The sequence below is a fragment of the Thunnus albacares genome, chromosome 14, assembly GCF_914725855.1.
Source record: "Thunnus albacares chromosome 14, fThuAlb1.1, whole genome shotgun sequence".
Classification (NCBI taxonomy): Eukaryota; Metazoa; Chordata; class Actinopteri; order Scombriformes; family Scombridae; genus Thunnus; species Thunnus albacares.
Window position 1 is genome coordinate 20,511,620 of NC_058119.1, and position 144,179 is coordinate 20,655,798.

General features: G+C 39.4%; 6 protein-coding genes and 1 long non-coding RNA gene across 9 annotated transcripts; 4 read left to right on the forward strand and 3 right to left on the reverse strand.

Annotated features, from left to right (window-relative positions):
* The first annotated feature begins 988 nt into the window (after nucleotides 1-988).
* Nucleotides 989-27,202, forward strand: rgs17 (regulator of G protein signaling 17). Of its 2 annotated transcripts, XM_044372933.1 has the most exons (6): nucleotides 989-1,206; nucleotides 4,279-4,687; nucleotides 12,374-12,504; nucleotides 18,814-18,888; nucleotides 19,020-19,251; nucleotides 19,420-27,202. In XM_044372933.1, exons 2-6 carry the CDS (start codon nucleotides 4,685-4,687, stop codon nucleotides 19,606-19,608), a joined length of 630 nt encoding a protein of 209 aa, XP_044228868.1. In that variant the 5' UTR covers nucleotides 989-1,206; nucleotides 4,279-4,684; the 3' UTR covers nucleotides 19,609-27,202. The 2 variants fall into 2 exon arrangements, with proteins under 2 accessions (XP_044228868.1, XP_044228869.1); XM_044372934.1 differs by lacking the exons at nucleotides 989-1,206; nucleotides 4,279-4,687; nucleotides 12,374-12,504 and adding an exon at nucleotides 13,817-14,279.
* Nucleotides 27,203-28,865: 1,663 nt separating this feature from the next.
* pcnx2 (pecanex 2) lies at nucleotides 28,866-62,119 on the reverse strand. Its single transcript, XM_044372366.1, has 40 exons — nucleotides 61,644-62,119; nucleotides 59,681-59,883; nucleotides 58,683-58,800; nucleotides 58,555-58,591; nucleotides 56,067-56,593; nucleotides 55,669-55,863; nucleotides 54,183-54,659; nucleotides 53,886-54,081; nucleotides 52,849-52,999; nucleotides 52,552-52,694; nucleotides 51,996-52,074; nucleotides 51,633-51,768; nucleotides 50,842-50,984; nucleotides 50,186-50,339; nucleotides 49,784-49,816; nucleotides 49,071-49,242; nucleotides 48,773-48,883; nucleotides 48,335-48,426; nucleotides 47,843-47,952; nucleotides 47,250-47,358; nucleotides 46,544-46,636; nucleotides 46,210-46,360; nucleotides 44,688-44,829; nucleotides 44,424-44,601; nucleotides 43,321-43,429; nucleotides 43,100-43,229; nucleotides 41,512-41,570; nucleotides 41,019-41,234; nucleotides 40,674-40,927; nucleotides 38,661-38,894; nucleotides 37,973-38,076; nucleotides 37,259-37,403; nucleotides 36,817-37,047; nucleotides 34,622-34,779; nucleotides 34,343-34,459; nucleotides 31,916-32,094; nucleotides 30,782-30,948; nucleotides 30,588-30,662; nucleotides 29,727-29,903; nucleotides 28,866-29,423 (listed from the first exon to the last, which is right to left on the reverse strand). The coding sequence occupies exons 1-40, from the start codon at nucleotides 61,794-61,796 to the stop codon at nucleotides 29,250-29,252; spliced, it is 6,432 nt and encodes a 2,143-aa protein (XP_044228301.1). The 5' UTR covers nucleotides 61,797-62,119; the 3' UTR covers nucleotides 28,866-29,249.
* LOC122996735 lies at nucleotides 33,196-44,069 on the forward strand. The gene is made up of 3 exons (XR_006407076.1): nucleotides 33,196-33,205; nucleotides 42,143-42,146; nucleotides 43,997-44,069. It is a non-coding gene; the product is annotated as an uncharacterized LOC122996735 (long non-coding RNA).
* Nucleotides 62,120-63,254: 1,135 nt separating the features above from the next.
* On the forward strand, nucleotides 63,255-91,217 carry map3k21 (mitogen-activated protein kinase kinase kinase 21). 2 transcript variants are annotated; one of them, XM_044372367.1, is made up of 11 exons: nucleotides 63,255-65,069; nucleotides 78,340-78,520; nucleotides 78,672-78,820; nucleotides 80,276-80,451; nucleotides 82,463-82,703; nucleotides 83,718-83,840; nucleotides 84,761-84,856; nucleotides 85,735-85,885; nucleotides 86,214-86,308; nucleotides 86,650-87,474; nucleotides 87,569-91,217. In XM_044372367.1, the coding sequence occupies exons 1-11, from the start codon at nucleotides 64,277-64,279 to the stop codon at nucleotides 87,937-87,939; spliced, it is 3,201 nt and encodes a 1,066-aa protein (XP_044228302.1). In that variant the 5' UTR covers nucleotides 63,255-64,276; the 3' UTR covers nucleotides 87,940-91,217. The 2 variants fall into 2 exon arrangements, with proteins under 2 accessions (XP_044228302.1, XP_044228303.1); XM_044372368.1 differs by lacking the exon at nucleotides 84,761-84,856 and having other exon boundaries at nucleotides 63,259-65,069.
* Nucleotides 91,218-92,079: 862 nt separating this feature from the next.
* il22ra2 (interleukin 22 receptor, alpha 2) lies at nucleotides 92,080-100,829 on the reverse strand. The gene is made up of 6 exons (XM_044372012.1): nucleotides 98,543-100,829; nucleotides 96,641-96,761; nucleotides 95,946-96,127; nucleotides 95,368-95,510; nucleotides 93,535-93,692; nucleotides 92,080-93,024 (listed from the first exon to the last, which is right to left on the reverse strand). Exons 1-5 carry the CDS (start codon nucleotides 98,796-98,798, stop codon nucleotides 93,543-93,545), a joined length of 852 nt encoding a protein of 283 aa, XP_044227947.1. The 5' UTR covers nucleotides 98,799-100,829; the 3' UTR covers nucleotides 92,080-93,024; nucleotides 93,535-93,542.
* A 976-nt stretch (nucleotides 100,830-101,805) lies between these two features.
* ifngr1l (interferon gamma receptor 1-like) lies at nucleotides 101,806-119,050 on the reverse strand. The gene is made up of 7 exons (XM_044372606.1): nucleotides 118,802-119,050; nucleotides 108,723-108,858; nucleotides 107,726-107,901; nucleotides 107,259-107,467; nucleotides 106,972-107,140; nucleotides 105,813-105,925; nucleotides 101,806-105,660 (listed from the first exon to the last, which is right to left on the reverse strand). Exons 1-7 carry the CDS (start codon nucleotides 118,854-118,856, stop codon nucleotides 105,295-105,297), a joined length of 1,224 nt encoding a protein of 407 aa, XP_044228541.1. The 5' UTR covers nucleotides 118,857-119,050; the 3' UTR covers nucleotides 101,806-105,294.
* A 6,326-nt stretch (nucleotides 119,051-125,376) lies between these two features.
* si:ch73-52p7.1 (uncharacterized protein LOC100321084 homolog) lies at nucleotides 125,377-134,281 on the forward strand. Its single transcript, XM_044372937.1, has 2 exons — nucleotides 125,377-125,441; nucleotides 131,274-134,281. Exon 2 carries the CDS (start codon nucleotides 131,339-131,341, stop codon nucleotides 132,164-132,166), a length of 828 nt encoding a protein of 275 aa, XP_044228872.1. The 5' UTR covers nucleotides 125,377-125,441; nucleotides 131,274-131,338; the 3' UTR covers nucleotides 132,167-134,281.
* Nucleotides 134,282-144,179: the final 9,898 nt, after the last annotated feature.

Below are 144,179 nucleotides of genomic sequence, written 5' to 3' on the forward strand. Positions count from 1 at the left end.
ACAACCATTTACAAGTCTCGCTGCTTGACTTCTGATAAAATGAATGCCAATTTAAAACAGATGATCTGTCTCTGATGGCTCGTCATTTCACCTTTTAACATTTTGGACTGCATGAAACAGTCTCAAACTGAGTTCAGCTGACCACAGCCCAATGCGAGGTTTTTTTCTCGTGAAACAGTTGTGTCAGAAGATGATAGAAAACATCCACCACACGAGGAGCAGATTTAATTTGGAATGAGATCTGTCAAAAATGGACAGACGGATACTGTAAACCAAACCCACATTTAAAATATCTGCTTATCCTCTTAGAAATGTCTACTTGTTCAGAAAAAGCACACATATACTGTATATATATACTATAGAAATACCAAATATATATGCACATCATAAATTATAATAAGGGCATTATAAACTCACTGAATGGGAACACTAAAACAACATAGCCTATAGCAATAGTAGGCTATGTATTAGAAAACAAGAAGAATAATACAACATATTGCAGGATTTGGTATGAGGAGTGCCATTCTAAAATCTGACAAAAGTTACACCTACTCTTATAAAACGCTGTAACAAAAATAAATTTGTGTAACACCACGGATGTGACTATTAGAGAAATTTCTCTGATGTAACTCTACAGGAGGCTGTGGTGAGAGAGAAAGAGAGTTTATAGCGACGTTTTTATTTTTCACGGGTTTATACCCTCAGGATACATTTCCTCTAATATGAATAGTTGCCTTCTGAACTTTATGACCAACTGACTGTGATTCTTTGTTTCCCTGAAGACACGATATTTTAAGATCTTTGCTTTGTACAACATGGATCTGTTCCTTGTAAATGTTTAATATTGAATAAACTTATTGCTGCAGTATTTTTTTTTTTTTTTTTTTTTTAAATGAATTTGTTGTATTCTGGAGCGTGGTGGTTGGGAGATGTAATGTGATCCTGTGTGTGCATTATACTGCATGTGGAGCCTCAGCAGTGCATCTTATCTCCGACTGCAGCCACAGAGCAGCGGTGGCAGCGCGCCTGCGCAGTGCATCCAGGGGCTCGGCGGCGTTCGGTGCTGAAGTGGGGCGGATGGCAGAAAATCAGCGGCGATGGACATTACACCACAGGATTCCCGTTTACGATGTCGTTAAATAAGCATCGGGACATCGCGTTTTCACACCTGTCACCCTAGGACACTGACAACCCGACACAAAGGGGGTAAGATGAGGATTATTCTGCGCTAATGCTCCACACGGGCTGGCTAGCTGACGTTAGCACGGCGCTAGCTGCTGCTGCTGAGCTGCCACCGCCTCCTCTCGCTGCGAGAGATAGCGGATCTCGGGCTAAAAGCTAGCAAGAAGAAAGTGGGTGGTGTTTGATTTTCAGAAAAAATGTCGGTGCGACAGTCAGCAGCAGTGTGCAGCTCTCTCACTCTCCCTCTCTCTCTCTCTCCCTCTCTCTCTAATTGCGTTGTCACTCCGCGGTGTCAGCTGGGAGGGGAGCTCCTCTCCCCGGCTGGTCGGACCTGCAGCGGCTGGGCTCAGATGGATCAGACAGCTGCAGGAAACCATGCAAAACACCCTAAACCAGCAGCTAGCCAGCACAGCTAGTGCACACAGGGAGAGAGAACAGGGTCCGATGAGCCTGCCCTGCTGATTATCTGGAGATATGCACAGGCCTTCAGGCAGATGCAACAGATCCACTCACAAACTGTCCTGTCAACTTTCTCACTTTAAACTTCACATTTTCTGCTTTCCTTTTCCTCCCCCACTCTCCCCTCCCCACCCTCCCTCTGCTGTCACGCACTGGGTAGCGATCATGCAGTGCACAGCTGAGTGAGCACCCATGGGTGTGTTGAGTCAGAGGAGCCCAGGTTATGTGTCTACTACATCCTGGAAGACTTCCTGATTCATCTCATTCAGCTTTCACCATCCATTCAGAGAGACAGCAGCTGTCAGAGCAACATATCTGAGATTTATATTATCTGCTTATGGATATTTTATTTGAAGAATTGTGCTTAAATAAGCAGCAGAGGCAGTTTCAGCTAGAGCTGCAACGATTAGTCGATTAATCGATCCACAGAAAATGAATCGCCATGTATTTTGATACTCGATTAATCATTTTCAGTCTTTTTCTTTAAAGAAAAATGCCAAAATACTCTGGTTCCAGCTTCTTAAATGTGAATATTTTCTGGTTTCTTTCGTCTTCTATGACGGTAAGCTGAATATCTTTGGGTTGTGGACTGTTGGTCGGGACAAAAATGGGCTTTGGGATAAAATGATTGACATTTTTGACCATTTTCTGATATTTTATAGACAAAATAACTAATCGATTAGTCGAGAAAATGATCGACAGATTAAATTGATAATGAAAATAATTGTTAGTTGCAGCCCGAGTTAAAATGATCCCTGAAGACATTGAGTGAGGAGTTAACACTGCTCTTTGGTGGTAGTTTTTTTTAATAATCGTCACTTACATGATTTAATAGTCTATAAACTCTTTTCTGGTCTGGCCATAATATACACAGACAGCATTAAGTTGCTGCCTCCCTTCTTTACTTGCTCATTACACAACATTCCCAACACTTTCATAATTCTCTGTCTTTTTTTTTTTTAGGAAGCATGTTACTTAAGTTGCTCTCTGTGGTTGTCTTCCTCCTGGGAACAGGCGGCTGAAAATCTTGCAAGTGCAACACAAAAGCCTTATCTTTGCACACAGCTATGCAAAATCATTCTTTGTAGACTTTTTATATACAAGGGAAACTTTTGTTTCCAAACCAGTTTGAACTGGCATGAGCAGATATTGATGCTCAGGCTTGTCTCTCGCTAAGGGAACGGTTGTACAGTAGGAGAGTATTGAGACAGCTTGTTATGTTGTATGGGAGAGATAGTAGCAAGATTAGGTTTGCTTTGTTTCTCCATTTCTCTAAACTGACATTACCAAAGTGGAAATAGCTTAAAATTTCACTCAATTCTTGAATAATCTTTAAATGATCTGTATGCTTCTGTTGTTGTTGGATGTCTTTTAGTTTCTAGTTTTAGTCACTAAGTTGTAACAGTGATTTCTCAGAACATATAGTCTCCAGTGGTGAGATCAACATGATTATGAGAACAGTAAGTAAGTTGTCAGTCCTTCCTGTGTGAAAAACATGCAGCAGGAGAGCAACCTATGAGGCTCTTTAGCCTTCAGGCTCTGAGTCAGTTTCCTTCAGGGATAAACCACAGCAAATGGCCTCTTGATTGTGATTGAATGTTGGGCTGTGGCACGGATGATGGGCCAAATCCTTTTCATGATGAGTGTTTAAATGATGATGATGACAGCATCATCAATCATTTACTGCATTTGGCTTATTTCCTGATTTGGTATATTTTATTGTATCTTGACCGCAGCTCTGTAGCAAACAGTAAACCTGCACAACAAGTGTTCTGATTATACAAGAGCCAATATATAGATATATTATATTAGCTTATCAAAGATTCATCGATATCAGCATTTATAATGGCTGTTAAGTAACAAGAAGCTGCAGGACAGAAATGCCAAAGATATGTTAAAGGTAATTTAGACTCAGTTTAGGGCTGCAATTAACGATTATTTAAATTACTGATTAATCTGTCAATTATTTCTCTAATTAATCGGTTAACCATTTAGTCCAAAAACTCTCAGGAAAAATGTCAGTAGTGAAAAATTTCAAATTCCTGGAATCCATGGAAAAGTCTTCAAAGAACTTATTTTGTCCAACCAACAGTCTAAAACTTAGTAGTGTCCAATGAATCAATTAGTAATTATTTATTCATGTCAAATTTAGCGACTAAACTTCCTAAAACAGTGCGGCCATTACATCATTTGTCCACCAGAGAGCACTGACAAGTTCATTTTTCATTACAAAATGTCCATATTAGTAAATATCTTGGTCACAATTATATATTTATAAATATATATTAATATAAATGAGTATTAGGTTATATGTTGTCATCTGATTTTTTTTTTTAGACTGTAAAATATTTACATTTTCCTCAAAAATCCAGTGTTCAGGCTAAAGATTGTGCAGTATTTGTAGTGATACAGTATGTAATGTACTACAAATCCTGTAACATTTGTCAGTGTGTATTTTTCTCATTATGTAAGCAGCATGTATATATACGTACATGCACACACTGGTTTTTGTATACATATATATACAAACCAGTGTCACCAAAGATAAATTACTGCACCTTTATTTCATCTGGTAGATAAAGTGATTCTGTGGTGATTTTGACTCTAAAGCCTGTTTTTGTTTGCTTTGTTTTTCAGATGCTGTACTTTCACTGCTCCCCGTACTCTCAAGTCCATAAATGACTCATTCGCTGAGATCCAAGGAAGCCTAGGAGGCGACGGCGAGAGAAGCAAAAGGAGCAAGTGAAACTAGACTAGGAAATAAGGAGAGGAAGTCGTTAGGTTTCACCTCAGCTTTCGTGTCCCTTTCTGTGCCAGTCAGTCAGGGATGGTGAAACCAGTAACCTCTCTTCCCTGTGGTGAAAAGAACCTCCTCGCCTTGCCCTGCGTCTCCAGCAAGCCAAACAGCCAGTCCGTTAGCCAAACAGACGCTCAGACAGTCCACCAGTCAGTCACTCCGTCAACCAGCCTGCTATCGTCCAGCAACCTATTACCTCACGCCATGACTGCTCTGTCTGACCTGTTTTTAGGAACTCACTAATTCATGGTAAGTTGGACTTCTGTCCAGTATTATTGTGCTGTTTTCTAATTGGACGCTGTTATTGTCAGTATCCTAATACATCTCCAGAATTACCGCTTATGAATCAGAGAAATTGTAATTAGGGCTCAAACCAACAATTATTTTCATTATCAATTCATCTGCCTATTATTTTCTCAATTTCAATCATAAAATGTAAGCCCGTTACAATTTCAAACATCACAAAGTTAGGTATTCACATTGCTCATTTTATTTATCAAACAGTCCCAAACCCAAAGATATTCAGTTTACTATCATAAAAGACAAAAAAACATAAAATCCTTGCATTTAAGAAGCTTTAACCAATGCATATTTGCCATTTTTCACAGAAAAATAAGTAAAACAATTATCAAAATAGTTTGATTATAGTTCATCTAATTGATAAATCGACCAATTGTTGCTGCTCTAGAGCCAATAGTCACCCTCTTGTGTTTTAAGTGTTTTCAAATCAAGATAAGTTTGTGTTTTCCTCACTGAGGTGTAAAAAGTCTTATAGCCTAAAACACTTGTAGGTTCAAGGTTTCTGCAGGGCCAACAACATGTCTTTAGCCCAGAGCTGTTACACTCCCTGCACAGTCTACATTATCAGATCTGGTATGATGACAGTTGGAGCCCTAAATTGTCTTTGCAAAAAAGGGTGACTATTTTTACACTCGAGACACTTATTTAAAGTTGAAAGCTTCAAATCTTTTTTGATGTTAAAACTCGACAAAGATAAGTAAAGATATAAATGAATGGAGAATATTTAGGTCAAATACTATCATCCTAAGGATAATAACAAACAACTCAGTGGCTTTTAGGACAGACGAGTAAAGGCAGACGGGTTTCAGTCCATTTATTTAATAGGGAATAGTTTTAATTACTTTAACAAGAATAAACATAAACTATTCTTCTAGTCAGTATAATTCTTGATCACAATAAACTGATAAATTTAACTTAAACTTTAAAGTATTTTTCAATCATACTAAAATAACAAATTAACCACAAGTAACCATTAACCACAAACCATAAATCAGTTAAACATATTTCACACTTAAACACAAAATAAGCAAACTTACAGATCATTCACACAGTCCAAACTATTGAAGGAAAAGGAGTTTTGGGGGATTTTCCACAATAAATATGCTTATAAGTTGTTTTTTGGAAGACACAGGTGACTCACAGTATTGTATATAATACCATAAGAGGCTATAGGAGCAAGAATCACATAATCATCTTTATTCTTAACTTCTTATCGATTTCGTCCTATTCTTATGTTGACAAGAAAGAATTAAAGAGAGGAAGAGAGAAGCACAGTGGAGGTTTCCAACCAATTTAGCATACGTACAATATATGTAAAATCCTTACCTTTTGTTTCCATTAGCTGTCAAATTTTAACATTAACTTACCCCTTGAACACAGGTGTTAACTTTAATTTAGGCTACTTGTTTCTATATTACTTTACTGCTAGTTGGAAATGGAAAGAATTGTCTCATCAATACAAAACGCAGTATGAGATTTTTCAATTTGATATATATATATAGCATTTTACTATTGCTTATTGACAATCCATATTGGGCCTTAACCTTTAGTCGAGTGGTATATGAGAAGTATGGAGCCCAGGAAGTCTGTAGAAAACTTTTTACCTTATGCACATAAAACAATAAAATATTGTCTTTTGGACTTTGGGGGCTCCATAGAGAAGTATTCGCATGTATTTTTTGTGTGTGTGATAAATTAAACCTGAAATGTATTTATTTGCATCAGTCAACAGACAATATCCCATCACTACAACATGAAAACATTTATAAAATCTTTGCAAATATATTATAATTGAAATATATAAATTCCTCACTTATTGTATATTTAGCTCGGATGAAAACGATTGAAGAATAGCACCGCAAATGAAGCTCTGCTAACTCAGCAATAAGTATATTTCATTTCCTGTAAGTTCTTCACAATAAAAGCCTTCCTTTAGTTTGTCAATGGAAAGCTTTTAATATGAAGCAGCAGCAGGAAATGTTTTCATCACCAGTAACTTAATATGGCGCCAATATGGCTGAAAGTGATCAGGAAACAGTAAAATGAAGTTGGTAAACTGGGAAGGATTTTTCTAAAGGCTCATAAGGAATCTTATCAATACTTATTTGAATTCACAACACAACCTGCTCTCAAGGTACAGAAATTTGGCACCGATTGATCTAAGATGAACAGGTACACAGTAGTCCCGATGTAATTTGGTCAGTACCCTTAAAGTACCGAGTTTGGCACCCAACCCTACTTGGTTTCCATGAGTAAAAAAAACACAATTTGCCAAACAGTGGCTCAATAACTGTTCAATGCCATGATATATGATAAACAATATAATATGACTTTTAGCCCGGATGTAGTTACTCTTTAACAGACTCTTTTTAGTATTTACGGCTCGTTCTTTAACTAGCTAATATAACTATGGTAATGGAAAGTAGAGGCAGCAGTAGAGAAGTGATTGGATGGATAAATTAGAGTTAGTTTAGAATTAGCTTCTGGCTGATATGACGTCCTGTATATTGGTAGTTTAGCCTACATTTTGTGCCTCCTCAAGCTATTTTTAGTTATGTCTGTATTAATGGAATATGGAAAAACTGACAGGATCATCTGAATACCTTCCAGAACTACTATTGTTATGACAGATCTTTAGCAGTGGCTTGCTCCCCATCCCTATATTTTCCTCTCATCTCAGTGTATTTGTATTTCCACTCCATATTTGCATGTCCTGTCTATGCGCCTCCTTCTCCAGGTTTAGAACAAAGCCGTACCTTGCTGTCGTTTGCATTATAGCAGCCTGTTTTTACAAAGATGCCGCCCTGTCACTGAATAACTGATGGCCACTCCAGTGGTCAGACAACCATATTTGCATATCAAACAGGTCATTTCAGCCTTACCTGCCATGTATCATCATTGCAGTTAATTGCATGTGTACATGCAGAGCAGAGAGAAAGAGAAAGAAGACAGAGAAGGCTCCTCTGCTGGTACTCGATTTGTTATTTTTATTTGGATTTTCAAGGTTTTAATGAGGAGTTTAATTTGAACAATGACTTTAGAGGTAAGAGTTCTGTTTCATTAGTTTTACTTTTGATTCCGTGAGTACAAGACTACAGTTAATTGTTACATTTTCACACTACATCCTTTGATGAAATTAAACTTAAATGTCCGAATTTATAGGGGAATGTGAAATGGAGTCTGTATACATTATTGTCTGGTAACAAAAGGAGAGTTTATTGTTGTCAGTTCTGACATGGTGTCCTCTTCTTAGATGTTTGTAGTGTTTCCTGGCCTGAAATTGTGGATTATCTGTGAGAGATAGGGATGTCACAATTTCAATTCTAAATCGAAAATTGAAATGAGCGTTCAATTTCAACCTTCGAAATCAAAAGCAGGATTGGCGATTCTCCCTGTATTTTTTCCTCTCTACACCCCACCCACTTGCACATATCTGGTGCACATCCAAAGAGGAAAAAAAAACATTTCAAAACTATAGCCTACAGCTGCATTACTTTTCAAGACACCATGGCCACTGCCGGAGTCGGAGATAATGGAGAAACAACAGAACTGGAAAATCCTTCTGCTTCCTTGAAGTCACTGGTGTGGCAACATTTTGTCCTCCCTGTGAGTTGTGTAAACAACGAATGCGTCATTTACAGAAAAACTACAGTTACAAACTACACTAACACTGGCATAGCCAGCAGTGCTGAAAAAAAATGTTGAATGGAATTGTGACCTTAAAATGGAAAGTCAAATTGAATCATGACTTTCGAGATTGGTGACACCCCTAGTGAGAGAGGTGCAGTTTACACTAACTGCACAATGGGATTAATTTAGTTCACAACAAGTGTTATTTTCTTCACTTAGAGGAAGATTTAAAAAACAGCATTAATAGACTATAATGTATGTTATTATCTCAGGCATTAGAATGAGTTCTTAGTAGGGGTGTAATGGTACACAAAATGTATGGTTCGGTATGACTTCAGTACAGCGGGGGAAAAAAACAAAGGAAGAAAATAATATTTTGGTCCTTTATTTTGAAAAATGTAAACATCCAACAATGGCTCATTGGCCAAAACTATTACTGAAATGGTTTAGTTGTGCTGCAGTGGAAAAGAAAAACAACACTTGTGATTCCTGCAAGGAGTCAGGATACCTGCTAGCAGCTGTTTTATGCTGATTTATGTTCGCTCAGAACTGGTTCTTATGACGTGTTGTCTGACCACGTTGGAAATCAAATGTGTTTGTTCCGAACAGCTTCACTCAAAGGTGGAGTGAAAAGTTGACCGTCACAGAGAGGGGTGGGGGGTAGAAGGAGAGGCGGTATCGTTAAAATACGGGGATAACTGTGCATATTTCAGTAATAATGACGGTAATGACGAGACATGAGTTTGGGTCCAGAGCGTCCATGAGCATGATACCCGCATGCTACAGCTAAGTGGTGCGCTGTCAAAATGTTCCGGGTGGAACTCAAGCGCTAGAATTATTGTTCCGTACGTTGGAGTAAGTGGATTATTAAACTATTTTGGGTCGGGGAGGATACCGAACCAAGGGGGTCTTTTTCACCCTCTTGTTATTTTCAGAAAATGCTCTAAAAGATAATGCTCAATGCATTAACTGGGATATGTAGAAAGATTGTGGGCCACTTCTCTCACAGCTGGAAGAAAAGATTGGCCTTGAGGGAGGTGCAGAGAGAGCTCAACCTTCCAGAGCATGCCATGGTGACAGACTGCCAAACATGATGGGGATCCACACAGGAAACGATAACGAGTCCTGGGACCACAAAACGCTTTGTCCAAGGTTCTCTCTACAGACTGCAAAGTGTGACACCTACTGCCCTCATGGCATGACCTGAAGGTCCTGGAGTATATGAACAATGCACTCAGCCTGCTCCAGGACTTTGCAGATGTCCTGTCAGGTAAACGTTATCTGAGCATAACTTACCTGACGCCTGTTCTGCATCTTCTGAACACCTCAGTACTGGCTGAAGAGGAAGAGGACACTGACCTGACCAAATCATTGAAAGCAAAAATTCTGAACAACCTCAACAAGAAATATGAACACATGCAGGACCTGCTGAACATGACAACATTCCTCAACCCAAAGTTCAGAATACAATACATCTGTGCAGAAGAGACACAAACTATAGGAACGAGTGATATCCATACACACTCACACAATGTTTACTTAACTGTTAATAATTCCATGTAACAGATTTTAAACTATTTCCTTCAAGAATAACAGACGCACACTGTCAGCAGCATCAACGTCAACCACATTTGATTACATGGTACAGTTTAGAGAAGCAGTTGCCGCTGAACTCAACACTTAAATTTACATGCCCTGCGTAGACCATGGAGAAGATCCACTGAAATGTTAGAAGTGCCACAAAATAAACTACTCCTGGCTGTGCAAACTAGCACAGAAATATCTGTGCATACAGGTAACAACTCTGCATCAGAGAGAGCTTTTAACACTGGCGGTAATGTTGTCAGCCCGTCACTCCTGTCTGAAAACAGACAAGTTGGACGTGCTAGGGTTTTTTTTGGCAAAGAACCTCTGAGGTGATAGCTGGAACCTTTTAGAAAGAGGATATGGAAGTACAACTTGGTAATCAACAAGATTAGGTCAGTGTTATGGTCAGTGTGTGAAATTATGGCCAGTTTGTTACAGGGATAGTCAGTGATAGTGTCTATAATGTGAATTCCTGACTATTAAATGTTCATCTGCAAGTGGTCCCAGTGCTATTTGCTACTAAAGTGTACTGAAGTAGCATATCACATGACATGGTTAAGCTATGTTTGAGTCAAAAAAAAAAGGAAATGCAGTTGCATGAACAATACTTTCCACTCATATCTTGGGATGTTTGATTTGAAAGAGAACTTATTTTAATTCCAGTTATAGCTATTCTAATGATCTGTTAACTCCCCCCGCTCTTTCATCTGTTTCACTCTGTGGATGTCGCATGTTTCTCACTCTGCATTGACATGCGGTGGAAAATAAAACTTTTGACAGCATTTAGGTTGCAAATTCAGGAGGCTTATCTCCGTCCGGTTATCGCAGTTACCTCCAGAGCAGCCGCCCCGCACTAAACTTGATAGAACAGCCTACATGAGTCGCATGTTTTATCTGCAAGATAAATGGTTTACATGGTTTACTGCTGTTGTTCGTTGTGGTGTGAAAACGTCACAGAAATAAAAAGCTTGCATCCGTGTATTAGTTCAGTTATAAAATCCAAACGCAGCACGGAGCGTCTCTCCTGCCGGCTACTGACAGCGCTGTCAGCCGGAGAGTTGATCACAGTAGAGGAGGAGATGTAGAGACGCTGGTCTGTTTAAACAGGAGTTCAACCGCCTTCACTGCATTTAACATCAGAGCTGAACGTGTCAGAACTCGGACCAAACTCAGTACGTACCCATTAGCCTCAGCTGTACTTGGTGTTTAGTGCTGCTATTTGACAAACATTAGCACGCTGACACGCTAAGCTAACATGGTAAACATCATAACCTGCAAAACATCAACCGACAAAGCACCATCGTGTCTAAGTACAGCCTCACAGAGCTGTTCGCGTGGCTTTAAACTCTCAGTCTTGTGGACTGGAGTGTTACAAAATACTTTACATTTTCATTACATGTTTCATACATTAAATAGCAGATTTCACAAACTTAAACATCAAGTAGGAACCACAGCACTGCGGATCTTTTAATGATATATTGGTCTCATTTAAAACCAATGAAAGTCCATAAGACATCAGCAGCACTTTCAATGTCTTCAGTGTGACCACAGCACCACTACATGAAAGAACACCACATTTTTTAAGTTTTTGTGGGGTGTATCCTCACCATCATCTGCAGCCTGTGCAAAGGATGATGCATGTTCTGAAGCATTAGAAGATGAATATAGACAGTTAGATGGATGAGTAAAGGTCTGTGCATGTGTGAATTTGTTGCACATGTGTAGAGCTGCAATGTCAATTAGTTGATCGACAGAAAATGAATCGCCAACTGACAATCAATTAATCATTTTGAGTCATTTTTTTAAGAAGAAAATGACAAAATTCTCTGGTTCCAGCTTCATGAATGTGAATATTTTCTGGTTTCTTTACTCCTCTATGACAATAAACTGAATATCTTTGAGTTATGGACTGTTGTTTGGGTCAAAACAAGACATTTGAGGTTCCACCTTGGGCTTTGGGAAACATTGATTAAGATTTTTCAGCATTTCCTGACATTTTATGGACCAAACAACTAATCAATTAATTGAGTAAAATATACCATTAGTTGCAGCCTTATATGTGTGTCTATACGTGTAGGTGATGTGTAGATGTCTTTTCTCTGTGAGTGTGCCCATTGAAATGTATGTGTTGTGTCTGTCAAAGCCAAGTGCAATTGGCTTAATGCCAGAAATCCTCGTACCGTACAAGGAAGGGAATCCTCTCTGTCCTGCTTGAGTGCTCTCTCTCTCTCTCTCTCTCTCTCTCGCTTCATCTCTTTTTCTCTCTCACACACACACACACACACACACACACACACACACACTCCCTCTCTAATAACATATATTGCTGGTGAGAAACTGCACTTTCTGTTACATTATAAGTCATTTAAAGAGTATTTAATGTCAGTTATGTTATTTTCTGTGTGTATTATTTCAAAGCCCCGCAGTGTGAGTGGAGTGGAGATGAGAAAAAGGCAGGCGGCACACATCGAGGCCCCACCCCAGGCCCCTGGACAGCCCCGACCCAACACCTGCTGCCTCTGCTGGTGCGGCTGCTGCAAGTGTCTCTGGTAAGAAAATACTTTTCCACTTTGTTTCTGCAGAGTCAGATGTAATCCAGTTTTTTCTGTTAATAAGTAAGGGTATGCTTGTAAAAAAATAAAAGTCAATATTCACCATAAGAAAGTAATCATATAAAGCTTTAAGTTGAAGTTGTAGTCAGCAACAGTTTTATATAAATTATTGTTTAATTAAAGAAGAGTTGGGGACACAGGTTGTTATGTATTGACTGGAGTTGGTCTGAAGCTGCCTGTAAAAATGGTGGAATGCTGCAGCTAACGATTATTTTATTTGTCGATTAATCTGTTGATTATTTTCTTGATTAATCGTTTGGTGTATAAAACATACAAAACCCCCGAATATTTCATTTATAATAATGTAAGACCAAGAAAAGCAGCAAATTCTCAATTTAAAAACCTGGATCCATCAAATGTTGGGAAAAGACTTAAACAATTGATCGATTATCAAAATAGTTGGCGGTTAATTTTCTGTTGATTGACTAATCAATTAATCAACTAAGCTCATCTGTAGTAAAGGTGTGTTAAAGGTGATTATGGGAGGACACTAGTTTCTGTGTACTTTTTGGGGTTCTCATTTACTCTATATCAACAATACTTATTTAAAAATAAATTCAGAACAGGATCAGAATTGATTTTATATTTTAAATAATATTCCTGACATCAAAATACTGAGTGAAGTTTAGACATAATAAAGAATAAAGACATCAGTCACTATCAGTTATTCCTCCTGACCTCTGTCCTCCAGGTACAGCTGGTAGGGGGGCTGGTTTGGGAGGAAGGCTGCCATCTCAGCCAGTAGCTACATTTACTAGTTATATAGATTATATATAGTATGTATAGTAGTAACTATATAGTATATAGTTAATATACAGTTAAACAGTTAGACTACATACAGACAGTTTTATTAGCCTAACCAGTGCGCTGTGGTTTTGTAAAACATACCACTGGTGGATGGGACACTGCCGGCAAAGCAGTTGAAAATATTTTCTATTTTTTCTACATGTTTATGCTTGTTGAACAGGTTTTTTGATAAATTACTCTGATTGGCTTTTTACTTGTGAATCTTTTATTGCACTTACAGTAACAAACTTTGAATTGTCGTCAACTCGAGTATAACGTTATCTTTCACTTCACCTGGTTCACAGTCTCACTGTGTGTGTGTGTGTGTGTGTGTGTGTGTGTGGAGGAGCTGAGCCCCGCCCTCGGTCAACACCAACACGGAGAGCAGAGGAGAGGACAGAGAAGCTATCATGACCATAAATGACAGCAAAAGCAGTAGAGAACTCTCAGCATAGTTTTTTTTTTTGTTCATTTGGCTGAGGCGATGAGAAAAACCACTTGGGAGCTGTGCCTAAATGTTCTAATAGTAGGGAAAACCTTGTCCCAGCCCTGTGGGATTTATTTTAACTGACATGTTTTTTGGCTTTTTGGGGAGTGAATGGAAATTATGCAATCATACAGTATGACCTACTGAGGGATGTTTACATATCGTAAGATTAATGTATTTGATTAAATATCCAGTGGTTCTTTTCATTCCCACACTACTCATTCCTGAAAGAGAAACTCTCTTGCCCAGTTTCTTGCAAGAGGAAACCTTGGCGGGGCAAATAGACGAGCTTGAACCCGGTGTCTTTACTTCAAGGATGGCCTGTCAGCTCACTACGCCATCTTGCAGCTGTTTCAGAGGAGACACACACAGAGATGAGATGGATGTGATGTTATACAGAAGAAGGTCCCGGGTTTGAAACCACGTCAAACATTAAATGGTTGGTGGCCACAAGACTTTAACAGGCAAGGCCAGAGCCAGTGGTTCTTTGCAATGCAAATGCTGTGGGGTAAAAAATGATGCTGATAGTAGGCATTTCCATTTTTAATGTGATATTGCTATATTTATAGGTATACTATGCAGGATTTGTCGGTTGGTTTTCGTAAACACAGCATTCAAAGTTCCTCCTACCTGGCTTGACACCAGAGCAGGAGAGAGAAAGAAAGCAGTGGTGGTCTAACGAACTAGAAACAGAACGAAGAGAGCGAGGAGCGCTGACAAAGCTGTCAATCAGATATACATAGATATACTTTATACATCCATGACACAGAGACAGCAGAGACAGAGAGCAGAGCGGAGCAGAGGAGAGACAGAAACAGCGATGTAACCCATGGATGTAATATGGTCACTACACTGCGAGTCCTGACCTCATACCTGCGCACTGTTATTGGCTGGGGGCTACACACCCACTGCCCAAAGGTTGACGTCCAGAAGCATCTCAAACACAGCAAAATAATAAGAAAATAAGAAAATACAGGCAGAGTCTCTGCAGATAAATACACCGCCATACACTTCTAGTGGGTCATAAGTGATGATTGAGAGGGATTACTTTTGTATGAGTCTATACATTGCTTTTTAGGAAAGTCCTGCATATATGTACTTTTAAACAACTGCAGTTCAGAGCGTGAATAGTAGGACAGTGACAGTTTTCACTGTTTTAGCTTGAACATACTGGAAGTGAAAGTGCTGACTTTCATCTTTAAAGGAATACATGAAATATGCTTATTTGCTTTCTTTGTGAGAGTTAGATTAGAAGATCACTATCATATATCAATCACACTAAATATGAAGCTTGAGCCAGTAGGTGAGTAGCTTAGTTTAGCATAGCAAGGGTTGAAACAGCTGGCCCACTTCTGTCTTAAGTTTAAAAGATGAGTCAATCAGCACCTATAAATGTTGGCATTATGAGCTGGGCTGTTTCTTGTCTGGACCGGTGACTTCCTGGATTCTCCGCTGGTTGCCTGGCAGATATATCAGATATGAGGAACTCACTGCCACTAGCTATCCTTGTAAAACAAACTAGATGCAACATGTTTATTAGTAAAATATAGAGGTTCTCATAGGTTGAGTTTTTTATCCTTTGGACTGAGCCAGGTTAGCTATTCTCCCCTGCTTCTAGTCTTTAAGCTAAGCTAAGCAAATCCCTTGCAGGCTCCAGCTTCATATTTAGTGAACAGATATGAGTGTGGTATCAATCTTCTTCTCTTCTCAGCAATAAAGTGAGTAAGTGTATTTCCTGAAATGTGTAACTATTCACAACCATACTGAGTGAACGTTGTAGAGCTCATAGCCCTTTTTATACATAGTCTCACCATTTTTAGGACAGTGCTACACGACAGTGATCCGAAACTAATTGCCAAGCTGGAATTTTCTTGACTGGTCAAGTGAGTCACATGACTAAAACTCAACTGAGTGTGTGTGTGTTTCACTTCCAAAGCCTCCAAAACAAGCAATAAGTAAAGTTACCTGAAGCACAGGTTTCCCAGAGCATCAGCAGGAAGATGACAAACATCTGGTGAAAGTTAAGTATCTTACACTCTCATTTCGAAGTATTTGCAACCAAATAATAAGTATTAGTCCTCTAAGATTGGGGACTGAACACTGTTCCTCCTCTGATGTGCATGTAAACACAACAAAATGCATCCTACAGTACAGTACAATACTTATAGACTGCACTGTAGGTCAGAAACTTGCACAAAGACCTACTGCATCACATTGCCCCTGAGCAAGGCACCAAAACCAGTGACTGCTGTCTGTGCAGCTCCTACAGCTGCCCTGCTTTGGCTGCACTCTTGCTGGGAGAGAGGAGTGAATGAAACATTGTTTTCAGGCAGTGAATGGTGAATGTGCTGCTTCTTTCACACCACTTCATCTGAAGTGGTGGCAGCTTGCGGACTGGGCCGGTAGTGAGTGCTCTGTGACTCTGCACTGTGTGTTTTTCAACCAAATACCGGTGTCGGGTCTCCAGAAATGAGCCTCAAAAATTGTCCTGAGCGCCCTTTATGTTTATTTATTTTAGTGTTAAGGCTCGGAGGGATAGTTTGCCTTTTCAGTGCAAGTCTGCGTTGCACAACTGAAACCTTTGTATGAGTTACATGTAAATCACTGAATGCTCTTTGTGTCACTTTTTTTTTTACTATCATGCCGAGTCAAGTGGTTTGAGATCTGTGTGAGTGTGTGAATCACAGGAGATCTGGTCTGCCACTGTGGTGAAGTTATAGAGACTGAGGGTGGTTGTGTATGAGAGTCTTAATGGGTCAAGGCAAACTGTTACATTTAGTTTTTTTTAATTCATCCTCTCTTTTCTCTGTTTTTTTCCCCTTCTATCTAACTTCCCCCCTCATACCCTCTAACCCCTCCTCACCCGCTATCATACAACACCCTTATCTGGTTGGGGTTCCTTCTATTTCCATCGACACATCACATGCAAAACAGCTGTGAAGAACAGTCTGTATATTTAGCGGTATTGTGAGGGCGCCCGGGGGCTGTGGCTAGCTTACCCCATTACTGCCGCACAATGGGGACTTTGACAAGAGACAGCAAGAGGAAGGAAAGATCCTCTATGGTGGGACAAAAATAGACAGCTCAGTGTGTGTTGCATTGTAGACTAAGCGAATGTGACTGACCTACGATAGACAGAGAGGCTACCGTGTGTGTTGAGAGTGTTTACATGAAGGCTTTAACTGAAGCTTTATTGTTAATCGACTTTGAATATGAGGCAATGTTTACTGTAGATTATTTTTGTCGGTTGAAGCTCACATTGATGCGTCCTGGTGCGATAAATAGTTGAGAGAAATGAACTGAGTATGGCTGCAACTATCATTAGTTGTTTTTTTTTTTGTTTTTTTGTTTTTTCTGGATTAATTGTTTGGTCTGGAAAATGTCAGAAATGGGAGAAAAATTATCATCACAATTTCACAGTTTTGTAAAGTCCAAGGTCTTTAAATTGCTTGATTTGTCAAGCAACAGCCCATAAACCAAAGATTATTCAGTTTACTGTCACATTAGACAAGGAAAAACAACAAATCCTCATAAATGAGAAGCTAGATAATGCCTGGAATTTTTGCTTGATAGATGACTTAAACAATTAATTGATTATCAAAATAGAATAATTTTCTGTCATCCAATATTAAATATACTAGTTTCAGCTCTAGAGTTCAGAGATTAGTGCATAAATGGCTGTGGACCCCACCTATGATAGGCTGCATATGCAGGATGCTGAACAGTTTGATGCTGTGTTTTTAGGTTGTTTCATTGTCAGTAGCCTGTAGACTTAAAAGGGGAGATATCATGCTTTTTGTGATTTTCAGTTATTTTTATACTATTATTATGTCGGATGTCTACATTAAACATGGTCGAAGTTCCAAATCTTGAGGTGAATGTATATAAAAACGCTCCTAGTTATCTAAACTTCTCCATCGAACTGACATCAGATTAGTTGTGCATGCCCACAAACAGCCGTCCGTTCTGCAGTCTTTGTTACTAAGGTTGTACCACGGGTTGCATTTGAGAAGTTTCCATTTTGAGTAAAGAAAGAGAAAAAGGGGAGGCCTTAGAGAGAGAGACGGGAGCTAAAACGTCCTGTTTCAGACCGAGACTGAACTCAGGGGGCTACATAAATGGTCAACATAAGATAAATAAGGAGTTTTTTTAACTGTAAGTCATGCAAAGATATTCCAGTAGAGCCCCAGATGAAAAACATAGACCTGGAAATGTGCACGATACGTCCCCTTTAAATAGATTTTGGGGCAATTTTTTACTGAGTATCTGCTGATACTGAGTCCTGATCCCATACTGATATCATATATTTCCCTTGTTTATATTGAATATATTTATCTTGATGTAAAAACTACTCTAATTTATATAAGATATATTTGACTGCTGAATAAGAATAAATAATGTATGTTGTCCTAGTATTTGGAATAATATCTGTGGAAAAGCAGTTTTCAAGCAACAGAGGCACTTCAGAGGTGTGATGCGCTGCCAAATATCACTGGAATATAACGGGAAGTGTTTATTAACTCAGAGCCGCTATGCTTGCTGACACTCGCTGGTGCATGCTGTCAGTGTAGATATAATTAACTGAAACTGCTGGCTGCCATTTATTAGCCCGTGCGGCTCCATGGTTCACCTGCTCAAGATGCTGTGCATTAGGAAGTGATTCCAGGGTGTTAACGGATGCAGCGGGGTGTTTTTGACAGCTGCAAAGCACAAAGGACTGGAAATGAATCCGGTGTTAGAATAGCCGATCAATCAATTAAAAATGACCCTGACTGGATCTTGTTGACTGGCTGGGGACATCCCTAGATGGTAACAAAGGATAGAAAATACTGATTTGCTAAGGGATAATAAAAAAAAAGAAGTGATGCACATGCATTTATTAGAATCATTTTGCTTTCAGTCCCTTTAACCTGTCCAGAGCATGTCCAGTTTCTTCTTTTGGTGAGCATTGTCATGTCTTGTCTCCAATCCAGGAATGAAGACAGGATGGAGAGGAGTGAACGACAGACCTGCACCAAGATGGACAGTATTGAAGCTGCAGAAGAACAGTAAGTCCAGCCATCATCCCTCCAGACTTGCATGTTTGCGTGGTTACATGTGTCTCTGTCAATCTCACACACACACACACACACACACACACACACAAGCACATCTTCATGTTTTGTGTGTCTGACTGTAGACACCCCAGCCTAGATGAGGTGCTGTCGTGGTCTCGGAGCTTTGAGATGATGCTGCGCTCGTTGGAGGGCCGGGAGATCTTCCGTGAGTTCCTGCGCTCAGAGTACAGCGAGGACAACCTGCTTTTCTGGTTGGCCTGTGAAGAGCTGAAAAAAGAGACCAATCCCTCAGTGGTGGATGAGAAGGCCAGGATCATATACGAAGACTACGTGTCCATATTATCACCCAAAGAGGTACCAGCTACATTTGTGTTAATTCAGCAGAAGTGAGACACCAGCCAGTTTTTCAGAATCTTGTTGGTTATTTTCCAGATTGTTGCCAGCTTACATCAAATCCCACTAGTACTTCACAAACCACCAACCACCACGGCTAATAAATTCAACTCTTTTTCTTTACCCCAGGTGAGTCTGGACTCGCGGGTCAGAGAAGGAATCAACCAGAGCCTGGCGGAGCCCAGCAGCCTGATGTACGAAGAGGCCCAGCTCCAGATCTACACCCTGATGCACCGTGACTCCTTCCCCCGTTTCCTCAACTCCACCGTTTACAGAGACCTCCTGGCCAACAGGAGACGCACCTGCCTCGACACCTAGACCCCTCCGCCCTCCCTCGTCGCCATCCTACGCCAACAAGACTACTACTTAAACTTCAAATACTACTATGGTGCCAGAAGTCGGGTTTGGAAAAATCTCTCCCTCTTTCTTGATTGAAAAGACTGAATGACATCCGAGATCGCTGGTTGTGTTTTTTTATTTATATTTTTTAAGCAATTTATATCCAGTTCTCCACTGGAGCCAGGTCGGCCTTTGCTGGTTGGTTATTGGTCAATTTAAGGCCATTAATGCTGGCCAGTGATTGTTTTCGCTAGCAATTTGTGCTATTCATTTCGGTTGACTGGCCGACCCACGTGTCAGCTATCGGTTGAAACGGCCAAACTGATGGCCAGCTGTTGGTTAACTGTGGACAAGGACTCCTCAGGCGGTGGGGACAGAAGAGAGAGAGAGACAAAAAGGACAAGCCAACTGTTCCTGTACTGTAATATTTAGACCTCATGCTTTCTACCCTCACTTTAATATTCTCTCTTTCATATGTTTTTGTTTTTCTAATTTCGCCCCATTCCTCAGACGTGATGTTTGATTTTATTTCTTGTTTTACTTTTTCATATCTTTACTGTTCAAACATGACACCTAGTTGATGGTGGGAGTTTTGGGGCGTCTCCGCCCATTTAACCAGTAGAAGCACTGGCTCTGCATGTAACTCTCTCTCTCTACAGTAGCTTGACAATGTAAGCCGCGGACTGCAACCGTTTTTGAAAATTGAGATGTATTAAGGCAGGGGACCTGTCTTTCTGTCTGGCTGTCTATGTTCAGTGAAGGGAAAAAGTACACTTCTGCCAATTTTAAGCATAACGCAGTTGTTTTATTGAGGAGATTTGATGCTTCTGCAACAAAAGGCGGCAGCAGCAAGCACCTGCCCTTCCATCCATCTACCTGTCCATCCATCCGTCCGTCCAAGCACTTTCCTTCTTTAGGATTCTTTAACCGGGAGAAGTAAGGGCTAGAATTGTGGTTGGGCAGCTACATGTATAATTATTACTCATGAACTTTAAACACAAAAAAAATCTCTCCACTGAGAAAATCACAATGCCTTTTACATGTAAGGAAAGGCAGCACAAGCGCTGCTGGAGTTTTTCTGGAAAGCAACCACAGTTTGTCCAACGATCCCTACCTCCCATCTTTTCCCTCCCCTTCCTCTTCCTCCTCCTCCTTCTCCTCTTCCCTCCCACTCAGACCATCACAGCCTGACAAGCACAGGTGCCCAATGTGGGGGAAAAAAAACACTGCTGGAAAAAAATAAAAAAGAAACCCACACTGACTCCAAATAGTCATCTACATTTTGAAATTCCTGAGCAGAAAAAGAAGGTTTACCTTTTAGTGTTTTAAACTGAATGAGCGTTAGCTTAAATCATCAATTGAAATCTGCTGGGAGAATATAACAAGATGCAGCAGACACTGATGTAATTGCAAAGGTTATTGAGCCCTGGGCTTTGTCTTTAAGGCTTTAGCTTTAGACGCCGTAGGTAACGTGACAGTCGCTTGAGTTGGACGTTCAATATCACGCCGCAGATAAGTGAACCGGGTGCCAAACATGATGTCAAAGATGCTGTGAAGAGATATTAGATGTGACTTGTCACCAGGCCGTAGAGTCTCTGTGCATGTCTGTTTTGCCAGCAGATGAAGCGGGGAGAGGTTATGGTAGTCCTTCAGTTAGCTACTGCCTGTTCAAAGACACTCATTTTTTACCAGAGCTAGTGAGGAGGGTTGGTATAATAATGCTAACATGCTACCGCACCGGGCTAGCGGAGATGTTTACGTAGTCATGCTACATGCTGTCCTTTTTAACGATGCTAACTAGGTTTCAGCATGCTGTAGGCAAGCAAGTTAGCATGCTTGTGCTAGCCATGCTAATCCTCCATCTCACTGCCAGCCCTCACACACTCTGGTTTGTTTTTCTAATCTGACTTTGACAGCATGCAATGATAATGTGTGTGTATGGTACAGTTACACACTTAACAGAAAAATTTAGAAAAAAAACAACTTTAATGGGGTCTTGCCAAATGTCCCACTAACATTTTTAGTATATTAAAAGGACATTTTGTTTTATGATGTGAACATTTGAACATGAACTCTGTTCCTGGCCTGTGGATGTGCAGTAGAAAGTGCATGAGTGCAGTATATGCTTTTTTTTTTTTTTTTTTTTCTTAAATTAACTGGGCCTCCAGGTATATTCATCATGTCACATGATGGATAGATGACCTCTTGGTTTGGTGGTTAGTCCAGTCTTAAAGTGTCAATGAAACAGTGCCACTCCTCACAGATAAATGTAGGCATCCACGTTGCCACCTCCTCTAACTACCTGAAGTTCACGTGCCAAGTTTGGTCGAGTTTAAATTTACAAGTAGGCGGCACAGCATGCCCAGCAGACTCAGAAGTGCAATTGGATGTAGTTAGTGATAATAGATTGGAGTCTATTTGAAGCTGTGCCCAACTATGTTAGATTGGTTTTGGATTGTCAGGTGATTTTATAAATTACTAAACTCGCCACCTTACAGGATACTCAAAATGTTTTAATGCCACTCTTGCATTATTCAATTGTTAGCATTTGCAAGTTTTACTGGAGGAACTAAATAAGGAAACAGACAATTTGATTTATCTTAAACAAAAAAAAACAACAAAAAAAAACAGGAAATGCAAATCCAAGGAATTATGGGATTTTGAGTTTTCCTCTAGAGTCAGTTTCACTTGCATTGAAAAAAATGCTAACTGGATGAAGCTGCCTGTTCAAAACAAAGCTATAACTTAACTGCAAAAACTTTCTATGTTGAAGTAATGGTTATAAATCAGTAAAATCGAATAGAAGACCTCTTTAAACCAATAATCATCCAACAGTTGTGCAATGTTATTAAATATATACAATATTTAACCTTTGGCAATACAGTACTCACATGCAGACTACATTAATCTCCATAAGGGCTTGATTGATATTGCTTAGCTGCTTTAATGAAGAGCTGTGCATGCATGCGCCCAGTCGATCAGAAGCAGAGGAAAACAGCGTAATTAACAAACTCTGATACTGAAGGATCAATTAACACACTTACTCCTTGAAACAGGTTTTGTTTTCAGGAAACATTTTAGAGCATTTTAGATGTAGGACAAGTTTTTTGACTCAGTAGAAAAATGCCTGTCACTCATAAAGCTCTCTTGCAGACAAATCCCTCCTCTGCACAATACAGCTATGTTTCCTTGTTGCTGAGTCTATACAGTAATTAACACAAGAATGTTTCACCAAGAACCAGATAATGAAATCATGGTGCAATTAAACCAAGTTTACATTTATAAATTGTGAAATGTGTGTACCTTATTAAATACTCATAACAGTGGGGAGCTAACTGTCCCCAGTGTGAGCAGAGAAAGCCAGCAGGTTTAAGGCTGGCGAGAGTCTCTGCGCAGTGCTGACGGACAGTCATGAGTCAAAAAAAAAAAACTGGGAGTGTTTTACAACGAGGACAGACGCAGCAGAGACTCAGGTTTTCTGCTTACGTCCTTTTCCTCTTAATTTATTGTGACTTTTACACAGCGGGGGGGTGGGGGGGGGGGGTACACGGTTGTTTATTTTTAATAACTGCATTTCAAATGTGGATTTTACAAGCAATGATGATGATGTGAAGTGATGTAGTGTCATCGCTGAGTTCAGATTTTTTGTCTTTAAATTTCCATGGGTTCCAAGCGAGTGGGCTTTTCTTTTTTTTTTTTCGAAACGTGGCTGTGGTTTTATTGACGAAAAAAAAACAAAAAAAAGGTCGAGAGCTGAAGTGTCCTGATGGGATGGAGGAGGTTTGCGAAGCTTTGGCCTTACTGACACGTTTTATTATTTTTTTTTCCTTTATATATAAAAAAGAAAACAACAAACGTCTCTGTAGGCTTTTCACTACCTCTCATGTTGGTTAATTTATTTCACATCTAGTTGTCAATGTACAAGTTGTTTTTAGATCTACTTGAAGCCTAACACTGTAAACAAAAATGTGCACAGAAAAATGACTATGTATATGACCAGAGGGTTTAAAGAGAGCTTGGCCTAGTCGACTTTTTTTCTTTTTTGTATGTATATTTGTTTTTAATTGTGTTGAGCTGAACTAGATTTTGCATCTCTATAAAGAATTCAGGAATCCACTGTCTAAGGGCTAATCCCATTTTTGCCTATGCAAATCTGTTACTGTGGGTGAGTTGGGAAAGGGCGAGCTACCGCACCTTTCACCTGTTTTAGATGGACCATGGTTTACATTGCCCTTTGCTGATATTCTTCAATCTTATTCAGCAAAAATGTACGCTTATTTTTGTTTCTATATAAATATTATATAAAAAAATATATATATATAACAAGTATACAGAGAAAATAGTATATGCCTTCGTGATGATAAAAAAGAAACCTTGCTGAAAACAAATAAATGTGTTGTTGTCTGACATTATGTGGCTGTGTGCTGGAGTCTTGGTAAAATGATATAGACGACTGGAATTCAAATGACAATTAAGCGACTGACAAACCGACTGAGAAGTTGACCGACTGACTGTCAGGCAAAAACTCTCATTACTCAGGCTACAACACTGGTAGCTGACCCTGTGCAGTATTTCCTAACTGAGGGACAACAAAAAAACAACTTTATTTCTTTAAAGAGCAACCACATCATAACTTTCTGTGATAAAATATTGTTATCCAGCCCCAGCCTGTGAGCTAAATAAGGTGTTCAGATTTGTCCTTGTCATTTTTTCACTGTAACATTTGGTCTTTTTTTTGTGGTTTGAAGGGCTGAGTTGAAGCAAAACCTGGAAACAAAGCTGAGCTCTGAATGGTTTTTTTCTGCACTGTCCATCCATAGGTCACATTTTTATAGAATAAAAAACTCCACTTCCCATGAAACAATTTACATTTTATGATTATCTTTTTTGGAGTTTGTCAGTGGATGATGCACAGCTGTTTTTGGATTTGTAATTAAATGAGTACAGCATCGTGTCATCAGCAAACAGCAGCAACTTATTTTTCTATCCTTCAACATTTTCTTGTTGTAGCCACATCCACTCAGACTATCACTGTGTTAATGCAGTAGCGTTGATGTGGAACACATCAGCAGAAGTGTTTTTGTTTTTCTTGGTAATACTCCACAGATGCAAGATGTACAGTAAAAAAAAAAAAAAAAAGTCAATAATGTGTTACTTACAAGACCATTCACTCAGCTCTTATGAGCCACTTATAGCTTTGTGATGAGGTTTTATCTAATAGTTTCTCTTTATATGTACAGACAATTTAATTCCTGAACTGAAATGGAAATGAGGAGGATAGGAGGGTTAATGTTGTATAGATTTTTCTCACAATTCCTCACAGTGCGTCATGGCTAAAGAAAGACAGGTTTATCGACTGATGTTGGTTTGAAATTCGACCTGCTTGGCGTGTTCCCTCAGTTGGATTTGGTGCCTCTTTATGCTTCACAACAGACCTCAAGATCTCTTTCTCTCTCTCTCACTGTCTGTCTCACTTTCCTTCTCTCGGGCTCTCACTTCCTCTCTCGGTAACATCACACATGCGACGCTATTAGAGCAGAGACGGCACCCCGTTTTTACAGCAAAAATCACACACTGATGTTCGTGTCTCCTACACGATTACAGACACACTTCTCGTATTGTCTCCTTCGTACCTCTTCCCGAGGTGTTTGTGCTACTTTAGGAAAGAGATTATGTTTGTGCAGGTACTGGTTGAAGTTGGTTTTCAACAGTTTTAGGCGATCACTTTTCTCTTTATTGATTTAGATGCCTAAGCCTCTTGGTTTTTGTCATGCCTTTGTAGATAGATCAAACTCGTTGAAAGATGATCCGCAGGTGAAAATAAAAAAAAAAAAAGATTTTACTGTCACTTAGGCGATTAAAAAAGTGACATCTTTTCTATTCAGCATGCTTTTTGCTAAATAAATGAAATAATTCAGTTATTTGCTATAAACGATACTGTATGAGTATGTATTCAAGTACTGCAGTATGCAGACAATTAAAAATATCAGAACTCTTTTGAGAGGTTCATCTTTTTCTTCTAGTATGTTTCACTAATATTGACGGTTATGGGTACTTAATTCTTTTTTTGAGTGTCTCATGAATTGCCAGAATGACTAAATGACCCTCTTTGTATTAACAAATAAAGACTGTGGTTGGTTATTTCCACATGCATGACTTGCAGAGCAAATTTACCAGGACAGTACTCGTGCTGCTGAGTTTGGTCAGTTGAGCTCAGCTTTTCACTGTTTTTCACTTGTCGCTCGACAACTTTGGATGATGACTGAGATCCTGACTGTTTTTATTTACAACAAGACAGGATACATTTTATCCTTGTGGTCACTGTTGGTCAACAAGGCAGTATGATGTGACATTGACTTTTCTTGCAGAGCCTCATCTTGCCACACAAAGCAGATGTGAACTCTAGTTTTCAGATTAAAATGCGGAGATGAGAAAGCGGCCGTTGACCAATGACAGTTGAAACAGAGCAAGCTTTGGTAAGATTGTGCAGCTTCCTCGAACGTCTCAGAGCACTGTGTCCCTAACCTTCAGGGTCGTGCTGCCCAAGGATCTGATTGCTTTTCATGATGACTTTGAATTTTATCAAAGGAAACTAACTGATCGTCAGTCCTTGATCAGCACTTGCTGTCTAAAGCGCCCTGAGATGCAGGAAACCCTCAACTGTAGCATTCAAAAGACTTTTCTATCTTATTAGTGCAACCTCGACAGGGACTCGTCTCATCTGGCCTTGTCTTACAGGGATGTAAATCTGTACTACAGAACATTTAATTACATTGGTATTGGCAATTCTCTGCATGAAAGTACGATACAGATGTGACTGTAGTTTTCACCAAGGACTGTAGAATCAACATTCAAGACAGAAATATTTAATTTTTTTGGTCAAGACTCAACTTGATTAAATCCAGATGTGTAAGGATGTGGATACAATGTGATGATTGTGGAGAATTTGAATTGTGGAGGTTTAGTTTGACATTTTGGGAAATGCGCTTGTTTGCTTTCTTGCCGACACTTAGATGAGAAGATCGATACTGTATCAATCTTCTTGTCTAACTCTCCATGAGAAATAACCGTTTTTCCCCCCAAATGTCAAACGATTCCTTTAAAAAGAAAGAAAAAAAGAGGGGAAAGAAATACGTCACCTATAGAGTTGAGATAAAAACAAGACAAAAAGAAGGAAAAACAAGGTTGAATCTGCCTGACACAGTGGTCAATGCAACTGTTCCAGAAAGTACAACAATACTCTTTGGTGGATAAAATGTGCCAAAATTATAATCTAGTTTTTGTTTCGATGTAAAGGGGTCAGAGGAATTGTTGGAAAATGAACTCACATGTTCTGTTGGGCTCAAAATGTTCCTTTTGTTATTTGTATTTTCACGTTACTGTTGTGGGTTTGTGTCATCTCTCTTGAGTCATCTGCATATAATCTATTTCATCAACATTTAACCAACAAACCTGAAGACTTTGTAAACAGGCACTGAACATTGTGAAGCGTGACTGATGTGGATTACAAGCTGCCATATCAGATCCAACTGAAATTGTAATTGTGTCACACACACACACACACACACACACACACACACAAAAAAAAGCTGTTCACTATTTTTAATTTGTTTTGTACTGTTTTAATTTATTTTAACAGGGGGTTTATTTCAGTCATTGTTTGTTATTTTATCTCAAAAGACACAAAATTGTTGTTCATCAGCCTTTAAACTTCATATGAGTTACAGTCACGTTAACAGCGTGTACAGTTGTGGTACATTTTGATCTACGGTTCAGTCTCTGTCTTTGTTTACACGATGACATCTTGCATTAAGAGAAAACTCCAATCTATGGTAACTGCCCTTGAATATCTGTAATTTAAATAGTGCTGCTAGAGAAAGAAATCTAAATGTAACAACTTACAATAAATACTTAATAGATTTTTGCCAAATGTGACTGTGTCTTTCTTTGACTGGAGGTTTGGAGATAACCAGCAGATTCTGTTTGCACTTCTGTCTAAGATTGTACTGCAATTTGATTTATTTTTTTGACGTCTAACTCAAGTTTCCACATTTTTTTTAGCATTTTTGTAAGCAAAAAAAATGTTTTTTTTAGTTATGCTATGCAGCTCTAGGGAGCAATGTAGGTCTGTCAGTTCGTCACTTTGGTTCAGACTGAATATCTCAATTTTGAATGGATTTCCATAAAACTCTGTACAATCATCCCGGAGGATGAATCCTGATGACTTTGGTGATCCCTTCACTTTCCTCTAGTGCCACCAGCAGGTTGCCATATTATGGATGTTTTTAAAATTTGCTACACACACTCATGTTCTCTGTAGGAAAAATTGTAATGACTGTTGATTCAGTAATCTGCCGAAAACTTTGTTTTATTACCAGATACCTACACATTTAATGACATCCCTCTCTGCTATACATTGTGTTTAGTGCTGATTAGCAAATGTTAGCATGCTAATACACTAAACTAAGATGGCCAACATGGTAAATGTTGTACCTTCTGAACATGAGCATGTTAACATTGTCATAGATCAAAAAACACCACTAAGTGCAGCTTCACGGAGCTGTTAGCATGGCTGTAGACTTTAAGTCTTGTTAGCAAACATTTGAGAAATGGTAACAAGAAATTTTGTCGACTGTGGAAGGCAAGTGATGAACTTTCCAAACGGATATTATTTGTTCATAGCCCTCGCCAAGATTGGTCATGAGTCCCCAAACACAGTCCTCACCGCCCTCATAAAACTTTGACTAGAAACCATGAAGAAGATTTTTTTTAATTTTTCTTTTTCTTTTACCTGTTTTACTTTCTGTTAACTTTATTTCCCAACATGAAGGTTTGAATGAAGCCTTCGGCCTTATTTCTGTCTGCCTTTACTATACATGTAAGTACTAAAAATTAAACATACTGATTCTGAAAATACTTGAATCAGCTCAGTAAATATCATGTCTACATTTTTAATTAGAAACTTCCTGCAGTTTGCTAAACCCAGGGTGTATTCATTGGGTCTGTAGGAGCTGATTTGAGTCAGTTTCAGTGTAAAACTATTCATCACAAGTAGTCCACAAGACCTCAGAGGCTTTCCCTTTGCCTTGGGGAGAAGTATTTAGAGGAGGAGAGGAGGTCAGAAGGGTGGCTGATGACCAAAGGTCAGGGATCACACACTCTGCCCTCAGTTCCTGGAAAGAGGAAACACACAGTGTACAGCACTGTTTGTTATCCTGTGACAGCATTGGAAATTTGCCTTGTATCCTTTGAAATGATGCAGGAAGGTATTTTTGTAAAACAGTAAAACAATCCAGGTTCTGTGGTGCCCAAAACTCACAGATGACATGTTATGACAAGAGGTAGAAAGAGGCGGCCTCATTTAAAAACGTCTTTATTTCATCAACCGGATCCAAGATCGTGTTTTCAGACTTGTTTACATTCAGACAACAGGGTGAGACCACATGCTGAGGACAGGAGAGGAGGTTCATGTGCATGGGTGCTCTCTCATACAATCCTCTGTATGTATGTGTATGTGTGTGTGTGTGCGTGTGTAACTTTTCATACAGTCCTCTCTGTATATGGGCAAGAGTATGTGTGTGTGCGTGTGTGTGTGTGTGTGTGTGTATGTGTTCTCTCTCTCAAACAGTCTTTTGATCCGACGCCTCCGGAGCTGTTGAGGCAGATGTGGAGTCTTCCTGGGACTTGTCTAATCCCTGGCTGCAGCCTCGGTCACCTGACTGCGTGTTGTCTTTCGCTGTGACGGCGGCGTTGGAATAGCTTGCATCTATACTTTCATATGGCTCTGACGTCCACTGAGAGAGAGAGAGACAGGAGGCAGGGAAAAGGCGTGGGAGATGTACATTAGAAAAATATTCTTTTATAGCAGTTAATTCATTATGAGATACAATAAATCCCAAGTTTTATTGCCTTGTGAATGTTTTCCAACAACAACAAAACAACAAGTCATTTCACAGGGACCTATAATGCATCTTAAATTTAATTCTTACAAGACATCTTTTTGTTTTACATATGCCTTACATAGGCCATATTGTAATGAGATGATGTGTATAAATAAGCAGGGACTTTGTATGTCCACCTGTTGATCTGTTTCCTACCTGTGTGGCTCTGCTGCTCGACCTGTGTGAGGGCCCGATGGCGATGTTGACGCTGGACGAGGACTGCGTGTCGGTGGTGTTGCCCCCCTCAGCGGCGGACAGCCCAGAGATAACTAAGCCGCTGGAGAAACTACGCTTCCCAAACAGCAGGCTGAGCGTGGATGAGGACGAGGACACCTGGCGAAAGGCGACACAGAGCGAGAAAATGCCGTTCTTACATACAGCACAAGTACTCGCAAGACACAGAAAGACAAACATGCTCATGCACAAACAATTATCAGAGACAGCAGGCTGTATCTAATAATAACTTGCAGTCGATACACTGTAATCACATGCTTTGGCCATCAGCTGTGAAATTGTTTCTTGGATGAGTTTTTATAATAATGAGAAAGCTGAAACCCTGAACCTGGGCTTAAACTACTGATAATAACATTAACTCAATTAACATCTGCACAAACAACATGCAGTGTAATTCAGGTGCTTTGTTACTTTATGTTCCTCTCACGAGTTTAGAATAATTTACATATTACAATTTTCTGACTCCTAAGATTCAGGAAACATCTATTAGACTAATCCCTTGAACCTGAGGCTCCCTTTATTTCTCCCTTTCATTTCTTATGAATGTTTATGGCATAAATATGTCTCAGGTGTAAATATGTTGTTATCTTTGCTACAGGTTAAGCTACTTGGAAATATCATCATTTGGCAAGTGAGTGGCACCATAAATGCTCTTGATACTTTTTCATAATCACAAAGAATCAAATGTAATCAAAGTAAAAGCAAGCATTTGTCACCACTGTCGTGTTGAAGTGTTTTGACCAACGGGGAGTGTGTATAAATAGAAGTGTAATAAGCTCCTACCTGGCTGGAGCGCTGCTGATGCTGCGCCGCCTGGAGCTGCGAGCTAATCCCACCGGCCCCTGAGAGACGAGGGACCTGAAGAGAGAGAGAGATCCTCTTATTGCTTTATTTTCTTAGTATAAGAACACTTAAGCAGTTACAACTGAGCATGTTAAGCTACTTAACAGTTTATTTGTATATGTGTGTGTGTTTACCTGGGAGAAAATAGAGGCTATGGAGGTGTTAAAGGACAATTGACTGTTAGACAGACGCTGGACAAGCCCATGGTTGGAGCCTGAGTCCAGGATGGGCCCTGATTGGCTGCTGACGGGAGGACGCTGACTCTGAGGCTGCACCGACCTGCTGCGATACTCTCTCCTGGCTGGAGAAACACATGATCACACACATCGGCATATATAAAATGCAAAATAGCCTTCGCAACAAAATTTTGTTTGTTGGATTTTGTAAAAGTAAATCATTTTAAAATTTTAAAAAAGTGTGTGAAATGTTTAAGTTTATGATTTTGAGGATGAAATTAGGACTGGAAATTGAAAGATAAGTCTGGTGTAAATCTGTTTTTCTTACTGCCAGCAAATCCCACAAAAAGATCCAAAACCAACAACGCTTTAGTCCATCTAACTGTCGTCCATCATCATCAGTTACACACTTACATCTATCTTAAAGATGCTAACATTAGACAATATAAGCCAGTGGTTCTCAAAGTGGGGTCCAGGGACCTCAAGGGGTCCCCAGCAAAAAGGGGAATAATTCATTTTCACTATAATTCCATAATCCATAGGTAACACAGCGACTGAATGTATGACTATTTTGGTCATGGGTTTCATACACTTTCTGGAATAAAATATTGAAAAGCAAAAATCTTAACAAATGGGGGTCTGTGGTCTAATTTGTGTCAGTTTAGGGGACCTTGACGTAAAAAGTTTGAGAACCACTTACTGCTGGTCATACCAGACCAAGTGAGGACGTAGCAACAAAACTCCTGAGAGTACACAACTGCAATTTATTGCTTCATCTTTAACTTGTAAGAAAAAGAATGTGTCATTTTGACTTTTAAAAGTTTCATAGTCTCGCTTTGAAAATATATAAATATCAAAAACTATGCAAAAATGTATAAAAACATCCTGCTTATATGTGTAGTATTGTCTGTTCATGTATCTGCATTGTGTGTGTTTGCTCTTGTTCATATCGAAACCCGAGGATTCTGGGATTGAAGCTTGATTTTAGGACAACGGTTTGAACGTTTAGGTTAAAGGAAAGGACTTGGGAATCAGTGTAGTTAATGAAGAGTTTCCACAAGGATAGTGGGACACGTTTATATGTGTGTATACCTGCGTTGTGGTGTCTGTGGCTGTGTGTCGTCCTGGTTCTGTGCTGGTAGAGGCTCAGGCTGTTGGAGGTGACGGAGGACGGCCGGTTGTGGCTCAGCGATGATGAACCGCCCGCACCGCACTCCACATCCTCCATGTTCACACCGCTGTTACAGCTGGTCAGGTTGTCCTTACGCACCCTGCCGCACACACACACACACACACACACACACACACACACACACAGCTTTGATTTATTTATTCATGTCCACATCAGTGCAAAGGACACAAACTGGCAAAGGGCCATCAAAAATTTAGCAAGCCTCAACTATTCCAGCTGGTTAACCACACACACACACACATAAATTTACAGTCAGAGACAGACAGATGTTACATAAGTGTGCTAGCATACGTGACACATACTAGCGCAGTCTTCCTCTTAAATTAGTTAAATGTGTTCTGGCTGACAAGGCGCAGTCCGTCTCCTTGGCTACTTAGTAAAATTAAGACAACGCCTTTAACTCAAGGCCGATGAAACAGGATTAACAATCTAATCTAATCTGAAAGGAAAACCCAGCTCTTAAGAAGCTTAAGAGAGAGCCACACAGTCACAAAGACACACACACACACACACACACCATTAGCTGACCTGCAGAGGTTAATGCACAGCCTATACGATAAGCTATGCAGTAATGTGTAATGGAGGGATTGAGACTTAAAAGGGAGGATAAAAGGAGAGATGGTAGGTGAGGGGAGGATGTAGATCTGGAGGAAGAGAGAGAAGAAGGGGAAGGAAGGAGCAACACTGCTGCAACAGCAGAAAGTCGAAGCCTGGCTGCCCTCCCAGTCTGCAATCCAGTTCTCTCTTTCCGTCAGGCGTACACTCCCACTGTCCCCACACATGTATTTAAAACTACATTAAGTTGACGGGAAAATCTCTCCCCAGCACCCACTTCTACCACAGAGAAGCACTCAGCCGGAGCATTACCCCTCATCCAGAGTGATTTACACCAAATACAGCCAGATTAATACTGTAGGTGGACATTCTGATCTTACCATCATGTCACGTGCCATCAAAACTTTTTGCCTCTAATGACAGTTCCAACTTGGAGCTCTGCAAAATTAGATTCTCTTATTTCTAGATTTTTGTCTGTTTGTTAATCTTATTGAGGTTAAGGCAAGGACATTTCTGATAACATTCACTTACTTTCTCTGTGGTTTGTCAAACTTGTAACACCTCACGATAAAGGGCTTCAATTCTTTATTGCAACTACAGATGCTACAAATGTAAGAAGTCCAAGATGACATCTTGTTTTGTTGGACTAAAACACCGAAACCCAAAGATATTCAATTTAAAGTTGTAATCTCAAAGATTTTCATTTAAGTAAATGTCAGTTAAGTCACTATCTATCACCAAATGAGGCAGCACAAAGGTGAGTGAGCCTCTAAGCCCCCTGATGAAAGCTCTTGCATTTGCAGTATTATGATTTTTACAAACTGGGTGTCCAGTTAATGATACATTTTCCAACACCCAGAGAGGTAGGCGGACCTAATGCAACAGATTCAATAATTTAATTCGATTGTGCTGGCGTGATGGCACTCAGTGACACTGTTTGGATCTCTGGGAGTGGGGTCCAAAAACACACCTACAATTACCGCTTCACTGATTAACGTCATATTGTTCCGCCAAAGAGAACAAGATTGCTACTTTAAAATCACATAACACAAAGAAATTAAGCAAATGCTCACATTTGAGAAGCTTGAACCAGAGAATTTGTGCTTGAAAAATTGAGTTAAATGTTGAATCCAATGATCAAATATGTTTTTCAGGTTTTGCATTAAAAAAAAAAAAAAAGCAAGAAAGAAAAACTCATCTGTGCCTAAACTGCAGGTGCATCTATCAAAACTACCACATTAATGATGACATTAAAAATTGAAAAAACCACTGTGGGTCTGGTGGTTTGGTCGAGAAAATACTGCCAGCATTCAACCTAATATGTCCCATTTTGCAGAAGTGTTTGCAATAGTTATTTAGTTACTTCACCATTAAAATATTTTATCATGAAATGTTAATTTTGTCTTCCCTGATACATCTCTCTGCACAGGAAGAGGGAGGTTCAGAGCAATAACACTCTGAAAGTGATTATGTATTGAGGATCCTCAGAGATTCATGGTTGTTCTAGGAACTGAACCCATGACCTTTTAATTACAGCACCGTCTCTTGACCCACCAGACTGAACTAATTAAAAAATGATGAGGGAGTCTTTTTTTTTTTTCTATCTTAAGCTTGTGAAGAATTTTAATTTAAGAGCACAGTCACAGGGTGAGTTTTGGTTGAGGTGGAGCCTCAAAAGATGAGCTTTGCCTTTTCGAAGAATCACAATCTTGACTGAGGTGGGAAATATAATGTTTTAAAATGCAGAAATGTATTTATTTTAAAGTACTGACCGTAGCCATTTAGAGCAGAGCCAAGAACGAATAGAATCCAAGCTTAAAGCCCCTCCTCCAATGCTGCGGAGCGTACGGTGTGTTCCTGCGTACGACGTCGTCAGTGGTGACACGTACCTGAAAATAGCAGAAAAATAACTTTAATACTGTGAGTAGAAAATAAACTGCATACACTATATAACAATTTTTCAAAAACATGTGTGCTATTACGGTGAATTGATTTCCATGAATGCAAACTTTCATACAAATTCAGTCCTAAAACCCGTGACTGACACATACATGGGGTAACCCAGTGGCTGGTCGCAGGACGAGTTGACCATGTTCCTCAGTGCTTGCTTTGAGTTCTGGATGCTGCCGCGCTCTGGGTTACGGTTTCGTAAGAACACCAACTCTTGCTGCTGGCCCGCCCACAGACCTCGCACACACTCTTTATTGATCTGCAGAGAGAGACGAAGAGGTGGACAGATGGGATGAGACAGATTACAGGTCGAGAAGAGGGAAGACTAGGGTGAATCTGAAATGTTTTGTTTTTTTTAAGCGGCATTAAGGAATTGAAGTTTCATTGTCTTCTGTCTGCAACAAATTAATTGCAATGAAATCAACCAGTCTGTAGCTGAGGTTATTCTAAAAGCCAAATAAGTAAACTACAATAATGAGAACAGAGATTCAGTAGAAATATCTGGTGAAGAGACAGTATATCCTAGTGTCATATAAGACCATTTTGTTGTTTGCTTCTGTGGTTTTATCACAATGAAGTCTTAGTTTTAAAGTAACAGTTTGACATTTTGGGAAATAAACTCAATCAAGAGTCAGATGAGAAGATCGATACCTACAATCATAGGTACAATCATATTTGTCTGTGAAATATGAAGCTGGAGCCAGGACACAGTTAGCTTAGCTTGGCAAAAAGACTGAAGCAGAGGGGAACAACTAGCTGGCTCTTGCTGCATTGAGGCAATATCAGAAGAACAGGAAGAACAGAAAAGCATCCTGTTATTCTGACTTGGGAGCATTAATGGGTACTCCCACTGTTAATTTTGAGATAAACATCCTAAATTAGCTACTTTTGTTGTGTTATGTATTTGTATCAGTTCGTTAACAAGTGAAACAGTTGCACAGTGTATAGCTCCTTTTGAATTAGCTGATTAGCTAATAATCGCGGATAATACAAGGGGGGACCCAAAAATTCCAGGAAGCCATTGATAATACAGGAGTCTGGTGTTGTTATCGGATTTGCTGCTAGGTAGCGTAGGCCTGCTGCTTGGTGTAACTAAAACTGGGAGTGAAAAGGAGAAGAAACTCAGGAGGTTCTGGACATGGTGACAAAAGATGACTATAGGAAATGTTTCCAGGTATTGGAGTGTGATCACAACATTAACAAGTGTATCACATCTCAAGGAGAGTACTTTGAAGGGGATTAGAAACATACTACTGACAGATTTATGACAGTTTTTTTTTAACAATTCCCTGAATTTTTGGGCCCCCCTTGTATAGTAATCGTATTAGATTTTATTTAGATGTAACTGTCAGTGATAGTCGCTTTTCAGTCATGTTGCAAGCAGTTTGTTGACATTTCTGTAGTTCTTTTAGGCAAGTGGGAGACATCCTAGCTTTCACTGACTTGAAATTACAACTAGGAGGCTCATGTGAACAGTTTTTCCTACTACAGTCTGAACAATCTGACGTGAACAAAGCATCTACTTCTATTTTTGGGCCAAACAGTGCAGTGACTTCCTGAAGTCTTGTCTTCATCGTGACATTACAACCAGACAACCAGACTCAAGGAAGTCACTGCCACCGGCGATGAAATAGTCCAGCCCATAAACCCCCGTGAAACCACAAATAGGTGTTTTCACATTTCAGTTTTTGTACAGATTAAACAAACAAGATGCAACGTGTTAAACAGAAGTACTGGTTGGCAGAATGTAGAAACTATTCCTCCTCTTATCTGTTGGTGAACTTTTGAAACTTAAGTGCTGAGAGTTAGCTGGAAATATGAGCACTTAATAGTCATAATCGCAGAGTCAAATATATTGATCACCAACCCTATTGTGGTCATTTTTGCAAGCCTGCACTTCTCAGGAGACACTCTGCCTCCATTCATTCAGTTCCTGCAGAGGAGCATCACAGATACTGTTCAGACCAACTGTAGTATGTTTTTTACGAATCAGCCCAGATTCTACAATGCAAGGATGAACTACAAAACCTTGTCCAAGTTGGTATAGGCAGGAGGTTTTCATACTATATATACACACTACAAAGTCGACTAGGCAGACCTTACAGGCAGTCAAGGAAACATCTGCATTCAAACTACGCCACACGTTTTCTCACCGGCTTCCCCTCACCATCTCACATTACTCATTCCCTTTCCAAACCTACATTTTCTTACTCTGTGCTATCGCAGCAGCCTGAAAATTGAAATACATTTCACACATACAAAGTCACATTTCCACCGACAGCCTCCGCCTTTTTACCTTGATGACCTTGAAGCTGAGGTGGCGTTTGTACAGCATGATGATCTTATACTCGTCCGTGCCGTCATCAATCATATGTCTCAGAGTGAGCAGCGTGTCACGGCTGGATAGCACCGCCTTACGCCAAGCGGGGTCACTCTCGTGGCAAATGACGAGGCTGCTGCGGTAGTTTGTGATGGCTTCATACAAGATAGATGCCTCCTCGGTCTCCTCCAGACACGTGAAGTGATCCTGAAGGAGCAGGGGACAGAGGCATGATGGAGCACTAGAGAATTTAATCAGATTTATACAAAAAGGTCTACTGCAGGGATGAGAAATAGCCATCATGAGGACCTAATTTGACTTAATTAAATGAGGCACAAATGTTTACGATACAAAAGAAATAGTGAAAATCCGCAGATGTACACAGCAGAGCAGAGAGTACAGAAGCACTTTACTGTACCTGGTGCAGTTTGAGGCTCATTCTGACCGCAGGAGCCACAACTTTCTGCAAGAGGTCCAGATCAGCAAAAACCCACTCATCTTTTGTGGCGATGCGGAAGTCGCCTTTAAACAGGGTGTTGAAACCGTACAGAAATGACTCCAGACTTTGAGGTGAATGGTGGGGGGTTTGTGGGGAAATGGAGCAGGGATAAAAAAAAAAAGATAGAGAGAAAGAGAAAAATTATGAAACTGTTAAGTATCTTAACAATATAAACCACACAAAGACAAATAGTCATTTGAGTGCAGTCAGAGAATTCTGTCTGAATGATGTGGATGGTTGAAGATTTAGCAGCTGATGCCCCCTTGTGGTGTATCTGTCTAACTGCAGGTAAATATCTGCTGCTGCTGCCTATTAACTGACCTCAATCCTGTTTTTACATAACACACTTTTCAACAATTTTTCAGGAAAATTGTACAATTAAATGTCATTTATTAATTTGAAATCCTTCCTGATGCAATCCTGAATGCATAAAAACACACTTTAGTCTAGTTTATATCGTATTTTTATATTAATTAATTGTGAGTAACTATAACTTTTATTTGAGTGGTTTTAATCAATTATATTAAAATCTGTATAACATACAAAACACTTCAGTAAGTGACTACAGGTAATTCATCTATATACATCTACATACAGTATATTTGGTGTGACGTTTGTGTCACTGAGGTTTACCTGTTGGACATGTTGTGTGACGCTGTGCCGAGGGATCTCCTCCCCAGGACTGAGAGAGCGTAACACAGAGTCACCAGAGGAGATTCTTCATCACTTTCCACAGGCTGCACACAAATACAAACACAAACTTACTGTAGGACTGACATGAAGGAACTGGCATATAGGCTAAAGATGAAAAATAAGGACAGATTCTACCATAGTGCATTCATGGTGATCATATTTAGTGTTCTTATCATGAGAAAAGGATTACAGGAGCAATTTGCAACTTTAATTGGAGTTTAATTTTTTCTATAATGCAACATTTGCTTTCCTTTTACTCATTTCACATCATTGCGTAAATTAGACATAATTCATCGCTGATTTTTTTAAAATTAATTCATTATTTAAGTGATTTTTTCACAGGCCCCTGCTTCTTAAATGTGAATATTTGCTAGTTTTCTTAGCCTTATATGATAATAAACTAGATATTTTAGGTTTTGGACTTTTGGTCAGACAAAACAAGCTATTTGAATATGTCAACTTGGGCTGTAGGAAATTTTAATGGGCCTTTTTCACTATTTTCTGACAGTTTAAAGACAAAAGCAATTATAAATGAAGTGATAATACACACATACACAATACACACACACATAATACACAGCAGTAGACAATGATTCTACTGTGACCCGTAACAAGGTTTATGACATACTGTCTCCATCTTGCCAGCGCAGTATTGGATCCATTCCAAGTAGACATTGCAAAAGCTGGCGCGCGTCACCCCCTGCAGGCAGTGCACGTAGTCCTCATCAATCTTCACACTGAAAACCTGAGGATCACGCTCGATGTGGTGCCACTTGGTGTAGGACTGCAGTGCCTCCTGGACAGTCGCATCCTTCAACCAGGTGGACAGTTTGGGAGACTGGACCAGATAGTAGATAATACTCTGAGAGAAGAGAGGGAAGATGGAGAGATGGAGGGCAGAAAGAGAAGAATGAAGGACAGTAGTGGAGTGTGAAGGGTTAAAATTAGACAAAAGCAAGATACTCAACACGAGGAAAGTGAAAGAGAAAGATATATGCCCTTGTACAGAGTGTAGTAGCTGCCGACCACATCTGGTATCACTATTGGCAGGCTGCCATTTGTGATAATGATTAATGCATAAGGTATTGGTTTATCTGCCAATTAAACTGTTTAACCTTTTGGCAGGGGAACCTTTTAAGAGCCTGTTGAGAATAGTGGAATATTCAATTTTCAGTCTGCCACTGGAGAGAGGGCAACTGAATATGTCAAAAGTTGATGCATTATTAAAGCTGTACTCGGTTTTTTTCAATAGCAGTGACTCTGAATTACAGCAAGAGAGGAAAACATATGCTTAAATACGCAGAAATCACAGACTATGGAGCCAGCATTCTGAGATGCCTCATACAAAAAGAAACAGAGGAAAAAAACAGATCTAATAATTGTAAGTCCAGCCTTCTTTGGACAAATTGATTACTTTCTGCTGTACTGGTGTAAAAAATGCAGTGGCATCTACAAAAAACAGACAATCTATGGTTGGAAGTTGTTTCTTACAGGATAACTAGACATTTCTTCACCTACAAATAACCAAAACTGTGTTCTCTGGGAACTCTAGCTTTATATTTTTTGACCTACGTTGAAAAGATAAGTGTATTTCTATATATTATTCATTTAGCATTTTGCCAAAGAAAGAAAGAAAACATGGGGAGAGTGACGAGGGGAAGGTGACATGTTACAAAGGTCCCCAGTCAGGATTATTATGGGAATATTGCGATCATATGCATCTTAGACCACTTGGCTATTAAAACGTCCTAAAAGTCTTGTATTTTAACTCTACAATCTTGCCTTGAGTAGCTATAAACAAATTGGTGTTACTCTATTAACTGTATATTGTTCTGCCACCAACAATCGTACCCATTCAAATACATGCAAACCACAAATGTTAATACAGAGTTCAGTGATATGGAAAAATGAAGATACTTTACATCTGTTTGAGTAGAAAAAAATACAACCAATGATTATTCTCATTATCAATTAATTTGTCGATTATTGTCTTGAGTAATCAATTAGTTGTTTGGTCTATGAATTGTCAGATAGTTGTGAAAAATGTTGATCAATGTTTCCCAAAGTGAAGTCCAATGTCTTCATTTGTCTGGACCAACAGTCCACAACCCAAAGACATTTAGTTTACTGTCATAGAAGACTAAAGAAACCAAAAAATATTCACATTTGAGAAACTGGGATTAGAGAATTTGTTTTTTTTCTTATAGAATGACTCCAATTGATTAATTGATTAACAAAATAGTTGGCAACTAATTGATTAATCAACTAATCATTGCATAATCAGGTCATCCTCAGGTATTATATCTTATTTTATAAAATAAAAAAGAAAAGACACATAGACAAAATATTTAAATACAAAACTTCATCATTCTCTAGTATTCCACTAAACTATGTTGTCAAAGTGGCATAATCTGGGTTAGTAACTGATTAGCAATGCTAATTTCAACAACAGAGATTACAAAAACAGAATCTTTTCATTGATAGACAATGAAAATCAATATGTTGCTCCGCTCTGGTAAAGTGGTAATATCCTGATGATCAACATCATCAAAAAATGTGTGCAAAGAGTTGTGTAAAGCAGTGCCTCAGTACACAAACTCATACATACTCTCGTCTCCTTTGCTTTGGAGTGAAAGCGTACCTTCAGGTAGTAGGTGATGAGCAGCTTTCGGAGGTCGTAGACTTGCAGCATGGTGGCAGCGTTGTTCTCGCTGATGCTGTAACCCTCCAGCAGGTACTTGGTGGCCATCACCTCCCAGGCCAGCCAGCGCAGGTTGAAGGCCGCATTGCATGACAGCATGTGGGGCAAGTGGCCCGGCTCACAGCAGCAGCATGCATCGTCCTCCTCCACACCCTCTGTGATGGCCTCCACCTCTCGCTGCTGGCAGTACGTTCCTGTGGATGGAAAGAGATGGACAGTTATTCAGAGAGACGGATAGAAACAAAGAAGGGATAAAAAAGGAAGGGAGGGATGGTCGAACTTTACCTCTGAACTCCAGACCTCTCAGCTGGAAGGTGACCAACCCATTGCCGATCTCGATGAGGTGGACCAGGGCATTGAGGTAGTCTGAAGCCAGGATGAAACAGTCTCCGGCGCTGTAGTTGCCCCATCGGCCCAACATAAGGTCCCCACAGAGTGAATGCTGCAGCGAGCGTGTCAGGTACTCGTAGAAGATGGAGTTTAAGTTGTTATCATCACACCCTGAGAAAGAAGGGCAGTCAGAAAGAGTTAAAAAGTTAGATCAAAAGCTAAGCTTCTTTTTCTCACTGATTCTAAACTACAAGAAGGTAATTTGTGCCTTTTGTGATTGGTGGCTATGAAAAAAAAAGGCTCTGATAACTTAACAAAATCTTGCTTCAATCATGTATAATTATCCTAAATTATTCTACAGGATCACAAGCATTTTTTGTATATGGCATCTTGATTTAGAGAGGACAGGAAATCAAAAAAATCCTTAAATTAATGTAATTGTAGTCACCCGTCTCCTTATCCACTTGAGACACCAGTCTGCTGTTGGAGTTGTCGATACGCTTTGTACTGCAGAGGATGAGAGGCAAAAATATTAAAGCATCAAAAAGGCTGATGAGATGCAGTAATCAAAAGGCATCATTCATACTGTGTAAAGTTGAGTGAATAAAACAAACAAACTTTTTTGAGGATGGCATCGCTGATACAGAAAATATATCGACTTGAAATCTCCCCAAGAATTTCTCAGAAACAGTCCTCCTGAATATCTAATCTTATCTGATGCAGTGTGAGAAACAAAAAACAGCTCACACTAGTTGTAAATTTACCCTACAGCAATCAGAGACGCTTAAAACTAAATATTTTAGGATGTTGTTGTCCGTATCTTGTCACGTTGTCTTGGTGTTTGGAAGTTCACATTGACAGGACTGCACATCTATTACCTAAAGCATCATCATATGACCCCAGGAGAGATGATGCTGTCAATACATTTTATTTCATGAGTTTCAGTTCTCATACTGACAGCACAGTCTAAATATAATCACAGGCTACTTCACAACAAAGCGTCAGGAGTATTTTTGGAGCGAGCTTTCAGCGAGCTGCAGTACAAACAGTCACTCACATCAATAAGTAAGAGGACACAGAGGGGTTGGATTGTGTAAGTGTGAGCGAAACACAGAGTGAAGAGGATGGCGTCTGTCTGCAAATCTGCCAAACTCAGCTCAAAAGGATGAGATTGATTCTGCCTTAAGTAAATAAATAAACTGATGGATGTGAGAAATGCACACTCAATCCATTAGTTATAAGAAAGAAGTCTACTAGAAGATTTGTCTTCCTCATGCACATTCAGACAGCAAGAACACGTTAGACGGAGAACTAGCATGTGTCACATGGATACAGTGAACAGCACTTGTTAAATATTAACCCTAAAGTTCTTTTTTTTCAAATATATCTGTTTGGTAAACACTAAGGAGGAAGCAAAAGCAAAATAAAATGGGATATTCTATATTTTTATCATCAACAAATCAAATTGTCAACAATCTGTTATTCTTATTTTCCAACTTCCGTACCATCTTTGTGGTCTCAGTCCCAAACCCATCGGTTTCTACTGAAGACCTAAATCTTCTAAAATGGGTCACAAATATAATTTTTCAAAGATTGACTGATTTGTATAAACATCTGGGCACTAAAGTGTTCAGCAAACATTACTCAAATAGGTGTAAATTGTGCATTTGTTGGGAACTATTTTCAGCCACGGATTATACACATTTGGTGCACTAGTTAGTATTTAAATCAGCAGGACAGCCGTATGTGGGATTGAGTCAAAGTAAACTACAATGATGAAACATATCACCCAGTGCAACTGTGGCTCATTGATTAGTTTTTAATAGTTTTTGGACAATAATGGAGCTCTATGGCAAAGAGGAATAAGCGACTGTATATCAGGCTTTGGATACACAAGTAGTGATTGTGATTTGTTGACAATATGAAATCTTTAACTGCTTCTCAAGATTTCCTCACATCTGGACTCATAATGCAAGCAAACGATCTTCAGTGACACCTCCAGGTTGTCTGGAAAACTCACTGCATCGGGATCTTACTTGTAGTTTCGCTCCCAAAACTTGATGGGCCGTGGATAGGAGGAAATGAAGATGGCGCTGCCCAGGAAGGGAGCCAGTGGGGCGTAGAAGATGGTGGTGAGCAGGGTCTGGAGCAGGAGCATGGCTGAGTCTAGACACACACACGCCAGTTAAGAAAAAGAAAAGTGGGTACTGATGCACTCTCACACACATATACATGCAGGTCTTAAGAGAAAGGATACGAGGCACTGCAAATGGCTGAGCAAAGGCATGGAAAGCGCTGCCCCAGGCGATCTGCCAGGGAGCGATGTAGACCAGGATGAAATGGAGCTTCAGCAACAGCTCACGCATCTGGACAGAAACAGAAATAACACACTGTCAGTCCCAAATAATCAGAGCGCAACAGAAGAGTAGTTATATTAAAAGGATGCTGTTTTTTTAACTCGAACAACCTCACAGAATAAAATTAAGTGATATCTATTACACTCCACTGTAAATGAAAAGGAATGCAATACAATATGTTTATAAGTCTCACTTAAAAACAAAACAAAAGCCAATTCAGTTCAAAACTTCACACCTTTATAAAAAGACTTTGGTGTTTGTCCATGTCAGTGATACAAGTAGTGTCACCAGCAGGTTGTGCTGCACAAAGAGAAAATATGTTGCTTCTGTTGTTTTTATTACTGATCCGTCTTTCAAGTGGTCCTCCTCAGTGATTCGGTATTGCTGATAGATGTCCTGACTTTAAGCCCCAAAAAGATGGATCCTGCAATTCCCACAATGAAACTCAAAAGCATCTTTTTGTGTTAGAGCCTCGCTGTGTGGTAAATGCCTACATCTTTCAAACTCCACAACTCCCGGCTTTCTCTTATAAATTTATAGTCTCCACACCCAAACTGAACTGATGACATCTCTCAGGTAATTTTCTCAGACATGACAAAGCTTCTCTAGAACCACAGAAGACATTACACAACTGTTTTCAGAGGCTGAGTTGTACTCCCCATGATGTGTAAAATCTGTGGAGGGGCCCCTTTAAGTGAAATCACTTAAATAATTTTAAAGGTCAGGGATGAATCGAGATGTCAAGAGTCGAGGCAGACATGACATGTGTCTGCCTGTTTACTAGAGTGTGTGTATCTGACTGTTGACATTTTAATTCTTACTTGTATGTCTTGTTCAATGTCTGTATGAGTTTGTTTCCATTTCTCTGTACCTGTTGCTCTCTGTGTTTCTGAATCCATCTATCATAGAGATAATCCTTCTATCAGGATGCATACCGGTATATTCCCCCACACAGCATATTAGTTTACGGACACATTCTCCTAAATATCATCTATTTTCTCGCCTTGTGAAAGACGATGGACATGATGAAGAAGTCCAGCAAGAAGCTCTCGGAGGCATGCGGACAGTCGAAGTGGAAAAAGATGAGCGTGAAGAGCAGGGTGAGGAACTGGAAGCTGGGGTCGCAGAAGGACGAACGCAGAAGTTTCAGCCCAGCGACTGTCGTCAGGAGAACATCTAAGCTGAAGGAGGGACACACAAACAAGGGTGAGTTAAGACAACAGATGACACACACCGATGGACAGGCTAGCTCTATGTGTCCACTCACTGAATTCCCAGCTTCTTGCGGTGACTGAGGTCGAAGCCGTCGTTAGTGAGCGCGCTCAGTATGATGGCGGGGTACACCACGTACTTCTCAAAGCACAGGAGCCCCACGTACAGTCGCTCAAACCACATCAGCACAGCGTCCTCTTTAAGACAAGCAAGAATAATAAACAGAACACAAGAAGATCAGAATAACAGCTTTCTAAAGCAAGGGGAGATGTAGTTCAGGTGTTTTAGAAGCTTGTTTTGGAGGTCAGAGGGAGGGGAAAAGGAGAAGCCTTTTTGTATTTACCTTGACTGAGGAGTTGCAATGTTTTGGCCTTGTATGTTTGTCTGTTTGTCTCAAAAACTCCCTAAAATATTTCAGTGAGATTTGGTGATAAATTAGGTCATGGGCTGACCCTAAACCGGTGTCCAAAACTTAGAATTGTGGCAAAGCTGTTTTTTCAACACTTCTACAAAATTTCATACAATATTAACCACATTTTGCGCTTAAAATAGCCCAACAGAAGTCATTTATTTGCTTCTAGCCATGTAAGCAGTGTGGCTCTATGGATGACTGTCTGTCAGTCCACCACTTTGGTCCACACTGAAATATCTCAAAAAAACACTGGAAGGATTACCATGAAATCTTGTACAGATATTCATGTTTCCCACAGGACGTATTCCTACCTTTTCCACTAGTGTCTCCATGAGGTTGATCTTTTTGGTACTGACTGAAATATTTTGGCAACTAATGGCCGAATTGCTGTAAAATTGTTACAGACATTCAAGGTAGAGAATAAATTCCAGAAAAACTAATGACATTCACTTAAACCTCCGCTGGACCTTGTGTTTAGGGCTAATTAGCAAATATTAGCATGCTAACAGGCTAAACTAAGATAATGAACCTGGTAATTATTACCTGCTAAACATCAGCATGTTAGCATTGTCATTGTGAGCATGTTGGCATACTGACATTAGCATTTACTGTAGCTCAAAGCAAGTACAGCCTCACAGAGCCGCTACCATGGCTGCAGAGTGACTCTCTTGTTGATATCATTACTGCTCTGTAACTGCTTGCTGAATTCTTCTGGATGCAGCCTGTTTGACATAAACTGCCATAACTCTTAAATGCATCACACAATTGCAACCAAATTTAGATGACATGTGCACACATCTACACTGAGCAAGCCTGCAAATTTTGGCGACATTTCATCAATGGGCAGTACAACAGTAACATGAATTTAGACAGCCATAAAAACTAGCCATAAGCAATATAAACTCAGTGGTTGTGGATCAAGACCTAATATTCACAAGTTTGATTTTAAGTAGTTACTCCAAAACTCATGGTTTCCACCTGCCAATCAGCATTGTTGTGGAATCCAGATGCAGATTATACCACATTTTCTATTATCCAAAAATAATAATTTAAGCAATTTGGCGGCGCACACACAATGCATGTAAACACTTGGATCTAGCTGATCCAGGGGTTTACATGCACCATTAACAGACAGTTCTGGGTTTTCTACAGAAGGCATCCTGACCTCTGGGTTCAAATTGGTGGTACTCCTTGGTCTTGAGGACCGGATGGGAGATCCACAGCCATGGGTGATGTTTCCTCAGCTGGGGAATCAGGTAGTGGGTGACAAACCCCACCGTCACCGCCAGCGCGTACAGTACGATGGTCACAAAGGGCTGGAGACAAGTCAATAGATAATGAAAGAAACATGATGAAGACGAGCATTTAAATGAGAGATATTAAATGAACAGAAGATATTGAATGAGATATTAAGCTGATCAGTGGGGTGTTGACATTAACGATTACTGTTTAATGAGTCAAAATGAGGTAAAGTGATTGGAAAGCAATCAAAATCTCACCTTGAGAGACAGGAACACAGTACTGGCAGTGATGGCAAAGGTTAGGATGTAAGCAACGGAGCACACGACAACATCCGACAGCAGAATCTCCTTCTGCAGAGCACGAGAAGGAGGGAGAGCTCCAACGATTAATAATCCACACTGAATGAAAATGAATTCATTTGTCAGATTCATTTAGGTGTGTGATTATCTCTGTCTAATTGTTCTGAGCCTTCAGTTTTTGGAGATCAAAGCTGCTGCAGCATGAGAACAGTTAAGAGTTTCAGAATCCCCATTAATACTGTAAAAGGCGGCTGGAGGCTTGTTTCCTCTGATGCATAATTCCCCCGTAATTACAGACAATGATCGACAGCGAAGGTTGTTTTATAATCTGGCTTGCAACACTGAGTTTAAGACACATACAGCACATATGAAATCCAGGACTTACTGTAAGTGCAGAGTTAATGAGTATTGATTTTTAAAGTGATAATTAGGGTGAGCTGACATGAGCTAATATGGCTCTGGGCTGCTGCAATTCACAACCATAACAACTGTTCAATGAATGCTCAGAGGACTAAAATAAACCCTAAAAGTGTTTGTTTATGCTGAAATAAATTATCTAAAATCGCTGAAAATAACCTGAACCATTACTCATCATCATTATTGATCAAACAGCAGCATTAGCTTGAGTTTTTCAGTTTATTTCTACATATTAATTCTTGGTTACCATAGAGTTCTGCAGTTTCTCTGGTAGCGGGTCTTTAATGTCGGTGTCTTCTTCCTCCTCTTCCTCACTCTCAACCAAAGCAGGCATTACCTTTGACTTGATCAGAGATCTGTAAATAAAAATGTCACATGTATAGGTTAGGACATTGAGTTAGTTGTTGAATAACCAACAGATTTTTTGTTTGAAACCCTAAAACAGTTATAGTTTGATTTCTTGTTTTATATTTCTAACATGATCTTTGCTAAGCTTTAAACAACTTGAAGTAAAACTACTTAAGCAGAATGAGTAAAAGTGAAAAATAATGTTTACTAGATAAGACTGTAATGTTTTTTTCACTTATGTTGACAACTGGCTGTCAGCTTGAGTGAAAATGACTCAAGAAATGATAAAGTATGAACGTTTTTTCATCTAAAGTAGAGCATAGTCTATGCATTAACCACCTGCCTTTGTTTCATCATGTTGATCAATTCAACTCTCTTTTATTCCATACACCTCTCTAATTTCTCATTCAACGATTATTACAGTAGTAGTATTAAGAGGAGTATTAAATGGATGGCAACCAGGGAAAGTATAAATACACTGATGATACTTACAGCAGTACAGAGGGGTCACTGCTCTGTCGACTGAGGTGGTAGGAGAAGACCACCAAAAGGCCACAAAAACCAGAGAACAAGGCTGGGGTGTGTTGCTCATCCCACGGCTCCTGTAACCACACAAACACACACTCTGTTGTGAATCATACCATCATGTACTACTGCTTTTACTTCTTCACAGTTCAGTTTAAAAGCTTCAACAACTCTTCCCCCAGCATCATCCTTGTAGTCACTTTTGAAGGATGACTAGCAACGCTTTGTGTTTCGCTGCAGCTCTGCTTCGTTCCATTAGTAAAGCTCTCTGGCTGCAGGCTATTTATATCTGTACTCCATGTTTTCTTCTAATCCTACAGCCAGGAGGATGACCGAGAACACAGATTCAGAGCAAAACTCTGAGGAGAGTAGAGGGAGAGAAGACTATATTCACATCCCCATATGTACTCATTCAACTCTGTAAGCTCTGTTTTGTTTTTTTCAACCGGATATGAGTACCTTGAGAGCTCCGAAGCAGAATCCGTACAGCAGAGACAGAGCGATCAGACTGCGTAGGATGCTGTAGATTGCAGAGATGAGACTCGTAGCAGCTGAGGCACACATATCAGAGTGAAGATGAAAATACATGCAGCAGTATTAAACAATGATGAACGAAGATCAGCTTGTACTGTATCTTAGTTTATGGTTGAACACTCACTAAAAAGATTCCCCTTATTAAAACATTAGATACAAAATTTTAATTATTTTTTTTAAAAACTAAACATTATACAGATTTTACACACAGGCATCAAACCAGAGCCACAAATCCACAGATGTATCTGTAAATAACAGTTTATAGCAGTGAATACAAAAATTTAAAATGTGTATCTATCATGGATGTGGATTCATGATTCACACATTACTGAAATCAAAAGATGAGAAAAAAGATTTACTAACCTGTCCCACCAAAAAAGTGCATGTCAATCTGCTCCAGCACGTAGATGGTGAAGGTGTTGATTTGGGGGAAAAGGCCCACCAGGAAGGTGATGGGGAAGCAATGTGTAAAACCTGTTTTATGCATAAAAATATAAAGAATCCTTTGACAAGAAAGTAAGAAATAAAAAACAGCTGGAAAACAAACAGGCATAAAATCGAGCTCACTTTGATTTTTTTTTTTTAGAAAACCAGGCTACATGTGTACCCATGCTTGTGTGTATTTTTGAGTGTGTGTCTCTCCTGGTACATTTCTCCCTACCCACTAGCAGGTCTCGCAAGAAGCCCAGTAAGTCCTGGCAGACGATGGTGACTCCGTACATGGTGGAGACGGGCAGGTCCTTCCTCCTCAGCAGCTGCTCCAGAATCCAGATCAGAGCACAGAAGATGCAGAAGTAGGCCGCTCGGCTGTAGGCCACCAGCTGGTTGTGACCCTGGAGACACACGCACGCACACACACACAGGTTAGGATGTTAGATAAAGCAGTAGAGCTTAATCCTGCTTTAACACAGCAATTTAATGATGTTATTAACTTCTCGCTACAACGTGATAATACCAACATATGATGGAAATGACAAACTCTGTAGTAAGTGAATCACAATTACAATCACTGCTACAAAGCTGGGTTATTTAAAGTTGATTGCCAATATGTCTTCTGTATCTTCTGTAGCCACATTGCTGGTGCAACAGTCAAAAATTGTTAAATAATTAATATGTAAAAGGGAAAAATGACGTCATACGGACAAAACAGAAAACATGGAATCAATAAAGAGGAGCAGCGGTCACAAGTTGCCCACAAACCCACGTAGACATAATGAATGTATGTACAGTAGGCTTGACATATCTTGCTTATTTTCATGCAACCTAACAGGACTTATTTACTTCAAAGTTGTTGTTTTTTTCCAAGAAGTTTGCTCTGTCTTTGCTCTGTATAATTTCACCAGTGGTTCAGTAACAAAGCAATGTTACACTCACATGTGTTGGCGAAGCTGCATCTGGTTGAACACTCTGGAAAACAAAAAAACACAGAAGCCAACATTGAATCACCCTATTTGCACATAAACATGAAAACAATTGAAAACAACAGAGCTACTATCCAGTTTAACAGAAGAGGAAGTGAGTGGGGGCAAATAGGAACTGATGTCATGTTTTATTTTTTATTCTACATTAGGTCACCATGGCACACATTTAGATTTACATGATTTATTATTAATTCCTCAAATACAATTCAAGTTGGTTTCTGTAGTCCATCATCAAAGAAGACATTTTGAACAAATAATACAATAGCTCAAAGCTACAGTTTGCAGACATGGCTTATGGTTGACAGGGGGAGTGGTTAGTATCCTGCTTTCATGCAGAGATATGGTGTCTTTTTACCTTCAATAAGGAGTACTGACAGCTGGCAATGACCAGACAGAACTGGAAGACCCAGAAGTCTTTGAAGCAGCCGTCGTTGAGAAGCACAAAACCGAGGAAGGAAACCAGGAAGGCCATTAAGACTGCAACTAGATTCTCCAGAACCTCTTGGTTTCTACACAAACACAGAGCAGACAAAAGCATATACAGTATACAGCACTTTAAAATATATACAGACAGGTATCAAGGGATTCAATTAGTGCCCAGGTGATTAATTAAATTGGAAAAACGTGACTGAAACTGATCCCCAAAATATACAGTGTTTAAGATTTTTTTTAAGCAGTCAATTATCTTCCAGTCAGTGTCATCGGGTGAAATCAGCAGAAAAGATAATGCACTAAATAACAGCACTGACATGGCACTGTGTTTAATGTAAAAAAAGTGAGGTGGTCTCAGATTAATTAGTTTATAGAGAGGATATTAAAAAAATACATATGCCTTTGTCTCTAAAATTCTGATTTTGTCTAAATGAAGAAACAGTTTTACATTATTTCAGATAAATAATTGAAACTAGGTGCTTGTGAATCTGCAAACTGAATGATGTGAATGATGTCTGAGTTTCCAGATGTGGGAGTTTACCTGTCCAAGAGAGACAAGCAGGTGTTTTGTATTTTTACCTGTCCAGTAGGGCAAGCAGGGTGAGTCGGTCATACAAAATGTTGATAAACTTCCCAGGAAACAGTTTGAGTTTGTAATAAATCTTCCTGGTCGGTTTCTCCTGAGTGGAAGTCTCTGATGACTCATCCAAAGAGTCCTCTTCCTGCCACACACACATGCACACAAACACAAAAATCATTTATACACACATAAATTCAACTGCAATGACACAGGAAACGAGAGGAGTCTGATGTTTTATATCTACACGATTTCCTATGTAGGATCATTCAAAACATATCCAGAATCATTAAAGGTACACAGAGCAACATATTTTACACAAGCACTAAAACACAACGTGGTGCATAAATGATTCAGCAGAGAGTCTGTGTCGTTTGAGCTTCAACAACTGATCCAGGCAGCTACTGTCACCCCTGCTGGTCCACATACAGCAGTGAAGCAGAAGGATTTAACACTGATCATTTCAAACAGCAGCAGCAACTCATATTTACATCAAAGTTAATCACAACTCTATTACCATCCTCCTCATCTGGAATGCAATTCTTTTTATTCTGCTTAAACTCTTTATTTTTGAAGTGATATATTTTATTCTTAAAACTGTATATTTTGCTGTTTATTGATTATTTGTTAATTGGTGACTGTTAAAAAACCCTGACTCCATAATTTTGTACATAAAATAGAATTTTTAGTTTTTTTTAGTTTTTTAATGCTGTGTTATTTGCACAACGTTTAGCAAATCATGGATGCCACTGCAATTCACAACAAAAGAGAAACAGTGAAAGTAGATGGACACCTGGAAGATCTCAGGGTGCGTCCTCCGTGGCCGTAGTCTGTGTGCAGGGATGATGCGTCGCTGGAAAGGACAGTCAGCGTGAGGGCCCACCAGGCCGTCCTGACACTCCGAGTTGGAAGAAGTTGACAGCAGGTCACTGAAGACACACACATAAACAAAACAGGCTGATGTTATTATGTGGAAAAGGCCTGATTACATGCAAGCATGAAAACATAGGAGATGGAAAAGGTAGCAGTGGAGGAGAACAAGCAGGTAGAGAGCATAGGAAAAGGGGAGATGAAAAAAGGTAGGAATAGAAGTGTTTAAAGTAAAGAAAAATTATGAAGAAGAAGAGCGTTACAAATAAAGAGTTAACATTAGTACCACATGTTGCCAGTGATGAGCTCAGCTCCTAGTGGCAGGTTGAGGGCTCTCTCTGCATACAGCTTACGAGGTCTGTCTCCTGGTGAGACAAACACAATTAAAAAAAAAAAACTGGTCAGAAAATGTTTATTTTGGACACCCAGTTAATCAGCAGTAAAATCTTTTATGTGGGATTTGAATTAATTTGTTGATGAAGCATTGTCACAATACAGATAGGAATCTGAGACTGACAAAAAATTGACCAGCTTCACCTTTTGGAGGCAGTCCAGAAAGATGTTATTTAATCCACCATATTTTTGATCCGTTTCAGAAGCAAAGCAATCGGCTGCTGGCAGAGCCTCCCACACACAGTGTATATTTGTGCAAAAGATCAAAATATCTGACCGTCCCAGCACAAATAGATTCCCCAAATTGATAGAGGATCAGACTGACTGAGTTGACTACATGTGATTTATCTCAGCTTGTCTCCAGGACACAAAAACATCACATTTCCGGGAACTACTTGTAAAATTATGCAAATACTAGTTGTTAATATGGTTCAAGAGCAGCTGCTTACTGTGCACTGTATGAAAGGTATAGGCCTCTTCTTTGTTGGTAGCTTCTGGTCTGCAGATGACCTGCAGCATGGAGCTCTCTGATTGGGAGGTTTGAGAGGGTAGAGAATCATAATCTGGATCTTTTTCTCTGTCTGTCTGAGGGCTGGAGACAGAAAACACAATTAACTGGAGATCCTGGATGCTTGAGTCTATAAGTGTTTATAAGAGCTACTGTAAATGTACGTGGGTCTGTGTCTGAGTGGATTCAGCTGTGTGAATAATTTTACTGAAGCGTATGAGTGTATAGACATGTGTACCTGTCAGGGGAGACTATTGGGATGTGTGTGGGTAGTATGGCCTGCAGAGTGTCAGTAGCCAGACTGGTGGGTGGTTTGGGTCTCTCTGGTTTGTTGTCCGAGTTGGTCTCTGTTATCGTCTCATCTGGTCTGGAAGTTGCAGTCAGACTCTCTGTAAACAGAGCAAATGGATTTTGTAAAGATCAAATTAAAAGAAACAGAAATTTGTTTTTATGAAATTAAATATAAAGCCCCAATTGATGGTGAGACAGTTCATATCTCAAATTTGCTACCTTTAAAATGTTACCTTTTCCACATTGTTAAAGCTGCACCCGTGAACAATTTAATATTAGACTATGTGTGCGTGAAAGGTGATGCTTGTAGTGATAAACTGGCAGATAATTATCACCCAATTCTGCAGTTCCATGCAAATGGAGCATTTTAGCATATTTCAGCTAATTGTTTTGGTTTTGCTATTTTGGTTTAAAGTTAGCAACTAGCTGGTGAATGTAGCGTAGCATATAGCAAACTAAAAGAGAAACATTTCACTCAAGAGTTGGTGCAGACCAAAACAGATCTAAATGAAGAGTAAATAATGGACTGACATTCCTCAAATGGCCAGAAACACGATTCCAAATAAAAGCTAATTTTGCTACATGTCCATCAGATGTGTAAACAGGTAACTGTTTGCTAGCATGTCTGTCATAAAAACTTTATAAGGTATATCAGGGTTAGGGTTAGGGTTAGGATTAGGGTCAAAACTATAAATTAGCACATGTTTAAATGGTGCCAGAGGACCAACATTTTAACTTAACTACAGCCTGTGCTGAGTGACTGACCACCCAAAATTACCATCTTTTGAGCCTAAAGGGGCTAAAATATCTTAATGATCTGATCTGAATGATCTGACTGTATCTAAAGTATAGCAGTAATCATCCATCACACAGGGAGCTTTATGTGGCAACAGGAGCAACAGCGGGAATGCAATTGCAGCTCATAAACCAGTGCTGACATAGCACTCATGCATGCACTTATCTCTAAAATGTGGAAAAACAAACCCTTTTGCTGGCATTCACTCTCCTCTGAAGCTCCTGCCTCCTCTTTGCTCTCTGGACCCTCCTCTTCCTTTGTGCTGGCCCCTGCCGCTCTGGTGCTGAGGGATCCCAACAAGGAAACAAACTCCAAGAAGTTGGATTCGTTGGGAATCTGGCCCTCCTTCGCCTCCAGATCTGACTTGGAACTGGTCATGGTGGTCTAACAGAGAGACAAATGTTTGTATGTCTGCATGGACAGATGGATGGAGATTACCAGAACAGAGACACAGAAATAGAAACAGAGCTAAAGCGCCAACATACTGTGTTTTGGGAGCGATCTGAAAGCAGCACAGCATCTTTCCCACTGTCCATGCTCAGCCCGCGGATGTGAGTCCTTCCCCCGGGCCCGTAGCGGCCCAAAGCTGGGGGCAGACGGAGGAACCCTTGTGGATCCACATTAGAATCCAGAGGGTCCGTGTCGTCAGGGTGGGAGTGGACGTCAATGCCCGACGAGCTGTTGTCGTTGGTCAGCTGTGGGCTCGGTGTGCTGTCATTGGTTAGCTGCAGTCCGAGATGTTCCTGATCCGGACACTCCAGTGTGGATGACTCAGAACTGGTTGTTTCTCTACACAAGTGAAACTCTTCACTTTGGCTCGCCGTCTGTTGCTGTTTCGGGGTGGGGTCGTCCTCTGAGCCAGCTCCTTCTTCACCTTCTTCCACTTCCTGCTTCTCCTCCTCAGGGGAGTCAAAGGTGATGACAGGGATCTTGATGTGACATTCTCCTGCATCCTTTTGGGCCTGATGGTACACGCAAAGACATGTTTCACAGACTGTATTCTTTACACACAACAAAGCCTTGTTTAGGAAACAATCCTACCACCAGTAGCAGTCACAAAGACATAAGCTGGCGTTTTAACTTCTCCTGCATGGATAAGTTCTTAGATTGAACACTACAATGTGGGCTAATTTGAAATACTGTGTGTGGACTTCCACGCACACTTGGAGACTTGAAAGTGCATGTCTGTGACCTTCGGACTGTCAAGTGCTCACTACCATTGATCAAGTCTGCACTTGATGCAGACTAGAGTGTTGGGCATTTGTCTTATCCATGGCAACAAGTGAGGACTGATTTCCCACCTCATTTTCATTCAGCAGTAGATTTTATTCCGATAGTGATACATAAATACAGCAGAAATAAAGTAAAAGTTTTGTTGACAATTAACAATTGCTTTCACATAATTTTACAAGCTTCTGCAGCCATTTTGCTTACTGCTGCATAGATTATGGGGGTAAAGGCAGGGGCAAGAATAAGATAATCCAGTGTACGGTAGTCATTACATATATTAATAAAACAGCAAATGCACAGGATAATTAAACCCATAATAAAACTACAGACCACATTTCAAGAAATTAGCCTTCCTTGAAAATAGTGTATTTTCACCTTTTTACAAACTCAGTGCAGCCAAACATTGTTCAAACCCACAGAAATGTATTTTAAATTCTTGTGGGGATCACAAAGTTTCCAAAGATACCGAATAAAATCTGGGCAAAGTTTGGGGAAATGTGTATAAAATGATAAACAAGATATTTTAAATAGACAAAAAAAAAATCTTGGGTTTAAATATTTCCCTCAATGTAAACATCACATATTTTCAATAAAGAGCAGGAACAAGCTGATGCAGAATGTATATGTGAGACCGTGTCAAATAAGATTATTTAAAACAGCCTTGAAGCTACTTGAGGGGGAAAACTGGATGTTAAATGTGATTTATGGAGAGCGGTGAAATTCACAGCGGGTCGGTCTTACCTGTGCATTCTCCAAAAGGCTCTGCTTGACGCTCTCCTCCAGCTGAGCAGCAGTCTGAGGGTCGCAGCTCATGGTGATGATGATCTTGACTGTGTCGCTGTCGTCCAGGCGAGCAGACACAGGCGTAGGGCCAGAGTTGTCGACGAGAACCACTTCAATCTCGTCAGAACAATACGTCTCCTCCACTCGCTCAGCCTGACGGACATACAACACAAGAGACAGACAGAGGGAAGAATTATTTCCATGATGTACAAAATAATCACAATGCAATGATGTGTTTTCAATAATATAACCTCTTGTCGAGCATGAGTGATATGTAGAAGTCACATTATGTCACATTCAAACCTTGCAAACATAACTACCTACACCGATTCATGCAGTATATCTGTATGAACTACCTGTGCAGCAAGATCTGGGATGTCGATGAAGTCATCCTGGCGGTCCGGGGGGGTCTCCAGTGAGTTATTGTTGGCATCTGAGGGCTCTTTTTGCCCCTCACTCTCCTCCTCGCTCTCATCTTCACTTCCTTTGGAGGGAGGGAGACCTTCATCAGCTGTATCCCTGTCTAGAGTCTCTTTATCATTGCTATTTTCCTCTTTTTCTATCCTGTCCTGCTCTGAGTCTTTCTCTACTGTTCTTTCCTGTTCTGATTGCTCTCTGTCCGTCCCCGTCAAAGAGATCTGAACATCTGTTCCTTCTCTCACAGTTCCAGTATCAGTTATTTCTGCGTCCATTTTCCCCGTCCCACTAGCAGATCCAGGCCGCATCTCTTCTTTTTCAGCTCGGGATGGGGGCCTCTGCCGGGCCTGCAGCAGGGGGGCGGTCTGGTCGGGATTGGGGCTGGAGAGGTCATCTGGAGAAGGCTCTGGGCTTGGGTGTAGGCCTCCCTCCGTGGGCCTCTCTTCTGCAGCACACTCACCCTGCCCTGGAATCAATCCAAATATAAAGTTATATTGTAGATTTTAAATGTAACAATAATAAAATCACTCTAATCCTTTGCTTTATCCCTTTCAGCCAAATTCTAATTCCTGCTATGGAAATGTTGTATTGCTGGCTCACATTTGGTTGGAATGGCATCATAAGTTATTATCTACAGCAGTGCTGCCGCTAAAAGAAAAACATAATTCAAGCTCTATCTGAGTTTGCCACTGACACATAAATAGCTTCCAATTGCAATATAATGAACTCCAGAAGATACCAGCATTTTGATACAATTGTGCAACCATCTGATGCAATGCACCACAGTGTTTATAGCCCCTTTTTTCGATCAGCTGACTTTGCTCTGACTAATCTCCAGTGCATTAGGTCATAAATTTATGGGAAACAGTCAGCTGGTCTTATTGGCTGGCTAACGGACCGGCTGCTAGTTCTGTGCTTGTCTGAGCGTATTTACAACAATGATGTGTTAGCAGAAAAGGAAGTTGTCAATCTACATTGTCTAAGGAGTGATCCAGTGCATTAGGGAAGAGGAACAGAGTTTGCTTCCAGCAGGGACTGATTCTGACAATACACAACAGAGAACATGTTTCCCCAAAGCACACACGTCAAGCCTCGATAGGTACAATAACTTGTGATTAGCTGATAATGATCTGACTGACTTTATACTGTCTTTTTGCTGTCTTTAAAATTCATCAAGATGTTTCTGCCATAGTCAGTCGGATGCAACTTAAAGCCATAGTATTTTCATGCGTTTCTAAAATTCAGCCCCTTTGGTCTGGTCTTTTTTGTTTTTATCTCTGAAGTCATCGGATCCCAGTCAATCTTTCAGCTAATCCAGCACCAGCCAATCATCCTCAGCTCATTTTTAACAAAGGTGAACCTTACTACAGCTCAGAAACGACTCCTTTCTTATTCCTTCATCCAAGTAAAAGACATTAATACTCACATATCAGAAGAAAACTACTGTCTGAACCCCTAAAATATTCATTATGTCTGGACGACATAATGAATATCCTACATTTAGAGACTTTAAAAACAAGCTCTCACAATCTGATTTTACAAATTTGGCAACCCCTAAATAAGTACCTTGCCACTTGAAATCAGACGGCAATCTATATTTTAGACCTTTGTAAAATGTCATAGTATCACACAAATAACAGTGAATGATATACTGGGAAATTAGGTGGATAAGGCAGACAGAGTGGGATTATCTGGGCTCTTTTTTGCCTTTTCCTCACTTTTTCCCTCTGTTTTTATTGTTATTACTGTTCCTATGTATTTCCTCATTCTGACTGAATGCCATTGGATACTTTTATAACACATCCTTTGGCTTTATAATTGCTAAACTGAGCAGAAACTAAATTATTATTATCTGTATGTTTGAAGCAATATTTGAACTAGAATTTCCCCTGGTCAAAGATATTGCCTTGATCAATCCTAGACTGATATTCAGCTTTTACTCCTCTATTTCCAATCTTATCATGCACTTTCATTTCTATATATTATAATATACCATGCTGACTGCTGAAGCACAGGTTTTTTTTTTGTGAGAATTTAACAACCCCCATGATGGCCTGATGTCTCTGCTTTCCACAAAACAAAATGACGTCAATTCATTGTTTTAAAGCAGAACATGCACCTACAGATGGATGACATATAAAAGGAAATCGGATGAAAACCATTCTTGCGAAAGATATTCCCTTATTTTGTGTTTTGATGATGGCGGTGGAGAACGCTGTATAACAAATCAGTCCAAACTCTCTCATACAGCAGGTGTTCAGTCGGGCCTTAGCATATGACTCACATTATTTTCATAATTAAAACATTCTGTGACCCTTCCTGCCCTCTATGGAAGCATTTGTTAAGTTTATCCATTCATTTATTCAGGTTTTTCCCTTTAATTTATCACCCATCTGTATTTTATTCAAAATTAAAGAGAGAACAGACCTTCCACAGTCTTCCCCTCATCTGATTTTGAACACTCCTGTGTAGAAGACAATTCAGAACACGTTATTGAAATTAGGACATAATATGACCATCTGAATTGTATGTTCATGTTAGCAGGTGTCACTCACCACCCCAATCAGCCCTGAGTCGGTTTCAGTCTGTTTCACTGTCACCTGGATCACCGGACTGGGACGCTTTCGAGCCAACATCGTCATGGCAACACTGTCGGGGACTGTGCTGCTCTTCCTATTAGACAAAGACAAGAGATGGGGAGAAATTAAATGAAGTGAGAGAGACAGAGGGATGAGGAATCTGTAGAAGTTCATACATCAATACGTCACTTTCAGAGGAAATAATCCGACCTCCATTCCCAGCCTTTCATGTTTTGAATGCTAAAATACCCTGATTTATTGAGATGAGGAAGTGGTAAAAAATACTAATTTTTCGTCGAGTCTCCCTGTTTCATCTCTCCACACACACTTCAAAGATTATAACAAAATAAAAAAAAAAGAAATACACACATTCAGGGAACAGGAAGCGGTGGATTTTCTTTTATTAGTCCCTTTTGCAGATCAAGTGTGTCAGAGCGGAGTGGCCGACTGAAGATCACTGACCTCCCCTCATTAGCTCGCTCATTCACCAAAGCTGTACTGAGTCTTTGAAATGAAGTGGAAAGAGTCTGTATCCCACTCTGAGACACTTGATCACGAAACCAATCCGATCTCAAAGACAAAGAAGACAGAAGGAAGAAAAAATACACACATACAGAGAAAGAGGAGACTAAAAAATGGTAAAAAAAAAAAAAAAAAAAAAAAAAAGGATGTAAGCACGGCAAGGCACTCAGTCATACTTGCTAAAAGTGACATTATTCTAAAAGGAGATCTCAGGCCTAAATGTACAATTTCATGTTAATAATTAAGTTGTAATCATTAGGGATTTAGCCCTCTGGCCTAGATTTTCTAATGACTAACCTGGCAGCTGAGCAGAATCGCCAGTTTTTTGAATGTATATAATAATCTCTCAGCATACATCCATAAAAATGAGCCCACATTGCTCAGCTACTTCAGATTGAGCCCACTGACTGTGATTTCATGTGACATGTGACATGTGACGGTATGGGGTTTACCTGATGCTAGCGGGCAAGCAGGAGTCCGAGGCGTTGCTTTTCTTCTCCGGAGCCTTGCTGAGGTCAGAGAGGCTGCTGCGGACCACCGCCTCGCCCTCGTCGAACATCAGGTGCAGCCGATAGTTGGCCAGCTTGATGAGGATGAAGAACGCGGTGATGGAGGTGCAGTAGATGCTCAAAGCCATGGTGGTAGGGGGCAGGGCCTGTGGACAGGAGAGGATCTTCATCATATTCGAATCTCATCTCCACTTGATGCTACAAAACCAGTGTTTGATTTTATGCTTCATGCTGTAGCAGCCTGTTCCTGATGAAAAAGCACCAACTATCTCTTCTCATCTTATTGTCTGTAGGTAAAATACTGCAAAAGGTTATGCTTATTCAGTTGAACAGCCACAATGTTCTCTGAGTGTATTACAGGCTCGCTGGACCACAAGATCTAATTTGATTAATTGGTGGATTAATGGAGATTATTGATCCCCATGGGAGAAATGGCCCATAGCAAAGAACAGGAAGATTAAAGACAAAGTATCTGCATCGTGCCGATACATGAGTCACACCGATCTACAGAGAATTCTTGCTGTGTTGGAGGCTTTTAGTGTCTGCAGGTATAAATTTAAAGTCCAAATTCATCATCCACTTGCAACGGTGCTTATATGTGATTGTCCCTCAACTTTCTACTGTCATTTATTTTGCTCTGTGTATTGTGTGTGACCTTCAGATAAAATGCTAAAAAACTTGAAATTTGAAACATGTCTGCATCTCTCCCAGAAAACGCTTATGTTGTTTTTTGAGGGGGAAACAGTGGATGTTTTTTTTTTTTAAACAGACTGTGAAAAACTGTCTGGAACATTTTGATATAGCTTTAGCAGCAAAGCGCTTAAATGTCTCAGCATGCCTTACTAACTCTTATCTTTGGATGGCTAATTTGAGGTTATCTGAACACAGCGGACTGATAAATAGCTTATGACATCACTTGACCTTAAAGTTATAAAGCAGCACATCCTTCCTGTTCCTGGTTATAAAAAGTGGATGTTTACTGTGGCACCTACATATTAGCCCTGATTTATTGGATCAAAAGCAGAAAAAAACAGAAAAAAAATAAAATAATATCTCATCTGGTACAGATGAGTTCTGTACCAAATCTAGAGGATGTACCCACTGTTGCATAAAAATATTGAGACACAGTATTGAAGTTATGTTCACTTCGCATGATCCATTCACATCCAATAAGCGGTTGCCTTTTCAGTGCGTGACTGCTGCTCACATCATACCATCTATTCATTTCAGGAAGTGGATGAGACTTGTGAGTACATTGTATCTTATCATTCATGCTTCATCACAGCTGAGGTCAAGGCATTTGACCTATGTGGCAACTCTTATCTCTTTGTTCATGCTACCATCCTGCTGTATAAAGCAGAGTGAGAGCACAAAGGTCACTGAGGAGGTCCCTAGAATGAAGGAGCTTAATTTGACTGTATGATTCAGTTGAAGTTGGGGCAGTGAGAGAATGATCAAGAATGCCTGAATCATCTTGAAACTGTGCAGACTGTATCTTCATATAAATCTCAGGTGGACTGGGAACTGCCTAGATATTATTACTGGGAGTAATGCAGCCTGTGTTGCACCTCAAAGGCCATGACATGATATGAAGACATGTTATGGATCCACGGTTTCACGCTTCCTGGCTCTACCATTGCCACATCCAGGAGCAGCCATGCGTTCAGTCACTGCATGCAGGGGAAAATACTGCGACAGTGCCTTTTCCACTAGCCCTCAGTGGCAACCAGACAATGAATGATGTTAGATTATTGCAGAGCCACGTTTATCCGTGAGAGGATAAACGGGCACATGAGAGAAAAAAACAAAAGGTTACCCAGGTATCGTGAACACCTCACACCCCCTCCGCGGCCTTGAACGTCCAAATTAAAAAAAACAAAAAAACAAAACCCAAATTAAAACTCACCAGATGGAGAGATAGGGGCAACATCAGGAGAAATATCCACAGATAGAGGTGGCAGGAGTTGTTGAATTTGTTCTGATCCGGGTCGTGGTACCAGCCCCCAGTCAGAGATGCCCAAACCCCCTGACGCAGGGTCTGCACAACCTGGGAGCCCATCTCCCCTTCTCTTTCCTCCTCCTCACCGCTCAGGTTGGACGGACGGATGATGCTGCTGCTGATGCTGCTGCTAGGCTACAATGAAATGATCTCCTTTAACGCACGCTACTGTCGCTACGCCTCCATGTTGGGGCGTTAGAGCACGTCTTCTGCGCCTTCTCTTTCATGCCTCGTCGTTCATCCTCGGTGCGGTCCTCTCGTTTGCCTTCTCCCATCGCAACGTCGATTCGTCCATTGCTGCTGCTGCCGCGGTCCTCATCTTGTCCTGTTCTCCTTCCTCCTTCTCCCTCTCCTCTGTCTAGCTGCCTGTACAGATGCGCAGCTCTGACCGCCTCCCCTCCCTTCCCTTTCCCCTTCCCACTCTCCCTCTCTGCTTCCCTCCTTCCCCATCCTTTACCATTATGTTTCCCACCTTCACTGTTTATCAAAGGCAGCCAAGCGGTTTGCAAGTAAAATCAGTCATGACATACAGTAGTTCATAGTATGTATGGTATATGACTAGATATGCGTATGTATATAGCAGTATAGGTTATGTGTATGTAGGCTACAGAGGTGTAATGATTGGTCGATTAATCAATTAGTCTATCTACAGAAATCTAAACTATTTTGAGAATCGATTAATCGTTTTGAGTAATTTTTAAAGAAAACATACAAGAATTCTCTTGTTTCCAGCTTCTTAAATGTGAATATTTTCTGGTTTCTTTAGTCATCTATGACAGTGAGTTATGAGCTGTTGGACAGAACAAGACATTTGAGGTTGCACCAGTGACCAATGATCAACATTTTTCACCATTTTCTGACATTTTATAGAGCAAATGACTGATTGACTAATCAAGAAAATAATCAACAGATTAACCGATAATGAAAATAATCCTTAGTTGCAACCCTAGTAGGCTACATGTAGGCTATGCATGTATAGTATGTGCTCATGCATACTTGGATATACTATGTGTTTATTTGTAAATAGACTTGAATCAGAATTAGGTTCATTGCCAAGTAGGTTTGCACATACAAGGAATTTACAATGAAAATATGTGAAATATACATTCTAAGTGAGAAGAGTTGCTACAGGTTTAAATTTTAAATTTGATGACATTTTCATGTGGTAATAATAATAATAATAATAATTATCAGTATTGTATAATAATAATTACATTATATTAATCAATTATTGGTAGTAAACCAATAAAACTGATTGTATCTGTAGCAGTTGTAGTAGTACTACTAGTAATAGTAGTAGTAAGCCTATTTATAATATTATAGTAGTATAAAATAAGGCTACTTTCTATACATTTTGTCGTTCACGTGGCAGGTGTTGAGATGGAGTAAGAAAGTGTGTGTGTGTGTGTGTGTGTGTGTGTGTGTGTGTCATAATATGGTCCATAATGTCCCTGAAGGCGCGCTCTCCTCACACATTCCTACGGTGGCTCCTCCTCCTCCCCCCTCCCTCCTCCCCCACTGCTGCGGTGGTCACGTGTAACAGAATCCACCAATCAGAGGCCAGCACAGCCAGCAGCTCCAGCAGCTCCAGCGTCCCTCCCTCCGCTCCTCCGTGCTGCAGCCACAGTCCGACTCCGTCTGGCGACAACCGCGATGGTGGAGGGGGGGGGTTGTTTTGATTAAAGTGGACGGATTCCCTTCAGGTTTTTATTCCCGTATTGTCGCGTTGAAGTCAAGGATGTTTAAAGCGATTTTAAGTGTTCAACCGCCGGCTGTTCTTCACACCCCCCGCCGGGAGAGAGAAACTTGGGAATAACCGTTTTTAAAGCTGAGAGGAGAAACTTTTCCAACTGCCGTGCTAAGTCAACGGGCTGACTTATGCTAAGCTAACAATTAAAAATTCAGTAAAAAAAAGTCCACAGACGAGCAAGCCAATTTAAGATTTCGGGATACGCTGACTAGATGAGATTTACTGGTGGCTTTCAAGGAGAAACCTGTCCCTCGGAGCCACTCTTTCTTTGGTCGGAGTGGACGGTGCAGGTGCACCTCTTGCGGCACCTGCGAAAACTTGTTAACGAGAGCTAACTTTAGCCTGTCCGCGTTAGCATGAAGCAGAAGTAGAGGCTATGTTTTGGATTACATTTTCTGCCATAGCTGGTTTTATTTGAGGTTTACATTGTTTGTTCATTTCCAACGATATCACTAGTCAGCCGTCATCTCAAAAAGTGGTGTCATTAATTTAAAAAAGTGTGTCGGCTAACTTCGCTAGCTAGATATTGACCCTCAGACACTTTCACCGGAGTGGCGACGTGGATAACAGGGTTGTGGACGCTGTCCCCCCCTCCCCTCCCCTACACACAGGACTTTGGACACGGTTTGACCCTGTCGTGGGCTGCGCAGGGAATCCCCCTCTTTTCCCATCAGCTAGTCTTGCGGCTGTGGCAGCATGAGGATTTCGAGAAGTTGCTTTTTGCCGTTTTAAAGTTTTAATTTAGTTCTATAAGCTCTGCACCCTATGGTGCCGCTACGGCCACCGAGAAATGGATGTCTCGCAGGCCGCTTTCCCAAACGGTGAAGGGCGGCCGGGCGGCGGTGGGACCGGGGAGCATGCCTGGACAGATTCCCCCACAGTGCGGGCGTGGGCTCACTCCGCCCCGCTGTGCCCGACTCGGTCCCTGTGGACGGCCGCGTACGACTACGAGGCCAGCGGCGAGGACGAGCTCAGCCTGCGACGCGGAGACGTGGTGGAGGTCCTGTCTAAGGACGCTGCGATCTCCGGGGACGAGGGATGGTGGACGGGTAAAATCAACCATCGGGTCGGGATTTTCCCCTCAAACTATGTTACCTACCAGCCGGCTATTTACCGTCTCCCCGCTACGAGTGGGTCTGTTGGGGTACGAGAGCGAGTCCCGAGCTCGCCCGTCCAGATCCCCTTCAGTGAACTGGTCCTAGAGGAGATCATAGGCGTGGGTGGATTTGGTAAAGTTTACCGGGGCACATGGAAAGATCAAGAGGTCGCCGTGAAAGCGGCTAGGCAAGACCCAGATGAGGACATAACAGCCGCCGCCGGCAGTGTTAAGCAAGAAGCGAAACTTTTCTCCATGCTGCAGCATCCCAACATTATTAAACTGGAAGGAGTGTGTTTGGAGGAGCCCAATCTGTGCCTGGTCATGGAGTACGCCCGAGGCGGGACCCTGAACCGGGTGTTGACCGGAAGGCGCATCCCTCCTCACATCCTGGTCAACTGGGCCGTGCAGATTGCACGCGGGATGCACTACCTACACGAGGAGGCCGTGGTACCCATTATCCATCGTGACCTGAAGTCTAGCAACAGTAAGCAAAGATTCAAGTGTGTCTTAGTGTGTGCTTGAGAAAAATAAATTATGAAACAAGATTAGAGAGAAAGGCAACCTAACTTTAGGAGAAAGTCCTCATGGTATACCATCCACCTGTTGCACATGCAGCACATTCTCCTTTTGTTATTTATAGTTATATTTTTCTCCCAGTTCAGGTCTGCTGTTATTGGTAACAAACGTTGCAGCCTCTTTTAAAGCAGGCATTTTAAGTCTCATCCACCCCAGACAATTTTGTGACTTCACATTTGTCCACCTGTCACATAGTGATCGTTTAATATTGTATTCATGAGAAGGGGCATTGGGAATTGTTAACCTCATGGTTCTAGGCTAATAGGAAAACATAGCTTTGTCATTACAGCCTAAAAACTCACAATCCTCATATTTCACATCAGGGTACAGCACTGCCCTTTATTCAGGATGGATTTAAGGAGGTTTAAAAGGTCTGTGGATGTATGAAGTGGTGGGGGATACCCTCAAGAGGATGTGAAATCAACTCAGAGTTTGCTCAGCTGGGCTGCCCCCTCTGCCCTCACCCCCCCCATCCTTAAACACACACACACACCTTCCCAGCCCCCTCTCCACCCCAAGCTGAAATGTTGTTCAAATAAAGTCAGTGATTTACCAAACACAAAACCAGACACACTCAGTCCACACTGTCAGACCATGTGCTTGACCAACCAGTGCTGATACCAGAGGTCATGGAGTAAAAAAAGTCAGACAGAAAACAGTTCTAGGTATATTACTGGAGGAAAAACATCCACTTAGGGGTATGTTGTGATGCAAGGCCCTTACAGGTGCAATCTTATACGGTACGGCATGTCTGCATAATTTAATTTCTGCAGGCATTAATGTTTTGGAAGATGAATAAGACTCTGAGACTTTACCACATTTGGGTTTTTTCGTAAGTTAGCTGAGTCACTTAGCTGAACTTGATTCAGTCCAGTAGGGCAACAACTGTACTATTTCCTTCATGGACTGGTAACTGACAACAGGTCAGCAAACCTTAGTTCCCACACTAAATAATGAATGGAGAGGACTCAATGTGAAAAAGAGTCTGAGTCATATAACTACTGACACAGGCCAGCCACTTCAACTCAGGTGTGTTAGTATGTGTGTAATATGACTCCAAACACAGTATTTCTCCCTTTGTGAAAAGAGACATCTATCAACACCGACCCATGTGGGTAGCAGCTCTGGTGTAAGACTGTCTGTTTATCTCCAGCTGTGAGAGTGAATGTGTGAATGTGGAGACAAAACATGTGAAATGTACACAGACCAGTCCCTGCGTGATCAGCAGATTAAGACAATTCTGATTGGATTTGTAAAATATGCGGGTTTCCTGTTAGTGTTGCACAGATATGAAAGGTCCTGTGTAGATTGACCACAAAAAATCTGAGTATGCAGGTAATACAGATGTGCACAGTGATCATAATATTTACATGCTGCATAGGTGACATGTTTACATTGTCTTTGTTTCAGTTGGGATAGTGCGAGTATGGCAAAAAGTCCACGAGTCATCAACCCTCACAACTAATTTTAGAGTCCACTTGATTCACAAGAAACAAGTACATTGTGGTAAATCGGAAAAGCTGCATCCAGACCTAATACCACTAATTTAGAATATGTTTATATAGTATATCCACTGTAGTAGAAACTGGTTTGCTTTTGATCAGTAGTTTTTGCAAGACAGTTTGAAAGAACAGTTTTAAATAGTGCTTTCTGTATGCACACAATGCCCCTGCTGACAGTGTAGAAGAGCCCAGCCGTATAAGTAGTCTTATTTAAGATTTGTGTTAATTATAGGGCAGATGGAGAGAAAGGATTTAACTGCTGTTTAGACTGTTTCAGCTAATCGGATGTTTGTTGAACATACACAGACAAACTCCCCCGAACAGACATGTTGCAGTGCTGCTAACGCAAGTCAATGTGTTTGTCCTGCCACTTCACTGTGACCTAGAGACAGCATAAGAGCTAGAAATGAAAACTTATGTGCTTTCACAAATGAAGTTTTGGGCTTTAATGAAAAGCTGGAAACATTTGTGTTTACATGTGAACTGTAAGCTAATGGAAGAAATGTTTGTTTTTCTGAATTAATTCTCGGATTTCCACTAGAAGCCCACTGTTGAGCACAAAATAAGACCAAGAAAGGCATTGAATTCAACCAGTTGGCATTTGCAACAGTGCTGTTACTATTTGCAGGTAGTTGATCGTCTTAGGGTCAGAGGTCTGAACATCTGCAGTCAATATACAGTCTTATCTAAGTGAAGAGCGAATGAAAGAAGCTGTATGTGTTTGCTTTGAACCAGGGCAGTGAGTTCACAAAAGACTCTCTCCTACACACAAACACACAAACGGCACCCTGTGGTGTGTTGGGTTGTTTTCCCAGTAAAAACCTAGAATAATGCAGCTTAGAGAAGTTGTTGCATCTGCTGTTGTGGGCCTGATGTCTGTTTGCCTTGGCGTTGTGTCAGTCTAAAAGGATAAAAGGACTAAGAATTATCTTCACGGGGGGTAAAACGTAAATAGATACATTGCAATAAGTGGTTGTTAAATAACAATCTGTAGTTTTTTAAACATTTAATGAGCAAAATGTTTGTTAATGTGGCTCGATCTCTTCTATGTTTCTGATAGTGTCCCTCCAGTATTTTTCCTCTCAGGGTAAACCAGGATATAGACAGGTACATACAGTGTACACATAGGCAGAATAACACCTAAACTTGTCCACCTTCACTCAATTACTCAGCCTGTCATTTATCAACTGGCAGTGTATACATGCTCCACACAGACAAACATACAGCTATTTGATCAATGATTAGCCTGTAAAGTAATATGTTGGAAGTCAGCAAGATTTGTCCAATCTCTTTTGTGTTTTTCAACCTAATCTGTAAAATCCCAGCCTGCAGGGAGGAATGTTGCTAATGAGGGATAAAAGCTTAACATACGTTTGCACAATGGACTGGTCAAGCAGTGGTTGCTAGGCTACTGTGGCCAGAAGAATGGCTAGGACTCGGAGGGTCTCAAAGCCCTCGTTTTGTTTTGTTCCGTTCATATTTAATCTCCCAGAGAGCAGCGGTACTCTTTTATTGCCACAAACTGAGGGGGTTTCCCTTCTTACTTCGTTATTTTTCTCCTTCCTTACCATCCCTCTCTTGTTCCTTTATTCTCCCTCTTGCTCCCTATTATTTTTTGGCCCATGCAATTTTCAAACTTTGAAGGATAATGCTGGAGTTACTTTTTTTTCTTTTTAGTATTAAGCAACAGAGTTCCTAAAGAGATCAAAACCAACAAAGAATTTATTTAACATAAAAGTATTGTGTATGTAGCTGCAGCCAAATATGGCATATGTCTTTTAAACTACTAAAGTACTGTTTATTAATACTGTTGTATTGACATATTCATCCATTACAATCAAAATGAGATGTGTAGTTTGTTCTAAAATAACCCTGCGAACTATACTCGCTATGTTCATTGTAATGAAGGAATACACCACCTAAAAGCAATAGCATAACTCTTATGTGTTTTGTTTTTGAATGACAGTGGTTGTCTATGCCATTGGTGCATAAGTGATATCAGGCTTTGTCTAGGCAGACAATACTTGTTTGAAGGATAAATTTAGTGTTGGTTTTGGTATCTGTAGGAATTGGTTCATAGAAATTTAGGGGATTTTTTTATATGGCATCTTCTCTCTCTCTCTACACTAGTCCTATTCATTACTCTTCTCATTGACCTGTTTTTCTTTCACATCTTACAATGTTGATTTCAACTTTCTCACTCAAGCTAGGAGTGGTTGTATTCATAGAGCAGTAGATAAGGAGCAATCACACTGAAACCTGGCCCTGAGCCAGCACGCATAACCCACATTAACTTTGGAGTTTCACGTCTTGGTGTGAGCGATAGTATGCCAGGAATGTGTGCTTGAACGCCACTGAAACTGATGGAGTTCCGTTTGGAGCGTGTGCAACAGCATTCTCCCATCAATCTGACACTATTGTTAGACTTCATCACGCTGTCCCCTGTGATCCCCTCCCTCTCCCTGTCTCTCTCTCCACATGTCCATCATTCTGCAGCTTCTACAAAGGCCTGGCAGAATTTAAAGATCCCCTACAAGACATGTTTTAAGATGTATATAAAATACTCTGAATAATAATCTGTGTCTGACATGGAACAGATGAAGACAAATAATAAGTGGAGCGAATATTTGTTGAAAACAGAGCTCACCATGAAACCGTCACCCAAGTGAGGAACCCTAGTTTGACCTAGTAGTCGCAGCAACCGGGGCAGTGTGCTATTGCATGTGTGGATGACAAGTGGATGTGTTACATCCATCTATTTTGTGCAGCATGCTATGAGCAAAAGTTAGTTGAAATTCAAACCTGTTTGTGGTGATGAATCATGATCTTCCCATCTTGTCATTACTCAGTTTTTAATTTTTTTTTTATAAGGATTATTATTATTTTATTTTATTTTTTTTGTATTTTTTTTGCCTTTATTCAACAGTTGAAAGTGCAGAGAGACAGCAAACAGATAGAGAGGAGGGGTATGTGCAGCCAGAATTGAATTGCAGGCGTTGCAGTTATGTGGTATGTGTCTTAACCAGTAGGCCACCAGGGTGTCCAGTTGATTTTACTGTCAAAGCACACTTGATGAAAATGTCTCACTAGATTAGTTTTCTGTCCTGATACCCACTCTGTTAACCTAAATTCAGAGAATTGGCTCATATTGAGTACCAACTCCATACTAGTGCTATTTTTTGCATGCATTTTTCCACCTTGTTGTGTTGCTCTTCCCACTGCCGGCATAAAAATACCAAACTTATCTGGTTATCCTATATATTTGGGTTTCCCTGTGAGCTATCCTACTTTTGTGGGAACAACATTGAAGAAAACGCCTCCTGAACCCCGTTTTTTCGTTACCAAGTCATGAAGAGCTCATCACAGGAGAGAAAACAATTTGACTTAATGTATTTAAAAAGGACCATTCAAGAAAAATCCTTATTTTCTTCCTCTTTGATTTTTCTGTTCTCTTGCTCTTTTTCTGTAATACGTTGAATCTAAGGGGGAAAGTCACCAAAGCTTGACTAGGTGTTGCAGGGCAACTTTTCTCCAGCTTCCCACAATTACCCCTGGTGACACACAGACAGTTACTGCCTGTCTTTTCTCTGACGAGAGAATGGGCAGAGGGGAGAGAGGAGGAGTGGAGATGCTTTCACTGTGTTTTTTATGACCTCTCCCTGACTGCACCTATTGTTGCAGGGCAGGGTGAAAAGGAAAAGGGCCCACAGCTGAGAAGAGCTGCCTTCCGAATCAGCCAATCGCCTCCATAGCTCTCTAGCACATTGATGGATGCTAATATTTAGCTGTACACTTTTAACACTTGTAATGTTTTAATCATCATAGTTATGGGTTAATTAAAGCTTAAACAGACACAAACTAGGAGAGGAAGAGATCAGACAAAGAGCAAGTGGCCCGGAGAGACGTGACCATGATAGATGGATTTAGCCAGCCATTAGCCCTGATCCTTTTCCCATCAACCAGAATGCCTGGGGCCACTCTCATTTCAACTGGGAGAGACAGACCAGCCGGGGAATGTTTAGCAGCCTTGTTTCTGCTTACTACAGGAAGCCCACTTGCTCTCATGCTTAGTCTGTTGGCACAGTTACGAAAATACTGCCACGTCAAGTTAGGAGGCTGCAGTCCGAATTTTTATAGCAACCATGTTGCATCAGTGCTTAGTTATGCCACTAAAAAATAAAAGAAGCCTCAGAATTATGCTGAAAATACAGAGCTTTTATTAAAAATCTCTTTAGCAGTAGATTAAAAAATCGTTTAAACATGTCTCTTAAAAATGCAGTATTGTTTTAATTCATATTGTTGATATTTAAGCAGCATAAGGAGCATGGTTTCACACAGCATTGTTGCTGGAGAGACAAAGACAAAAACAGCTTTGTAGATTGCAAATTTATTACTACAGTTTCATCACTGACTATTGCTCTTTTTGGCCGTCCTTGTTCAATGTAAAATGCTTGAAATACTGTAGATATGGATGTAAATTGTCTCTAAGGGCCTTTTCGCACCTGAAAGCCTGAACCAAGGTTCATGTTTTTATTATATTGTATATATTTGATCCGGTTAGTTTTGGTTTCACATTGCAATTATACAATAACACTGAAGAACTCAATATGACATACCTACATCCTGTTGTCATCTCCTATGTGGGCTCCATCTCATTATACTTGACATTGATTGGTTTGTAGACAGGCCTGTGTCTGATGCAGGCGTGTTGTCAATTCGGCAGGTAACCTTCTATCGCCGTTTGAATCAGTGGAGAAAAATACATGAACAGATTCATTTCGTTGTCACTATATTAATATTATTATGGCATTACTTTATCTTCAGGTGGCATTGCTCTTCCATCCTCTCATATCCTCTCTCTCTCCTCTATCCTCTCTGAAAATACTTGAAAGTGTCAGCATTTTTATGAGTTTTTTCCAGTTGACTTTTTGTAACGTCGGACCATATTTCAATTAAAAACTTGGTCTCTTCCTCTCCCCATGTGCTACAACGGTTCATTTTTCCTTTTCCCGGTTCTGACGATAGCCTGCGGGAACTTCCTATAATTCGTCCGAAAGTCCAAACCATCCAAAAAATGTTTTTCACTCTAGAAATCAACTGAATCATGGTTCAGTTTGATCCACGCTTTTCGCCAGACCAAGGTTTGGCTGTGTGGTCCAGGGGTGGTTTCACATCTGTAATTTTGGTTCAGATATAACCGAAAAGTCTGAAAGTCCGGACCAAACGAGGTAGGTGTGAAATGGCTCTGATACAGTGAAAGCACCGTGCACATGGGAAACTAACTTTTCTTAATGAAAACACAATCAAAGACTAATGTGTAAAACAAAACTCTTCCAAAACTGGCTTATTATTTTCGTTTATCGCTTGTTTGTGGAATTTCAGCTATTGTAGAGTTGCAGTGAATAAAACTTGAAATATATTTAGTTTATAAATGAGAGAAGAAACGGTCATGTTTGCCTAAAAAAAGTATTTTTTCTTTTTACCTTGAGGGGGATAAAGCAAAGGGAAGAAGCGTGGGACCTGCTTTGAAGGCAGCAGCTCTGCTTCTGATCTTTCCACTGTTCCACCATGAAAGATGGGCCTGCCTGGAGACCCTCTGTTGGAAAGGGGAATTTAATGGGGGTTGGACTGAGGGTGGGGTCTGCCTTGGAGGCACATCCATCTCCAATTGCGGTTCACTGTTGTCCGCTTCAAAACATTTTCTTTTCAAAAGAGTAAGAAAATATAGACTGAGTAGAAGCAGAGAAAATAGCATATGGTCTTAGTTATAATCTTTTCATGCATGATAAGTTTTTAGAGCAGTGATTGCAAGGTATTATAGGACATTTGTGATGTTGATGATCAATTCTTTTGGAAATTATCTGATCTGTTTAAATATTTTCTATCTCAGCAGGTTTCATACATCACCTGTTGCTTATAAGTGGCTACACACAGCTGTGTCTATCAATGTAAACAATAGTTTACAGTTATAGTGTTATTTATTGCTGACACAAGAATTGACCCAGTTTTTGAGAGATTCACCTTGCTATATTTCCATTTGTATACATGCCAAATAGTTGGGGGCTAGATTTGGGTTTGGTGCCTCAATATCTATGAAAAACTAGATGAACAGAACAGAAAGGTTGCCTGTCCATAGAAATGAATCTAGCATGCTATCAAGTTCACGGATGTCAGTTTATTATTCACTATAACATTGGGCTGTTTTTACTGGCATGTTAACAGTGTCTATAAACTCTTTAACCAGTGTGAGTTTACAGCTCTTAAAAATGACTGACATGGCCCAATCAGACATGATTAAAATCACAAGATGCATGTGAGATAACAAGATACAACTTCCAAATATTGTCACAAGAATTTTGGCAGGTGTGCACATGGTTGCAGTGAGATGTTTTTAAGAACAACTTAATATAAAGCAAAATATTCTCTTGAACACTTTCAACACTTGAACGCTTTTTCTTATTGGCAAGGCTAATATTACAAAGCAAGGCAAAATAACTTGATATGGAGCTGCTTGTTGAAAATCTGCTGAGATTAACTTTTCTTTAAAAAAAAAAAAAAAAAAAACCTTAGAAATGAGAAGAGGGTGAAGAGGTCATGGGAGGTGGACTTCAAAGAAGGGCTGGTGGCATGTGGTGTTGGCTTGAGCTGAGCCACTAATCAGTGAAGAGGAGACCAAGAAGAGTCCTCTGCTGTTGGCAAAAATTGTACCAATTTTTTTTTTAACTAGTCTTTCCTTTACAAACTTTAATGGTTATTAAGTAATATCTCATAATTAGTCAAACAAGACTAGTCAAATTTGATGATATTTACTGCTTTGACATTTAAGACATGTAGTAATGTATACTGCTGTAAACATGTGTGCCCCCTCACTTGTTTGTAGTCTGTTATGCTGTAGAATGGCCTTAAAATTAGATATTATATTATTTTATAACTATATATTTTTGTTATTTGTGACTTATGCAATTTTCTGTTATGTTACATATACAGAATTGTTTAAAAATGTTTTGGATGCATTCAAGTTCTGAAAAGGTGAGCATAGACTCAGATTGTGAGAGTTGAAACAAGCAGGTTTACTGAGTTTTTGTGACTGCTTTGTCTGATAAATACTGAATGAAGTAAACCTGCTTCTTAGAACAAGCCTCAGTTCTGTAGTTTTCCAAGTATACCATGTTTATTATAAAATATATTATGAGAAACATGGTATTTGAGCTGTATGTTTTGTCAATAGTTTAAATTAAAGGTTAAAAAACTTTACTCACTGGTATGATAGGAGGTGAGAATGAAAGTGTGAAATAGCAGTATGAATGTATTGTGCAGCTTGAATGACACAATGCTACTTTTCTTGCACTTTTACTTTAGAAGCTGGGTTTGTTTACATTAGAAGTCTCACTTCACTATACAGACTTCATAATTATCACTAATGTCTTATATATAGTTATTTTCAGTTGGGAGGAGGAATCCCTTGAGTAAGCAAGATATTCTGTTATGGTTGATATTGTCACCAACCATTCTGTCCCCACAATTCAAGGATAGTGTTTCTAAACATACTGGCTAGGCAAACAAGAGTTTTTAATGGTCAAATAGTGTTCTTGACTGGCAAAGTCAGTCACCTGACCTTGGTCTGACTGAGCAGCTGTTTCTCTGAAGAACAGATTGAAGGCAACAATCCCCCAGATTATTCCAGGGAAGATGCCAAGCGTCTGATAACGTCTAAGATTTGTCATTGAATGCAAAGAATTGGCAACGTAATATTAAATATTGCGGCTTCATTAAATTTTATACTAATTTGTCCGATTTTGTTCCCCTAAAATGGGGGACTGCGTATAAAGAGTTACACCTTCTATGCTGTTCAAGTTATAATTAACTGACTTAGCTTCAAATAATATTCCTGCTACTATGATTCATATTTTATCACATTGAATTTAATATTTATTGAATTACTTATTTGATGCGTTCAATCTTAAATAGGAGTACAGAACCAAAACAAAGAAGTGTCTGTAATTATGATGTGCAACACTTTTTCAATCACATGAGATTGACACACAGGTTTAACATTAATGGCTATGTAGTGTTTTGGTGTTATTAGCTTGGCTGCTAATATAACCCAGCAACCAAACAAAATGGCTGTCTGGGGTTTAAAGATTTTGTAGCATGACGTCAGCAGGGAGTCATGTAGACAGGAGTTAGGTCTTTTATCAGAAATTTCTAGAGGGCTGACACTGAAGTATCATGGTGCTACAAAGAAAGTATTTGGCATGATATTCTATAGGCCAATCAACACGGACGGGTTTATCCCAAAACCACTGTTCTTCTAGGTTGTGTAACTAACCCATCATAAGTCATTATAAGCGTACCGAGCCTGCTGGGAGGAATCTATGGAATCACTGAGAGAGGACTTGACAACAGGAAGTAGGAGTATATCATCGGTCTAGTGAAACCTGTTTGTAATGGAATTCCTATTGTTGCAGCCTGGGTAGAGGATCCCCTCAGTGCCCGAGGCTAGTAATGGCACCAATACTCCTGTTATTAGTGGAGACCCATCACAGTCACACTGCGGTTAAAATACTGCTTAAAATCATTTCAGACACATCGGAAATACCAGTGGATGCCCATGAAAATCTTAACCCTCTGCAGTTTTTTAATTACTTTAAAGAAAACAAACTAGTTTATAAGCAAGAATGTGTTTCCTTGTTAATTGGGATGATAGCAGAAGTAAATGTATAAATGTATCCTATGTATGTATCCTAATGTATCCTAACTTGATGGATGTGGACAGTGAGAGACTCGTCAATATACAATATAATGATATCAGCTGTGTACAATAGTTCTTTTGTTGTGTTGCTTCTTGGGCTTCAAGTGAAGATTATTTTCATTATAGATTAATATGCCCATTTTTTTCTTGATTAATCAGTTAATTTTTTGGTCTATAAAATGTGTTAAATATGTATAAAATGTTTGTTTCACATAAAGCAAAGACAAACAGTAAATCCTGACAGTTTTGAAACTGGAACCAGTAAATGTGCCATCTTACTTGCTATCATCCCAATTGTTGTTGCTTGAAAAATGCCTTTAATGATTAATCAATTATCAAAATATTTCATGACTATATTTCTGCCAACAGATTAACCAGTTAATCAACTAAGCTCAAGTTGCTTCTTGGCCACTGTAACAACATGATTTTTAAAACCTTCTAGACCAATATAGATACATTTACATCAGCCTAAAATAATGCGTGTATTCATACAATTTATGGGAGTGAGCGAATGCAATGATACCATTGATTTTAAAAAGGAACAAACATCTGGTAAAAAGGAAAGTCTTTGTGTTTGTTTCAGTTTTGTTTATACGCATATTTTTTGCTTTATGCATCTGGCCCAAGGTCTCTAAGCCCGTTCCCGACCCTGCTATCTGTTCTTCAAGTCAACGGTTATCCTCCTTTCCCGCCCTCCTACATCTGGCAGCAGGTCTGCTCCAATCTTCAGACATTTCTTATCCATTACTGGTCCCAATGTGGGCTGAAATGTAGTTAACCATTTAGCTTGCTTACTGTGGTTAATCCATTCAAAATTTGTCTCAGATGGTTATGAAAGATTACGCTTGTAAAATAATCCCATATCTATGCATGACGAATGAGAATTTTGTGTGTGCGTGTACGTGTGTTTTAGCACGTTTTAGTCTGGTACGACAGTGGAGGAGTAAGTCCAAGGTCAGTGAGTGAATACAGCACACATAGTGCAACAAGTACACACATGAATACACTGAATTGCATCTGTTGAAAGTTGTTTAAAGATAGCCTTTAAACTGAGTAACATACAACTCTTTCAAGTTTACATTGTGATAAAGTAGATGGACAAAGTCAGATGCTTTTATTTGTTTTTCAACACTTCAACTATGTATCTTTTATCATTACATCCTTTTTTTCTCATGGGAATATTACCACTGAGTGTAAGTGCCAACAATGCACTCAAGTGTTTTTTTTAATCCTTGTTGTTTGCATTAAATTCTGAACTCTTACACCCTCTTAAAGTGCCTCTGTCAAACCACCTAGAGGGACATTTAATTACTCCGAAGATTTAGTTTCTCTGTTGTAGCTGACGTTCGGTAGAATCAACACAGCTGATTGGCCGCGTTCAAATTGACCTGCAGTGGTAAGACCACATGTAAATAATGAAATGGGGCAGTTTGTAATGTGAGGAGAACTTGGCAGGAGTAAAAACAGATGTTGAAAATAATATCAAGGGGATCAAAGAGTCTGTTTTGACACCACTTCATGGAAAAGAGTGCTTCTTGTTATCAAAGAGATACATATTTGGCAGTTTGTGTATCAGGACAAAGATTTTTTTTTTTTCTCAAGTTGAAAGGAAACATCAGGAAAATGTTACTTCTCCCTAGTCATCACCTGGTTGTGAGCAGCACAACCAGTTTTAAAGGATGAAATGCTCTCAACATCTTGCTGTTGACCCCAGTGTGTATTAGTTACAGAGCTTATTGATCCAAATTTTTACTCTGACCTGTTTGCTCCGCTGCACTGCATGTGGTCACACAGGTTTTACTTTCATTACCTTTGCTTTTTTATCCCGATTTGTACTTTTGCAGCTGTAATGTGTATTCTATATGACTCTTTCACGACCTTAGTAGTATTATATTATCTTCGCATTTTCTCTTAAATTTTCATTTTGTGTATTGTCCGTTTTTTCTACTAGACATTCAAATTTAAGGAGTAGCAAACTTCATTTTCTTGTATTAAGACTGTATGTAGAATTGGATTAGTAGGTGTAACTAACTCATTTTAAACTGATCTACAATTATATATATATAAACATAAAACGTTTAGACACAATAACTGGAACACTACTACAATATTAACACATTTTTCAACACTCAAAAAGTTCAGTCAACACATTTTTGACAGTGACAGAAGAGAGCTTTATAAGGTTTAAGTTATTTCTTGCACGGCTGTGTTGTTTTTGATTCATTTGTACATCCTTGAGCTGGAACAGGACAAGTTCAACATCAGATCTTGACCTGAAAAACAAAACTGGTCCTTGTTACAGCACTTTCAGAAGTTTGATAAACTTGTTTAAATTCCTGTCCATTTCTTGAATAGATTTTTTTGTCGTTATTATGTGTGGACTTAACAAATCCCCATGTTTTGTCCTCAACCAGAAGTCATTTTGTTTTTTGACATGTCCCTGGCGTAAAGGGTCTTGACTTCACACATCAGCGGGTTGTGGCTTCGGAGTGACAGGGCTCTCAGGCCAGGTGTAGTGTTACAGGCAGGTTTGGAGGGTTCCCTCTGTCTTTAATCTATTAAACAGTTTTAGGACCCGAGGACAGGTGCTTTGTAGCACTGTCAAGCCTCTGTTTCTACAGTAATAAATGACCTGCATACCGCTGTTGGCCCTGTTGAATATCAACTATCATCTCCTCACCTGCATGGTTGTCTTTTTCTGTTTCCTCGCTCTTTGTATCTCCCTTCCTCTTTCACTCTTCTCTCTCCTTTCCCCTTCTATCCCCTCATGTCTGACACTTTCGTCCCAATCCTGTCCTTCCACACGTCCACTCCCCTCATCACACTTGCATCACATATCTTTATTTTTCTTCCTTTTTCTGCTTTTCCAGTCTCTTCCATGACCCCACTGTAATTAAACCCTTCCCTGTTCTCTCTCTTTTCAGTTTTATTACTTGAAACAATTGAGAATGACGATATCGGGAGGAAGACGTTAAAGATCACAGATTTCGGCCTGGCCAGGGAGTGGCACAGAACCACAAAAATGTCAGCGGCAGGCACCTACTCCTGGATGGCCCCCGAGGTCATCAAGTCATCTCTCTTCTCCAAAGGCAGTGACGTTTGGAGGTATGAAAAATAACACACCACAAACAAACAGAAGAGTAAAATATCTACCTTTTCTCATTTGTCCGACATTATTCTTCATTCCTTTGTTAAATATTCCTTCCTCTCTGCCTTATCATTTTAAAATGTCCTTTATATGTGTGTGTTCCTGCAGCTATGGTGTCTTGCTGTGGGAGCTGTTAACAGGGGAGGTACCATACCGTGGGATAGATGGCCTGGCTGTTGCTTACGGTGTGGCGGTCAATAAATTAACTCTACCTATTCCTTCCACCTGCCCTGAACCCTTCGCTAAGCTCATGGAAGGTAAATTAACTGAAGAAGGCCTACCGTCATGGAAATACAGTTAAATTACAAGTAACAATCCCTTTAGACATTTCTGGAGCATTTTTATAGTCATATTTAACCTTTAAACGAAATGTATTATTTTAGTTAAAGATTATTACATAGAGATAAATTTGAAAGTTAATTTAATTTGTTATAAACTGATATTAAAGAAATAACCTGTTGTTCATTTGAGATTATTTCAGGATCTGAATAGAAACAGAGCGCACGCATCATAGAAAACCATGTCCACCGGAGGGGAAAACAACCAGCGCCATAATATACAACCAAGGGCTGAAATTCTAACAAAATGCCTATAGCTAGCTAAAAACGTTAGATTATAGATAGATTATTTTAGCACCCTATGTCTACCAGAGAGGAAAAGGTAGTTTATAGCATATTCTGAAACCAGTTACATTAAGATGCAATACATCATGTCTACAGTAGAGAAAGCACAACTGTACAGCAAACTGGATTACAGAACAGGCTGGCATGACACTCACAGCTGATACAGTGACTACAGTTTGTAAACATAGGCGGGTAAATTACATGCATAGACATGCAATCATTTCCCATTCAGGCACTTTTTACAGTTAGTATTTCAGCTGAATGCAGGTTTGTTATTCTGTGACTTAAACGTCTATTCCAAACACTGCATACCTTTCAATTAAACAGCTGTTGTGTTTTTACTTTCATTTGTGTTCTCTGTGACCAGCAGAGTGTGTCCTCCACCGCGTGGCACACAGCCCTGTAACGTTACCCACTTTTGTCTTCTTAAAGGCTCAGTTTTTCAGTTCAGCAGCTCATAAAAACTTAGTTCTGGGTTCTTTACCCTGTTGGTAGTTCATCCCAACACCACACAGCAGCTTTTGGCCATTTTTCTGTTTGCTAGCAGATGGAAGTGACAAGAAGGCAGCTTCTCACAATACAAAGTCAGTGGAGAGTGATGAGTTGTTTTTCCCTCCGGGGTGGGCGGGACTTAATTGCGCTCTGTCTCTATGGTGTTTGTTTATGGTAGTAGTGGGTTTAATGTAGAATTTCTGCCACATTAAAAGTGAGATTCACTTTTACATTTTGTCATTTTGCAGATGCTTTTATCCAAAGTGACTTACAATTTATTCACTTTCTATTTTGTCACTTTGTTGTTGGCTTCCAGAGCAGCCATCCACTTACATTTTAGCCTCATTAAGTGTTAGTTCAAGTATTTGTTGTTGAGATTGTTTGTATTTTGATATCATCATCATTATCATATACACACAGTGATTTCACAGTAATAGCATTTAGGTAATAATGTGTGTTTTTAAATTGTTTGTTTTGGACAAGCACTTTTTTCAGTGGATGATCACCGTACCTTACTAAATCTAGGTTAAAGTTTTGTAATCTTCCACTGTGACTGCATTTATTAATCTGTCTATGCGTTGTAATATGTTTGCCCAGAGTGCTGGGACCAGGACCCCCATGTGCGTCCCTCCTTCTCCTGCATCCTGGAGCAGCTGTCGGCCATCGAGGAGGCGGTGATGGCCACCATGCCCCAGGACTCCTTCCACAGCATGCAGGACGACTGGCGTGTGGAGATCCAGGAGATGTTTGATGAGCTCAGGACCAAAGAGAAGGTAGAGCAGAGTGATGAGACCCACAGATACACACCCTATAAACCCAAACGTGCATATATGAAGCCTCTGTCATTACACTGAACTACACTGTATGAGGGCTGACATGTGATTTGAACTTTGAACTTTTTATTGTTTTATAGGTCAAAGCATGACATATCACTTGGAACAGCTTTTACAGACTAAAAAGTGTAATTGGTTACTTTCAGTGGACAGACTAATCGCGCGTTTAACAAAACGAGTCATTACTGATTAGGTGCTTTACCGTACTTCCCCTAGTTAAGACCTTAATCTGCTTCCTGTATAAGTCTCCCGTCACTGGCTTAAAGTGGGGGGTTAATTAATGTTTGGAGAAACAGCAGGATCAGCACACAGAGCTGGGTCAACAAATGGTGAACCGAATGACACGGTTACTGAAAACTCTACAGGTGTTGAGATTTCATTTGTGTCTCATATTTATTCATTCTCTTTACTTTGTATTATATATTTATGTATTATTAACATGCACCTTTGTGCTCTGTATCTTCCAATCATCCAAATGTATCACTTAAAAGCTCAACTGATATAATCTGTACCACCTCACCATATGACAAACCCCTATAAGTTTGTTGGATATGTAAAGCTTTCGTAAGGAAAGGGAAGAAAAAAATCATTATGCCTGGAGCCTTAGCTGACATTTTCCCATTGCAGTTTCTTAAGATTACTTGTAGAATTAGCCACTACATCAGCAGATTTCCTGTAAACGTCCCACAGTAATCTGTGTCTAGGTGGGTGGCTGAAGGGGCTTGACTGTAAAGCTGCTTTATGGAAGTCATCCAGTAAGGATTATTATTACTCAGCTGAGAGCAATTAAAGAGAAAACAGAACGATGGAAGAAAGAGTAAGCCATGGGAGGAGACAAGACTGTTTAGCTGTGTAACACCGCCTGAAACAGCAGGCAGTAATCTGTTGAAACCAACTTGTTGGACAAGGAGTTATCTAATATGCGGCTAAACACTCCTGCCTGTCTTATAGATGTCTGTCTGCAAGAGCTTTTCTTTTGGTAAGAAGGGAATTATACAGTGTTTTCTTACCTGTCTGTCTGTCTGCAGGAGAATAGTGTCTGAACCCTGATATGTTACGTGACTATGTGCAGACATTAGGAGGAAAACTGTTCATTTGAAGGGCAACTATGACAAATAGCATGAAACCTTAAACAAAAACTGTCGTGAATGTCATCTATACACTATGCCTGAGAGGGGGACTGCATGAATGATTATGTGAGAGAGATACTTCACTGGATCCACAAGGCTTTTTTCATCTAAACAACACCAATATTATCCTATAAAAGTCTGTCTGCTATTTAAGAAAAAGGGGTGTCGTTGAACTTGCCCGTATGTATTCATTATAATCAAGCTTTACTGGAGCAGAAAATCTTCTTTCACCTCATTTAACAAAATATTGGCCAAATGTTTTTTTCTACTGCTTGTTAGGAGTTCAGTAGTAGACATGAGAAACGGATGCACATCATCCTCCAGCAAATATCTGTCAGTGTGTCAGTGCACCCAACACAGACATCTGTCACTGTTTCTGTCTATCTGACTACACATGTATGTTAATAAAAGGACAGAACTCCCTGTGCACAGCCAGTATTCTCAGACAGGTGCTGGTCGGTCGCAGGAACATATAAGGTGAAAATCAAAATTAACCACCGCACACTGTAATGACTTTACTGTGACTTTATAAAGAGCGAACAGCGCGTTTCACCTGTAGCTTCTTCAGGTTTGCTCAGTACGACTGCTGAGTACTCACAGGTGTGATAAATACATTTGAGTCACATGACTAATTATCACAGTCTTCATTTTCTCAAAGTGAACATTTAATGAAAATATACATATTACAAAAAAACATGACGTGATCAATGTTGCACAAAGTTACAAGAATTACACCATGTTATAAAGTCAGAGTAAAGTCATTCCAGTGTGCGGTGGTTCATTTTGATTTTCACATGTATGTCAATCTCTACTTCCTCCAGGAGCTACGTTCCAGGGAAGAGGAGCTGACGCGGGCTGCCCTCCAGCAGAAGTCTCAGGAGGAGCTGTTGAAGCGCCGGGAGCAGCAGCTGGCAGAGCGCGAGATCAACGTGCTGGAGAGAGAGCTCAACATCCTCATTTTCCAGCTCAACAAAGATAAACCCAACGTGAAGAAGAGGAAAGGCAAATTTAAACGTTCCCGCCTTAAACTCAAGGATGGAAACCGCATCAGCCTGCCCTCAGGTGAGTGAACAGACCAATCAGATGTAGTTACTTGGGTTTATATTTAAGTTAGTAGTCAAAAGAGTTAGATTGTTTCTGTGTCCAGCATCAAGATGGAAATTACAGGTGGTACTAAACTGAGATGCTCGTGTAACAGTAGCCAGTGGGTACAATGATGTGCAGTGAGTAAACCTCACTCCTCGACACCTTAAAAAACAGGCTGGTGACAGAAGTTAGCATCCATGGGTTTCAGCCTCCTTGCTAGTGCACCCGCCTCCCATGTCTGAGGTTGTGAGTTCAGTATCGGACTGTGCTTGTCTACGCAGCACAGGTTATACTCGTTTAGATGATTCTGTTAACTTTGATTAATAAATAGTGAAACTGTGAATAGAACTAGCAGTTTCTTATTAGAACTAGCTCTTCTGTAACATCTCTTAGAGCAAAATCAACCTTAAAACTGGACAAATTATGTTTTCCACAATATCAAGTGACTAATACAGTATTTTGTCATTCACACAACTATAACCAGCCCAGGTGGGCTCACAAGACACCACAAATTCCTATAAACCAGAATCAGAATGCTTTGTATACATTTTTTTAAACAATATTGCCAAAGTCAAAAAGACAACCAATTGTATAAGTTTTAATCAGGTGTTCAGACCTTCATTTACATCAGTGACAAAATAGTTGATTTCTCCATTATTAAACAGTAGTATTTAATCCCTAATTAAATAATCCATCTAGATTTCTTTTCAGGCTTTTGAAACAAAGTTTGCAATCTTAAACACATGAAAAATGAACAGCCGTTCTAATTTTCAATTATCTGTACACCAGAATATGTCAGGGTTGAAAATGGACTCTTAAATCATCATAGTATGTACAATTAAGTGTATAATGCTTCTGTCCCCTTGCCTGCTGTCTGCCAATCATACATTTGCATTGTGTTGAACATTTTACTAAGGAAGCATGTTGATCTGTTAATAGTAACTGAGATTGTAATAACTGTATTGCATCTGTCCATGTTGCGTTTCACAGACTTTCAGCATAAGATCACCGTGCAGGCGTCGCCCTCCATGGACAAGAGGCGGAGCCTTCATAGCACCAGCTCCTCTCCCCCCAGCAGTCCCACACTCATCCCCCGGCTACGAGCCATTCAGCGTAAGACTTTTAGTTTTTCTTATTCAAGTTTCCATTTGTGTGAGGTCTGACTGTCTCCTCCACCCCTGCATTACAGTTATTGTGGCTCTGCCATGGGTCAGGTGTATTTCCTGGCCTTGATTGAGTCAAATCTACAAATATAAGGATTCTGAAAAAAATCATAATACACATAAACTCACTGGGAATTTGGGAAAACAGGATCAGTGTCATTCACAACGACAAAGACCATGTGGAGAAAAGCTGCAGAGCCACAAGCCACAATCTAGTTGTTTGAACAGTTTGACTTCGTCACGCACCAACGCCCCTGCAATAACTGGAACAAATTCCTCTGGAGCATTTATGATAGAGTCTGACATTCAGACAGAGGACACAGCTGTTTGCTCACATTAAGTGTATAATGATTAGCCTGCGGGGAGATCATTGATATGGATCACAGTTATGCAAATAGCCCAAGAAAAATCAGAGTGGCCTCAAAATCAGAAGGAGAGGTGCAAAGATGTAATCAGCAGGAGCCAGATTAAAGAACTGTTTTAGGCAAGTGTTATCCTTCTTAATGTCATTGGATTTGCTGGTGAACAGTTGAGCTCCTGTGTCATAAGAGTACTTCAATAAACAAATGCATTTTTCAATGATGTTTTATGAACTTGGGCTCAATGTTTTGTTACAGATACTTAGTTGCAAAATGAGGGATTATGCATTTCAATATAGATTAATACCATGCTGAATAAAAGTAATAAACACATAATTAGTATTTCAGAAGTATTGTAATTGCCCCCAGATTTTAAACAGCCAAAAAATTTTTTAATTTGAAACTTGAAATGATTTTCTTAAATGTTCACAAACTAGGAGCCTGTAAACTACACTACTTGATACATATTAATGATATTTGGTAGAGGTAACGTGTATGTTTCCCTCCTCAGTGACGTCCCATATGCAGAGGGACAGTTTGTATATTTACCAACAGGACGTTGATCTGACCAGCGAGCTCACAGCCTACTCTGGGCTCAGGAGGAAAGGCAAGCTATTGGCTACTCACACGCAGCGCCGGTGTGGACTAACAGCACCGAGCGCCGCACGTGATGTTTGGATAACTTTGACGATTAAAAGGGTTTGTTGCCTAACAGCTTCCCGTCAGCGGGGATTGTGTGTGCAGATTGGCAATGTTTTCCTGATGTGTGGATTAAAACAAGACTGCGGTGTTTGCTGCTGGTTTCAGTTGTCTCACATTGTGTCCACTTAACCTGAAAATCTAACAAGCGAGGGACGATGATAAGGTTTGTGCTACAGGCTCGGGCCAGTTTGCTATTTCAATTCAAACATGACTTTGTTTTTCATATTCGTTAATGACCTTGTGGCAAGTGGCCCTAGTCTGTTGCTTTGATGTATTTGGTGGATCGTGGCCTCTTTCTCACACTTCATAACAATTTCACAGAGGCTAACTTACACATATAAGAAGCTTTTATAACAACAGCTTTTTGGGTTTTGGTTTCTGCTTTTTGGCTTTTTGAGTTTACATTTGCAGGAATTTGTAGAAATATTTTCTAGTATGAAAAGGTAACATTTTTACTCTGAATAGTCTGGTATCTAAACTCAATGATTGAAGTATTTTTAATGATTTAAAGAATAGAAAGCCTTAAAACACTCAAGTTATTTGACTGTTGGGACTTTTTTTAACTGCTCTTTAACTACGTAGTTGAAGATAAACAACATAAAAAATAGTAGCCTACCACACATGAGTAAGATTTCTACTGGGATTTTATGGTGATGATACCTTTTAATAATCCCACTAATACGCCTACACCAGACTCCCCGTCAGGACATGTTTTCACCTACGACAGCAGCTTGCTGTAGTTGTTTGAGTCTGTGGTAACTGTTGTGGTCAATGTGTTTACAGTTACTCAAGATGAGAGCAACCGTACATGGGGCCGCAGCACCCTCTTCAGGCCAGAGGAGTTCGATGATGTGAAAAAGGGAATCAAGAAGAAAGGAAGAACCTGGGGCCCCAGTTCAGTGCAGAGCAAAGAAAGGCCCACCGCTGCTGAGAGGTAGAGAACACACACACACACACACACACTTTCTACTACAAATGAAAATATTTTCAATTATTATTTACTGCATTTAGTTATTTTCTATCACATTTTGCATGGTATATATTATATACTATATTCCTCCTACTTTAACATTCTAGATGCAGTACCAGTCTATATGGACACACTTTCTGTTTCACTTGAATGAGAAAGTGTGTCCAAACTTTTCAGCCCATTCAGATTGATGCCTGGTTAAATAGAGAATCCCTGACACACATTCACACAGACAGTGTATTTTTTTACATTTTCTGGTCTTGTTTCATTTGTACATGTGCATCGTTTTCAGAGTGCGTCCTCTCTCGGACGGCAGTAACCCCTGGTCCACCAGTCTGGTGAAGTCCCAGAAGTCAGTCCCCCTCGCTGCCCTGTTTGCTGAACAAGGTGAGCAGAGAATCCAATATTATTCTGTGCTTTTTAGTTCAAATTTAATTATTTGTATGATATTCAAGTTATTATTGTGAACTGGAATTTTGCTCATCACTTTATGTAGACATAAAGTAAGTGACGAAAGTAAAAGTAAAAGTTTTAGTAACTATTGTCTTGCTGAACAGGTTTTTAAAGAGTTCAGTTTCGTTAAACAAACACAATGACACGTTGTTGTCGAATGGCAGGTACTGTTATTCCATAATCAGTGATGCTTGCATTGCGCAGAGGAAAGGTTGATTGTGTGGTTAATGGTCAGTTATTTGTTGATATAATCATTTCTGGCTCTGCGTTTCCAGCGGGGGCCGGTAAAGACGAGGCATTCTCCCAGGAATGCCCGGACAGCAGCTCCAAACCAAAGCAGCTCAAGTTCCCCAACCAGGTGTACATCGATCTACCTCTGTGGAGGGACGAGCAGCAGCCTCAGAGCCCTGGTGGGCATTGTGGGCCGGGAGATGCTGGGGTCGGAGCAGCAGGTCAGGGTGGCCCAGCAGAGAGCCTCGAGGACCCCTACACCACCACATCCACCTCCTCCACCTCCACCACCCCACAGCTCACCCCCACCAACAGCCTGAAGCGGACGGCCGCTCGCCGCAAGACCGACTCCGTGCTGTACGGCTGCGGCTCGTTGCTGGCTTCGGTCGTGCTCGGCTATGACATCAGGGAGGCGCTCAAAATCTCAGCCCCCGCTGAAGACGGCGAGCCCCAGCGAGAGGAGAAGAAGAAGAAGGAGGGCCTGTTTCAGCGTGCAACCAGATTCCGCCGCAGCACCTCACCCCCAAGCGGTCGCTCACGCAAAGACGAGGCATCGACAAACGTCACCTCCACCCAGCCCGTCAATCTCATCTCCATGTCAGCCATTATGGAATGTAACTCCACCAAGTGTCTCTTACAGTCTGAGGCCGAGGTGTCGCAGTCCAGCCCCGGGAAGGTTGAGCTTGTGGTTGTCAATCATCACACAGAGCCATCGAGGCCCGGCCCAGCAGCCTCCACAGAAGGCCAGAGTAGCAGGACTGCAGCTAAAACACAGACCCCAGTACAAACCCAAAGCCAAGCGCCAGAGCAGAGCAACCATAATACAGGGACACGTCTACGCAGAAAGAAATACACCACCAACCACAATAGTGAGTAACACAAAAGTGGGGGACAGGAAGCAGCACATATATATACGGTTTAGAATATATTAACACTCTAAAAACTCATCTCCTCTGTTTCTAGCCAATGGCCCACCCGCTCTGCCTCCTCCGATCACACAGAAGAAGCAGGAGAAAGAGAAGGACGGAGCGTCAGAGAAGCCCTCCGGTGGGGACGCCTTCTCCAGACCACGGCCGGTGTCGTTCCGGGCGAAACCCCACGCCTGGGCACTGCTGCGAGGACGCAACAAGAGCTACTCCCTGGGCCACTACTCCGGAGAGAAGACGGCACAGAACCTCAACATGGTGCTGTCCTCAGAGGTGGGGGTGGGCTGCTCCCTGCTGGACATGGACACAGAGGGCCAGAAACGAGACTGCACCGTGCCGCTCTGCCGCATTCAGAGTTCCCCGGCACGGGCCTCCGTCTTCGAGCTGGAGAAAGAGTTCCTCTCTTAGGAGCATTGAGAAGTGATCCTGCTGTGGTCATATAGCTCATCCCATCATACAATCTAGAGTATTCCAGAACATACAGACAGAATTTTTTGGCCTAGAACTCCTGGAGGGTTTAGAACCAGGCTGCCTTTTTTTCCATTTTTTAAAAGGTTCTATAACACACAACACCGCTTTGTCTTAGTTCTAGAACATAGTGATGTCAGTGTTCTAGAACGTAACCCGAGAGTCTGAGACTTCTAGACGGCGTCTGTGTCAGAGGGGTTCTAGAATGCGCACCCTCATCTCAGTTCTGAGAGGCGCCCCACACTGCCTTGTCTCATTCTAGAACGAGAGGTCGTCTCCCCGCGGTTCAGAGACCTGAGCAGAACATTCCACTGATCCTTCGGTGCTCCGCTGCCACCTTCGATCGCTCATCTCTCCCCCCTCTGTCACCCTCTTCCTCTCTCATTCTGTCGGTGCAGCTAAACGTTGACCGCTGCTGCAGCTTTCGCAACACAATACCCTCACCTTTTTATTTATATATATATTTTTATAGGTAATTTAATATGAAGAGACTTGACCTTACCTTAGCAACCAGCAGGACATACATTCCATGTCAGTTTCAAAGTCGTGCGATCACGCTTTTAGATTTTTTGACTTGAGAATCATGCATGCATGTACCCTTAAAATGTTGAACAAAAAAAAATCATTACGCCTTGTTTGTAAATATTTCTTTTTATCAATTTTCAGCCTAATGCTGGCAGTTGTTTTGTATTGCATATATGCTGTTTTATGACTGTTTTAAAAGTCAGCGATGCTGCAGTACACTTTGTATTCTAGGGACAGGTTACATACTGAATCGTAACAGGGATGCAAACATGTTTCCTCCCAGAATGCCCTGAAGATTTTTAGAGCCGCAGGTAGAAAAAACACTGGAAGTCCTACAAAGCAGACGTGGAATCTTTTCACTTCACTTCTTTTCAAATTTTTAATGACTGTTGCTAATGTTGATTTTTCTAAGAGTATTTATAGAAAAGTTTTCAGTTAATATTTTCTATACTCCGCACACTACAGCAGGGTGGGAGAACACGTTCAGCCATGAATGTTCATGTCAGGAAAACCTGCCTCAAGTTAATGAATTTATAATCTAATCCCCTTGATGACTGGCCGGAATTGTAATGACACAGCAGAATTGTAAATGTTAGTCATGAAGGACTACTACACAGCCCGGGAGTGGCCACAAAGGAGAATTTATCTTTTAAGACACCATTTGAGTGCACTAATGACAGTATATCCAGAACGTTCTTGTGCTTTCAGGTACTAAAAGCAGGTGTCATTTGTTTCATTCATGTCCTTTTTTGGTATTATCTTGTGCACACAGTTTAATAATTTATGGAGACACTATTTTAACGCTCAAGTTAACCCTCTTGCATCTTTTGTATTTTATTTTTATTTGTACACTTTTCAGTGTAACATTAAACCTGCAGTGCAGAACTTTGACATATAAATGAACATCCGTTATATTCAAGCCTTTACCAAACGAGTTCAAACAATGCTGATTAAACCGATCACTGCCAGATAAATCTCTCTGTATTTCACAGTGTACAGAGTTTTTAAATCTCTTATCAGGGGGCGACATTCCCGCGCTACTTGTTTGGCCGTTAATTGTGTGGCTCTTCTAGACTTTCCAAATGTTATAAGACCAAATGGATCAAATTCTGAAACGTAATTTTGCGGGGGGGTTGTGTGACGCTCAAAACAATTTACCCACAGTTTTACAGCCTCAACAGTAGGTTATGGCCAGTGCTGCATCCTGATGGGCCGGTAGATTGTCAAAACATATCCGTTTTTACTGGCCCTCTCTGTGTGTCTGTCACACATTGCCTGTGTCAGGCAATCTCTGCTGAGCTCCCCCTTTACTCTCACTGCCAGAAGGGGGAGACAAAAGTCCTGCATTCCAGCTTTAAGTAAATGTTTTCCCCATATAGTCAAATTTCCATCACATCAAGCTCTGGAAGGTCTGGAGACATTTGTAGACAGAATTTGGCTTCAGACAACAGAAACAAAACCTGACACACTAGATGGTTCGTTACACAAAACCATCTGAGAAGTCATCCTTGGAAACGGCAGACACTTTCAAAAAATACTTGGCAGGTGATTGGATGAACCATCCATCTATCAAGCCTACTCCACGCTTGTATCTGCCAGTAGTTCCTCGTAGGACACCGATTGGTCCAAACCATTGTTGGTTCGACCACAAGCACATAACTCGAAGCCTGACAATATGGATTCTTGTATGATCTCGTGAATCCGGCTACTTCGCAAGATAAGCAGAGACAACCCTTAATTAACGCTTAGACTCACATCCAGCTGAACAGCTTCCTCAGGATTAACAAAGGGCTCATTAGTCAGATTTGTTGTACAGGTTTTTCCCCAGACCTCTGTGAACTTGTCAGTATGGATGTCTTGACTGTGCAGCATTAGGTGTGTATATGTGTTAACATGCTGCACGTTGCTCCCCGGTCACTCCTGGGCTCCTTCTCTAAAACCTGGAACTGAATAGTTTAACTCCAAAACGTTGACAGATGATTATAAGCAACCATCTTTTATCACTGTCTCACTTCAGTCTGTTTTTAAGAAGTTCAGTTGAAAATGTGTCCTGCTTCTGAAGGACATAACAAGGGCACATTTAAGATATGAATTCCCAAATGGTGTAAATATAATTGTGATTCCTGATGTGTATATCACTGTGGCATCTTATGATGATTTAGAATGTGAAGTATCCCATGTTCTGTTTTTATTTTATCACTGACTACTTTCAAACCATTTCCAACACTGTAAAGGCCTCACTAATCATCCAGTTGTTAAAGGTGCAGTTTACAAGCCAAGATACCGCTGAATTTACCAATGTTTCATGAATTTAAGGGTATCTGTAAATATCATAATGCACTGGTGCTGTATATTCCCCTCAAAGTTTTGGATTTCAGTTGGAAGCTGAAGTCTGCAGTTTGTCCTCCAGAGGAATTTGGCCAGTTTGTTGACTAGTGGTTAACAAAAAGATACAATCTAACAAGGTTAAAACACCCAAATAAATATTCCACTTCCTTTGACAAACTGCAGAACTAATATTTGTGCTACAAGTTACCGACATGGTGTATTCAGCTGTCTGGCTGCAGGACCAAATTCAACACAATCCAGCACCAAGGCCTCTCTGTCTTCAGGACCAAAACCACTAAAGTAAACATGACCAGCTGCTAGTGTGGAGTTTTGTTTTTTTTTTTGTTTTGTTTTTTTTTTACAAAGACAAAGTATGAAAACTTCAGAAACAACCTCAGACGTGCAGTTAGTGCAGCGCTTTTGCTGAAAAGACCCATCGCCTTCTGCTCAAAACGACGAGACTTCCTGTTAAATGCAACACTTCCTTAAAATCACTGAACACCTCTGCCACTCTGAATGTGACAGATATAACTTGGAGTACGATCAGTGTCAGTGAATGCTTTTTGTTATCAGTACAGTATTGGTTATTTCACGCCTGATTGATCAAAAGTATCAAGTTTATCAACATTTTGAATAAAGTCTGAATCAAGACTAACGTTGCCTCCTCGTTTTTGTTTCCAGATTTTGAGTTGATCCCACTCACACTGTCCTGCTGCCGTACTCACAAACCAAGTGTGTATTACTCTGCAGCTGAAAATAGTCCCCAGCAAATACACTATTTATTCCTGTTTGAGTAGTATTTTCTAAAAACTAGTGTTCAGCTGTTATAGGAAAGTCTTTTTTTTTTTAATTAAACAATATTTGTGGCTGGTTAACGTTTCAGTAAAAAGTAATGAGTTTGGAAATAGAGAATTTGTCATTCTCATGTATTTCATCGTAATTTCCAGCAAATTATCACACTACCGGATTACAAACTGTAGCATCACTTTCATACACAGTTTCAAGTTTGCAACATCATCACATCCTTTCTCGAAGTGGGGAGAGAACTTCCAGAGAACAGAAATGTCATGTAACCACAACTTTACTGCAGCATAAGGAGGTTTGTTGATGGCAAGAAAAATATAGAACAACAAACTTACCTTTTTAAATTTCATGTTTTAACCAACTGATAAAACAGAATTAACCAGTGTGGCTTTTATTTCTTATGTGACACATGGAACAAAAACATTTGGCACCATACTTTTATTTTTGCACATGAAATAGTGTCATTTCACAGCTGAGCACTGCTGCATGTGATAGTTTTTAAGAAAGCTCTCTCTCTCTCTGCTAAAATGACATTCATTGATCCTCACAGGTGGATTAGATACAGACAGTGTGTGTGTGTGGCTCTACTGCAGGGAAAAACAAATACGTATTGTGGTCACAGAGTGTTAACTTATGCAAACTACATTTGATCATATGAGTATGAGCTGTAACATACAAAACATCACTGGTCACATTTTTTTAGGATCTCTAAGACCGAATAATGAGCAGTAACTTAAAATATCATAAGAGGATTAGTTGTAACATCACAGTTTCAACTGTTACCTTGAATTTGATTAGTTAATTGCTAATTGATTAGTTAATCATCAAATTGGGCTGCACAGTATGTCCCCATCATCTCTAAATTCATCTATTTCTGCACAAATTAGATTCTGTTGTTGCAAAAAATTTCTTTCCTTCACAAGAAACAAATTCAAATGTTAAGATAACAAAAAATAAATAGAATAACATAATTGGGAAAAAGCTAAGCTAGATATTGGTTATTAGTTGGATATTTTACTGTTTCAGTATGTGTTGTATGTATGAAAAATAACACGACTTCTTTAAAAGCATGACCAGAAACACAGACTACATTCATATTAACAGCTCTACATCACTGTGCTTGTAGTGTGTCTAAATATTGCAGTTACGGACAGCATCCTGGAGGCTGGAGTCCAAATGTTTTTGTTTACCTACACAAATCAAACATGTCAGACCTTTTAATGCTCATAGTAATAAAGTGCATCACGTGTTGTTGGCACGGACGTTTGTGGCTGTAGCTGTCGAGGTAGCGATGGATAATTAAAGCTGAACTGAAGGACGCAAATCTTCTCATCCAGTCATTCAGTGAATCATGTAGGTAGAGTTTGTCTAAAGAAAAGGAGAAGAGAAAGGAACAGAGAAAATGAATGATCACCGTTCTACACATCCATCACGGATCTAAAAATAGTGAACAGGGTGGGGTGAGCAGAGATAATTATAGTCATTGTGGAGAAACTCTCCTGTTTAGATTTCTCCTCCAGGAGTTTCATTTTCCCTCCCTCTCTCTGTCTCGCTGCCTCGGGCGATATTGTCATACGACAGCTGATACTTGACGCCTCATCTTGTAATCTTCTGTTACAGAGTTACAGAGAGGTTCGCTTTCACTCACTAACGACGCCATCCAGCACAGACACAATCACACAAAACAGACACTTGTTACACATGTTCTCAGGGTTTAAATACGCTTCACTTGTCCTCAACAAACTCTAAATAATTTATGGAAAGAGAGAAAAAGATGAGTTTCTGCGCAGATGTTTCATAGCTACAGAAAACATATTTCAGGCCCTTTAACGCTAGGAGGTGTAGAAATGATGTAGATTTGAGTGTGTGTATTCATACCTGTGTGATCAGAGTGTAATTACGCATTTCACAGAGTTGCGATCGCTGGTCTTGGCCTGGAGGGGGATCAAGGTTTGGGCTTGGAGGCAGTACTTCGCCTTGTGCTTCAGTTTGTCCAGAATCAGCTTTTTGGAGCGGCAATCCATGTCAAACACCACCTGAAGGAGAGAGGCAGGATATTTAGAAATACTGAGATCATGAGTCCAAATCCTCCTGCACACTAAAAGGAAAGATTTTTTTTCTCATATTTCATTTACTCAACTGTTTATTATTTCCCAAAATGCAGGTCTCAAAGGTCTCAAATCCTTTTTTAGAAAGCCAGCAATAATGCTGGTGGCGGGAAACTCTGATGTATTTGTTTGTTGGTTTAAAAGGACTAACATTTAAATCTCTTGAACTTTCACTGGAATCCAATTGAGTGTAAATTCCCAGAAAAATAACGAGGACATGACCTCACCAGCAGCAATGACTCTGAGGAGTCAACAGTGAGGCTGCACAGGAAATGTTTCGTGCAGCTGTACACGTTAAAGAACCCTTACGTAACATATTGTGCAATCTGATGGAAAATTGAGGAGACAAAAAAAGGATTATACATCAAAAAGTATTAGTTGTTATTCTGTCTTTACGTCGTCCTTGTTCTTCTTTTTTTTTTTGCTGTTCTTGTTTTTGTTTTTGTTGCTATTCTGGTTGTTCTTCTTCTTCTTCTTGCTCTTGCTCTTCCTCTTCCGCCTCCTCTTCTTCTTCCTCTTCTGTTTCGTAACAGTAGTTGTGGTAGTTTAAAGGTGATTTCTCTCTGGTGCATACATCGATGTGATCACTTTGATGTGAACTCATGTTTCTCATGGGCCTCCAGGAAAAATCTGTTACTGTGATGGCAATTCTTAGTTGATGGCTGATCAACAGTAAATTAATCATTAACCGTTTTTATAATCGATTAATTGTTTAAATCTCTGATTCCAGCTTCTCCAATGTGATCATTTGCTGTTTTTTTCTGTTTTAAATAATTGTACTTCAACCTTCAACTGAATGTTTGTGTGTTGGACTGTTGATCAGACATAATGAGACATTTGAGGGCATCACCTTGGATTCTGGGAAATGTTTTTTCTGACATTTTATAGACTGAAGGCACAATCAATTCATCATAAAAACTATTGACAGATAAATCAACAATAAAAATAATCATTGGTGGCATTTACAGGTCCATCATTTCCTAGTAAAGTTTTCTGGAGAGAACGATGTAACTGCAGGGGAAGCAGGGACGTTGTTGATAGAAAAGCTCAACTGAAACTCAAATAAATATGAATTCATTTATTATCTGAAATTTAATTCTTTATATATGTTGAACTGAATGCTCCCCTGTAGACAAATATTACATTTTTGCATGTTCAGCTGACCTGCTGTGCACTGCTGTGTTGCACCAGCAATTATTGGGAATGAAATAACTGTAAGTGCACCAATTGAACCACGTCTCTATTAGATTCATAATCATATGTTCACACAATATGTGCATGAACATGCAGTGAAATGTAGGATGGCGTAATCATGAGGCTCAGGTGCAATAAAGAATGATAACTAGAATAAGAGAATGTGAATGAAAGTATTAAAAAGTGTAAATTGGCCTGCTCTGTGCAAATTTTCAGTATATAAAAACGCAAAATGCGCATATGTTACATCTGAAATTGCAAGCTAATTAAATAAAACACACTCGAGTGCAGATTATATTACCAAACAGTATTACATACTGTAGATCTTTAGGAAATTATGAGCTTGTTAAATAGTCGTTAACCAAACAGAACAATAAGCAGATCAGCAGGTCAGGAGTGATTCTTGTACCTCTTCTCCTCTGGTATCTATGAGGTAGATTTTGTAGTGCAGACAGCTGTGTATCTTCCGGACGAGCAGCCGTTGGGGCTTCGCGCGGACCACAATGCCTAGCTCTGTGACGTTCAGCTTCAGCACAGGTGGACTGATTTTGGCTGCAAAGATAATCGATGAGTTTAGCATATTTTCAAAATAATGGAGCATAAAATGAAAGTCGTGACAGAGAGATAAAATATAAAGGCAAAGATTGGAAGCAGAGGTGTTTTTCCTTGTTATGGTCTTGAAAAAGGAAGTTGAACTTTATAGTTTTTATGGCAGAAGAAGAGAAAACAGTGTTGTGTTGTGTAAGTGCACAACCTGCACTTTAGGTACAGTTTTAACAAGCTACTGTTTCAGTCGATCCTTAAACCAGAAATCTTGTCTTTGTTTTTACTGTTACTTTTCCTAAAGTCAAATATTTTAGTGCTCTTCCATTACTGGTCCTTCTAAATAAAGAACTGGTTTTAACAGTGTGCAGTTCAGGTTGTGCAGTCTGCATCGTAGACAAAGAGAAGAGGATGCAGACGAGGAGGAAGTGTGGAAATACTCACTGGCCCAGCGGGGGCTGAATCTGGGCGAGAGGGCCCAGGCTGATTTGCTGGAGGGCAGGGAGGAGGCGTGCACTCTGGCGTAGTACCACTCTCTCGGGTCAGAGGTCACGCTGCTGAGGTCACACTGGTGCTTCTGGATCCCCTGACAGCCGTCTACATCCAGCCACTGAGGCTCGCCGTAACTGAGGAGAAGACACAGTGTAGTTTAATCTTAAATCAAGTCAAGTCGATTTTATTTGTACAGCCCAATATCACAAATCACAAATTTGCCTCAAGGGGGCTTTACAGTCTGTACAGCAATACAACATCCTCTATCTTTCACAGGAACCAAGGAGTATGTATATGAAACCTCTGCCAGGTTTAACCTTCTCTTTAAACAAGATATGATTTACTGCAGGAGAGAAATTATTCCTTTGAAGAAAGAGAATATGAAAATATCACTTTACTGGCAAATTAGCTTCATTTGTTAATGAAAAAGATTTTAGGACTCAATAATATCCTTAATGACAGGTTAAGGTAAATATTTTTTCAGCAATAACACAGCGTGAAGCAAGATAACCTTTCATAATCAAAAGCTTTCATCTTTTGTTTTATTATCGTTCATGTTCGGGTGAGAAAAAGTGTCTCTGGATGCTGTTAAATGCAGATCTATGTGTGTGTGTGTGTGTGTGTGTGTGTGTGTGTTCATGTCTCACATCTTCCACTGGACGTAGTACTGCAGTGAGGTGGTGTTGGCAGGCGGAGTCCAGTGCAGAACGTTTTTATAGTCCACAGAGTCAAATCTCACCTGGGCAGGAGGAGCGAGCATCTCTGGAACTGAAGAGGTTATCGATTACTTATCGATTTGTGACTAGAACTTATATGTATAAAATATAGCTCCTTTGGTTGATTAGTAGCATTGTAATGTTGTTTGTATATCGCAGCCCAAAGTGCTTTACAATCAGGACAGTACAAATAAACAGCAGAATGACATTTAAAACACATTTAACCATTTAAAAATAATTTTAAACCTGCTTAAAGGACAAGTTCGCAATTTTTCAACTGTCTTAAAACAACAATCTGGTGCCAAAATGGAAACTGTATCATTTTTTTTTGCCGTAATCATTCCTCCTGTTCATACTGACCATTAGAAGATCCCTTCATAATTCACTTACAATGTCATTAAAGTGAGGAAAACCTCTTTGAGTGTTCATTTGGGCATCTGACTGTTGTTTTAAGACTTGAATAAACTGTGAACTTATCCTTTAACAGTAAGTGGTCTAACAGGAATGTATATGCCACCCAATCAACAGCACCATCACAATACAACAGCACCATCTACGTGTAATAAGGATAAATCCCAGCTAATGTGGATTCTGTTGCACTGGTCCATGTACTGGAACTATGAAACCCTCTGCGTTCATATTGAGTCCTCAGTCTTTGAGTGACTCTGGAAGAATCTGTTGAAATGATCTATAGGAAGATGCGTGAGCTTGTCTTTAAAGGCTATAAAGGCTGTTTTATTTTGCTTCTGTGATTTCAGCACAGTGAATGTTGATATACTAAAACAAAAAAGAGAAGAAAAATGACTTTCCTCACAATTGTTTTTCAGAAATTAAACAAGCGGTTTAGTCAGAACTTTTTCCTTTCTTAGGAAGACTCGTCTGCAGCCTCGTCAGTGTGTATCACTGTTTCTGGAACAGACACCAGAGCACGTTACTCACTCACATTACTGTAATGTTGTTTCTTGAACACACGCGTCACTCTGTCCTCGACTGTGCCTGAAGTGACCACAAGTTCTACTTTTTTCTCTTTTCTATTAGTGACTGATAATTATTGATATATGGCACATTTTTAATAATGTCTTAGAATAATTGGTAACACTTTACTTTAAGTCCCCCTATTTATCATTTATAAGCAGTAAATAAAGAGTTAATAGTTTATAACACACTATAATGTAGTTGTAAGCAGATAAAAGTGTTAATTAATGTGGAGGCTAGTGAATAAACAGATAATGAATGATAATAAAAACACAACAGTTATAATAATATAAAATATGTCCTCGTAGTAGAAGTTATAAACAAAAGGTTTTAAACACTCAAAAATGTCCTATAAGCTTATAACTACATTACAGTGTGATATAAACCATTTATTTATGTTTCTATACTCCTTATAAATACTAAATAGAGGGGCTTAATGTTACTGAATCATTTAGACAAAGAATTTACTGTTTGTTGCACAAAACGCTTAGAAAATCTAACACCATCTGTGATTTACTGAAACTTAATTTACTGTTTAATAGTCGTATTCTGTTGCTTTTCATGTTTGCTTTCTATTAAAGTCTATCTTAAATGTAACACATCATGACATAATGCCTCAGTAAATAATGCAAGATATTTAATAAAGGTGGGTGATCACAAGTGAGAAGAATTTATTATTTATAAGAGCCAATAAATTTAAAGTCTGTTAAATGTCAGAATTTCCTTTCAGCTCAGTTTCATTGTCATAAAATAAACATTAAAACATAAACAGTGGACTGATGTGTGAAGATCAAATCAGTCAATAACAAAACTAATCTACAGGTGATGAAACACAAATAGAAACAGATCAAAGATTACCTTGCGCTGTGACACAGACACGCAGGTTTCCCAGCAGCACAGCTCCGAGCAGCAGACGGGTCATTGCGATGATGCTGTTGGTAGACGACGGGCAGGCGAACACACGCACACAACCAGCAGCACAGGACTGATGCATGCTGGCAGCAGCAACGCCGCCTTTAAAATGCAAAACTTCCTCTTTTAAACTACGATGCATGGATGCTTTTATGGTATTTCTGACACACCATGACATTGCAGTCTTACATGACTTTGACATATTATATTTTTCTTTCGTTCCTTCCTTTACAGAAGTACATCTATGTGCAATTTACACGTGACACGTTTCATTACATCCACTGACCAATGTTCCAACCCTATCTGTAGCAGGACGTGCATAATCATCACTCATCATTTGATAGTATGTTGTTACATGCACTCTAAGCCTGGTACACCTGACGATGCGTTCACTGGCTAAAGAGTGAATCTCTGAACGAGTGTTTGTTTCTGTTCTGTTTTTATGGTATAAATATGCCATAGGTATGCCACATAATAACACAAATTCACTCACAAGTTAGAAAAATGTGAATGTTTTGTGTTTTTTAAACTTATTCTCTCATAAACCGACTTAATATAACTAACATTATCTAGAACATGATCTGCATTTTCTTTTTTCATGCATATTTCTCAGGAGTTTGTGTTGTGCAAATTAAAATTTCCTCAGTAAACCTGAGACTGTTGACTGTTTGCTTGATAAACATCAGTTTTTGTGTGTTCTGTGATGATTTATGTCAGTCAACAGAACCATTTTTGAGTTTCGGAGAATTTATTACACCTGTTTTCTTGGCAGTTTCCTGCTTCAGGTGAACACACTGTTACACGTGTTTCTTACTGGAATGAGTGATAACTATCTGCTGTCCAAACATTTTTCCTGTAAACACTACTGTGTTGCATAATGAATGCTCCTTCTCAGCAGCGTAACATTGTTAATGTGTACGTGAGAGAGAGAGCAGGAGCGATATCTTATCTGCAAGCACTTCATGTTTCCATGTGTTAATTATTAATTATATTGTTAAAACTTAGTGGGTTTATTAATATTTACAGTACTGATATTACATTGTCATTGTTATATATGTCCTTTTTCAACAACACGGATACATTTGGTTCTATTCTTGTCCATCACATTAATGCAGTGCCAGTAAAACTTTTACATCCTTGTCCTACAGACTTGTGTGACTTTTGGCCACCCAGAGGACTGTACCACTCTATAATGTCAGTGTGTGTGTGTTTACATGCACACTAGTATCCCCGTCTTTAAACCTTAACATGGTTTTGATCAAAATCAGGAAAAGGTGTTTACATGGAACATGAGAAACCTGTTTATTCATTTTCCTGTTCACATGATTCTGACAGTATCCAGATTTCTAATCAACTGTTTGCAGATGTGTCTTGATTTCTCACCATATCAGCCATTTTGTTCTGTACCAAGAACATTCAGAAACCTCAATCAGATGTTTACGTACAACAGTATCCGGGTTTCTATTGGAGTAATCCAGGTTTTTCAAAACCAGGATAATGTCTTATTCAGGTTTCTGAAACCCAGAGACTGTGTTTACATGTGCAAAACATAACCAGAGTACTCTAAAAACCCGATTATAACCAGAATACTAGTGTGCATGTAAACGCGCTCATTGATTCCCAACCAGAGGTATTTGTACCCCAGCAGGTACTTATGCAGTTACCAGGAGGTACATGAAACGACTGAGGAGTAGTCTCAACTAATTTGCAAAGTCAGATATTACAGTTTTATTAAAAACTATATGTTGTTCAACTTTAACACCTGAACACTAGGTGCTGAGATTGGGAGTGTGTTAAAACTCATGTAAGCAGAAGTCTGTAGAGTTAGCTAAAAGTAATGGATAAAGACTTGATATATATACCTACCTAAACTGCATAAATGGTTAAAATAGCAAAAAGTAATGGATAAATGGTTGAAATAGTTGTCTAAAAGTAATAGATAAATGGTGAAAAAGCTAGCGGTGGAGAAGTGGTTAGTCACTGACGTTAATCAAATGGTTAGCTAAAAGTAATGGATAAATGTTAAGCTAAAATTAGTTAAAAACAACAGTGGAAACAAGTTAAACATTTGAAATAGACAGCAAAGAAGTAGCAAATAAATGGTAAGCTCAAAGTAGAGATAACTTATTGAAATAGTTGGCTAAAAGTAATAAATAAATGGTGAAAAAGCTAGTGGTGGTGAAGTGGTTAGTCACTGACGTTAATTAAATGGTTAGCTAAAAGTAATGGATAAATGTTAAGCTAAAAAAATAGTTAAAAACAAGTTAAAGAGTTTAAATATAGATAGCTAAAAGTAGCATATAAATTATAAACTAAAAGTAGTTGAATAACGACAATTGAAACAAGTTAAACAGTTGAAATTGACAGCAAAGAAATAGCAAAGAAAATGATAAGCTAAGAGTAGTGGATAATGGTTGAAAGACCTAAAAGTGATGGATAAATAGTAAGCTAAAAGAAGTGATTAACACTTGAAATAAGTTAGATAAAAGTAATGGATAAATGGTTGAAATAGCTTAAATGGATAAATGGTAAGCTAAAAGTTATGGCTAAATTGTTGAAATCGTTAGTTAAAATACTTTCTGCAGTACCACTTTCATATCATTAATGCTAAAGTGCTGAATAACACTCAGCTTGAAAACAGTTCAAATGAACACATTTTGAACATGAGAAGTGATGCTGATGAAAGGATACATCACACCAAACAGGTTTGGAACCACCGCTGTAGATTACCAGAAATCCTGAGCTCTTCTACCTGCAAACCAGGTAGCAAGAATTAGCGAGGACACACACCTAATAGTGAAGTCTGTTATCGACTGTTAACTGGAATCTCCGTACTCGCCCACACACACCGCAAAGAGGAAGGAAACATAACTAACAGACATTATGCAAACACACACACAAAAGAGGTCCCCCTCGGTACTTAAATGGCTAGTTTCAGAGGAAGGAACAACATGGATTGCTAAAATGTCATGAAACATCATAACATGTGTGCTTCTTCCCTTATGCAGTAACACTATGTGCCAGGGATTTAAATTGTATACAGTCCCACAGCAGCTTCAATTCAGTATCTTAACTACAGTGAAATACCAACTTCCCTTCCTTAATGCATATCATTTTACATCCAGTCATTTGGTGAACACAGCATAAGATTTGGATCATATTTGGGTCACAGGATGTTCAGTTTAAAATAAATAACATGATATCCCTTCTCGTTTTTATATCCTTGGACATAAACAGACTTTTATTGAAATGCAAAAAATCCCCAGTGATATGGAGACAGGGCAGGAAACCTTATATGGACAGATGCACAGATAGGTGTTGAAACAGGACAATGAACAGTTAGGCTGCAGTAACTAGAGAATCAGGCAGTAGACATTAAATGATTACCTGCTTGTCTACACATTAACTGGACTAAACAACACGTTAGACATTTCCACACACTAAAGGTAGTTTCAGGTGCCTACCCCTCTTTGAAGTAAGTCAAACCAAGGCATCATTTCCCTGTTACAGAATCAGCACCATTTAAAAAAAAACAACAACAAAAAACAGATGTTTTCATACATTTAGCAGTGTGTGCATGGAAATGTGAACAGATATACCTGGTAGATTAATCATAATAAATCACATAAAAAAGTCAACTTATATACATTTTCTGTTTTAACACAAAAAAAGTTATTAACAACACAAAAACAAACATCTAAACATGAACAATATGTGTTGAACACACATAAAAATTGTGAAGCAAAGAGGTAAGGCACATGTTACAACAACACGTTAGTGCAAGTTAGCCGCAGGAAAATTTTAATTATAGTTCTCAGCTGCATTTAAGGACACATTTATTTTAAAAAAAAAATACAATTTTCAACCTCTAACTGAGTAATTAACTCCCTGTGTTAATTACTCAGTTATCTCGTAATACAGGTCATACAGTAAAACATTCAAAACTCATCCTGAACTACATTTCTCCAATTAAATGTAATTTAAAATTTGTTTCCGTTTCCAGAGAATGTGTTTGAGGTCTAATTTTATCAATTCTTCTGCATCCTCCGCCTACCGATGCCAAACAGTCCTCTACAGCTCAGTACCACACTCACTTTTTAAGGGATTCAATCAAATCTAAAAGACTTAAATCAAATTACCATATACACATCTATTCCTTTTCATTCAGAATATGTCACAGTACACAAGTTAAAGACGCTCTAACTTGTTTCACTGCAACCTTAAAGGCGCAGTGTGTAGAATTTAGTGGCATCTAGCGGAATGGACTTGCCAAGATTTTAATATAATGTTCATAAGTATGTTTTAATTAGTGCTTAATCACCTGAAAATGAGCCCTTTATATCTACATAGGGAGCGGGTCCCCTTCCACAGAGGCTGCCATGTTGCACTGCCATGTTTCTACAGTAGCCCAGAACGGACAAACTAAACACTGGCTCCAGAGAGGACCTTTCACATAACCCCAGTTTCATGGCCAGCGTAGGTTCTCCTACACACTTGGAAGGGGAGGGTGGGGGGGGGGGTCAGTCGGTTGTAATCTGCAACCCCGCCGCTAGATGCCACTTAATCCTACACACTGGTCCTTTAAGGTGCTACAACCCTAATCAGAAATTGAAGCATCGGAATCACAGAGAAAACAGTCGTGCAAATAAGCAAGAGGACGTGAGCAGTGTTCATATGACAAACTATTCTGCAGTGAATACAGTATTTTAACCACTAAGCTCAGTAACTGGTGAATATCATAATGAATGTAATGCTTGTGTTTGGTTGACAGATGTTAAAGATACAGTATGTAAATGTCATTATTGGTTAGTATTTATAATATGCATTACAGGAGAAGAAGCACATGTCCCTTTTAACAGTTTGAACAGTCATGGAAAAGATATAACAAATTCAACATTTTATCACCTTAAAAACAAAGCCACAGTAAGGAACCTTATAACAAAACAAGATCTGGAAAAACTGATTTATCACGACAATGAACTTCTGACAGGACTTCCTAAAAAGGCCATCAGACACTTAAATCTCCACACTGGTTACAAGTAAGCCACAGAATTGATTATATTACCCATTAATAAATCTCTACATGTAGTTGGCTTTGAATATATGACTGATATGCTTGAGCAATATAGCCAGACGAGACCTCTTAGATAACTAGTGAGTGGGCTGCTAGTGGTGCCCAAAGCAAAACCTAAACAAGGACAAGCAGCTTTTAGTCTTAATACATTGTGAATGTGCCTCTGTGTATGAAACGTGCTCTATAAATAAAACTGCATTGCTTTGCCTTTGAGTCCTTTTGAAGGTTTTGTTGTGGTGAAGCCTTGCATATTTGTTTAAAGACTTTTCAAGAGCCTCAGTTATTCAAATCTCCCTGCCGCTCAGGTTTTTTCCAGTGACCTCTCTGGTTATTTTAACTAACCTCCCCGTTACTCCTCTATCACTCCACTGTTAAGGTCTCATCTACAGCTCTCCTTCTGGAGAGGCTGCAATTTATATGTTCTGATGACCATAAATTCATTTAACTGATGGGTTTGATGGCAAAGATGCTGTAAACACTGCATCAGTATGCAGTAAAAGGTAAAGCTTTTCTCTTTATAATGGCACATAATTAATAAGTCACTCTCTGTCACTATGGCACAGGACAACTTAAAAGTAGTATTAAGAAATGGTAATTTTCTAACTAAGTGCAACATTTTCTTTCTTTCTCCAATTCTGGCATGCAGGGGTGGGGGCAGAAAACATTTTTCTAGTGTCAATTTATCCAAAAGAAGAAAAGTTAGTTGATGGAAAAAGAAATATTTTTTAACAATGTCACAGTAGAGAGAAATGCAACAGAAGAAACAACTTGTAATGAAATCATGTCGGGCAGTTTCCATTCATGCCAATAATATCTCATTTTCTAATCAATAATTACGTCAACACCCCATGGTGGAACTTAACTTGGTAATAACACTGATGTCTCACTTGTTCAGTGACAATGACGAAAAAAAAAAGACTATAAGTATATGTACATGCACTAAACACTTACTATTTGCTGGAAGCTTCTGCCACTTGAATGTAACACAATTTAATCAATCACATATTAATATGAATTATTGATGATTGAATTAATTAAGTGCTTTCTCATGTACTTGCACTGTGTGGCATGCAAACAGCAGCTTGGTCTCTGCCTTCAGTCCAATAAATGATCGTAGGCTGTGAGTGTTGAAACACAAATATCCACAATTTCAGTAATTGATAGATGGACAACTTCACTACTCTCCTGATCAAACTATCTCCTTTTTATCTGCCCTGATTTGGCAAATACGCATTAATGATCTATTTTATCTTACAACTGTAAGGACAATCAACTGGTGTAACTGTAGTTTCGGCTGCTCTACCTCACAAAAGCCACTTGTTGTGGAGTTTTAACATATTAAGGTTGAAATATGTAACTTGATGTCAAGGTGTGCTAGCAAGGGAAAGTTCCTGATTATCCTTTTTCTTGGCAATTTCTGGAACTGACAAGGAAATATCACAAATTGAATCGCTCGAAACCTGTAACCACAACTCCCTTGCAAGTTGCTGTTGAGGTTCAATTTTTTAGTTTTGGGTTTTAATGTCAGGTGATGGCAGTGATCATGGGATGGAGCCTCATTTTTGCCAATGTAACAGGCCGGTGATCAAACATTCAATTCGCCACAGTGCGTAGAGGTTGCAGATCAACCACGGTAGCCTTCAGCTTTTTCCCCTGGCGCTATCTCGACAACAACTTGGCGTTTCTCGTAGCTAGAGTGGGCTTCAAACGAGTTAGACTCCTCATCTTCATCCAAGTTGGCCCCCGGCATGTAATCATCCTTCTCTTTCTCTGCAACTGTGACATCACACACTTCTTCACGCTCATTCTCAGTCGACACCCCGATGGGCATCCGGAGGTCATATTCGTTGAAGGGAGTGCTAGCAGGTGGCAATTCATCCACATCTTTTTCTTGCAGTAGAGGTGTGGGTGAGGAAGGTTCCACTTGTGGCACAACCACTTGCTCTTGAACATTTCCCATAGTCCACTGCCTCACTGACCCCATGATTTTCTTCAAGAGACAAAGAGAAATTAGTTGTAGATTAGTGCTGAAATTTAAGAACCTGTTGTTTCAGTGGGCATAAATTCATGTAACACATTCAAATTAAATACTTTCTTTTTCAAATGAGGCTCATTAGAAAATGTGTTGTAGAATGAACAAACCATAGAGGGAGGTAAAGGAGTTGTGGATATGGTCTTTTTTCGGTACACCAGGAAGAGGATGAAAGCAAATGCAGTCAAGATCAATATGCCGAGCCCAATATACAGGGTTTTCCCTAAACAAAACAGATGTAACAATATAAAAGTAAATACATTTATAGAGCCACACAAACACACACAGTCCAACTAAAGAAACCTCTCACCATCTCATCAGTTTTACTTCACACATCACCAATTCTGACTTATAACCTCAGAGCCTTCTCTTTTTTTCACCAATATTTTTGCATCATACTGAGCTGAGTCTCATCTCGTGAACAATTTAGTCATGAGGCGATAGTGTTAATAATTAGCTCATTATGTACAGTATGTGGCCTTCCCTGTGTGATACAGCACCTCTGCTCTTTTCCTGAGGCTTAAGTTTTTAAGGTTCTTTCTTTATCCTTTATGCAACAGAAAAAGTGTGGGAACAACTAGTGAAACTATTCTGATTTCACCAGGTAAAGAAACATCCATAGGTAGTAGGGCTGGGTATCGGTACTCAATACCTTTAAGGTATTGACTGGTGTCAATAACGATGTGTTTGACTGAGTTGGTAGTCCAGCGTGCTGAGATGCCACGAAATTAAATATTTTAATAATTTGAACACTCTCAAAATGTATTTGTGTAAAAATCATTTGGATGGGGAGGAGTGGTGGCATTTTATGCAACTGAACGCTTTCATTCATATTGGTATCGAATGAAGTAGACCAAAAAAAGGTATTGAATGAAGGGTACTGGTATCGGTACTGGCAACATCATTTTTTAAACAATACCCAGCCTTAAGAGGTAGCAACATTACACTCTGTCCGAGGCCCCACTTTCAAAAAAGTAGTTAATTTTTATCGGACACCCTGAATCATATTAATACTCAGAGGAGCTTTGATTTACTGCTACAGATGTGTGTACATTAAATGTAAAGTTCACCTTAAATAACTGTTTCTTTGGTGTTAGGTGATTTGTTTTAACACCAGGTCATAGATTATGTTGTGGAATCAGATTCAAAGAGCGTGATCTTTCCTGACCGATAACATGACATGCCACCGTTGTATGACCAGCATGACCGTTGACTGTTTAATGATGGTCTTGACTGGAAAAACTAAAAACAAATAATGTAAAATTTTACCCAGATTTTTATTAACAGCTGCTTCAAATGGTCTGACGCAGTACTTCTGTGTCCCTTGAACATGCATTTTCTCCATCTCTCCCTTGATCTTCAGACAGTGTTTCTCCTGTGTAGCATCCACTGGAATCGTGTTCATGCATATGTTGTCCCAACAACTGTATCCATGTTCCTGTCAGTGTTAGAATGTAATAACTAGATGAGGAAACTGACACAAGTCTACAGCTCATTTTGACTGCAGTCAAACAAAAATCCTTACAAGGTGTAGATGTAAAACTGTGCAGTCTGACCTGTTTGTTGACCATCACTTGGTACTTAAATTCAGGCAGACCTTCAGAGTTGTCTGTGTCATGCCTTTTCTTCTTCTTCTTCATCAGAGGCTTTGGTGTTGAAATGGCACCCAAGTTCTGCTCATAAAGCAGCCAAGGATGAAAGAAGCGGAACACGACTTTGTCCACCGATTCAACAGTGACATTTACAGGTGGGAGGTCCAAAGAACCTGGAAACCAACATGAACATGGATTTATTGTTTGGACGACACAGCAAATTGCAGAAATTGCGGTCAAATGGCAGCCTAATAATTAACTCCAAATACAACTAGCTATCAGTGTCATTAATCTCACCTGATCTTTTACCAATGGCTATGTCTTGGATTCAGGGGATGGATTAGTGTGTGAAATCCTCAATTGTGTTTCATCCAACTAGAAAGATTAAATGTTGCTATTCAAGCTCGCTGAATACTGACATCACTACTCACATTTCTGATCTACTAGAGCGCCCTGGAAATAGCTGAAAGTGATTCCGTCATTAGGGACGGACTCAGACGTATTCTCTCCAATCACAGCAGATACAGTGAGAAAGTATTCGTCATTTGTATCGGAGAGAAACGACACATCGGCTTCTAGAGATGGTGAGTCCACCCACAGCGGAGAACTGGGGAAACAGAAAATACAAGAAAATCTTTGTCAAGAGAAGATAATGAATGATAATGATGATGAAGATAATTTCTTTCTAAAATTCATATGAGAATGTTTGCGTTACAATGTTTGTATGAGGTGTTGAACATAAAAATATATAAGATCAAGCTTTGATATAACAGTATATTTATTATACAATGTCTTCAGTAGCTTTAAAGACATCTATAAATAGTTTTAAGTCTGCTGTACATGCTGTGTATTAACAGTTAATAAATACTTACTGAACACTCTTTACACAATATTGTTATAGACCAATAATATATAGTGTTGTTAAATGTCTGTTATTCATTAGAAACAATTTAAAACTAACCAAAAAAGGTTTTACTTGAGATTAATCACTTAGAACATGTTAATTAGATACTATAAAATTGCAGTAAGCTCTTATAAGGATATCTTTAATTTTAATGTCCATATTTTTGAACAATTTAAACCCTAATGAATGTGTGTATTTATCCTTCTGTTTTAGAGGAGCAAAGTACTTCACTGATTTGTCCATCTTCTAAAACTTACTTTCTTTGAGTGTAATGTTGGCCATTAATTACCTATATAAAAAGGTCAGTGTGTATTTTCTGATGAGCTTAACTGTGTATTGTGTATTCAGAACCAAATTTATTCAGTCTTCTGTATAACTTAGAGTAGCATACAAGTCACATGAGGGTATTGGTGTTGGTTTGTACAATTCATACAGTTTAAAGCAGAGATCATCTTGAAAAAATCTAGTTTTAAAACAGGCAAACAGATATTTGGTTGGTAATATATGAAAAGAAAAACACCAACCGACTTGCATCGAAACTCCCCCCCTTTGAGCCGATAACCACTTTGAATTTAAGCTCTGGAGAAAGTTGTTCGTAACTCCACTTCAATATGTTCCTCATATTTTGGCACTGCAGTGTCACGTTGGTCGGAGGCAGCACTGTGGAAACAGAGACACAGATGTCAGACTGCAGATATTTTAAGGCATTAAAAATTTGAAAATTTAAGTCTTCAATCACCAAAGCAAAACTACGAAATGACAAATTTTTTATGTCGTTAATGCAGGACTCTTTTATCCATACTGAAATTAGTCAAAGCCAGAATATGACATTAATGAGGTCTTTCATTGAGGAGAAATGTCCCCTGTCTACTGAAGGGCTTTCATGAACATTTAGGTCATTTACAGGCTCTCAGCTAAACTCACACTGCCAGTCAAGGAAGCATTTTTAGTGATGTATACTTCCCACCAGAGGAGGGCACTGCATGAAAACTGGTACACAATACTCTTCTGGTGAAGTCGGCCTACATGTTTTTCCTACTGCAAACACATAACTACACATAATTCTCAGACTGTTGGTTCAAGAGTTCAGTGCCAAGAAAAGTTTTAGCTACTAAGTGCAGGAAAATGCACCAATTTCTGTAAAATCTGTGTTAGAAAAATAAAGAGCAGAACAGCAGCTTCACTCCCTGAGCTGGATTCTCTAGTCTTATCTACTTTATTTAATCTTTTCTGGCATTGACTTGAAGATGAAAACATTTTTAAAAACACAGTCCTTAACAGCCTTCTTCATGATTTTAACAACAGATCTGATCAGCACTGAGGATGCTAGTTATTCATCAGTGCATGTTTGCACAAGCCTTAGATTTTATCTCTGTTACGGGAAGCAGTCACGTGTCATAGCATCGCACAGTTATTGTGTCCACACGACAAACACCCACCATATATTCCTCCACTTGCTTGGAGTTTCTTGTTTTTTTTAACACAGCAAATATCAAATAATGCATCCACACTCCCATTAAACCAAATATTATTTCATATAATAAGGTTTTCATTATTATTTTGCTGTGGTCTATTCAAGCAATACTAGCATTGCCAATCACATTGAACAAATATATCATGCAGACAAGCATGTTTTCAGCAGGCTGGTATAAAGCATGAAGGCACTATCCGACAGGCTCTCTGCAGATGTCTCTGTCTTTATAAATGGAGCCAAAGTAGTAAGTTTACAAGACTGCACCAGTTCAAACTGGATGTACATGACATTTAACCTTTAAGTGTTTTCAGGAAAAGCAAAAGAGAGAGAAGGAGAAGAAAGACACACAAAACTTAAGCAAAAAAACAATGAAGCTGTTTGGATGAGTAAATGAACACTAGAGATGCAACGATTAGTTGATTAGTTGCCAACTATTTAAGTCATTGCCAACAATTTTGACAATCGATACATTTTTTTGAGTCCTTTTTTTTTTTAATAGAAAAAAGTCCAAATTCTCTGATTCCAGCTTCTCAAATGTGAATATTTTCTGATTTTTTTATCTCACCTTCAAGGACATTTGTGAGTCACCTCCATTAACATACAGCAAACAACACACACACACACACACACACACACACACAAAAAAACACCAAGTGTACATTTCAGTTTCATTTCCTCTGTGAATGAACAAACATGATAACATACGCCCACATATGCAGAGAGGATCGAAAACATAGGTGGGTGTGAGAAGAGTGAAAGAGAAATCACAAAGGGCAGTATATCGACTGTACAAGAAGTGATAACCGCAACAGTAAAGTTGGTTGCTGAGGGCTGTCACCACAAACAGCTCTACACTCATACACATACACACTTAACCACAACATTTCATTCCAAAACTTTAAACTTCCTACTAAAGCTGAAAGTGCAAAAGATCTTGTGAACTGACTACAGAAAATATATCACTGACTTTTCTTACAGCATTTTTTTTTTAAAAACAGATTTTACACATTTGTGAAAGAAAACTGACTAATCTTTTTAGAGCAAGGGATGTTTGCACTACTAAGCAGATTGCAAAAGAATTGTGAAATCAGAGTGATGCATTACATTATATTGAAGTCCCCCCTCCACGCAATAACGTTTATCATCCTTTTCCTGGATGTTTGAGCGTCACTGTCCAGGATGATGAATGTGCAAAGTTTGTTTTACACATTCACCTGCTGAAAGTTGAAACGTTCTCCGTGCTCATTGAAAATCTGAGGCATACGAGCATTATTTGTGACCTCAAAACTAGTTTGGAAAGCCCATATCAGGCAAACATTATTGTTCCAAGTAGAGTAATTTTATATATGTCTTAATACATGCTGGAGAGGATCTTTAATCAAAACGATATTTATTTAAATTGACAGTTTTTCCACCAGGCGTTTCAAATCTCCTTTTTTTAAGTTTTATCTTCCTCATTTAAAATGTGCCATTTATCATTTCTCTCTGGGGACAAGGTCAAACCATAAGCTGAGGAAAAAGTGGATATTACTTATTCAACACTCAGCATGTTTATCAGATTATATGAGTGAAGGAGATTCAAAGTGTCACAGCAGCAGAAAAGCGGAGAGATTTGTGCCTACAAAGCAAAGTCTTCTTTCGGAAACAGGAAGAGAAAGCAGATGCAATCTGACTTAAAATGAAGTCCCTGTAGATGTGCAGAACATGTCACAGAACATTTAGCTAGTGAACACCCACAGTATGGGCCAGGAAAAACATACAGTACTGTGCAAAGGTTTTAGGCACTAAAAGTGAAGTGAAGATGCTTTCAAAAATAATACGATGGATAGGTTTTATCTATCAATTAACTTCATACAAACGGAAAAAACCTAATTAAAATCAATATTTGCCTTTAAAATAGCAGCAGTTCTCCTCGGTGCACATGCACACAGTTTTTCAGGGTACTTCTGTTACGTGTCTCAGTTGCTTCTGTCACTTCATAGGTCCCAGACTGACCCCAGGATGTTGAGGTGGGGACCACATCTGTTGCAGGACTCCTTGTTCTTCGTGTTGCTGAAGATACTTTGTTATGACTCTGGTTGTATGTTTGGGGTTGTTGTCATGCTGCACATTAAAGTTGGGACCAATCAGACGCCCCTCCCTGATGGTACTGCATTCTGGATAAGAATCTAAACATCTAAAAAGTACCTAAAACTTTTGCACAGTACTGTATGTTTTTGACTGAAAGAGAGCTCAGTCAGAATGAAAATTCAGGTCAACCACATCCACTGAGTTAGAAGACACAAGCGGCACAAAGTACAAAATATACAGTCCAGATGTTAAGTATTTGGACAGTTTTACTTTTTTTGTTGTGTTCCTCGTGGGAGAACGTCACCAGGGAAGATACAATTCCTCTGGTGATGTCTATGGGTTCAAGACTTCAGGCAGTCATTGACTGTAAATGATTTTCCACATAATATTAAATACGATGATTTTGTTTGATTTCATGCGTATCTGTCCAGTTACGTTTGAACCCCTAAACTTCAGGGAATGTGTGTTAAAAGGTCAAAATCTCCCACACAGTTCCTTCTGTAGTGAAGTAAACTACTCAAATAAAAGCTGAGTTGGCATTTTAATGTAGTATCCATTTTTTTTTTCAAAGAGCCTGATGAACAAAAAGTGTGTAACTGTCTAAATATTTACTATGTGAAATGTATAAAGCCATCACATCAGAAAAATCAAAGACAAAGAAAACACTACAAACATACATCAAATACTTCACCACACAGAACAGAAAGCTGCAAAGCCTACATGAATTTCCTGTCACCACAAATGTACATCAAAAGTTTTGACAAACAGAAAGCTTGCTGGCGAAAAAACGGGTCCATGTGAACAAATCTTTATGTGAAAATGAAAGGGTCAAACAGCTGCTGGTAAACTGATAGCCGCTCAGTATGTTATTAGTGCTGCGGTGAACTACAGGTGTGTGACATAGACATTTAAACAATCTCAAAGGCGAGCTGTATTGTCTTGCTCGGAAAGTCCCGGCCATGATGACAGAAGTTGTGGTATTGTTTATGGTAAATCGACACATTTGTGTCCACATCCTTAGGGGAATACTAAACAATTCGAACTTTCAACCATCTCACTACTTTGATTTCAACTGAACAACACGATTCAAATGGTCACGGCAATAGAGGGCTGATCCTATCAATTAATTTTATATGACAAACTGACAATGCCCTTTACTGTGTAAACACATCTAGACTGTGAGAAAACCACAGTGGAAAGTTCAAACCCATACAGCTCATCGGCTAAGATATGCTCGCAAGACCCCACTGTAGCCAACAGGATACAGTGTAGATATCACCACAGTACACAGTATTGTGTCTCTGACAGACAGGATGTTGGTGAAGTATTTTCTTAAACTAATCTTTGGATTTGGCGTGCAGTTTCCAGTCCCTCGCCATGTAGCTACACCAGTTAGCTACTGTAGCATCTTGTGTCCAGATATATCAAAACAGTGTCACTGTCAGAGAGATAGGACAGACGGACAGAAGTTCACACGCGAACAAAAGAAAATGCCTGAAAGTTTTTCACGGCGGCTACTTTAGAAGGGTTATCCGTTTCAAACATTTTCCCTCATGGGTGGGGACATTTTGACCATTTCTAGCATAAACAGGAAAATACACTACAGTGTGCAAGGCACAGAGAACAGGCTTGTACTGACCTACTGTATCCCAGTTATGGCTCATTAAATCCTTGTCCGACTGGTTTTTTCATGTTAAATCAATTATGTTTCGGAGGTTTGTCATACTATATGCAATAGGACGGCACTGCTGCACTAAGACATTTGTACAACTCCTTATATAAGCAGTTCATTGGTAGAAAAATACCTTTTTATTGTTGAATTGAAAACTGTATGTGCCAACAGATCCATATTCAAAGAAGTTAGTGTTCACATCCTTTTTTCATTTTACTGGAACTAGGGCGGAGCGATATATGTTGAAATAATTAAATATTTTTGTTTCTGCACAATGTGTAGAATGCCTAATCGTGAAAATCAAGTTATTACAATATGCACAAAAAGTTCATTTTTGGTCAAAAGTAACTTAGATCATAGCTGCTACATTAGCTATGTTGAGTCACGACAGTCATGTTAGCTTTTACATGATTAGTTACACTACGTGTGCACCTGCTGCAGTTTACGGTGCTGTCATGACTCCACATGGCTCGCTGGCAGTTTAATCTATGAGAAGGACAGACTGAAAATGACTCTGCACACTATGCGGTGTGTTTAGTTGACGAGGTATGATCTTCAGTGAAGAGAGTTGAAGCGCTAGGAGTCAACTGAACGGTTTCTAGATTCTACTTTGTCCAGTCTGTCTCTACCTTTCAAATGGCTAACGCTAGCTAGCAGCAGTATGTAAATATCAGCGGCAGCAGATCCAGGAATTTTCTTATCTGTCTGTGCTGAAGCTGATTATTAAACTGAATGGCCGTGCTCTAGTTGAAGCATCTGGTGCTGAAAGTCAATAGCTGTGTAGGATAACCTGTATAATATGCGTAATGATGACAGCCTTGCAGGTGATGCAGGTGATTAATCTTGCACATTTGTTCAAAAAATTTTCTTAACAGTGTTGGCTTTTTAGTCAACAGGTTGTCAGTGTTATTACTAATAGCCTAATAAGATTCAAGATTCATTTGTTATTATCATTTTACAACACAAGGTTATATAACAATATGTTGTTTGTAGTCCCTTTATGCTACTCACAAAAACAGAAATTATATGAGTGAATTAATGGATTAGTCTCACAGCCTGAGGACAGAAGCTGCTCTGTAGTCTGGTGGTACGACAGCGGATACCTCTGTATCCTTTGCAGAACGGACTAATGAGACTGAAAATGATTATTTCCATTATTGAATTACACAAGACAAAGAAGAGCATCAATAACCAAAGCCAGAACCACGTAAATGACCGCATATCAGACCACATACCCGGCCAATAACAGACATTTGTTTTTTAATTTAATTCACTTTTCCTTTACGTCTTTTTTTTTTTGTTTGTTTGTTTGTTTTTATTTCTTTGTTTTACTTCTTCCTTCCCCGCTCCCTCTCATTCCAATTATACATATATATCATCAATATGTATCATGAGGCTAATTATTGTTGTTTAGAAACTAAATATCTTTATCATTATTGTTATTATTATTATTGTTATTGCTATCACTACTGTCATTTATGCCAGATACTGTCAATTACACTATTATTATTATTGTTGTTGCTGTTGATGTTATTATTATTATCATAATCATTTTTATGATCATTATTATTATTATTATTATTATTATTATTATTATCATTATTATTATTATTATTATTATCACTGCTGTTGTTCTGGTCCTTGAGTGTGGTGGCGGTGGAGGTAGAGTCAGTCGTAAGTCCGGGTAATGTCATATTTGCAGGGCGGTGACGGGTGGAGCCGCGGGGGGCGGGGGGGCGCACGCCTCTCCCGACTCCTTGCCCTCCGGTGGTATGGCCGCGGTCCTTGACGAGAGCGGCGGGAGGTAGCTGGCTGTGGTGCCTCCACCCCTACCCCTCTTATAGTAAAAAAAAAAAAAAAATCTATGTACACCTTCCACTGGACAAACTCTCTCCCAAAGGGTCTGAGAGTGGTCCAGCTGGACTAGGTTTGGACCATCTCTAAAACAGAGAAGCAAACAAAGAAACAAACAACAAAAGACAGAGAAGGGGAGAAGGGGAAAGAAGCAAAACAAACAAATACTATAGGAGGAATACCCCTTAGCTGGTCTCAGCTGGTCTGGAACCTGGGCTGTGGCTGTGTTGCTGGTGGGGGGGGGGGGGGGGGGGGGGGGGGGGGGGGGGTCCTCCCCTCCTTGGGCTCTGTGTGTTTGGCTCCACCCCCCATAGCCATATTAATTTAATTTAATTTAATTTAATTTAATTTAACTTAACCGGTTGTTCTCACGTGACGCAACTTCCCCCGGAAGCCGCACCATCTTGAGTCACTTGTATCGTCACGTGATCCACGTCGGCTATCTTGTGACACATACACACACACACACTTAATACTATTTGTAGCTTTAAAGAGAAGTTTCCTGTCATTATTGTGCATCTTTCATTGTGATAAGTGACTGATTGAGAGAGTCAGTGCTCGGACTTTCACCTTCACCATTCACTTAGAGGTGCTGATACATCAGGTATTAGCTCCTCTTAAGTGAATAATTTGTTTATGAGACTACCTTTACAGTTCGGTTATTGGTCCCGGTCTCTGGGTGGTGCCCCGCATTATTAACTAAGTTAATAATTATCACTGACAATTATCTCCTCATTACTGGAAAGCTGGAACGTTTTGAGTAGTTTTGCTTGAAAATTGACTTTACTGCAGCTGCACAGTCATCGTACCCCCACGCAGGGGTTTTCACTTGTGCTGCCTGATTAGACCTTTTTTCAGGACTCTGTGGGCGTCTTAAATGTCAATATTTTTAGGTTTCTTCAGTTCTCTATGATAGTAAACTGAATTGTTAGTGATTGATTGTTAGTCAGAACAAAAAGGAAAACATTTTAGATCTTAGGCTTTGGGAAACATTTTCAAGACCAAATGACTAAGCAATGAATCAAGAAAATAACCAACTAATTAATCGAAAATGAAAATAATCATTAGTTGCAGCCTTAAATAGTTAACAATCGACTAATTGATTAAGCGGCCGATGGTTTCAGCTTTAATAAATAATTAATACATCCAAAATAATAAAACCAAAATTGGTTACGGCATCTATATCAACATTTAGTTTGTACAATTCACTTTCATAGTCCAAGGTACTGTATTGCATTATATTTTTTTTTGTCAACACTCTAATTTCTTTCCCTATTTTGTTTTTTGTTTATTTAATTCAGGGAGTAGTTTACTTGTTTTTTCACTTCTCTGTGCTGCTGTTACATGTGAATTTCCCCTCGGGGATCTAAAGCTTATATAGTCAGCATCGCAATGCACCCTTAATGCAGTCTGGGTGCATTTCAAGCATACAGTCTATCCCTGAAATGTTCAGGAACATTTGCATGCAAGTGTGAATGGGAGCAGGGATCAAAAGTCAGGCAAATCTGTCCTGCCAATTTCCCACCTTTCAGACCTTGCAACATTTCAGTAAAAATGCTGGTACGGTGTTGTGAATGAAAGCAGTAATATTGCAGGGACAAGCACGTGAAGGGTTATGTCCGTCTGATGAAAAATGCTTTCATGTGGAGCGAGCGAACCACCCAAGTCGCAGGCTTATTTGATGACGTATTTGAATCCGCGACTTGTTTATGGTTGCCTTGCCAATTCTTTTGCGTGTGATTTGATGACTAACAAACAATGCAAGTTCTTTGGTTTGTAAACAAGCTGGAAACTGGACAGATTCAGAAATAAGTTCTTCATGTACATCCGGCATTGCCCCATCTTCTTCTTATTCTGTTGAGTTTTATGGCGGTTAGGATCTATATGCGTTGCATTGCCCCATCTATCCCGGCACTGCCATGCCATGTGTGAAAAGGCGCATGTTGGAAATGTTCCTGAATGCAGCTGCATGTGTGAATAATGAAAATCATTAGTGGTGCCTGAGGTCCCAGTAACTTAAGTCAAGTCAATTCTTTTTATAGCACCAAATCACACCAGATGTTTTCTCAAGGTACTTTTCACATAGAACTGTAGACTGTAGTCTTTAATTTACAGAGACCCAACATTCCCCATGAGCAACCACTTGGTGACAGTGGAAAGGAAAAACTCCCCTTTAACGGGAAGAAACCTTCTGCAGAACTAGGCTGTAGGTGGGTGGCTATCTGTCTCTGCCAGTTGGGTTGAGAGAGAAAGAGGGAGAGGGGAGAGAGAGACACAGAGAAGCACAGTGACAACAACAATAATAATGATAGGAAACATGACTGATAATAATAGTGGCAGCAGTGGTAGCAGTTACCAGGAACTACATGTGAGAAAGGCTTAACATTTAGAGCAGTCTGCTTCTAACCACATCACTAGAAGTGCATTTAAGTGAGACGTGTTTTGTAGAAATTCCCACAGCCTGCAGAGGATCGATGTCAACTTAGAGCCTCATTAAATTATAGTTGGTTGTTGTTGCCAAAATGACTAAGTGTTTTTCCATCCATGCATTAATACAATACCATGGCTATAAGTACAGGCCCGCATGCACCATCACATCAGATATTCCCACATTGCAGGTATTTCTGCATTCTGCAGGGGTTGACATTTAACCTTGTTGATGCATACTGGGTCTGCTTACGTCTTTTCAAAAAGAAACATTACACCACACCACTTGGGTAATATTGAAAACTACAAAGAGGAAATATAGAAAACCAAAAAAGGAACAGGCAGATAATTTTCTCATGCAGAATCTTCATCAGTAGGTTTAGTCATGTGTCTATCTCACATTTTTTATATGCATAACTATACACATAATTACGACGTTTGACAGCTAATTTATAATTATGTGGCGTGTGTAAAGAGTATTATGGGGTCATATATTCACACAAAGGAGAAATCAATAAAGAAATATTCCAGCTAAGCTAAAATGTCCTCTTAACATCTGCTTTCCTATTATATTAAACAGTTTATTTACGATAGTCGACACTGACACAGACACCACACATACAACAGACACTGTTGTGTATGTAACGTTAGCCGGAAAACAGCGTCCCAATGTTGATGTTGCTGCTAGAATTGTCCCCACATAAGCACACAAAACATTTTTTTAATAAACATCAGAATACCTTGTTTGCAGAGAATAAACATTGTGTGTCGGTAAATAACCCGAAAAACACCCACACTCCCCTGACAGAAACCAGAGCTAACGTTAACCAACCGTTAGCATGGAGACCAGACAACTGCCGATAACTGTTAGCTTGGATTTGTGTTTTCCAAGAGGCCAGCGGATCTCATTTCACCGCTTCGTACAAAACAACTTAACTAAATTAAAAGAAGACAACAGACATTCAGACTGAACTGCCATTTCGTATATTTTCTGACATTTTATTTATTCACTCGGCGACTTTAAGCGGCATGGAGCCACGCTAACGTTACAATTTTAGCGAGGATTAAAATGACCGTTTATAGTAAAACGTCGGTTGATTACTTACCTTGGGCCGCTATGACTTGAAACATTAGGAGGAGAAGAAAGTAACCCACAGCCATCTTTTCTCTTGCAATCAAGCGCTTGCTGTTTTCTCAGACTGTGTGGGAGAGGCGGACCCTGACTTTCTTCTACCTGACTGGGAAGCAGTAACGACACAAAAACAGGATACAGCCTCCAAAGGACCAGCTCACGTATTAGTCGCATGAGTCAGCCCCATGCGCTGGACTGCAATGCGGATGTGACTCTTGTGCTGTACTCACTTTCAAAAATACTTCCAACAGCCCACTATGACAAAGAAAGCTATAAATGTGCTCTACACACGCACAGTAACAGTAGTCAGCACAGTTGTCTATGATTTGGGAGACTCCAATTCAAGACCCCATGTGGGGTCCCCACATGGGGTCCTTTGTAAGGAATTTTATTCATGAACACTGATTGTAACACTTTAATTTTCTAAAATTAAAAATGTCATAAAAACAAAAACAGGATTTTTAAGCCTCTTTCCACTTTTATTCGAATACAAATACAGATACAAATAATTTCGCTGCCTCAACAAATACAGATACAAATACAAATACTGGGCACATCCCTATATGATACATCCTTCTCAGGGCCGGCTCTAGCCATTTTGGTGCCCTGGGACAGATAAGGATTTGGTGCCCCCATATTCCATATTCCACCCTAATTACCCCACCAGTACTGCCTCATCACCACCCACTCATTCTGCTGTAAAAATATGGACAACAAACATCAGACACCACAATGGTATGGTATTTCTCAAACAAACAAATCACATATCAAAGAATGAATAAATTGTTAAATATTACCAACTACCTGTTAGTAACATATAAGACACTGATACTTATTGATAGATTACACTCAATAGATGACTCCTTCCACGATGTCATGTGCCTAAAATGTTCTGGATTCTTCTCATGGCTTTTGAGTATTTCACTGCAATTTTCCCAGTCATTGTGTCCATTACTGCTTATCTTGATTTTCTCTCCATTAACTAATTTTCTGTAAAGTGGTGGTGATGGAGACTTCTCCCATCCTCTCCTTTTGGAAATGTAGAGTCTTATTTGACCTGATATGACCTCTGCAGTTGACCAGAGCTGTTCAATTACATGAGGGAAAAAAGGTCAAGAATCCAGGTTTAAATTATTTTTTGATGGGAATAAGTTATTCTAGTCTAATATTGATTATTATTTAAGTTAGCAATGTTCCCTTTCTTAATATAGAAATTATATTTATGATTCAATACATTTTATAGTGCTAGTGTTAACATGATGATGCAAGTATGTAAGAAAGCATTTAATCATAGATAATAAAAATTAAAAAAAAAGAATGAATGAATGACAATAAAAGAAATGAAATCTGTGTGTGTAAGCTGCACTTCCCGTGGCTTTCTGTCATGTGAAGAGTTAGTAAATGGTTAAAGGTTTGGCCAAAGTACTGGCATAATAAAAATAGATTCCCCAGCATCCATTTGTGGACAAATAGACAAAACACTCCAGATGTACAGGATGACTTATGTATGTTCATAACTGATTGTGACTATTTGATAGAATTATGCTGCAGGCTGTGTTTCACTGCAGGTAGCTGCAGTGTTTGATATGATGTTAGATGTTGCTTCACCTGCAGCTGTATTCAAACATACAGAACATCCATACTGTTACACCACTGCACTAAGTCCTTTGTGTCAGTCTACTGCATATAAAGTAGCACTGTACAAATAAACTTTATTTAATTTGACCTACATTTAATTAGTAACAAGGTGTAACTGTAACATTCAATAATAATACTATTACTACTAACAATAATGACAACATAGTAGTGTATGTCATCATGTATGTATCAATTAAACAGACCACAAATAACTGGCTGACCTGACCTGCTTCAGAGAGTGGTGTAGATGTGAGATCAGATGTAACTTCTCCAGCAGCTGGAGGCTTCTGCAGATATTTCCTGAGAGCATCTGGACAGTTATAGAGTAGATATAAGCCTGTTACAAGCAAACACATGTAGCTGCAGAATAGACAAATAACTGCTGCAGCCTGTTGCACAAGCTGTGTGTAAATTCAAACTTAGTTATAACGTAAATTATTAGTAAGTTGTGATTTATGCATTACTAAATGTAAATCGTAACATGTCACATAACTCACTGATGGTAAAACAGCAGTTTTTCTGCCACACATCATCATTTTCTCATTAATTGCTGCCATTTTGTAACACAGTACTCCAGTATATATCTTCTTCAGTGCGCACAGTCCAGGTGCAGAGCAGATGGAAAATTGTGAGGAACAGAGGTGCAAAATGTATTTCTATTTTTCTTTGTGTATTTGTTCATATTTTATCCCAAGGCAGAAAATGAGGAGGGGCACCAGTTAGGGGCGCTAACTGGCAAATTTTTATTTATCTATTTTTTATTCATGTAATTTATTTTTTCCTTTGAAGGCAACGAGTGCCCACCAGACAAGGTGGCGCCCTAGCCGACCGCCAATATGGCCTATGCCTTGAGCTGGCCCTGATTCTTTCTATGATACAATCATGGTTTTTACAAAGCAAATACCACCACTTTTTCCCTGCCAGGAAAGCAGTAAAGCGTTACTCCGGACGACAGTGAATAAACACAATAAGATTATATGAATCTAGAGTGAGAGGAAGAATATGGTAAATAAGACTTTCACATTAGATAGCTTTAGATAGAACAAAATGTGCAGGCTACTGTATGACAAACAATGGCCCATTAAGCCTATCTGTGCATCTCAGCCAGCACTTTATTAGGAAGTGGCAGACTCAGGCTCCCTGGAGTGCAGGGGTGACAAAATATATTGGGCACGTGATACATTTAATGGGCCCCCATCTGCAGAGAACAATGATGCATGTTTAGTAAAAAGGCTACATCCCCAATTAAGATTAATATTTTTACAGTGACTCAGAATATAAGGAAAATACTTCTGTATTAAAAAGGATTCACTTTTTAAACATTTATTTTGCAAATATCTCTGTAATAAAATACAGGGAATGGGTAATGTTTTAAATGCTTATTTCTCAAACGCATCTGTAGTAAAAAACATGGAACTGTGAAACTGGTTTTGTCAGGAATGTGAGATTAATGACCTCATTATGGTCATTTGGGATGTCCCCCCCTGTCAATGGACAACAGCAGAAGATCCACCTTCCTTCTCCACATCTGCAATACTAATCTCCCTCTACAAGTGCAAGTTAATCCAAACTAAAGGGTTGTAAACACATTTACATAATATTTAGTATAGAGATGGCTAAGTACGTATCTAGCTAGCTACTGTCCACCTAGGGTATTGTTTAGCATGTTATCCAGCTTTGGACAGGCCTACATATAAAACCAACTTTGAAAATACAGTGTACATACATTAGTAATGCATCCTTAATAATATTTAACCCATACACTTGTTTTAATTGCAAAAAAAAAGCCTTGCAATATGACCTATACCTTGCATATTGTAGTAGGGTCAAGGTTACAGCTTAGACTGCACTAAGCCAAACAATCTAAGGGTGGTGTGACTGAGCCAACTAGTGAGTAGTACTGTACCAAAATCAATTTAATGGAATAATGTCAGCTACAACAACCACAAAATGCTTTTAAGGGTGCTTTATCTTCCTAACGATCAGCCTACATTCATTTCTACCTTAATGGCCAGTTCACACCATCGTAAGGGCATCTTATAGGGCAAAGAATCTCGTGTTTTTTCTCCCATACAGTGCACCCTATAGGGCAATTAACTATGTTTTTTTGTTCACTTAATCCCTTTTTTCTCATTGAATGGGCACCAAATTCTGCACTTCAGTGTCTTAGACTTAGGGGAACCTGTAAGGGACCAAGCAGTAAGGCTCAGGAACATCTGGGTTTTCAGGGTTACGACAGTGGTTCACTTCTTACTGGGGTACATCACCATGGTAACTTATGCTGAACAGCTAACCTGCTCCGGAGCAGGTTAACTTCAGAGGATCAGATCACAACCTGTTAACACCATGACCACTGACCAATCAGATCACTGGAAAGAAAGAGTCATCATTCCTACAGGATCCCAACATGGACAAAAGTCCTGAGTTACAATAAAGTGACAATTAAAAAAAGAGCAATATATATTTTCATAGGTCAGTGGAAACATTTAATTGTTCAAGGATTTCTATTTCCACTCTGGCTTTAAAACAGAGCTTCTAACAAACGGAGAGATCTTTTACGACACTAAACAAATAATGGTGATTTTAGCTGCATTTTAATTGTGCAAAGTTTATTTTATCTCTGAAGTGACAGCTGATAGTGTGGATGATTTTACACTCTGATTCTATCACTGCAGCTCAGAATAACATGAGACAACTGTGTGATGATAACTGGAAATAAAAACTGAATATTGTCTTGTGTTAGAAAAATAACCCACACACTGTTAACTGGCTCCCATGATTATAAATGCAACATTTCAGTCAGGTAGACCTCATCAGTCATTAACTACTTTTCCACTCTTTGCTTCAGCTGCAGAAACAGTCTGGCATTACTTTTAAGTTTTTTATATAACTTGTTCAGAATAGTTTCTTCATCATCCAACTAAAGATCAAAAAATACTCACACTATACTTAAGTCATATAATAATAATAATAATAATAATAATAATAATAATAATAATAATAATAATTAATAAAATGTATTTTAAGCCTTTTATTTTAATAAGTGGAAATTGTTTCTAGTGTTTCTACATCTTCTTATTCTGTTGTATGATTATAGGCTCATTTACATTTCACTTTGTTGAATATGACTCTTTGCTGTCCCTGAAACAATAGTTTTCTGCAGGTACTTCGTATCATTGTTTCATCTGATATCATATGAAGTACTTCATTCATGGTTCTGATGATGTTGCTCATAATTAATAACCCTACCTCTTTCCCATAAACGTACTCATAGCTGGATAGTGAAACGTAGAGTTGACTCACCTAGCTTCCTAGCACTGGTTATCTGAACGGTCAATATTAGACAGTGAAACCAGATAATGAAAAGATATCCTGGGTATGTTGAACTTGCTTCGTAGTACAGGCTGCAGGTGTGTAAAGCAAAAAATAGTAATTTATTTACAACTTACTTTCAACTTAACAAATTATTTTTTCAAAATACAAAAAGTAATCAAAAGTAATTTCAAAATATAAGGCCCTTTAACTCAAATTGAGATCATCTAAACAAACAGTGACCTAAACTGAACTCAACATAACTGACCTGCCAAATGACACAAAGGGAGGGTTTATAGACAAAGCAAACCTACACAGACATACAAGTTGGGCAGGAATAAACTCTGTATCACAAATTAACCTTAATATCAACAAAGATTTAAATCAAGAAACTATTTACAACCAAACTAACTGTCCAACCAAGAAAACACAAAACTTCAAAAATACTTTAAGTGTATTGTGAATTATGTGTAAACTGTATAACCAAAAGACAGACTCCCCTCTGGCACACCCAGGTGGCCTCTTCCACTTCCTGCATGCCACAGTATAAGAGGCCATCTTTACTGCCGCTGTTTGTTTTAGGGATGACTCACCCAATCCATGAAAAAACAAAGGTCGAGCATATTTAGTGTAAGCAAGAAATCTGTTAACCAAAATGCGTGCACTAAAATTAGCAAACAAACTGTCAATAATAAAGTGTTTACTTTAGTGTATGAAAACAAAAGACTATGTGTATGCCTTTTATTGTATTGTATTTAATATTATTGTTGATATTTGCATATTATTGTATAATTATTAATCATCTGTCAATGCTTATAATTTTCTGTACTGCTTTTGCAATATGGGTTTCTGATCTGTCATGCCAATAAAGCTTATTTGAATTTACTGTCATTACTTGAAATGTTTGTATGTTAAAAAGAAAACTACTTACACTTGGTGCTGACATGTGATGTGGCCACTACAGAACCCCAAATGGCACTTTTTCCACATTTTTTTTTCTTCTTCTTCTTTTTCACTAGGAGGGCACCCATACAGAACCTCCAGCTCACTTCATTACAACAGCAACTCATAGGGCACTGCATTACATCTTGTCACGGTACTTTACAGGGAACTATCACACTTTCTTCCACTGAAAGGGAACCCATGAGGTGCAAGAATTACAGACTGTCACATATAGAGGCTGTCATCCTGATTCACCCATAACTAAGACAGCATTTACAGAACTTTAGTATGTTTTCTCTGCTGTCGGGGCACCTTGGAGGGCACTTTCACAGTAATTTTTTGTCCTCGGACCTGTGCAATCTAATGCAATCTGATACACCGCTACCACCCACTATGACATCAATAATAAACCTAAAGTAGAATTATTACCTTTCTGACAACATCAACAAAATCCGAAAATGTGTAAGCTTTGTAAAAGTAGAATTTATGGCAGAGCTGTTTTTTAGCTGTATTACATTTCACAGGTGTTCCTCATAAAGTGCTCAGTGAGTAAATGTTTATATACAATACGTGAAGTTGAACTCAGTCTGCTCTTGATGTGAATTACAGCTTCCTCTGTGGGATACGTCCCACCATCCTGACGTCAGCTGGATGTGTGATTTCCCTACCCATCCCATCCTCAAACTCAGACTCACATATCCGCTCTTCAGCAGCGACTGGAGGTGAGTTACACACCACAGCATGGAGAAACTTACTGTATGCAATTAGCACTATAACAGCTATAAGTGTATGTTTGTGTGTGTTTCTGCAGTTAATGTCTGTAGTCTGTAAAAGGAACAGAAAACCCACCCTGGTGTACAATATCATATTGCATATAGCTTGCACATTCCTGTGTCTGTGTTATGTAATAGAAAAATTCTCGCAAACTTATTCAGATAGAAAACTTTAAAATGTAAATGCTGAATTGCATGATGCAGCCCCTTTATTTGAATGTAGATGTCATTTGTCATCTTACTGTAAATCTCAAAGGGCTACCTTCAACCCTGACTCATAAAACTGATTCTGGAGCCAGAGATAGTGACTCATAGCTAAGCCAGACATGTGGTCTGAGACTCACTGACATTTATCTCAATAAGAGGAGAGTCTGACAGTCAGCCAAGACACAGAAAGAAGGGGTATTTTCTTGTCCTGTATGATTCAGACTCTTATCGCACAAGCAGGGGTGGAGTGAAAATGTTGGTGCTTGCAGAAAAAGCAAATCCTGCAAATGTCACTCTGCTTTTTTGTCTGTCATCTTCTCTGTGGGGTTAGGCTTGATCTGGCAATGATACTTGTATGCTGTCATTCAGTGTCTGTTTTAATGATGGTCAAAATCCCCCTTTGCTCTCTCCATCTGTTGGCATAACAACACACATCATCATTTTACTGCTGATGTTGGTGGTGAAGCTATACAGGTTGTTTCAATAGAAACAACCTGCAAAGAGTAGAAGCAGTTAATTTTTTTTTGGAACAAGACTCAACAAACTTTTGATTATAAACACAGAGTCTCATCTTGGATTCCTCTCAGTGCTACTTGGCTGCATTTGCTTCATTTCTGACGTCTTCTGCAGCGTCAAGAAAAACATTTTCTGTAAGGTTGAGTGTTGCTTGTTAAATGTTAAATGTCTGGGAAGGCTTGACTAAAATAGTTTTTGTCAAAAACAGATGTTATCAAATAAATAGTTATGGGAAAACAGCTGGACACTGTAGTTTTTAGCATATGTTACTCAAACAGGAGTTAATAATGTATTTTTTTCTGGCACTATTTTCAGCTGCAGATTTGGTTTGCTAGCAAGTGTTTACAGCACCAGGATGTGTATGCGGGATTGACTCAAACTTGTGACCATAAGTAAAAAAATCAGCTTTCGGCTAAACACACAAAACTTGTTACTATGATCAATTAATTGTTAGTTTTGGTATTTTCAAGCCTGTCTTAAAACAATAGTCAAGTGCACAAATGAACATTTAAATAGGTTTTTCTTGCCATAATCATTCCCCCTGTTCATACTGACCATTAGAAGATCCCTTCATAATGTACATTTCTACTTCTGTGCAAAAATATTTAAAAGTTTATCTGAAGCTAATATGAAGCTTCAGCCGTCCAAATGAGTCAAATAAAGTAGATATCTTTCAACTTTACAGTCTAGTGATGGCAGTTTAAATTACAAAATCCTCTTTTTGTTACTATACTTGCAACCACAGAAACACTGTCCGAGGAAACACAAAGAGGGAATCTGAACTGTAAATGACTGACTCAGACTGCTGAAGCCTCATTTAAACTTGAGATACATTTTTAAATGCATTTTTGCACAAAATGACTGTGTGGACACACTGTGGATTTTGCACAAGTGCACATTGTAAGTGCATTTGAAAGGCATATTTTAATAGCCAGTATGAACAGGAGGAATGATTACAGTGAGGAAAACCTCTTTCTGTGTTAATATGGGCACCTGGCTGTTGTTTTAAGACAGACTTGAAACATTATGAATGTGTCCTTTAAGCATATTTGACCACCTTATGTACACAACTCAGCTTATTTTAATTACTAAAAATAGTTAACGGGGTCGCTGTTGTGGCTCAGGAGGTAAAGTAGCTCCTCTTGTCCTGAAGTTGAAGCATCCTGTGTGTGGGTGGATGATATGCAAATCATATATAAATATTGTATATAAATGTAGCAATTTACCAGCCATTTACCATCATTTCTTCATAAAGTATTTTTTTCTTCTTTGAGGTAGTTTTAGCAAGCTAGCAAAATGCAGAAAAGTACCTAACCCTGAAAGGCCTCTCAGTGACCTGCTGGTGGATCAGCAAGAACAAACTCACACAGTACAGCCAAACTTTTTTTCAAACCCACAAAACTGCGTTTTAAATTCTAGTGAACACCCCAAAGTTTCCAAAGATACCACATATGCCAGGTTGTAATTAGTATAACAAGATGATTGAAAAATGATGGATTGGTGCAGCCATAAAAAAACATGGAGGTTTGAATATTTCACTCAAACAACATTAAGCTTCCTTGAGGAGAGAAAGGATGATAGTGCTAGACAATGTGGAATGTTGTTTTCAACTATAAGGGGGGAAAAAAGGTATAAAACAAGATGTTAAATATACTGAAGATGATAACTCACAAGGGAGTTATCCCAATCAAGAATTTGTTCCTGTTAAATTTCACTCAAAGCCAAAGGAAGAATGTAGTGGTCAGCTCTGTCCCAGCTTTCTTGAGTCAGAAATTCATTTTCCCAGCCCGATATTATTGCCAAACCAGGAAATCTACCCAGACCTTTGTAAAAGAGCCAAGATTTCAAAACAATGTTTTCCCTGGAATTGTAAAGCGAGCTCCACAGTTATAATTTTCTAAGTATGTGGGTGTGTGTAGTTCATGTGAAATTTAATGTGGGCTCCCAGTGCCAAACAATGTACTCCTAACTGCAGTGCAGGAACAACACACCCATCTCTGACAGAGAAAGTCACTGTGCGTGTGTGTGTGTGTGTGTATGTGTGTGTTTGTGTGTGTGTGTGTGTGTGTGGGAGTGTGTGTGGGTGTGTATGTGTGTGTGCATTTGAGACTGAATAGTGATCCAAACCAGCTGTCCGCTTCGTTTGTGTAATAACATACTTAATGGATGAAGAATTCACCAAGGAATAACCTCACAGCATTTTACTCAAATGAAGAATGTCCTGTGTGGAAGTTGACCTGAACATTCATTCAATCATGCTGGGTTTAACCATTAGTTGGACATTTGCCACAGAAATGTGAAGAATAGCTGATGTCAAGCAAACTTTATTTTCCAGTATCAAGCTAATTATATTATGGTCTGATGTACAACAGACCACAGCCAAATGGAACATGTTCACACCCGCTCCCTGGGGCTTGTCAGAAGTTGTTGTTATGGATCATTAACTGTGCTGAACATCATCCTCGATATATATTGGCTAATTTTGTTGTAAACAAGAGTGATGAAGGGTCAGACATCAACATAGAGTCCCCACATTTCACAGACGAGAGGAACCAAGACAAGTTTATCGTCACCTTATATCACTAATCAATATTTTTGATTACTATAATGTATCAAATGATAAAATTTCAAATTATCACCTGACTTTGTGGCTCCTCCTAGTGGCCGTGGGTGGCATTGCACTTTAAGGTACTTCTGCATTGCTTCAGCCTCAAGTCATCGTTGTTACCGATTGATTTCAGCTCATTGTTTAGCTGTCTGGCCTGCACCTTTACTTTTCGGCTGCAGCAGGCAGTTAAAACCCCACTATACGCTACCTGCTCAGCACTAAACGGCAAACAGACTCAGTTAGTGACTAGCTGTTGAACATAGTGGAGCATTTAGCTGCTAATGAGCCAGATATTTCCCTCAGGAGACCCAAAACAGAGCTAAAATGAGAATGAATATTGGACTTACATTCAACAGGTGGCCAGAAACACAACTCGAAGTGAATGATAATGTTGCTCCATAACCAGTGTTGGAGGAAGTTTACTTTACTGAAGTAAAAGTACCAATAAAGCAATGTAAAAATGCGCCATTACAGGGCCCCTTCAAATTGTCCCCAGATGAAGCTGAGGGGTCTTGAGATGATTTACGGGAGATGAAAGAAGACAAAACAAAGTTCTGATTCACAAATCTGCTTTCAGTTTTTGGAATTTTTCTCTACTCTATGATTTTTTGTGAGACGTCAAAAGCCAAAAAGGTTGGAAACCACTGGTTTCATCTTTAACAATGTGTTGTACTTTAAAAGCTTATTATATTATCCATTGTGTCAAATCTTCATCTGAAAAGTAACTAAAGCTGTCAAATAAATGTAGTGGAGTAAAAAGTAAAATATTTCTCTCTGAAATGTAGTGGAGTGGAAGTATAAAGTAGCATAAAATAGAAGTACTCAAATAAAGTACCTCAAAACTGTACTTAACTACAGTACTTGAGTAAATGTACTTATTACTTTCTGCCACTGTCCATAACTGCTGGTTGTGTAAATAAGCAACTGTTTGCTAACACGTTCATCATATCAACTTTAAAGTTGATGATATGTCAAGTTGTGTTTTACATCTTCTTTCTGATGACCCCAAGTGACCAAATAATCAGTTTTTCAGCTATTGTGCTAGCATGTTATCATTCACTACTCAGCAGGAGTCATAGACCAAACTACTGGTCAAAAAACAAAATCCGAGCTGATGATGGCACTCGATGAAAAGTCAGGGAATCACAAAGTCAACAGGATTCATCCTCTGGGGACCATGAATGTATGAACAGAAATTTGTGGCAATAGTTGTTGAGATATATCAGCCTGGACCAAACTGGTGGACATCGCCATCCCTGGAGCCACGCTGCTAGCATGGCTAAACACTTTTTTTTACACAGAGAGCCTGATGAATGAATGTGTTAAAATTCAGTTGTGCATCAGAGAGCCTCACATCACAACAGGCAGCCTGAACTAATGATGCCAAATTCTGTCTGTGTGTACCACAGTGTCCCTCATAGAGCTGGAAGTTTCGTCCAGTATAAAACCTTTTATGGTCTTGCCATGGACAAATGACACATATCTAAGATACTGCCAAGAAAAAGCCACTGATAATAGCTTAATCCAGTCCCAGCTCTCTGGGTTCTCAAAGTAGATTGAAGCATGGCTGCAAAAATAAACGAAAGTAATTTACAGAACTTCATGTCCATTTCCACATTCTCAACCCAGACACACATGAAGTGGACTTCTGTATTTGCAGCTGTGGCTGACGTGACAAAACAATAAAATGATTAATGTGTGTGTGTGTGTGTGCCCAGTAATCTTCCAGATTTCCTAATTTATTTGTTTTTTGTTCTCTGCCTCTTTTGCTGTTTGACTTTCTTCATCTCTGTGTTATTCTTTCCGTCTTCATCATTCAAAATGAAAACACAATCTAAGCTGTAAAAGCCAAATTGGTGCCAAAGTTGGAAGTGTGATGTTGCTTTCACTGGTACATTTTCTCAAGCATTTGCACTTGTTGTGCAATTTTTAGGTCTTCACTTGAGTATTTGAGACTGTATTTCCAAGAATCTATTTGTTGTATTTTTCCATAACATATTATCTCCTAATAAAATATGATGCAGAGTTACAAACTGGATATAAAGTTAATAAAAATACATTTCACCTCCATCAGCTCCAACGTTTAAATGCTACTTAAACATGAATGCATTAATATTATATTGTTTAATAATGTAATATGATAACATTACACTCCGAGAGGGGCTATTCTGCACAATGAGTACTTTACTTTTGATACTTTAAGTTCATTTTGCAGCTAAAACTTTTGTACTCTTACTTAAGAGAGAAGTATTTTTACATTGTGGTATTTTTTACTTAGGTAAAGGATTTAAGTACTTCTTCCATTACTGGTTGCTTTTGCACCCAGGACAAAATCAACATACTGTACATGCAGTGTGGTGAAAGCTAGCTGATGTTTTGTTTTCTGTCTTTACTTCCTCACTTACTTTTCTATCCTGATGTTGAATGTGTCTCTGTTCTCTTTTTTCTAGGCTCAGGTTCTTGAACACCTCCCACCGTCACACAGCATGCTACCCGAGCCTCTCCTCTAGAAGTGATGCCTGCTTTCAGCCCCCCTACACCTCTGCTGTGTGTCCTGCTGTGTGTGTCAGTAGCTCTGCAGCGCTCTGACCTGCGCCTGGCCTACGTGACCCACAACAGCTTTTTCTACTACTCCTGCAGCCAGAATCCGCAACCTTGCAGCGTCTCATCACTAACAGACTGCAGATGCAAGGACATCCAGCTTGCCATGCTGCACCGCCCCCAGTCACACTCATCTCCTGTTTTCCGGATGAGGCGTTTAACTGTTTGGTACACGTCGCCTTCAAACACGGCACGTCTGCTCAACAACTCCGAGGTGAGGCATCTCACTCTGGTCCATTGTGGTCCTGGGGGATCCAGAGAGAAAACATTTCACGGCTCAGTTCCACAGGAGGGACATTTTGCTGTGCAACACCTGGAGAGGCTGACAGTGGTAAACCTGTCGCAGAAGCCAGTTCCAGATGCAAACTGGGCCAAAAACACAGACTCAAATATTGATCCAGAGAGGGATTATGGTGCTCACTTAGACACAAACAGATACAGCAGGGACAGAGACACAAACCTGGACCTGATTGCAGACATAAACAGAAATTCAGAAGCCCCGTCCTTGGCTTGGTTCTCACCCCAGATCCAAGACATCTTCCTGGGCAGGGAGCTCGGAGCGGCATATCATGAACAGGCCAGACTGGGAATCATCCACAGCTCTGTGCTGGAGTTGGAAGCAGCGGTCAAAGTCTACACGGTCCAGACACACATAGACAGCGACGGAGTACTACCCTTTCCTGACCTCCACCTGCCCAAGTTACCAGAGACATCTGTCATATATGTCAGTTTTGTGTACTGACACAAAGGGGAAACAACAAGAGGAAGATGATCCAGGATACCTGAATTTTGGTTAGAGAATAATCCCTTTATCCTTTTAAAATGGGATGTAAAATGGTTAATAGTTTATAGATTATGTTGCCTTTTGTTTATACAGGCTCACATTCTGGAGGAAAAACAAAACAAATCTTTTTAATACAGTACCAAGCAAAAGTTTTAAGACATTTTTAGAAGTTCATATTAAAGCTGTAAGTTCAATACTTGAAAAGATGCGATACGATACGATACGATACGATACGATATGATGCGATACGATACGATACGATACGGTACGGTACGATGCGATGCAATGCGATACGATTTGGTTTGCTAACAAGTATGAGCATGCTCTTGTCGTGAGCTACTTGAAAGGAGTGTGTCTTGAGTCGGGCAATAATCTGCACAAATTCGGATTTGATTGTAAAGTTTAGTTTTAAGTTTCACATATAGGCTGCTGAACAGGCCGTACTGCAATACAGCATTGCAGTACGGCCTCTGAATAACTGATTTAAAAAAAAAAAACAGAAAAGTAATCTGGCTACTGGCTCCAAAAGATTTGAGTCTATGCAGAAAGTAAATGTATTGTTGTATCTTCTTACAAATAAATTCAATATGAGGAGTCCATGATAGGGTGGTGTTATGATAGATGTTTTATAGGTTTATTACTTATAAAACATTGTAACAGTGAACACAACATTATGAAACCAGTATTTATAATATAAATATATATAAATAGGTATTTTATCTAGCCTATTTCAAATACAAAACTGCAGTAATTTGTGTGTATTTTTAAAAAAATAAGTCTTACAATATAACAGTTAAACGTTCTTGAATAGAGATGTAGACAAAATTTAATGTGTTTGGGAGATTTTCTATATCTTTTCACTTCCAATACCACAGTTTCTTGCCCAGTAGCTTTAATCATTCCCATGGACTAAAACGTTGAACTAATGAGAGACTCTCTGTTCTCTGCCCACCAGTCCTGTCCAGTTGAAATGTTCTTTCTTTCTAGATCTTCTTTGCTCTGAATCAAGGGTGTAATCCTCAAAACGAAATGGAAAATTGTGTTCAAACAAAGTGGAATTTACTTCAATCCTCTGTTAACCAGCTGAGCTTTTATTCTTATTCTCCTCTGTTCAACGAAGATATAAAACGTGAGCTTCCACCATGAAGTGTTTCCAACAAAAGCTCTGATCCGGTTACTGAATCCGCACTGATTGTAGGATTCTAGTGGAAATTATACTTTTGTAAATTCCTTTCAGCTTTTCATAACGACACACTTGTCAGAAATTAAGATGCAATGATTCATCAGACATCAGAAACCCTTCAAAAGTCCTTAAATTGAATTATAAATCAAGACTTTGATCAAGAATTTAATCTGCAGTTGTGTTTGGGTTCAAACATTAGAGTTAAAATTTTGTTGCATAATATTTTCTCACTTAACACAGCAAGTTTTAAGGTTGTTCAGTTTTAACTTTGACACTCTCACATTTCTACCTTTACTAACAAACAGGGTTTACTTGCAACCCCAAAATTTCAGCACTAGAAGGAGGATATTGTGCTAATTAAAGAAGCCTCAGTCCCTACAAGTCTGTTTTCTTCTACAGCTGAGTTTGACCTCTGACCTCCATGTGAGGGGAAGTACAGACTTTCTCTTCTGGGATCAATAAATGATATAGTTACTGGTGTTGACATTGTTAATAGAACAAACGGTATGCCAAATAAATGTGAAATGCATGTTTGCCTCCAAAGTGGAACCACAAGATGGCAGCAGATACACATGAGTGAAAGAGGGAGACGTGAGCTGAAACGCTGAGGAGCAGCGCGGACTGACAACATGAGGAGACAAAAAGGTGTTTTTTTAAAAAGTTAGCTACAAGTCTTAAAGAATCCAGTAAACCTTAAATTTAACACATATGTCATGATACATCTCAGCACTTTAAAAACTTGTTAGGAATGTTTTTTTTAGGACAAAGATAGGCTTTAATAATATTAAAGTATTATCTAATATTTATTTGTTGATTTTTTTTTTTAAATTGACAGTATTATTGCTTGTATTTGACAGCAACAAAAACCCAAATAAATGATTTACTTATCACTCCTGGCTTGTGAATTTATATATATATATATATGTAGTTTCTGTACTGTAAATCATCAACAATCACCACCAAGAGTCAGACACATAAAATCAGAATTAAAGAGTATTGTGGCAAAAAAATATGTGCCCATTGTGTACATGATGAGGCAGCAGTATGTTTAATATTGTAGCCCACACCTTGCTTATATATGTAATATGTACAATATGAGGCATAAAGGCTTTGCACAGGTCTGTATTGGGGAAAAACCTACTGTCCTATTTTAAAGGTTCAGTCTCAAACAGTCATGAAGGGTTCATTTTATTTAATAGTTTTTTCGTTGTTAAATGGATATTTGTTTGACATTATTGGTCATTAGGCCATGAGCTACAGCTGCATTTGGCAGCTAAAACCTCGCGTGTCTATGGTTACATTTGTCAATTTGATAATGACTGCAGCCCTACTTAAAGACGCGTGCGTATGTGCGCGTGCACAATGTGTGTATATGTGTTTGTGTGTGTGTGTGTGTGTGTGTGTGTGCTGACACCTGCTAGAGAGCTGCTTATTTGCATGATAAACGTGCAGCCCATCTTGTTAACCGCCCCGTGAATGCAAACTGATGCCGCCTGTTGATCCCGCACCTGAGAGGTCAGCACCCTCCCGGCACACACCGCACACACCGGGGGCAATTACCGGAGGAATCACCGGCGGCGGCGGTGGTGGTGGTGAGGCGGCCTGGGCTGCTGCTCTCAGAGAACCGGCGGGTCGTTCACTCTCATTATGGAAATCAACCCTGATGTGTGTATAAAGGTTGAACCATGACCTCCACTTGGGATAATCTGAAGACAAACTACCGCCAGTAAAAAAACAAATCAATTACATGTTCGGTTTGATACTCATGATGTATAGACCACTCTGAATGCACACTGTAAATATTGATGTCAGCCTAAAAAGGTGGACAGGCCGAGACTAAATTGGATTGATTTTAGGTGGGCTCTCCCTCCTCTGCACCCCTCCAAGTGAGTCTTTAACCACGCTGCCGCCGTCTCCTCACCGGCAGTTTAGCAGTAAAACATTTTTATAATCAGACGTTATTGTTCCCCGCCTCCTTGTGGGAGATGCGCCCATGTTCATTTTTTAAAAGGGCAAATCAGCCATAATTCAGTTTATAAACTGCAGCGCGCAGGGGAGAAATGCCTGGATGAATATTCATTAGAGCCGCCCGAACTGCCACGCTCGGTGATTCATTAGGCATATGTAAATATCACTCACTTTAATTGCCCCTAAACTGACTCAACATAATGTTGTCATTAGCAAATTATTACTTATTTGTGATACTAATGGTACGGTATGGCGCGCAGTGCTGAAGCCCCATATATGATTGCAATTACAGCTCTTTTTATTCACAGGATGACGGCGGAATCTGATGGATCTGCAGTCTGTGTGTGTGTGTGTGTCTCTCTCTCTCTCTCTCTCTCTGTGTGTGTGTGTGTGTGTGTGTGTGTGTGTGTGTCTGTGTTTGTGTGTGCCAACAATTAATTTCACTGGCACATTAAACACTGACACACAGCATATCACACGCACAAACTGGACAAACTGCACTGGTTTTATAAGGAAACTTAAAGCATAGTAGATTATATAGGCCTATCTAAAAACTTTTTTAAAAAAAACTGGAAATCATATTTTGCCTCTTTTTTTAGCCCATATTTTCTTTTATTTTCTTTCTTTGATTGAATAAAACCAGTAAAAAAAACAAACAACTCAAAAATAATTTCCGTCATAATAGAAATGCATTTGTGCTTGAGCCACAACACAAACCATCATGCTGACTACAAGAAGGTGAGCAAGGATAATTCTGTGTAATTATAGAGAAAAATAAATTAATAATTTCAAAGATGGGATATGTGTGTAAAGAAAGACGATCAAAATGTTTTTCTTTCAAAAGGATCATGAAAGAAATGACAGATTTTGAACAATTATTTAAAATGCAGCTGTCTGAATCTTCACAAACTGATGTTATGTTAACTGAAGTCATTTTAAAGTGCAGTTCAATTCAATTTAACTGGACTCTGCATAAAAAAATCCTTCTGGAATAATGAATTTATAATAAAATTAGACATTTTATAAGAACTGAATTGTGCAGTCATCATGCACAGAGTATTATGTGATAGTGTGTGATCTATTTATCATGTATCCAGATTTGTTGCCAACATGCTGTCCCTGTATTTAATTTTAAGGTATATTTGGACAAAATAAAACCAAAAACAACAAACAATGTACATATTGCAAACAATGTACTTGGTCTTGATATTATTGGTCTCAAAGGATCATATTCAAATACATACAGTACAGTAGCAGGTCTACTTTGAGCCAAACGTGAATAGACTAGAGAAAAAAAGAAAAGTTCATCAAAAAACATGAGAACAATCTTCCATGTTTGTATTGCAATAATTTGTCTTCAAATCTCTTCAAATCTACCCTAAAAAGTGATTAATTTAATGCAACAGTAATTTTAGAAAGAAGATTACTGATAAAGCTGTGGGAGGCATTTCTTTATTTAAACAAAAAGAAACTTCAGAAAATAAAGCTCAGCGTCAGATTTCTGACATTTACCTAAATCCTCGGACACCAAACTGTTCCATAACTCATACTGAAACCAGAGGCTGTCACATTTTTTAAAATAAACTACTGTTGTGTATTTTTAAAAAAATAAAAAATGAAAAAAAAAAATCCCTCCCTGCCTGCAACAGTCTGCACAACACAACTCGGCTTGGAGTTGTTTTATAGAGGCAGCAGCAGTTTGAAACAACAACCATGACAAAACAGGCCCACAAAACAGAGGGAGAGGGAGAGACAAATAATGACTCTGTGTGTGTGTGTGTGTGTGTGTGTGTGTCTGCGCATGTTTGTATGTGTGTGTGTCTGCGCGTGTGTGTGTGCATCTGTGAGAGAGTGTGAGGGAGCTAATAAAGTAATGTGATGGATGATCTCCTTTCTCCCAGAGGGACCAGCACCATGTAAATTGGCCCACACAATGCATTATGGATAAGGCAGTTGAGATTATAGCTTGTTAATGTGTCCCTCCCTAATCCCCCCCCCCCACTTCCCCACTTCCCCACTTCCCCACACCCCCATCTCACAACCCTCTCTCTCTCCATCCTTCTGCTTCGGCTCAGGCAGTGACATGGTCACCTCATTGTCGGGGCGCGTGGGTCTTTTAGGTGCAGATGGAGAGGGAGAGGAGTGTGCGGCAGCAGCGATCTGCCAGGCTTTACTGGAGTAAGTTTGTGTATCAGTGTATGTGTGTGTGTGTGTATATAACTCACAATGTGGGGTCTAATATCAAATCAGTGACTTAATGAGGACTCGTCACACATTTGGGGACAAAAAGCAGGTCCTCACATGGTAAACCATTAAATGTTACAGTTAAGATTTGGTTTAGGGTTGGAATTAGGTTTGGGGTTAGGCATGCAGTCTTTAGAGAATAAGTTGACATCAGTGCAATGTCCTCCTAAGTGACAGAAACAAGTTTTTATGTGTGTGTGTGTGTGTGTGTGTGTGTGTGTGTGTGAGTGAGACAGTGAGCCAACAACCAGGCAGCCAGCAGAGACAGTTCGTCGGCAGGGGCCAGGGCTGTGGACATATGTCTCCTCCCTCCCTACCTCCCTCCCTCACCCTACACCCCCCTCAGTCCTCCTAAGAGGGTGCCAACCCCCCGCAACCTCCCCCCCGTCCCCCTTCAACTCCCCCACACTCCCCCTCCTCCCTCCACCTTGCAGGCCTGTCCAGGGACCTGTCAGGCCATCTGTTGAAGCAGAACCAGAGGAGCTGGTCTAGTAGAACTGCTACTGTAGCACGGTTATGTGGTTAGCCTGGCTGTCGCTGAGTAGCAGGGGTATTATATGTGTGTGTGTGTGTGTAAGAGCCTTGGTGGAGATGGAGCATGTGTTGGTTGCAGGGTGTGTGTAAGGGGGATCTCAGGGTAGATGATCCCCAGCATATTTGTCCAACAAAAACAAGTTGTGTGTTTTCAGACGACTTTCATCATCTATGTTTGGTTCATGTTGTTGGTTAAAAAACTGAGCCTATATAAATCTTTAATGAGAAAAACAACACATTAACAATTGAGTTTATAAAGAATTAAACACGCCAACCTCAATTCAATAAACACAGTGGTTTTGTTGTGCAATGTTTGGTTGTGTACAACTAGTATTAGCCAATTTTAGTTAACTTCAGCTATTGCTGTGCTACTGATGTTACTGAGTCAGTTTATCCTACTTTTTATGTCATAGATAAACATTTCAAAACACAGTCTACCTCACTTGATGACTTATTTCCTACTTTTGGTTCTTGAATTTATTATTAAGAGAGCTGGATACTGTAGATGGCACCCCATTCATTCCAATAAAAGGAGCAAAATCATAAATCACAACACACAGTACATGCACACAAGAGTCCTGCTCTGGCTGACACACAGGATGAAAATAACCTCTAATTTTATTGGACCTGATTGCCAAAATTGTGATGATGCAAAGAAAAAATTTGTACTGTAGATGCTCAGAAAATTGTTTCGCAGTTGTTTCTTTTGTAAAGATGTGTATGTGAAAAAGAGTTTTTGGGCTCAAGTATGTCATGTGACCTGCAATTTGGACGTAGTGTCCACTACAACAGAACTGACCCACAGTCCAGCACTTCTCCTGGTGACATATTTTGGTCCTGTTGCACTTGTTCTTAATTAGGTTTCTGAATGATGATATCATTGAAGTGACAATCACAAGCTTATAAATGAAACCTGCGAGACAAATAACCAGTGAAAACTGGCATTGTGAAAAATATACTGTGAATTTTCTCAATCAAAAAGATTTTTGTTCATCAGTCGACTGTCAGATGTTGAGGCATCCTGTCCGCACCAACAGTGAGTTCTGAAAAAAATCTCGCAGCTGCATTACCCTGTGACCAAAAAATAAACCTAACTAATCTTTACTATGATGGATCATATTCCTCTTGTAAATTTCAAGTCAAGACTTTAACAGTTTAGAGGTAAATGGTCAGCAGGGATGTAAAACATGCAATCTATATTCAATAAAACCGGCCGTATGGTCCTTTAAAGAGTCAAGAGTCCAGGATCCAGCAGGACAATGAAATGACTGTATGGTCCCACTGAGAGCTCAACACCTGCAGACACTCAGCTCACCAAAACAGCTGCTGTGTCGTCTTCTTCTCCTTTTGGAAAATGACAAGTAGATCTGTTCAGTTGACCCGGCTGGTACTTGTTTACTCTGTGTGACTTATATTATCGAGGGCACAGAAACCTGACAAGTCTGAAGGTTCTTGCACCGAGATATTCAGCTGTATTAATTTCCAGACATTTGGGTGATTTGGTTTTGTTCAAACAATGTTTCAAACAATGTACATATATACCTGTTCCTTCTAGTCTCGGACAAAATGCACAAGATTATACAAGAGCTTTACCTTTTTGTCCAGAACACAGAAGATATCAAATCCCTTTTTTTTTTTTTGTATTTAGAAAGTAGACATATAAGTATAATGTAGTGTGCGACACTCCTCATAACTTTGTTAGCGATTTACAACTACAGATTAAATAAATATGCTGTTTCCCTGCCAAAAGCTGGAAACATGCAGAGACGTGAATACTAAACTCTTGCAAGATGACAAGTGTGACAAGATAAGTGTAGAGTTGCAACAATTTTTGTCATTACTGATTAATCCATGAATCATTTTCCATTTATAAAATGTCAAAAAAATAATAAAAATGTCCATCACAAGTTCCCCAAAACCCCAACTGAAGTCTTCAAATTGCTTGTTTTCTTGGACAAACTTTCCAAAACCCAAAAGATTGTTCATTCAGAAGTAAATAAAACAGAGAAAAGCAGAAAATTATCACATTTTTGAAGCTGCAACAAGAGATTTTCTGACATGAATTAATTAAGAATTGTTGGCGGTTAATTTTTTATCGACCGGCTAATCATTCAGCACCAGACAAGTGTTTTGACTGTCCGTGACTGACCCACCTAAGTCATCCACAATCCACAATCTTGAAAATCAGTTGTTAAGGGTTATAATGGGGGTTTAAATCGTGTAGTGTGTTCCCAGCTTGGTACGTCTTATTCAGGCGATCTAGACTAAGCCAAGCAAGATTAGTGAGGTCTGGTGTATGTGTGTGTGTGTGTGTGTGTGATCCAGGTATTCCTCATGTTGTGGGGACTCTCCTCAATTATAGGGAAAAAAAGCAACGTAAATCATTAATTTTATGGTGAAGACTTGGTTTAAAGTTAAAGTAAGTTTAGGGTTAGGGTTATGGTTAGGATAAGTCTCCAGGAAATGAATATAAGTCAATGTAATGTCCTCTGAAGTGATGGAAACACGACTGTGTGTGTGTGTGTGTGTGCGTCTTTGGCTGGACCCTCCGGGGCTGTGTGTGTGGGTGGTGGCCTGGACCCATTAGAACGGGTCATCTCTCTCTCATGGAGAGTTTTCACGGCTGTGGAGCGGATTAGGAGCAGGGAGAGAGGCAGAGCGAGAGGAGGAGAGAGGGAGGAGAGATTATGGGCAGGCTGGAAGGAGGAAGAAGAGAATCACAAAAAGAGAGCATTAGCATCTACACTTCAGCATTTGTTTGTGGTATGTAGCTGACACTCATCTGGAGTGATCGAGTTTACAGTGAGTACAAATGAAAGAACAAGTGAACGCTGGCATGGCAGCATCATCACAAGTGGCCTTTTAACAAAGAAGAGAGGAGAGGTAGTCTGAAGAGAAAAGAGGAGGGTTAAAGAGAGACTATCCCAACACATTTATAATTACATATTCACGCAATTACACGACACTTAAGAAGACAGGAAATAAGACTGATGTTTCAGTCTAACTGTAAACAAAATGTTTTAAAACATTGTGTGTGCAAAAGCTTGGCCATGGATTTGGGATGTTGTTCTTAAATGTCAAATTGATCACATTTTAAGTTTTGATTCAAGGTGCAAAGCCAAAGAAAGATTTAATGGCCAGACACTCACAGTTAGCTGTGAGTCAGTGAGACATTTATGGAGGTTGATGTGAACAGAGTGCAAAACTGCTTTTACTGTTGTGAATTAAACCTCAACTATTCATCAGCTCATCAGGTCACGCCAAACCAACTCTGCTATTAATTAAACTTTATAAATTTTTTTTAGGCTGTTTCAATTCAACAAGTATTCAGTTTAAATTTACGCTTACGTAATTTCTATTTCAAAACACATAATTCACTGAACTCAATACATTGACGGTCTCTCAATTCAACTTTTTTGGGAGATTTTTGCCCATTGGTGATGATTGGTTAACAACATGTTAACACATAAGCACACAGAATAATAATATGAAAACCAACAATGCATACAATTTTCCTTGCTAAATGAGATTTACAGTCAGCTTCACATGACAAGAGAGATGCCCGAAAAGTACTGCAGTTCCAAAAAAAGTGCATCTTGTTTACATATTTTACCAATACCCAGACAAGCCTGCAGGTGTAGATGTGTGATCAAATTCAACATAGTCTTTTAGCTACTGTAAGCTCTCATTTTGTTATGGTCACCTTGGATTATCAGTGTAGCCATTAGCAAGTGTACCGGATTTCCTGAGATGATTTTAGGGCCTAATATCCCATCATAAAACACGATGTAGTGTTTTTAAATGTACTAAATGTGTTTCTAAATATAGTGTTTTCAAAGTTAAGATGTAACTTTATGAGTCCTCTGCATTTAGCCCATCCTAGCTACAGTATTAGGACTATTTTTTATATCATGGTATTGAATTGGTCTGTTTCTGCTGTGATGAACTCAAGTCCCCCTCCACTCAAATATATGTTTTCTTATTGTTCCTTCAGTTGAATGTTTGAGCTTCACTGTACAGAATTATAAATGTGCAGAGTTTGACACTAGAAGGCTGTTTTCATCTGCTGAAGGAGGAAATTTTCTCTGTGCTCTGTGATTTAAAAGGAAGGGCCTATGAGTATGATTTGTGACATCACAACTAGTTTGAGAGCCAGTTATGATCCACTATGCAAATTACACAAGTGTGATGTGGAAACCTGAAGCCTCCGGTGCACATACACTGAGAATGGACTTTACAATGAAGAAAGAAACATCTTGTGTCCAGCAGTTAAACTTTTAAAAAATTGAAAAATATTTGCAATATGTAGATTCTGGACTTCTTAATGAGGGACTAAGGAGATGTCAATTTCTAACCAGGTAATCAAACCTTTTTTGTGGAAAAAACACAAACTATTATTCAAAGAAGAGTATTTTTATGTCTTAAAACATGTCTGGTGGGAGTCTTTAAATTGAATGCTTTAATGTAGTCTAATGTTTCTAGTACCTGAGTATGTTGTAAAGCCAACATTAAATGTTATACTCCTTTAAACTCTCTACGAGTGTGTAAGTCACATGAAAAAACACCTGTCAACATGTCACATCATACAGCTGCAGTAAAACAAATAAGTGACAAAATCAAACACCTTAAAGTGTCGTCATGTCCCGTCTCATATTCATAATTTATCGCTGCCATGACAGTCAGGGATGCTTTAACGGGAATATATGACTTTCTTTATGGAATGTTTACTTCACATCTTAGTGGGTTTCTGAATGGAGTGTGAAGGTGCTTAAGACTTTAAAGTGAACCAAACATTAAACCAGACAAAGTTTCACAATTACAATTAGGATTTGAACTATGGTCTCTCTCACATCTCAATCACACACAAACACACTCGCACTTACATATATACACAAATACACACGAAGCACCTGCCGCCAGTTGGTCTTAAAGAGGCAAATTCCTCTGCAGCATTTTCTCAACCTCGTAAAGCGTCTGCTGTTAAAGCAATGTTTTTTCAATCCGTCTGCTCTCCCTGACATTTCCAGATAACGCTGGCGTTAGGTTGATTTGGGGGAATTCGCACACCATATGCTGCTGTGTCAAACACCTACGGGCTATGGCTCTGCATTCCCTAATAGCAGCATTATTGGAGCTTGTTTATCTAATGCGCCTGTTAATGTTATTTATTGGGAGTCTGCCCGTTATCCAGTTCCTCCATGCATGCAAAGGAGACAGACATAAGATATGCAAATGCTAACGTCGGCCCAACTTCAGGGCAGTAAAACAGAGCATTTGCATTTGATGTAGCACATAATAAACTGGTTATTAGCATTTTAAATGCGTCAAACAAACTTGAAAAATGTGGCCTGTGCTGGTGTGGTTTTTATTATTTCGGCGTGCAGTCAAAACACACATACACATGCCACACGTGCCTTCAAACACGTACAGAAAAAGTGTGCAGAGCAGACACATAAATATAAAACTGCTGTACACAGGAGCAAACCGATGTCACAATGCAAAGAGTCACAGGACGGATGATGTGTTTGATGAAGTTGTTTCTTCACTCTCTCCATAAACTTTCTCTCGGAGCATTAAAATACGCAGACGATTCATTTAATCAACGATTCATCCTTCCAGCCCCCAGAAAATGAAGGTCTGGTTTCGGCATTGACAAGCAACGATGATGAATAATCTGAGTTCACGTGTCACCGCTGCTTGTTTCTGCTCCACGAGGTCCGCTGGTAATTGAGCGTTGACCTTTGAAACTGCTCAAGCACGAGGTCAACTACTCTAATACTGATTCTAGAAAGTGAGATAGTTGTTTGCATGGAAAACCGCTATAAAGAATATATATATATATTTATAGACATGTGCTTTTATTACACATATACACCGAATTCAAAGCATAGTGTCATCACCACTTATGCTTTGGATAAAAGACTCATCATGTTCAACACAACCACAAAGCTTGACAATTTTCACAAAGTAGTGCAAGGATTTTGTTCAACTGTGTTATATTATAGTGTTATTATGTTAATGTGCTCCTCCTGCACACTGAAA

Excerpts from the sequence above, each read along its gene's own strand:
- rgs17 (XM_044372933.1), top strand. Across the intron at positions 12,505-18,813 it reads GGCTGCTGCAAGTGTCTCTG|GAATGAAGACAGGATGGAGA; the intron begins GTAAGAAAATAC and ends TCTCCAATCCAG. Across the intron at positions 19,252-19,419 it reads CCATATTATCACCCAAAGAG|GTGAGTCTGGACTCGCGGGT; the intron begins GTACCAGCTACA and ends TCTTTACCCCAG.
- pcnx2 (XM_044372366.1), bottom strand. The coding sequence starts at position 61,796 with ATGGGCTCCCAGGTTGTGCAGACCCTGCGTCAGGGGGTTTGGGCATCT. Across the intron at positions 51,769-51,995 it reads CTCATCACTGGCAACATGTG|TGACCTGCTGTCAACTTCTT; the intron begins GTACTAATGTTA and ends GTGTGTCTTCAG. Across the intron at positions 38,077-38,660 it reads GCGCTGGCAAGATGGAGACA|CCTGTGGAAAGTGATGAAGA; the intron begins GTATGTCATAAA and ends ATTTGTGTGCAG.
- map3k21 (XM_044372367.1), top strand. The coding sequence starts at position 64,277 with ATGGATGTCTCGCAGGCCGCTTTCCCAAACGGTGAAGGGCGGCCGGGC. Across the intron at positions 82,704-83,717 it reads CCGCATCAGCCTGCCCTCAG|ACTTTCAGCATAAGATCACC; the intron begins GTGAGTGAACAG and ends TGCGTTTCACAG. Across the intron at positions 84,857-85,734 it reads CTCTGGGCTCAGGAGGAAAG|TTACTCAAGATGAGAGCAAC; the intron begins GCAAGCTATTGG and ends ATGTGTTTACAG.
- il22ra2 (XM_044372012.1), bottom strand. The coding sequence starts at position 98,798 with ATGTCAAAGTCATGTAAGACTGCAATGTCATGGTGTGTCAGAAATACC. Across the intron at positions 96,128-96,640 it reads TACTACGTCCAGTGGAAGAT|TTACGGCGAGCCTCAGTGGC; the intron begins GTGAGACATGAA and ends TCTTCTCCTCAG. Across the intron at positions 93,693-95,367 it reads TAGATACCAGAGGAGAAGAG|GTGGTGTTTGACATGGATTG; the intron begins GTACAAGAATCA and ends TCTCTCCTTCAG.
- ifngr1l (XM_044372606.1), bottom strand. The coding sequence starts at position 118,856 with ATGGCTGTGGGTTACTTTCTTCTCCTCCTAATGTTTCAAGTCATAGCG. Across the intron at positions 107,902-108,722 it reads GGGAGTTTCGATGCAAGTCG|TTCTCCGCTGTGGGTGGACT; the intron begins GTTGGTGTTTTT and ends CTGTTTCCCCAG. Across the intron at positions 105,926-106,971 it reads AGCTGTTAATAAAAATCTGG|GGAAAACCCTGTATATTGGG; the intron begins GTAAAATTTTAC and ends TGTTTTGTTTAG.
- si:ch73-52p7.1 (XM_044372937.1), top strand. The coding sequence starts at position 131,339 with ATGCCTGCTTTCAGCCCCCCTACACCTCTGCTGTGTGTCCTGCTGTGT.